We start from the raw sequence: 144179 nt of genomic DNA, 5'->3' as shown, positions 1-144179 counted from the left end.
CTACAACAGCATTTGTCGCAAGTTTCCCAAAGACATGAAGACCATGTGTCTAGGTAGGATCTTCTGTCTCTCATCTCCTAAACCAGGTGTTCTCAAGCTTTTTTGATCTGAAGAACCCCCTAATTCATATGTATTTGGGTGCGGACCCCTGTTTAAAATGTATTTTGTGACCGTGGCGGCCAACTTCAATGGGCAATAAGGCTGCTTGAGCCTCATCAATCAAATCCTGGTACTTGGCTTTCTTCAGTTGGTGAGAGATGTCTAGCCTGTCCTCCCAGGGTACTGTTAGTTCGGCTACCAAGATGGTTTTCATGCTCCTGGATAGTAGGATCATGTCTGGTCTGAATTAAGTTACAGCCACCTCGGTCTCCTTTTCAGGTCAACTTGCATCTCCCAGTCAGAAGCTCAGTGTAAAATAGAAAGCGGGTTCTTGGCAGTTGTTCTTGCCTTAAGAGCCTTATCTCCTTGCCTTTGGAACTGGACAACTTCAGGTGGTGATGCCTGATGTTTGTTGGCCTTGGCCTTTTGCAGTTCGGTCCATTTGGCAACTTCTGCAAGGATCTTATCGTGTCTCCATGACCACCTGTAGGGTATCGGCTTTCTCTCAGTACTTTTCTTTCTCAAAATCATATTTAGAGAAATAATGTTTATTTTGTATTTTTACAACATCGGACCACATAATATGCTATGTTATATCATAGCTTTGATGTCCAAAAACAATCTACCATGTTGAGAGTCACTCTGTCTGTCTGACTGTCTCTCTCTCTCTCTCTCTCTCTCTCTCTCTCTCTCTCTCTCTCTCCCTACCTCCCCCTCTCTCTCTCTCTCTCTCTCTCTCTCTCTCTCTCTCTCTCTCTCTCTCTCTCTCTCTCTCTCTCTCTCTCTCTCTCTCTCTCTCTCTCCCTCTCCCTCTCCCTCTCTCTCTCTCTACAGAGAACCAGAGACACTTTGAGAAGCAGCGCTGGCCTCCGGTGTGGTTCCTGAAGGAGGAGGACCGGTACCTACGCTCCCAGAAGGAGCGCATCCGCGAGGAGGAGCTGCTCCGCAAGCAGAACACCAAGAGAGGCTGGTGCTTCTGGAGACCCCCGTCCAGCTCCCCACACGTCTCCTAAACTCCCCCCCCCCCCCACCTACACCAACACCATGCCTGCTCTGTGTGTGTGTGTGTGTGTGTGTGTGTGTGTGTGTGTGTGTGTGTGTGTGTGTGTGTGTGTGTGTGTGTGTGTGTGTGTGTGTGTGTGTGTGTGCGTGCGTGCGTGCGTGCGTGCGTGCGTGCGTGCGTGCGTGCGTGCGTGCGTGCGCGCGCGCGCGTGCGCGACTGTGCAGGTGTGTGTGATTCATACTCCATGCTCCCCGCCGCCCCTGGGGCCCTAGACCCCCAGGGGGTGGGGGGTGTCCCCCTGCCTTTCAAACAGCCTCCAAAGAGTTCTGTCCTCCCACCTGGCATCCCGGGAACCAAGGACTCCATTTGTCTCTCCGCCACTGTAAAGTGCGGTCCATACTCGTTCTTACGCCGGAACTTTTCTTGGTAAGGGGAGGTGATATATTAGCTACTAATTGACTTAATTCAGAACTTCTGGAGGGAGGTCTCAGTCAGAACTTCTTCTCAGAACCCGTGCAGCTCCACATGTCCCGACTCTCTGAACTAAAGATTTTCAGACGTCCGGAAGGAGCATGTATTGACCTCTACTGACCTGCATTGTACGTCAATACAGTGAGGCCACCTCTGCCTTCCCTTCTACACAGACCCACTGTGTCATACAGACAGACAGACAGACAGACTTTTTGCCCAAAGCCCCCTCTTTCGAAAACCAGCCCTGGATTCTTACAGCACAACTGGAGTTGAGCAATGTTAATATTTTTTATTTTCTACTATTTTCTACATTTTGGCTTCTTTTGACTGGCAAACTTGAGCCTCATTCATACTTTGTCGCACGACAGCGTCGAGCATACGAAATAGCAGATCTACAAGCCTGTTTGTAGATCTGCTATTTTCGACGTGCGACGAAGCATAACAAACTCTTCAATCAGGGGAAATGACACGCAGGCGGTGTCTAGGACCCTGTGGACCGACCAGCAGGGACGCCAGCGCTGCCTGAAAGTCACGTGACAGTCACATGACTTCCTTCCATTGACTGACTCCCCGTCGGACCGCCTCCTGAGGGGGGGGGGGAATGAAGCTCCGCCCATTGCCTTTCATCCAGCGTTGCAACATGGCGTTCTGCCAATCATTGTTCACTGGTCCGTCATGCCCTGCCCCCCGCCCCGTCTACCGACACACACACACACACACACACACACACACACACACACACACACACACACACACACACACACACACACACACACACACACACACACACACACACACACACAGCACCCTCAGACCAAATTTCACTGAAGACTTTCACAGTGAACTCTATAGCAACGATGAGCCTTGTTTTGTTCTAGCACATGTTGTCACATGACAGATGTCACATGACAGATGATAAATGTCACATGATTGATGTCACGTGACACATGACAGCTGCAGCATCAAACAAATGAACCGCTAAAGGACCACTTCACCCGTTTTCAACCCTATCTTCATATAATTGGTCCTCACTGTAATGCTCGTTATGGCACCATTTCCGTCTTCTCACTCTGGACAGCTCAGAAACCTGCCTACCGATTACTTGAAGACTGGTTGATAATGGGTGACGTGCTCCTTTAATGTTCTGTTTTTGGTTTTTACCCCCCTCTGCCAGTGGGGGGCAGTACTGCTCAAGGCTCCGGCACCCACCATCAACCCCCTACACACTGACCACCAACCCCCCACTTTTCAATGCTCTGCTTTTCATTTTAGGTCAATGGTAGCCTTGGGGGACAGGGGTACAGCATGTACACAATTAATGGTGTGTTCTCATCCCAAACTGCCTGTTTGACCACTCAGTGGTTCTCAACCTTTTCTGGATCAGAGCCCATTTTAAAAAGTTGGAGAAGTTTGAAAGTGTTCGCGGCCCACCCATCTGACACCCTTCTTCACACGTGCATTTTCAGAGCATGTTTATTTATGTTCTGGCTTCGATCAGTGGAACTAATATTAAGTTCCTATTTATCACTCTCAAACTATTTTTTTTTATTTGTAAAGAAAGAATATTTACATTGTTATTATTCTTTTTGCATATTGATGTTATATTATCATTAAATTCTCTGTGTTTTGCCAATTATTTGGGGGCTCTCTTGCAATATCCTCTAGCCCACCAGGTTGAGAACCACTGTTTTACCTTATAACTGATAAAAAAAAACAAAGCTGTGACTCTCTTCTCCTATTGGTTTAAACGGCAACAAGAGACAAATGAGAGGAGACGAGGTGACGAGTAGGAAAAGTAATTTAATATCCGTCTGTCTCCTAGTGGTGGGGAGGTGTCACTGCAGCACGTTGCCTTCTTCTTTCACCAGAATCAGGAAAACAAATGAAAATAATGGTGCTTATAGGACACAATAATATAGTGTCCATGTGAACATGTGCACGTATGCGTGTGCACACACACACACACACACACACACACACACATGAAACTATTTAAAACATGTCTGCCAAGCGTCTGCCCAGGTGTTTTGTTGTTTACTTGTGATTGACGCACAGAGGGTTCTAATGTCGTGCGTGATTATGTTTGTCTGGTGTTTACTCTATGAAATACCGTCTATAGTCAAATGCTTTTTTCTTCTTGTGCGACAGTCCCGTAGGGTTAAGGACACATTCATTCTTCTTCGCACGATAGCACGCCAATGTCGTGCGGCGAAGCATAGCGTTAACCGTTACGGTTCTGATGAGAAAACGTAACATTTGGTCATTGAACGCGAGTGAGGCCTGGTTTTTAAAGGTTTATTTTAGGATGAGGTGGTGATTACCTTGGCAGACAGTTGTTGTGCGGTTTTGTTCTAAAAGTTGCTTTGGATTGAAAGTGCGATTCCACTGATGGGTTTTGAATACCAAGGAGTTTTTGATGTATGGATTCTATAAGTTACGTTGTTAGCCTTTTCTTTCAGAGGGTGTAATTTCTTTGAGATTTGGGTGACTGAATGTGAAAATTACTTCTGTTTTATTTCTCTTCCTATTTGCGCCTGGCTCTATTTGTAGCTTTAGCGGTTTGTGCCCCTGAGGCTTTACCCAGGAGACTGTATGAGAGGAATGACGCAGAGCTGTCATTCATGGGATGATGTGGTTAACAATTCAATCAACAGCTCCCCAAATAGAACCCAGAGGGGACCCCAGGAGACCCAAGTGAGAATTGAGCTGTTCCCTCCCCGAATAACCACACTGGAACAGTCCCAAGACGCGTCACATTCAGCCTGCATGTTGTACACTTTGCTTTGCTCTGTGGATTTATTTTGATTTATTTATTAGTATTTTGGGGGGGAGAGGAGAGATCCAATTCAGGGATTTGGGGAATTTTAAAATAAGAAGAGTGTTTGGGGGGGGGGGGGGGGGTTTGTAGCCCCCACACAGTCGACGGCCGTTAGATTTTTCGAACTAACGGTCCTTATGTGACCAGTTCAACCTTATCTCCTGCTCCAAGTGCCTTATAGTTGCACAAACTGGTTTTGTTTTTTATTAAGATAAGCTTGTTAAGAGCTGCTTTGCAGAGGTCCAGGCGATAAGACAAGACAGCGACTGAGGTAATGACGATGTAACTGATTGATTAATTGCGTCTGATTGAGTCAGGTGACAGTCTCATGCTCCGTCCCAACAGCTGAACTTTGTTCAGAACTTTGGACAACGTGCCTGTCAGAGCTGTGCACCTCTGAGATGTTCCGGTGAGGACGAGAACGTTCGGACAGTGTGATTGGTCAGAAGTTCAAGGTGGGCCTTTTAGATTAGACTTGAGCTTTTCTTTACTTCTCTTTATAACAGCAGCACTGGGCTGGCCCTGTGCGCTTCCCAGGGTGAAACCACTATGACCGCGTAGTGTCATAGGTTAGCATTATTAGCATGGTAGCCTAACGTTTTAAACATGTCTTTTATGAGGCCACTTTATTATCTTATCAGTGTTGGAATGCACTTTTCCTATTGTCTTATTTTTATTATTTTTTTATTTGGGGTGTATTATTAAGCCTGGTCTAATACTTTTCTTCTGTAGGGTGTTTTATGAAAACCTCATGTTTTGTAGATCAGCTCTTTTGAGTCTCTCTTAGCTGCAGACAACTGCAGATTCAGCTCATGGGAGCGGAACGTTGCTGTTGGTTGGAAATCTTGTGTGTCCAAAATATATTATGTTCCTTTTTTATTACTATTTTAAAAAAATATATAAAATAGTGAAAATAGCCAATCTACAAGGTCGCACCCGCAACGCGTTGTGAGCTTGTAGATTGGCTATTTTCACTACTTTTATGTGACACACGAAATATGGATATTTCAACTTCAAGGTTTCTGTCCCGACAGCAACGATAACTAAAGCTACCTGTTGATCCATTGGGGGTACATTGGAAATAACAGTACTGTGAGCTTGTAGATCGGCTATTTTTAAACAATGTTTGATCATGGCCTATAATGACATCCCCAAAATAGGATCACCAGGTTGAACGAGGTCAAACAGCGCCTTCTGTCTCTACAGTGCTGCAGTTGTCTTTAGTTGTTAACTGCTAACGACTAGGATTGAATGCAGTTAATCAACCGATCTACAAGCTCACTGTGACGCCTTGTGAGCTTGTAGATCTGCTATTTGCATTGTGCGACACACGGGCACGCAACTAAGTATAAATCAGACATTACTATTGCTAGTATTATCACCGTTATATAACGTATCTAATCAACGGCAGTTGACTTACCAAAAAGAAGGGTTCCATGTGGAACCGAAAAGGTTCTATATGTAGCTTCATATGTGGCTCCTAAAAGGGTTCTATGTGGAACCATTTTGTATGGTCTGTAATTTTTTATTTAATTGCATTTGTAATGGGTTTGCTGTTTATACAAACAAAAGGTTCCGTTGTGGACACATTTAGGAACCACGTAGAACCATTTGGTTCTATGACAAAGAGCCATGCACGGTGTTAATAAGGAACCTTGTAAAACCTTTTTTTTTTTGTAAGAGTGTAGAGAAGGGGCGTGGCCGTAGACGGTGATGGTTTTGGTCGTCTATTTTATAACCACTTCAGTCCCATATGCTTAGTCGCAGGACAAATAGCGAGGATAGCCGATCTACAAGCCCACAGCGTGTCACATCACAACGCACTGTGAGCTTGTAGATATGCTATTCTTTAAAATTATTATTTTCTTTTTGGAAACCAAGGGTTAATGTTGGCTAAGTTGGACTTATACTGTATAGTATTGTTATGCACTTTGGTTTCCTTTTTAAATAACATTTGTACGGCGCATTGTTCTGTGTTTATTGAAATAAAAGCACACATGCACACACACTATTAAGGGCTTCTACACAAATATACAACAATCAGAATGTTTTGCTGCTGTTTGTAATATTTTTTTTGAACCACTGTGATTTGTACAAAACAACTAAAAAAAGCATAGAGGGAAAAAAACATTTTTTTTGCCGTTTCAGTATTTTGATGCTTTTAATAAACCTCTGGTCATCTTTGGAACTGGACTTGTCTGTCGTCATGTTTGTCTCTCCATTCATTTTATTTAGTGCCTGGCCAGTGGCCACCCCGGCGGAGGTTGTGGGTTCGAATCCACCGCGGTGCATCCAGCTTTGTTGAGCGTCTATACCACCGTTTCCAACCAATTGTTATAGGTCGCGAGTAAATATCCATTTTTTTCATTTCCTATATATATAAAAAAAATATATATATATATATATATATGTATCACTGGCAGGTGAGTCAGGACACAACCAGTGGGGGAAAAAGTACTTAACTTTTTTACTTGAGTAACATTATCAATACTGCAATGTAGAAATACTCTGTTACAAGTAAAAGTCCAAAATTCTAAATGTACTTGAGTAAGTACAAAAGTATTGGCATCAAAATGTACTTAAAGTACCAACAGTAAAAGTACTCATTATGCAGAATGTCCCATTTCACAAAGTTTTCAAATGTATAAAATGCATAAAAATCTTTTGAAAATAGCAGATCTACAAGCTCACAATGCGTCACATTGCGACGCATTGTGAGCTTGTAGATCGGCTATTTTCAAATGGCTGAAATGTATATAGGGCGGAAGTGGTTTTGTAATAATAATCAAAATCTACAAAGTAACTAGTAACTAAAGTTTTGAAATAATTGTAGTCGAGTAAAAGTACAATATTTGCCTCTGAGATGTAGTGGAGTAGAAGTAAATGTACTGAAAATTGGAAATACTCCAGTAAAGTAAATAAATACATAAAAATTGTAGTTAAGTACTTGAGTACATTTACTTAGTTACTTTACACCACTTGACAACACACAGACGTGTGGGAAGGAATTAGTTGGCATAACAACTAAATTGGGGAGAAAAAAGGAAATAAATGAAAGAATATAGAGCCAACACTTATTTTAACACTTAGTAATAAACAAACAATATAAAAATTGGTCAAACATTGGCCAAATTGCCAAATGATATAAGAAAGAGCCCCAAAACATCTGCTATTTTCTCAATATGTATCTGTGGAACCGAGTCAAACTAAATGTAATGCCTCAACTCTTACAATTCCAAGTGCTTGTCAGGGTGGGGGTCCCCAGTTCAAATGTGATTATTTTGGGCGGTCCCCAGTTCAAATATGATTATTTTGGGGGGTCCCCAGTTCAAATATGATTATTTGGGGCGGTCCCCAGTTCAAATATGATTATTTTTGGGGGTCCTCAGTTCAAATATGATTATTTTGGGGGATCACGGCCAGAACCACGGCCTACTTCATCATACGTGTACTGCACTAGGCTGGCTCCAGACCATAGACTCACTGAGTGGACTGCATATAGCTTCAGTTTGATGTTCAGGCTATCATCATACTAAAGTGCTGGAAAATAGCAGATCTACAAGCTTGGCGCGCTGTGAACTTGTAGATCAGTATTCAGTATCTAATTTACTTTACACTTGTATTGTATTTCTGAGACCCATTTACTCATTCTGTAAGTAATTGTTTCCATCTCTTTAATCTCTTCAACTGTTATTTTCCAATTATTAATAGATGGTAGCTTTGCATCCAGTCATTAATTAATTTTAATAATTAATTCATGAATTAATAAAAAAAAGTGTGATTTGTTTTAAAGCAGCTATACAAATTTTGTAAACAGATATTTATCTCCCTTGATTGATTGATTGATTGATTGATTGATTGATTGATTGATTGAATACTTTATTTAGAAAGACATGGTAAATGTACATGGAAGTACAATTCACAATACAAGGTCCTCTAAACTGGATCGCTCATAAAAGCACTTGGCTTATTTAAAATGAGATCCCCGAGCACTCAAATCATGATGACATACAAATAAACACTACTATGCAGAACGTCATACAATCAGCTTACAGGTTACTGGTATGAAAAACAAGAAATAATCCCTGTGTATTTATGCAATATTACCTAAAATGTCATCAGACACTTAAAAGCAGCGAAACTAAACATAACACAGGCCTATAAACTTGACAGGACAGACAGAGGGAATTCCAGGACAGCTAAATGAATGCTGTGCCGCATGTTGCTGTGTCAGGTCTGCGTTTAATGTTGTTTTATCAATTTATGTCGATCTTAATGGATTTGAATGGTGGAAAGATGCAATGGTGCAAGATCACTTTGAACTGTTGGACTCAAGATTAATAATAAATGGATTGACATATTTCAGAGGTACAAGAGAATCCAAATATCAGTGGTATAAAGCAACTAAATGCATGTACTCATGTACTCAAGTACTGTACTTAAATAGCTTACAATTTGGAAGTATTTTTTACTTTACCTTAGTATTTCCAATTTTCTATACTTTTACTTCTACTCCACTACATCTCAGAGGCAAATACTATACTTTTACTCCACTACAATTATTTGAAAACTTGACATACTGGCATACTGACCACACCCCCAAGCGGGGAAATTTTGAACAGAGTAGATGTAATTTCCAGTGTTCTGGTGGATTTTGGGAGTTTGACACTTTTATCAGCCTTTACTTATGTGGCCAGTCAGAGTTGAGCCTCAGGGGCCACCGTAGCAGCTGCACTGGCACTTCCTCATTGCACGCCATTGCCAATCAGGTTGAGTATTTAAAGGCCCTGCAGTCCAACTAACATAGTCTGCTTGGTGGTTGAGGGCTGCAGGTCTTGCAACTGGGGTCTCGTTTATTTGATTTGTTTTTGTTTGTATACTAAACGTTGTCGTTTCCACTCCCTGTAGATATCACCACTGCTGTTTTGTTTTGTTTAGTTTAGTCTGAGTTTTATCGTTTGTTTGTATTGTTTATTGAGCTATTTTCCTGTTATCATATGTATATGTATATGTATACGTATATGTATGTGTTTCTCCCCCAAACACTGTGACGAGCATGCTGCTATCCGGGGTCAACGAGAGCCAGGGGGGTATAGCCGACCGGCTGCAGAGGTTCACCTAAGATCACCATAGCCCACAACAACCTTAAGGTTTGCTGTGAATGCGAGCACCTCATTGCACGGTGTCACGCTGTTTCTGTATGCCGTGTGTTTTTAAGTTTGCTGTGTGCGTGTTTAGTCTTCTTAGTCGACAGTTTGGGTGAAGGTTAGCTTAGCTTCCTTTTAGCTTGGTTTCCCCTGTATATGGTCGACCGTTGCCTGCCTGCCCCCTTTGAATCCGGATGTAGCCCCTTTGTCCTTTGTTGTGAGTAATTGTGTTGGTTACTTGGGATTGCAACATTTGTTATATATTATAGTATCTTGTGGTGTTATGATTGGATTGTATTACACTGAAGTTGATATTAAGTAGCCCTTCAATAAACAAATGTTCTGTGCTAACTTAAATAAACTTCCATATGTTTGGGGGAATTCATGTCTCAGTCTCATTAACGAACTTGTGCATATTGGGGAACCTAATTTCTAGAGGTATTCCTAGATACAAACATATCATCAAGGTGGCGTAGTCATACATCATTTGTTAAAAGTTGATCCCTTGCTCGACACCAGGTTACACTTACATAGGATCCATTAAAAAGTTAAAAGTAGCAATAAAAGAGCCATATTTAATAACCACTAATTACTTAAAAACCACTAGTCACTTTAAAATTGCATTCAATTACAATGTGTGTGCCAGAATCAAAGTGGCATGCAGAGAGAGAGAGACCCCACTCACACCTTCCAACAAAAAAAAACATAAATACTGCCATTGTGATTTGCATATCAAAAACTCAAGGAACTAGCAAATTAACATGAGTGGCCGCATATCAGTGAGGAAAGGTCTTAAATGGGCCTTTGAGAGATCGGTTGACACAAAAAGGGTGGAATCCCCCAAAACAGGAGAATAACAGGAGAAACGGAACAGGAGACGTCCAGGAGATGGGGTCAAATAACAGGAAGGAGTCTCCTGGTGAGAACAGGAGAGTTGGCAGGTATGCCTTAGACCCCTCCCATCTGAAAATATTTTGTGCCAGAGACCCCCCCCCCCCCCCCTCCCATACAAGATTAAATGTTAAAATGTAAAATGTTCTTATTTTTGAAAACAGCAGATCTCGGCTATTTTCAAATAGTCGTAGCTAGTCGCTTGGGCTTGTTTTGGGCTTGGGCTTGGGCTTGTTTTCATAGACCTGGTTGCTTATTTCTTTCGCAGAATCTGGCAACACTGACCGTTGCCTAGTAACGACTGTAAACATACACAGTGTTCCACTCTGTAGGCTACAATAAACTTTTCTCGACACAAATGGACTACATAACGGACGAGTGAAAAAAAGGAGAAAAAAAGGCCGTTCTTCGCCAGGATGGGTAGACATCTGATGGAGGCTCCTGTAGCCTTCGGCCAGCGGGCTCTGCCGCGGCTGTGCCGGGAGATGAGACACCCAGAGCCGGGGACCAGAGTCCATGCTCTGGCTGCCCTGTGTGACCTGGTGCATGACCCAGAGAGGGCTCTGGAGAGCATTCACCACGGTAAATAGAATAATATGCACTTTTTACACCATAGACTTTTTTGTGTCGAGGACCCTGCACGCCACATATGTAGGCTATTTGGCCACGGACCCCCTTCTGAAAATGTTTTGTGCCAGCCAGGGACCCCCCGGAAGAGAAGATTTGTGTTAAAGAAATTCTAAATTGTTCAAAACGCTTTCAAGATTTTTTTAAAAAAATGTTCAAAAAAAGCAGATCTACAAGCTCACAGCTCGGCACCTAGTGCCACGCTACAAGCTTGTAGATCGGCTATTTTAGAAAAATCTTGAAAATGTGTGCAAATCTTTTAATCTGTTTTTCTTAAAAAGGCAAACATTTTTAACACAAATCTTTGCTTCTGGGGGTCCCTGGCACAATATATTTTCAGGTGGGGGTCAGCGGGTCACATACCTATACATTTAGGGTCTAAGTGATATTGATCAATTCCAATATTATGCTTCGCGGCACCCTAGGGTGCCACAGCACCCACTTTGAGAAAAACCCTGCTTTTAAGTCCTGTGCATTGTTTTCAGGCTGTGTGCAGCAGTTAAAGACCTTGTTACAAGACAACGAGTCCGTAGTCAGAACTAAAAGCACAGAGGTGCTCTACCACCTGACATCCCATAATGTCGGCAGGTACGTTTCCATGACAACTACATGCTGACTAACATCAGTACTAAACATCACCCAATATGTTAAAATAACAATACGGTTGTTTTTGTATTTTATTTATATTCATATTATAATGGCTTAAAAAAGGAATGAAAGCATGCACCATGCCATAGTTGACACTAGGTGTCAGTATAACATTTGTTTATATTGTGACGCTGTCATTTTCTGAGGAACTAACCCTAACTTACACAGACTGGCATTATCAGAGGATATTCTTATTATTCTTATTTAGTTGTGTGTGTGTGTGTGTGTGTGTGTGTGTGTGTGTGTGTGTGTGTGTGTGTGTGTGTGTGTGTGTGTGTGTGTGTGTGTGTGTGTGTGTGTGTGTGTGTGTGTGTGTGTGTGTGTGTGTGTGTGCGTGCGTGCGTGCGTGTGCGTGTGCATGCGTGTGTGTGCGTGCACGTGTGTGTGTAGAGAGGTGATGTTGCAGTGTGGAATCCTCTCTCCGCTGTCAGAGCTGTTAGATGAACCAGTAGCATCCTGTAGGAAGAACGTCCATCTGACTTTAAACAGACTGGCTCACTTCCCTGCAGGTATTAATATTATATTATTATTATTATTATTATTATTATTATTATTATTATTATTATTATTATTATTATTATTTTAAAATTATTATTACTATTATTGTTACAATCATTATTATTATTATTATTACGGGGCCAGGCTCTGGCACAGAGCAAGGCTCCGTCTTGATATTGGCAAAATTCACTATTGTTCTGTTTTTTCTGCCGTTTTTGGCAGTTCTGGCTTAACCGTGCATACGCTTTTTACGAAACTCGGCCATATGATAGATGGTCATGAAAAACTATCAAGAAATAAATCTCACACTCATTCGTGAAAGGGTGGCGCTAAAGCACCCAATTGAAAATGCCAACTTTGAACAGGTACAACTCATGCCCTGTTTGACCTACAGCCATGAAACTTAAATACACACATGCGTCTACTCATGATGAACAACTTTCACACTCTGACTTTTGACCTCTGACCTTTAGATCTCCCACCATTTTTTAATTATATGAAAAGCAGTTAAAATCTATCTCCTCCTGGGATTTTTGAGCAATCTGCACTAAACTTTGGACCTATACCGACAAAAAGCCTGTTGGAAATGTCTTTAATTGAAAAAATGAAGCTTTAATGAGCCAATGAATATTGCAGTTTTATGACAATTATTCATCTGCCTAACACATACATGCAGACTCACATTTCTTTGAAACTTTGCAGTAATGTAGAGGGTCATTCCAAATATCTCTGAAACCAATCTTACTCCAATTGGCCAAAAGGGGGCGCTATAGTAATTTTTTAAACATGCAAACCTTAAACAGGCAAACGTCATGCCTCGTTTGGCCGACAGCCATGAAACTTGCTTACACTTGTGCCTTGACACATGAGGAACACATGTATCACTTTGACCAGTAAGCTCCGCCCTTAGATTTTCCGCTATTTTGAGCAGTTTGAAGAACACTTAAACCCAGGATTTTTGAGCAATTTGCGTGAAACGGTATCATCTCTCTGGTCTCCTTTTTCACTAGATCAGGCCTGTTGGTCCAATGGCTTCTCACTAAAGCGTCTGCCTTACGACCTCATGGTCGCCAGTTCAAGCCTCACTTCATGCAGATTTCATTTAAGTTGCATTGCACACAACATGAATGTGTCAATTAATGCATGTGCAATTGTTAAAGATAATAAGACCATACCACGGCCAAGATAATAATAAAATAATCTTACAACTCAGCAGTGGTGTAAAATAACTAAGTACAGTTACTCTACTGTACTTAAATACAATTTTTAGGTACTTTTACTTTACTGGAGTATTTCCAGTTTTTAGTACTTTCTACTCCACTAAATCTCAGAGGCAAATATTGTACTTTTACTCCACTACAATTATTTGAAAACTTTAGTTACTAGTTACTTTTCAGATAGAAATTATTATATTATAAAACATACATTAACCACTTTAGCCCTATTTTATACCTAGGCTATTTGAAAATAGCCGATCTATCTGATCTGCTATTTTCAAACATTTTAGTACTTTTACTTTTGGTACTTTAAGTATATTTTGATGCCAATACTTTTGTACTTTTGCTCAAGTAACATTTTGAACACAGGCCTTTTACTTGTAACTGAGTATTTCTACATTTATTCAAGTAAACAATTAGAGTACTTTTTCCACCACTGCAGCTCAGAGTTTTTAATGATGTTATTTTAACCTCTGACCCAGGAAGCTCTGCTGGTGGGTTTTATAAATAAAGTTTGAGTTGAGTTCTTTCTTCTTCTCATTCTCCTTCTTCTTCTGCCCCTCCTCTTCCTCCAGGTGCGGAGGCCATGGTGCGTGAGGGTCTGGTACCCAGGCTGGTGAAGAAGATTTCAGAGGAGGAGGAGGATGATGAGGAGGTGTGTGTGCTCCTGCTGTCCTCCCTGAGGCAGTGTGTGAGGGTGGAGGTGCTGTGTGCTCTGAGATGCAGCGGTGTGGAGGTTCTGAGGAAACACCTGACACACTGCAGCCCTCTGATCCGCTCAGAGGCTGCAGGGGCTCTGCTCAACATCAGGTAACACTTACAGAACATCAGCAGTGGTGGAAAAAGTATTAACATTTTGTACTTGAGTAAAAGTATCAATACTGCAATGTAGAAATTCTACATCACAAGTAAAAGTCCAGATCAAAATGTACTTGAGTAAAAGTACAAAAGTATTGGCATAAAAATGTGCTTAAAGTACCAAAAGTAAAAGTACTCATTATGCAGAATGTCCCAATTCACAAGTTTTTCACAAGTTTTCAAAAAGAAAGATCGGCCATTTGAAAATAGCCAATCTGCCGAAACATATGGCCGAAACATATATAGGACTGAAGTGGTTTCTGTATGTTTTGTAATAATAACTAGCAACTAGTAACTAAAGTTTTCAAATAATTGTTGTGGAGTAAAAGTGTGTGTGTGTGTGTGTGTGTGTGTGTGTGTGTGTGTGTGTGTGTGTGTGTGTGTGTGTGCGCGCGCGCGTGTGCGTGCGTGTGTGTGTGCGCAGTGTGGTGTTGGAGGGGAAGCAGAGTATATGTGATCAGGGTGTGGTTCCAGTGTTGGTGTCTCTACTGACAGACAGTGACAGCAGCGTTCAGACCAACGCTGCCGGAGCCATCATGAACACTGCTGTCATCAGCACAGGTACACACACACACGCACACGCGCACTGCACACTGCACACTGCACACACACACACACACACACACACACACACACACACACACACACACACACACACACACACACACACACACACACACACACACACACACCCGCGGACATGATATCCACAGTGCTCCCAGCTCAAAAGGTGTTCTCTGTGGACACTGTTGTCCAGTTGTGTAAAGTAACTAAGCACATTTACTCAAGTACTGAACTTAAGTAAAATGTCTGGGTATTTTTACTTTAATGGAGTATTTCCAATTTTCAGTACTTTTACTTTTACTCCACTACATCTCAGAGGCAAATATTATACTTTTACTCCACTACAATTATTTCAAAACTTTAGTTACTAGTTACTTTGTAGATTTTGATTATTATCACAAAACATACATTAACCACTTCAACCCTATATACATTTTGGACATTTGAAAATAGCAGATCTACAAGCTCACAATGCGTCGCATTTTTATACATTTGAAAAGCGGGACATTCTGCACAATGAGCACATTCTACTTTTGGTACCTTAAGTACATTTTGATACCAATACTTTTGGTACTCAAAAACAATTCTAATTCCGGACCTTTACTTGTAACAGAGTATTTCTACATTGCAGTATTGTAATACGCTTTTAATTCCCTCCCTCCCTCCCTCCCTCCCTCCCTCCCTCTCTCCCTCTCTCCCTCTCTCTCTCTCTCTCTCTCTCTCTCTCTAGGTAAGTCTCAGTGTCTCTCGGCCGGCGCTCTGGGTTCCCTGGTCCAGCTGGTGTCTAGTGGCGAGCGTGCGGTGTGTGTCAACGCTCTGAGGGCCCTCGCGGCCCTGGCGGAGGCCCCCAGCGCTAAGGAGGCGCTCCTGGAGCACCTCCCTGTGCTGAGGAGCAGGACTGGGGCGGGAGAGGAGGAGGTGGTGAGGAGAGCAGCACTGAACGCACTGCAGGTCATCACCTGGACCCCATGAACAGCAGGGGGCACTAGTACTTCATCACCTGGACCCCATGAACACTAGTCTCAAGCTGTCTGTCTGTCTGTCTGTCTGTCTGTCTGTCTGTCTAATGTGTCAGTCATACAGTCTTTGCAAAGGAAGCGCTGAAAATGAGCTGGGAATGGATTAAGCAGATGTCCCACCTTCTCCCTGGTTCTGTTTCATCTTAGCAGTCGCGTAAATTAGTCCTACAGTAAATCGAATTAGTCGAAGCAAAACATAGCTTGCCGCTTAGAAGAAATGTGCATTCTAAAGTAGGTTTTAAAGATATTTTAAAATATAGTTTTTGTGAACGGAAATGAGGAACAGATGACTGCTTCATTTCTCTGCTTTTGGGGGATGTAGTTCCAGACTCTGTATATAGCAGTGGTTCTCAAGCTGTGGTCCGGGGACCCCCAGGGGTCCAAGCCACATGATGAGTTTTGTATGGCCAAGTCCTAAAGAGTGATTTGTGAACGGTGCTTCATATTATTATAAATGTTTATAATTATGTATAACAACTTATAACAAAGACACTTTAAAACTAACTAAGTTAAGGTATTATAGTGTGCTTGTTAAGAAGATTCCCCAAACTCTAAGTTTAGTATTATTGTTTCAGTTTTTTTCCTCTAAAATGGACCCTTTGTTTTCACTTCAATGTGTGCTGAGTGCACAGCTGTTGATTGGCCATTTAGTTGCACCTGCTGCTGAGTTGATTTGTAATCCCATGCACCTGTAAAAGCAAATGTTTGGTCAGAGTGTCAAGTCTGGTGCAGAGAGCAGCAGCAGAGGCTGCAGTGTGTGCGTTCATTATACGTTTGATGTGCAGTATAATCGAATTATGTTTGTTACTTTGGGTAACTTTTCTCCTTGTTCTGTATTTTGTCTGATATACAGAAAACCACACAACTAAAACTGCATGTCCTGTAACCCCCTGCACAGTGTGAGAAATAAAAAAACAAGAAAAGAAGTGCGTTGTCATTTACGCACCACGGTGATCACACCTACCAACCGACAAATTCTACTATTGAACAATTTTACAGTGCTGTTCCGCTGAGCTTATAATGCCATTATAGACCCGAGCTTTAAAGGAACATTTCGCCTGACGGTTTTCCTACCTTTCTTATGATGTTATATTCTAGGACGAGTGGTAGTACAGAAATGTCATAACTCCACAATGGGTCTGCCGCAGTTAAAAACCCGTGCCTATCCTTGCTCTAAATCGCATATTATAATGACTTTTTTTTGGCGATTTTACTTTACCTTTGAAAAATCATGGAATAATCTCTGTGACTGCGATCGTCACGGACAGGGGCTCGTTCCGTCTGGTAGTGTCGGAAAAAAATTATTGTCCCGCCGCGATCCTCCATTCCAGAGCTATGGAATGGACTATACCACTCGTCCGATATCATAACATCATAAGAAAGGTAGGAAAACCTTCATGGCTTCACCCCTCCTCCTCCCCTGCGACAAGTCAGCGCATCAAAACCACGTGACTTCCATAGAGAATGGATTGAAACGGCTTCACCCCCCCATGAGGCGTGCGTAAAGCATGCGTCGCTTGTTTTAACTGTGTGTACGAGGCCTTACCTTCTAACCTTTGCTTTTATGAAATATCTGAGACCATTAGGATTAAGAAGATGCCTCTGAGAAAATTGCTAGTTTGACCACTTCAATGCTCTAATCTTAAAATAATAACCGAAAAGAGCCTATTCAACAAGCTTGTAGATTGCCTATTTTCGCTGTGCAACACGCTTCCATAGAAGACAGGCTGGCTTCTGTGGAATCCTGATGACTGAAATGAGTCGTTAGCGACTGAGAACTTGAATCCCTGAGTAAGCAGGTCAGAGCTGTTCTTCTGTCTGACCTCTCCTCTTGAATGCATCTTCATCATGAACACAAAACACTGTCCTCTCCTCTTGAATGCATCTTCATCATGAACACAAAACACTGTCCTCTCCTCTTCAGTGCGTCTCCACACAGGACTGAGCCTTAGGCTCCATTACACTGTCACATGCATGAATGACAGCTGACATCTTCTGGATGTCACAAAGAAGTGTTGGACCTTTTATCCAGTGGCGTAAAGTAACTACGTACATTTACTAAAGTACTGTACTTCAGTACAATTGAGGTACTTTTACTTTACTGGAGTATTTCCAAATTTCCATACTTCTACTTCTACTATCTCAGAGGCAAATATTGTACTTTTACTCCACTACAATGATTTGAAAGCTTTAGTTACAAGTTACTTTGCAGATATAAATTATTATATAATAAAACACACATTAACCACTTTAGCCCTATTTTATACGTAGGCCATTTGAAAATAGCCGATAGTTCACAACGCGTCGCAATATCAAATGTAACTCAATATCATAAATGACAAAATCGCCGGGCTGACTTGTTTATTTTTGGAACACAGTTCTTATATGATGCAATCTAAGATTTGCCTATGGGATTTACTACAAAAAAATAACTGGGTGACCCAGGGGTAGTGGGAGTGACGTCAAGACTTCGGTAGGCTTCTCTATATCAGTGGTTCCCATTTTCTTTTGCCCAAGACCCAAAAGAGAGATTTCCCGTTACCGAAACTAGTGAAAATAGCAGATCTACGAGCTTACGATGCGTCGCTTCGCGCCGCGCTGTTTACTTCTTAAACATAAATTTTTTGTATGGAAATTATTCGTTTATTGTATTTATGAAATACTTTTGAAATGTTTTAGAATTGTTGCTAATTGATGAAATGTTGTTTTAATAGATGTTTTTAATTGATGAAAAGTAGTGACTAAATCTTTTGAAATAATATTATAATTTTTTTGAATGTAGGAATAAAAAGGGGATATTTACTTGCATTAAAATTGGTAAAACATTGGTCTGTTTGGGGAAACAGTGCTCTATATGACTGCTCACTGATAGATGGTGTAGGATAGACAGACTGGGAGAGATGGATTTATAATTGAATTTATGGATTTGTAATCTTCATACTCAATAAAAACATGTCATAAATATGTATGGTATAACTGCCTGTTTTCTGTTTATAGATGTACATATCACTATCTGAATCTATTTTTCATATCTAATCAATGCAGTAAAACAGTGGTTCTCAAGCATTCGCGGCCCACCAATCTGACCACTTAACACTGCCGTGTTAAGTGGTCAGGTGGGTGGGTGGGCTGCATGCATTTTCACAGCGTTTTATGATCAATCAATTGATTTGTGTTCCTGGCTTGGATCAATGGAACTATAGTATACTTGGAGTTCCTATTTCAATGTTATCGCAATGAAAACTCACTTTTCAAGATTTTAAAGAAATGGCGGAAGTGGCTCACGTGGTAGAGCGGGCGGGCGTCTTGGAATCCAAAGTTTTCGGGTTCGATCCCCGTCTCATCCTGCTTGTGCGTCAAAGTGTCCTTGAGCAAGACACTGAACCCCTAATTGCTCCAGATGAGCAGGTTGGTGCCTTGCATGCTTTTACTCTGCTGTGGGAATGTATGGGTGAATGTGAAGTACATTGGAAAGTGCTTTGGAGAAAGACGCTATATTAGCCTGACACTCAGCCTAAATTTTCATTTAGTTTCACTCCATTATTCAGTCTGAAAACCCTCTCAGTGCAGCCGTTTTCTGAGATGGGGGCGTGGCCAAAGTGGCTCTCTTTAACGATTGGTTCATACTGGATTATCCCGATCCCGATTGGGCCGGGCAGCCGGTTAGACTTTCAACCGAGTAAACCCCGCCTCAGCATCACCAGACCCTGAATGCAAGGCTAGCGATTCAGGGGCTGGAGCCCCTGAACCGGAATCCTATATATAAATGCATTACCATTTACATAATTTCATGGGGTCCCCAGCGACATGACAAACCACTTGAGCCACTTTATACTTTATAGTGATTCAACATCTGTAACAATTCTTCAAGATTCTTTAAGATCTTCAAACTCACAACGCATCAGGCTTGTAGATCTTGTAGATTTTTGAATAGGTGAAGAATAAAATAGAGTCAAAGTGGTGCTATGACCCTATAGGGTCATATTTTCTTGTGTGTTGCCCTGTGTATGTATTTCTTCCCTCATTGGTGTGTGTGTGTGTGTGTGTGTGTGTGTGTGTGTGTGTGTGTGTGTGTGTGTGTGTGTGTGTGTGTGTGTGTGTGTGTGTGTGTGTGTGAATGAGTGACTGATTGAGTACCAGCTGGTGTGAATGGTGAATGAGTGGTGGTTGAGTGACTAGCTGATTACTAGGTAGAGCCTGCTGATGATTGGCTCCTGTGACCAGGCTGGGGACTATAGAGACACACGGGGACTACAAATTTCACGCCCACTTTTGAGACAGCGCCGCTACTCGAGGTCCGTTAGAACGATGAACTGCAGCTGCCAATGCATTCCCTATGAGAGGATATGAAAGTTAGCCTACTTTTAAAATTATCCTGCATTAACTGAAGACGATATTGATTTAAATAAAAATATGTTTCCAAATGTATGGAGTGTCTTTGTCAACATAATCAGTGATGAGCTGTGGATTTTTTAACTAGGGGGGCTATATTTTCTGACGTCACGTGCACACGCACGTGCACGCATGTGCACATAGCCAATCAGCTCAGTCACTCAGTGCTAGTTGAAATACTGTATTCAACATGTGATTTTTAATGTAATTATATCTTATTATTTAGTTGCATTGTTAATTTGTTGTTTTTATTTTCGTTTCAATTAATTAATTATTTTATTTTCCTTTTAGTTTTATATAAAAGCCCTTTACATAGACTCACCCACACATAAGTACTTAAAATAATCAGACAACTTGTCTTTGTCTTGTCTCAGAGAACTGGGTCCTCTTCTAAGCGATCCCCTTCACACTCTGCAGTGCAGAGACTGTTGTCTCTCATTGTGAGAGGAATGTACACATTCAATTCAAGTCCATGGCTTTTCTCCAGTAGCCTAATGTTATGCAAAGCAGCCAGGTAGACGCTATTGAGAACGGCTCGCCGCTGACGGCGCGAACCTTGAGAGGCTATTGTTTAAACTTTAAGGCGTTAAGACCGCAGCTGACGGTGCGTGCTCGCGCGTGCATGTGGAGCTCCCAGCCCCCCAGCCAGCGCCAGAACTAAGGGGTCGCCCCCTTAGCACCCCCTACAGCTCATCCCTGCCCATAATGCTAACACAGCAGAGGGTAGACAGCAGACAGGCATTTCAGTGACATCACTGTCTTTACGAGCGCCGAGCGCCGACCGACAGCGTACCCACTGTAGAGGCAGGAGAGGCGGTCGCCTGCCCAACTAAGATCTCGCCTGTCGCCTCCCCTAAAAAAATAAATAACCCGAAAATGTGTCATTGCGTGCTTAATGTCCTCAAAGTCACGCATCCAACAAGCTTTGAACTGAGCAGATTGGACCTTCTGTTCCAGAGATAATGACCAAAACCTATTGAAAACGGCCACTTTCGCCAGTTTTCTGGGTATTGAAAACCTCAAGGGATACTGATGGAGTATATTATAGTATATTGTGGGTAGTATATGGAGATGAAAGATATGGGACATTAAAAAGGACAAATTAAACAAATGGGACAGATTATTAGAACACAAAAAAAATCGCTACAGCCTCAGTAGTTAACCAGTGAAATGACGGTATTTTACAATGCCTCTCATAGAGATTGCATTGAGAGCTGCAGTTCATCGTTCTAACGGACCCCGAGTGTCAAAAGTGGGCGTGGATTTGTAGGCCTTCCGCTTCCGGCCGTGTGTCTCTATAGGGCATAGCAGTGGTGGCCATTTTCTGGTTCCACTTCAAAATAGTCAATGCATTTTTCCCATTGACATTTCCAAAAATATTTATATCAATTATTTTAAGCCTAGAATCAAGCCATCCAGGGTCCTGGTGAATCATGACCATAAAACGTTTGATTCTGTGAAAAAACTTTTTTGAAAACGGCAAAACAAAGGGTATTTATTAAATATAGTATATCATATAATTAAATATAACATTTAAAAAAATCACAGATTTTTTTTTTTATCGTCATGATTCACCAGGACCCTGGATGGTTTGATTCTAGGCTTAAATGAATTGATACAAATATTTTTGGAAATGTCAATGGGAAAAATGCATTGATTATTTTGAAGTGGAACCAGAAAATGTCCGCCACTGCTATGCCCTATAAAGATGCCTGTCCTCTGTATCTCTGGTACCTTCCTGCATGCCAGCCTCTAAACCGCACCAGTCTGGTGTTTTGAGTGTTTTTAGCCGTGCCAGTATTTTAGAGTTTTCACTGTTGTCATGGGTTACAGTCTTGGTAATGTAGGGGTCCTTTCTTTTGTGTTCGTTTGATCATGTGTTCTTTCATGTGTTTGTTAGGCAAGATACCTGTGTGTTTGTTTTGGGTTTGTAAGGTAAGCATAGGTGTTTTATGTACAGGTGCCCACTCTGAGGTAATTTATTACCCATGTAAGTTTCGCTAATTATGAAATAAACCACTGTATTTTACTACTTTGGAATTTCAACTGGTGTTGGCTGGCTATATTTAGGGACTGGGTAGGAGGGAGTCCATTTTTGTGTTACACCTGGTGACCCCTAGGCCGGGTCGTAACAGTGGGTACAGTGGCGTAACGCAGAATCGCGGGGCCTCCCCGAAGGAGTTTCACGTGAGGCCCAATTACATGTGCGTGCACAACCTGCGTGCGCGAAAAATGTCGGGTCTAATTCGGTCTAATTCGGTTCTATTTGACCAATATAAATCAACTTTTTCTTTTTTTTTGCTGTAAAAATATTTGTATCAGCGCAGGCGGGGCCCCCCCTGCTGGTGGCCCCCCTGCACTGCATCACTTGCTACCCCTCCGTTACTCCACTGAGTGGGTAAACAGATTTTTATGCGATAAACTAATTTTCCTGGGGACCCCCTGCCTGGCTGGAACCACCTTAAGGTCCCCAGGCCTCACTTTGAGAACCACTGAAATGCTAGTTAGTTCAATGAGTGAAGGTATGACTCAGATCACTGGGTTCTCTCTCCACCTGCAAAGAGAGTAAGACAGTAATACTCATAATCCTATGCCTTAAAGTAGAGCAAATTTGCGTCATTGTGAGAATGTTCTGGCTCCTAGCCCAGGACCACTTGGCCTGTTCACTGTCGCTTGATAACCACTGTTGCCATGTCTGCTTATTATAAGCGACTTATTATGGGTGTGACTTTCTGTACAGTCGCTTGTTGGCTTGTTTCTGTTGTAGTTGCTTATTTGAGCTTGCTTCCTAAATGTTGTTTAAACCAGTGGCTCTCAAATATTTTCATGTTAAGGACACCCATATTAATGTGTATATGTCCGCGGACCTCCCATCTGATAATACAAAATGTGTGTTATTAAAGGAGTAGTTCACCCAAAAAAATACATATTTTCTATCAATTACACACCCCATGAAGCCTTGAATTCATGGAGCATGAGATTTTTTTGTAGCATTCCTAAGCCAATAATTTGATGACCGGCGCCTGAGTTGGCATCTTTCCGTGGTCATCAAAATATTCGCTTAGGAATGCGACAAAAACAAAATAATCTCCATGAATTCAAGGCTTCATGAGGTTTGTAATTGATAGAAAATAATTAATTTTTTGGATGAACTACTTATTTAAAATATTTCAATTTTTATTTTTATTTTTTCAAGATTTGTTTAGAAAATAACAGATGCGATGCACTGTGAGCTTGTCGATCTGCTATTTTCTATTTTTCTATGTATAAAGTCGCTGCTTTTGGGAATGTTTTCATAGACCTGGTTGCTTATTTCTGTCCCAGCATCTGGCAACGCTGTTGATAACCTGTCATCTGTCACCAGCCGGTCACCAGAAAGTCACAGCCTGCCAGGGCTGAAAGCTCTATATTTAACAAGCTGCAATGTTGATACAGAACTCTAATATCAGTTTATAAATGTATATTTTGTTAACATAAATAAATAAGCAAAAATGTGAAATTATTTGCCACAGAATAATTACTCTTTATGTTGCTGTCCCCCCCCCCCCTTTTACCGGCCAGTTGGAACAGTCCATAAGAGAGAGGGGCGGGGCTGTTTGTGTGTTTGTGCGTGTGCGTGTGCGTGTGTGTGTGTGGTCGCACATTGCCGGTTGGCTTCTAATAGTGAACAGACACACACACACACACACACACAGACACACACACACGCACACACGCATGCACACACACACGCACCGCTGCTAACAACCGCTCTCTACACACGGCTGGTGGCGCGCACATACAACACGCGCACAACACACATGCATGCACACCACATGCACGCACACGCATCAGGCTGACATTCTGGACTATTTTCGGGGAGTAACATCAGCAGCAAGACAGAGGAGCGCCAGGCGTCTCTCTGTACGGCCACAACATTACAGGTGAGAGTGTGTGTTGTGTGGTTTAACGGTGTGTTGGACCGCTGGGGGAGGCAGCCTGAGTCGGTGCTGGTGGCCGGGGATGGGGTTAGATGGAGCGGGGATGTCAGACAGCATCACCCGCCGCTCTGTCTGGAAAGTAAACCCTAAAAACTATAATCCAGACACGTGTCACTGGTTAACCGTGGAATTATAAGAGTTGAGGCGGTGCTGCTCCATCTTTTAGGATGGAGAGATGTAGAGATGCAGATGGAGAGATGTAGAAGTGTAGAGATGGAAGATGGAGAGATGGATGGATGGAAGCTGGAGAGATGGAGATATGGATGGATGGATGGATGGATGGATGGATGGAAGGAAGGAAGATGGAGAGATTGTAGCTCCATAAAGAACCTCTCACTCCGCTATACAGCTCCGAGATGAGGTTCTATGTCGTTACCTTCCAGAATCGGGTGAACGTCCGCCAAGGCTCCGCTGTTTACCCTTTTGTATACGTCGTATCCCAAAACTAATGGTAGATTCCAAGCCGCACGGATGTTTAAAGTTTGGTTCGGCGCATAAAATTTTAGGAACGGAGCGAAACTACCCGTTTAAATCGCTTATTTAGTCAGCCTGTGGCCATGTTTCCCATTGTAGCCAAACCGGGAGCAGTACTGGCAGCGGACGTAGGGGGGTTTTCCGGTTTGAATGGGAAACATGGCCACAGGCTGACTAAATAAGCGATTTAAACGGGTAGTTTCGCTCCGTTCCTAAAATTTTATGCGCCGAACCAAACTTTAAACATCCGTGCGGCTTGGAATCTACCATTAGTTTTGGCATACGACGTATACAAAAGGGTAAACAGCGGAGCCTTGGCGGACGTTCACCCGATTCTGGAAGGTAACGACATAGAACCTCATCTCGGAGCTGTATAGCGGAGTGAGAGGTTCTTTATGGAGCTAGAGAGATTGATGGATATGAGGGATTATAGTTTTACATAACGACCAGCGGCCGGTCCCCACAGCATGTGTCCGCACAACAGCTGCTGCTGGGCGGCCTGCCTCTGGAGCCACACACCGCTGTCCTCTACTTCATTCACTTTCATCACTCACGGTTTTCATTATAGATTAGCTTATATATGCAAATTACATATGATGTTATTATTGTCATCATCTCGTGCTAAAAGTTCATTTCCTACTATTTCCTACATTTTTTATTTTATTTTACAAATAACTTAAAACAGAAATATCTAATCGACTATTATTTTTCTAATGAAATAGCACATCTTTTGTTAAAAGTTTTCCTTTCAGACCAACATTTGGTGTAGCCTACATGTCAAAATTCATTTGAACAGTAGGATAGCCTATTTTAGTTGTATGAACAAAAAAGAAGTGTAGAGATTTAATGGAAAGTTAAATTAAACCCTTAATCCCTCCTGTCTGTCTGTCACCATTATGAGGCTTTAAAAGCGCTGTTCCCCCGAGCTCTTTCTAGCTCCCACAGGAGACCCAGTCCATTATTCACATGCAGAGGTTCAATAGGACACACACACACACACACACACACACACACACACACACACACACACACACACACACACACACACACACACACACACACACACACACACACACACACACACACACACACACACACAGTAGCAGTGAATGAAGCAGCTAGAATGACCATATTTGGGAGTGACTGAGCTGGTAGTGTTGCTTGTTGCTTGTTGTGTGTGTGTGTGTGTGTGTGTGTGTGTGTGTGTGTGTGTGTGTGTGTGTGTGTGTGTGTGTGTGTGTGTGTGTGTGTGTGTGTGTGTGTGTGTGTGTGTGTGTGTGTGTGTGTGTGTGTGTGTGTGTTGCTAATGCTTGCAATGTTGCATTCAAATAGCGCTTTTATCCAAAGCGCTTTACAAGATTGTGCATTACATCACTCATTCATTCACACACACACACACACACACACACACACACACACACCGATGGCGGAGAAAACCATGCAAGGCACCAACCTGCTCATCAGGAGCAATAGGGGTTCAGCGTCTTGCTCAAGGACACTTCAACACTAACTCTGGGGGAGCCCGGATCGAACTGGGAACCTCGCGGTTCCCAACCGTCCACTCTACCGGCCACTCTACCGGCCACTCTACCCGGCCTGAGCCACTGCCACCCCTGTTTACAAAGGACTGTACATAGCCAATAATTGTTGACATTATTACCATGAGCCATCCACGTTTGATTCCTCTGTTGTTTTACAAAACCTCCTGTTTCAATGCCGTTTCAATACAGTTTTTTGCCGAACTACCTCCTAACTTAATGTTAGGGGCTGTAATCGGTTCTCAACAAGGGGGGCGAGCGTTCCGCAACAGAGAGGCGAGTGGTCCGCTCAAAAAATGGGGGCGAGCGTGATTTGGAGCGAGCGTTCCCGGTTATCATTCTCAGTACCTGCCCAACTTTAGGTTTGTGATATGTGCATGTCTGTTTTCTTTTTCAAGTGTAAGGCAAAGCAGCTTGCAAAATACTGCTCCATCTCTCCTGTATGTCAGATGGAAGTGTATGACCTACTGTACTGTACTGTACTGTACTGTACTGTACTGTATCCATGTGTGTTGGTTACATTCTGTATGCACTGACACACATGTTATTTTGAGTACGTATATGTCATCAGAAGCAACTGAAAAATATTTGGGCCCTTTCACATCCACCGCCAAGGGCTAATCTCATAATGTACTCACCAGTGCCAAGGTGTTTTTGTTGTTTTTTTGTTTTTTTGATGTCGCCATAGATCTTGTTAAAATCCTTTAGATTGCACGATCCACTGTTTGTAAACAACGAGCACATGTCCTGGTCTCTACTCGTCGAGACCGCGTGTCAAACGGAGCCGCCATGTTTGAGTTCTGACCGTTTGTGTTAACATGGGAAATGCGAGGATGAAAAACTACATAGGTTTACAGGGGGTTTTGTGTACGACTTAGAATGGAGAACGACGGGAAACAAAAAACGAGATCGCACTTCCGGTTGACTTCGGGTGGTGTTACACTGAAAATGGTCCCCGTAAAAAATTGAAAAAAATAAAAAAAATCGAAAAAAAGGAAAAAACACCCGGACCGTAGGACTACGGTTTCGGCGCTTAACAGTTGGATTTAACGGACCGTAGGACTACGTTCTTGGCGGTGGATGTGTTAATGTATTTTATAAAAGTCAAAGGAATTAGAATGACCAGTACAACCACAGTCTAATACTGTTGAACTGGGAGCTGACCAGTACAACCACAGTCTGATACTGTTGTACTGGGAGCTGACCAGTAGACTGAGCAGATTTGAGGTTAAATGATTTGCTCAGCGGAACCCCAGCACAGAATGATGTAATGATACAGTAGTTTGAGGTATTTGAACTGGCAACCTTCAGGTCATGAAACCCTGCTGTCTCTATGGTTACTGTAGTTCAGGTGGTTCAGAGCCAGTGTTGCCATGTATGCTTATTACAAGCGACTTTGGGCTTGTTTTTCTGTAAAGTGGCTTGTTAAATATTGGTAGTTACTAGTTGCGGGTTGTGTTTTTTTGGGCTTGTTTCTAAAGTGTAGTTGCTTATTTGGGCTTCCCTCCTAATGTTGCTCAAACAGTGGTTCAGAAACCTTTTCATGTCAAGGACGTGTGTGTGTGTGTGTGTGTGTGTGTGTGTGTGTGTGTGTGTGTGTGTGTGTGTGTGTGTGTGTGTGTGTGTGTGTGTGTGTGTGTGTGTGTGTGTGTGTGTGTGTGTGTGTGTGTGTGTGTGTGTGTGTGTGTGTGTGTGTACACACACACAATAAAGAGCTCGGGTGGCGCAGTGGTAAAGTCACTGCCCACCAGCACGGAGGTTGTGTGTTTGGATCCACCGTGCTGCATCCGGCTTTGTCGAGCGTCTACACGAACAGTACACAATTGGCCCGTGTTCGGGGGAGGGAAGCAGGGCGAGAAGGGTGATATCGGTCATTGCACGTACTGCTACGGGCTGGGGCACCTGTCAGCGGGGAGTGTTGGGCGGGAGGAGTAGGACGAAGGCTCTACGTTCTCCTGGTGGAAAAAAAACAAAACAAACAATGCAAGATAATAATAATAATGATAATTAATGATAATAATGATGTATGTGAACATCGCCAGGTTTTTTCTCTCCATTGATTAGTGTGTAATAGGGGCAGCAGTGGCTCAGGGGTAGAGTGGCCGGTAGAGCGGCCGGATGGAAGCCGTGTGGTTTTCCCAGGCTCCCCCAGAAGAGTTACTGTCGAAGTGTCCTTGAGCAAGACGCTGAACCCCTAATTGCTCCCGATGAGCAGGTTGGTGCCTTGCATGGTTTCCTCCGCCATCGTTGTATGAATGTGTGTGTGAATGGGTGAATGTAAATTCACCCATTTATATAGCGCTTTGGATAAAAGCGCTATGTAAATGCACCATTTACCATTTACCATTTAATCAAACCGCTAAAACAAATATTTCTCTCGGTGGGAACGCACCTACACACAGAGAAGTTGAACTCTTTAGATAGAACATAAGGTGTTATTACTAACTTGTTATTCCAGTGATGTTGAAGAAATGTTTCCTCAACAAATATACAAAGATATGAATTGTATTTGTAATTGTATGTATTGTAACTGTGTGTGTGTGTGTGTGTGTGTGTGTGTGTGTGTGTGTGTGTGTGTGTGTGTGTGTGTGTGTGTGTGTGTGTGTGTGTGTCCAGTCTATTCCTGGCTTGGTGACTCATCCTCTCTACTGTTATACAATAGAACTGTTACAGCTTTGACAGTTTACCTCAAATAGAAAGATCCAGAATAGAACCTCATACATACACTCATAATGTACTTCTACTGTACCAGGAAACATGGAAACACTTCAGCACATTAACACATAAAGAGGCCTGTCATTTGATCAGTAAACGTTATTTAGCATGTGTCCATTTAAAGGCATAGGGTGTAACTTTTCCCTGTGTTTACATACTGTAACAAAACAATTAATATAGGTTTTACCCATCATTTCCCTCTATAGCAGCCGTTATCAGCTACTGGAGTAGTGTGGTGGTGTTTTACCTGCAGAAACACACAGTCGTCTCACTGTATCTTGGTGTTTTCACTGTTTGTTTTGGTAGACGGGGATGGTTTTGGGCGTCTACCAAAAAAAACTAAACAGTGAAAACACCAAAATACAGGGAGAGGGCAGTGTGTTTCTGCAGGTAAACACCATACATGTATTTATTGTTTTGTTATGTAAGACAGTGTGTGTGTGGAACCACATGGAAGCTGGTCTGGGATACGTTTGTCAGTTTAATAAAAGGCGGTGATTTTGATTTGATTTGATTTTGGTAAAAGAAACACGATATATCATTTAAACTTATATAACTTAAACCCAGGATATACACATTAAAGCGTAATAAAAAAACTTGTTTTATTACGGTACAATAAATTACATAGCACCAATACATTACAGCAGCACCAATACATAGTATGCAGCACATCACATGAACTACAAAATACAAAACACTGAAAACCACCTAAAATCCCTAACAAACAGTACACACATCTAAAGTGCATCACTAGCCTGTAGCTTATTATTCCATAGCAGTTAGCTTGCTATTTACAGCCACACTGTCCACACTGTCTGCAAATAAATGTCAGCTCTCCTACTGTCTGTCTCTCCCACATTGTCTCCCTCTCAGCTCTCCTACTGTCTGTCTCTCCTACACTGTCTGTCTCTCAGCTGTCCTACTGTCTGTCTCTCCTACACTGTCTCCCTCTCAGCTGTCCTACTGTCTGTCTCTCCTACATTGTCTCCCTCTCAGATGTCCCACTGTCTGTCTCTCCCACAATTGTCTCCATCTCAGCTGTCCTACTATCTGTCTCTCCTACACCGTCTCCCTCTCAGCTGTCCCACTGTCTGTCTCATACACTGTCTCCCTCTCAGCTGTCCCACTGTCTGTCTCATACACCGTCTCCCTCTCAGCTGTCCCACTGTCTGTCTCATACACTGTCTCCCTCTCAGCTGTCTCATACACTGTCTCCCTCTCAGCTGTCCCACTGTCTCATACACTGTCTGTCTCTCAGCTGTCCCACTGTCCGTCTCTCCCACAATTGTCTCCATCTCAGCTGTCCTACTATCTGTCTCTCCTACACCGTCTCCCTCTCAGCTGTCCCACTGTCTGTCTCATACACTGTCTCCCTCTCAGCTGTCCCACTGTCTGTCTGATACACTGTCTCCCTCTCAGCTGTCCCACTGTCTGTCTCATACACTGTCTCCCTCTCAGCTGTCCCACTGTCTCATACACTGTCTCCCTCTCAGCTGTCCCACTGTCTGTCTCATACACTGTCTCCCTCTCAGCTCTCCTGTCTGTCTCTCCTACACTGTCTCTCTCTCAGCTGTCCATCACTCCTTTTGTGACATGAATCAGAACAGAATAATACATCAACACTGTACATGTGACATCCTAGTGTTGTGTGACATCTGATTCTACAGATGTTTGGTGTAAACTCACTCTGATCACCTCCTGAAATGGATCGTTATCAGAGGATGACTAGAGAAGATCAATAATTAGAGGTGCTCCGATCGATCGGCCAGCGATTTAAATCGGCCGACTTTCAATCCAAATGACGCTGATCGGCAATCTACCTTCTACTGTAGATCTGCTATTTGTGCCGAATGTTCCCCCCAGAATAGGGATGCTGGGGTTCAAGTGGTTAAGAACAAGAGGAGAGATGGACAGAGATGTTAGTAGTTGAGAAGAGAAGAGAAGAGAAGAGAAGAGAAGAGAACATAAATAAATATATTAATAATAATAATAATAATAATAATAATAATAATAACAATAACAATACAGTGGTGTAAAGTAACTAAGTGCATGTACTCAAGTACTATACTTAAGTAAAATCTTGAGGATTTTTTACTTTACTGGAGTATTTTAAATGTTCAATACTTTAACTTCTACTCCAGAGGCAAATATTGTACTTTTACTCCACTACAATTATTTTAAAACTTTAGTTTCTAATTACTTTAGATCGGCTATTCTCGAAAGATGTTTATACATTTTGAACTTCTGAAATGGGACATTCTGCACAATGAGATACTTTTACTTTTGGTGCTTTAAGTATATTTTGATGCCAATACTTTTGTACTTTTACTCAAGTAAATTTTGATTACCTGACTTTTACTTGTAACATAGTATTTCTTCACTACAGTATAATTTTACTTAAGTAAAACATGTTTAGTACTTTTCTCACCACTGTTCTTTTGTTGCCATCTTTTTCACTGGAAACTTTATTATCCTAAATCAGAGGTTTTCAAATGGTGGTCTGTGGACCACTGCTGGTCCGTGAAGGTATTTCATGTGGTCCCTGGTCATCCATTCAGTAATATGTAAAGTGAAGATTTTGTTTTTGTTCATAATTAGTGTGGTTGCCCTAACAGGGCAACCAGACTATAGTTCTAGGGACACTTTATTCTCATTCCGGATAAACAATACTTTGAACCGCATCTCCTCCCACAGTTTTTATTCCCCAATTTAGTGCCATATGTCAAAATGACCGTCTTGACCTGGAATCGTGCGCTTGTATTTTGCTAAGAGATTGGTTGAATAGTTTAATTGATATTGATTTATTAGTGCATTAAATTTCCCCATCCGCTTTAATGTAAAAGTGAAAAAACTCAAATTCAAGTATTTTTTTCTCAGAAACCGTAAGAGCTAGAGTTACCACATTTGGAGGGGAGGTTCATAATTTAGTCCGAAATTATTGAAAAAAGAATTACACTAATCGACCACATGGTGGCGCTATAACAGCGCCCTTTACGTTTTGGCCTATAACTCTTGAACCGTAGGTCGTAAAATCAAAATGTCTTTTTCCCTGGATTCCTTGGGTCACTACGCATCTCCCCATATAGGCCACGCCCATTTGCGTCTGGATAGATTTTCCGCCATTTTGAATTTTCTTCAAAACACACTTTTTGCACCTTTTCCATTTTTTTTCCTTCCAAATCTCACAAAAATCGGTACACATGATCTCTGGGCCCATGCGATGAACATATCCAAACGGCATTTTGATAGTCCTTACCGTTCGTCCGTAAATGGCTTCCAAAGTTAGTGGGAGGGGCCCGTTTTACCAAAAATGCTAGAAATCACGAACGAAATGTCCGCTCAATCCCAAATTTGAATCAAATGTCAAGGGTGGTTTACTCAACGAATCCACAAAAGAATTTCCATTTTGACCCATAGGGGGCGCCACAAATGCACAAAACGTAACCGTTTGATGCAAAAACATGATTTTTGGGGGGATCAATCCTTTCTAAATGAAACGCAAGTGATCTCAGGAGTGACGTGACAATGTAATTGGCGCAGCCTCCGACGGTATTCCTCCCAGCGTATTCCTACAGCCCGGCGGCCGCGACCCACGACTCGCGTCGGCGCAACCACACTTTGCAATTGCCCTGAATTGCGACGCGTCTAGTTTTATTTTGTTTTATTTTGAAGAAACTTTAGTATTTTGGTATTTGTGTGAATGAGGACAGTGGAATTAAAAATATTATCAGTGGTCATTGGAGGAGGTGTTTCAATTCCAAAAGTACTTACTACAGAAGAGGATCAGCTCAGATATAGACCACCTGTAATCATACCAACCACGCGATTAGCTAATCGCAAAGGCCGCGATTTTTTTATTTTTTATTTTATCATAATAAATCATTTTAATATTCATATTAATCCCAGAGCACCCGCGAGACTTGTCTCCTTCTCTCCAGAGTGGCTGCCTGCCTCTCTCTACAGGGAGCGAGAGGGCAGCGAGCCCCCCCCACCTCTCTCTCGCTCTGTCCCTCTCATAGAGTTAGGTCTCCGTCGGCTACGAGTATTTAAAGTTTGTCGAACGGCCGTGTTGCGCAAATCCCTGATGCCGCGCGTAGCGGTAAAACATTATTTTCGGTGCGACACAAGTAGTGTAGTAGTAGTGTTGCTCCTATCTATGTTTGTTTCTGTAAGTGTAACTTGTATTTTTCCCATCATTATTAAACTATTACTGTTGGATGCTGTGATATGTAAACAATACGATGGAAAGCACTTCCTGGTCAGTGTTGCCAGGTTTTGTGAGAGAAATAAGCAACCCTGTCTATGAAAACAAGCCCAAAAGAAGCGACTATGAACTGTATCTTTGTCACTTATGTTATGTACAGTGGTGGAAAAAGTACTCAAATGTTGTACTTAAGTAAAAGTATCAATACTGCAATGTAGAAGTACTCTGTTACAAGTAGAAAATTCAAAATGTACTTGAATAAAAGTACAAAAGTATTGGTATCAAAATGTACTTAAAGTACCAAAAGTAAAAGTACTAATGTTTGAAAATAGCAGATCTACAAGCTCACAACGCGTCGTATCACGGTGCGTTGTGAGCTTGTAGATCTGCTATTTTCAAATAACCTAGGTATAAAATAGGGCCAAAGTGGTTAATGTAGGTTTTACAATATTATAATTTATATCTGAAAAGTAACTAGTCACTAAATTTTTCAAATAATTGTAGTGGAGTAAAAGTACAATATTTGCCTCTGAGATGTAGTGGAGTAGAAGTTAAAGTATTGGAAATTAGAAATACTCAAGTAAAGTACAAATACAGTACTTAAGTAAATGTACTTAGTTACTTTCCACCACTGCGTTATGTATTCTGAGTTTTTCACTTCCAAGGAGTAGTAGTAATACAATGTACAGTAGGAGAGGACTTTGCCTTGTGAGACAAAAAAGTGTTACATTTTAGTTGAATGTTAATTTACATACGCTAAATACTGGATATCAGTAAATATGCTTCTTTAGCCATAAGTGAAATACCTACTTATTTCACTGCTGTGAATTGTTTACACAAAAAGGTAATTATTTGTTTAATTTTATTTTTATTTATTGAACTTATGGCTCAAGAAGCTTCTCTTCTTGAGCCATAAGTTAATGACTTAACAAGTTCAATGTTGGGTTGTTTACAAAAATAAGCTATTTCTATTCCAGCTAAATGTTTAAATATATACATGGTGAAAAAAGTACTTGGAAGATACATGTTGGAAGCAATGAAGCAATTCATATCTTTTAGTTCTCATCCTTATTTATTAGAATCTAGAACAGTAAATAAATGGTATGCCATTTGGTAATGTTCCATTACTTCCAATTACTTTTTAAACGTACACAGTGAATACTAAACTGAAGCTTGACTTTTTTTTTTTTTTTTTTTAATCGCAATCAAATCGCAATCGCAATATCAGTCAGGAAAATCGCAATTAGATTTTTTCCCAAAATCGTTCAGCCCTAGCATGGACCATTAGTGGGCCATGGACCACTTCTTGAGAAGGAGTGCACTAAATGACCTGGTGACCAGGGGCGGCCATAGCTGAGTGGTTAGTGAGCCCGCCTAGGGAACCAGAGCTGGCCCTGGTTGCCCCAGGTTCGATTCCAGGCTATCCCAGCATATGTGCCGATGATATGAAATTTGTCCCTGAGCAAGACTCTTAACCCCAATTGCTCACAGGTTCTCATTGGAAACAAGACCGCAAGGACTTTCATGAACGACCTGTTAAAAGGAATTATCCTTATCCTTACCTATAAGATGACGAGTCAATGAAGTCAGTTACTGAGAAGTCTGAGGTCAAGAAATTCCACATAAAATGGAGTTAGAATCTCAAGAAGGGAAAGTGTCATCATTATTAGGAAATGTGGCCATTTAATGGTATGTGTTTGCTCACTCATAAATGTTACAAATCAGTATAGTATCAGTTAACATGAGTTTAATATGGAAGGTTGGATAAAGTAAGAGGAATATTTCAGTGATTGGTTCTCCCTTTTTTTTAGCTCTGGACCACTAGCATATTTCAAGCGATCTTCAAGGGCCACCCCAACCCACCTTTAACTAACCTTAGCCCACATATCCCCACCCAACACAACAGTGGTCCAAGGCTGATTCTTAGTCAGGATGGTGGTCCTTGGTTTACAATCAGTTGAGAACCCCTGTCCTAAATAATTACAACCCAAATAGGTGACCTCTTCTTTACTTGTGATTGTGTGTGTGTGTGTGTGTGTGTGTGTGTGTGTGTGTGTGTGTGTGTGTGTGTGTGTGTGTGTGTGTGTGTGTGTGTGTGTGTGTGTGTGTGTGGAGGCTCAGGGGGGTTGTAGTGACGCTGGTGGCCCAGTCTGAGGTCTTATCTCTGGGTACAGCTGCAGACGGAGGGGGGCCTGGGGGGCAGACATGTACGAAAACGTCAATTCATTTCATTTCACTGGTACATCATGTAACTTAGGCTCGTTTTTTCCTTGACCACAATGTAAAATATAATCTAAATAGCATGTTATTTAGACAGATTATATGTTCATTTTGTTTACCTGATATCCTATAGTTTCAATGTACAGATTATTATTTGTTATAGTGTATTGTTTAGACTGATGCTAGGTTCATTGTTTACCTCAGTGTATATCAACCTTTTTTGTGCCAAGGCACACCTGGCATAGCCAAAAGATCCCAGGGCACACCTAGATATACGGTATATATATATATATAATTATATGTATATATATATATATACACACACACACACTAGGGGTGTGCCGATACACTAATTTCATGAAACAATACGATACGATATTGGGCACACAACTTCGATACGATACGCACTTTTTTATTATGAAATCATATGGGGGAGAAAAAAAGCAAATGCAAACAAATATTTCTGTTTTTGCATTATTCAGACATGCAAACTTGTAGCTTTTCAGCTTCCACTAGCCGTTTTGAATCCAAATAGGGCAATAGTGTGACACCTGACCCGAAAAAAAACAGCATGTTGTCACCCTTTTCACCTCGGGGCAGTTTTTTTTTTTTTTTTTAATGATATTTTTTCAAACCTTCTTCAAACGGCGCGGCACACCTCAGCAGTAGCCCCGGCCCAAAATTGGGACGTTTGCCAGGGTTGATATACACTGGTTTACCTGATATCCTATAGATTCAATGTGCAGATTATTATTCATATAGTATATTGTTTAACCCATTAAGACCGGGAATGCATACTGTGTCATTTTAGATGTTTATAGCTATAACCATTATTTTATACTTTGGGCTATTCAATAATAGCAGATCTACAAGCTCATAGCGCTACAAGCTTGTAGATCTGCTATTATTGAAAAATCTTGAACATTTTGTGTTGAATACATATATATATATTTTTGAAACAAAATTTTTAACTCTTTGCTTCTGGGGGGGGGGGGTCCCTGGAACAACATATTTTGGTTTTGGTTTTTGGTTTACCTGTAATTCTAGTTTACTGGCAGTACACTCTCTCTACATTCTATGTAGTATGTGTTTATCTTGCTTATTCTAAGTCACTCTGGATAAATGCCTACATTGTAAATTGATGTAAACATCCACTGAGAGTCATTATTAGACAGTTTATGAACAAAGCAGGCAGCTACGATCAGCCTCTCTGCTGGACACAACCACTGGATATTGTTGCCATGTCTGCTTATTATAAGTTGGGCTTGTTTTTCTGTACAATTTAGGCATTTAGAGACTGCCTGTCTCTCCTACAAGTCACTTGTAAATATTGGACGTTGTGTTTTTTTACTTGTTGTGTAGTTGCTTATTTAGGCTTGCTTCATTTTAACCACTTTAACGCCTATACATCGGCTATTTGAAACTAGCAGATCTACGAGCTTGTAGATCTGCTAATTTCAAACAATCTTGAAAAAAAAATTAAAAACACTTTACATTTTAACAACACAAATCATGTATGGGGTTGGGTCCCTGGCCAAAATATTTTCAGTTTCAATTCAATTCAATTAAATTTTATTAAAGTGTCAAATCACAACAAGTTGTCTCAAGACACGTTACATGTACAGCAGAGACCGGACAGTCCCACCCTGAGCAAGCAATTTTGCGACAGTGGCAACGAAAAACTGATGGGGTTCCGTGGCCAAATACATATTAATTTAGGGGTCCTTGACAGTTTGACTGACCTGCCCTAGTTGCTTATTTTGGGCTTGTTTTCATAGACCTGGTTGCTTGTTTCTCTCACAAAATCTGGCAATATTGCCCCTAATGGATATCCATGTGTCCTGATTGGCTGTCTGTCTCTCCTACGCTGTCTCTCTCTCAGCTGTCCTACTGTCTGTCTCTCCTACACTGTCTCTCTCTCTCAGCTGTCCTACTGCCTGTCTCTCCTACACTGTCTCCCTCTCAGCTGTCCTACTGACTGTCTCTCTCAGCTTTCCTACTGTCTGTCTCTCCTACACTGTCTGTCTCTCAGCTGTCCTACTGTCTGTCTCTCCTACACTGTCTCTCTCTCAACTGTCATACTGTCTGTCTCTCCCTCAGCTTTCTTACTGCCTCTCTCCTACACTGTCTCTCCCTCTCAGATGACTTACTGTCTGTCTCTCCTACACTGTCTCCCTCTCAGCTGTCCTACTGACTGTCTCTCCTACATTGTCTCCCTCTCAGCTGTCCTACTGTCTGTCTCTCCTACACTGTCTCCCTCTCAGCTGTTCTACTGTCAGTCTCTCCTACACTGTCTCTCTCTCAGCTTTCCTACTGACTGTCTCTCCTACACTGTCTCCCTCTCAGCTGTCCTACTGACTGTCTCTCCTACACTGTCTCTCTCAGCTTTCCTACTGTCTGTCTCTCCTACACTGTCTCTCTCTCAACTGTCATACTGTCTGTCTCTCCCTCAGCTTTCTTACTGCCTCTCTCCTACACTGTCTCTCCCTCTCAGATGACTTACTGTCTGTCTCTCCTACACTGTCTCCCTCTCAGCTGTCCTACTGACTGTCTCTCCTACATTGTCTCCCTCTCAGCTGTCCTACTGTCTGTCTCTCCTACACTGTCTCCCTCTCAGCTGTCCTACTGACTGTCTCTCCTACATTGTCTCCCTCTCAGCTGTCCTACTGTCTGTCTCTCCTACAATGTCTCCCTCTCAGCTGTCCTACTGTCTGTCTCTCCTACACGTCTCTCTCAGCTTTCCTACTGTCTGTCTCTCCTACACTGTCTGTCTCTCAGCTGTCCTACTGTCTGTCTCTCCTACACTGTCTCCCTCTCAGCTGTCATACTGTCTGTCTCTCCCTCAGCTTTCTTACTGTCTCTCTCCTACACTGTCTCTCCCTCTCAGATGACTTACTGTCTGTCTCTCCTACACTGTCTCCCTCTCAGCTGTCCTACTGTCTGTCTCTCCTACACTGTCTCTCCCTCAGCTGTCCTACTGTTTGTCTCTCCTACACTGTCTCTCCCTCAGCTGTCCTACTGTTTGTCTCTACTACACTGTCTCCCTCTCAGCTGTCCTACTGTTTGTCTCTGCTACACTGTCTCCCTCTCAGCTGTCCTACTGTTTGTCTCTCCTACACTGTCTCTCTCTCAGCTCTCCTACTGTCTGTCTCTCCTACGCTGTCTCCCGCTCAGCTTTCCTACTGCTGTAAACATCTTAAACATACAAACATAAAAATGTTACTCTATACCAGGGGTCGGCAACCTTTCTGACATGAAGTACCATGTTTTGATTTACTTGATAGTCAGTAAGTTTAACGATGACACCACGTAAAAAGACAACAACTGTTATACACATCACAGCCTGTTTTTGTTTGTTTGTTTGTTTGTTTTGGGGTTAGACTCCGACCCCATCTTATTCATCAGTCGAAGGTCAGACTCAGAGGTCGCATACCTGGACACAGCATGTTTGATTGACATTGTCTTGTCTGCTTGGTCTTGGAAAGACCCCATGTTTAGTCTCAAAGTGACACTTATAACCCATTAAGACCTGGCTGATTCTACAGATGCCTTCTAAATCAGTAGAACCTTTTCGTGCCAAGGACCCCCAAAATGATATGTATTTGGTGGACCCCCATCTGTTTTTTTTTGTGGCAATAAATAAATGTTCAAACACAAAAGTTTCAATAACAGCAGATGTACAAGCTCACAGCATGGCACAAAGTGACGCTCTGTGCATCTGCTATTTTTGAATAGCCAACGCTAAAATCTAAAATCACACAGAGGCTTTCCCGGTTTTAACTGGATGTTCGGCAAACAGTGCCAGTGATTACTCATCCCTGTGCCAATGGTGTACTGTATGCTGTATCTAATGAATGAGTAGATACAAAACATTGTATCTAAATTAATAGATACTTAAAGGTAGGGTAAGTGATATTTTTTGGTTAAAACAAAAAGTATTTTTTTTAAAGGTTAAAATACTATATTCTGATCGTAATCATTGCTATAGAGTGTTTGTTCAGTAACAGGAGTCTCCCCGTCTCTCCAGCTCTTTAATAAACAGAAAATACATTTTTCGGTAGGTGTCAAAATCTCAGCCAATCAGGAGAAAGTACCCATTTTTAAGCTTAATTTGTATAGTTTTCAGTTCCAATTTTGCATGCTCATTTCTTAGTGTCATCACTTCCAATTTCACTTGTTTAATCTGTATCCTGATTGAGTTCTCTGTCCTGGTTGGATAAAATTGGAAATGAAACTAAAAAAAAAAAAAAAAAAACTACAAAATACATTTTCTGTTTTATAAAGAGCTGGAGAGACATGGAGACTCTTTATATGGACAGGACACTCTATAGTAACGAGCACTATCAGAACATAGACCCATTTTGCAATTATTTGAAACTTTGCAAATCACTTACACTACCTTTAACACATGTATCTAATGTATAGATATACATAACACTGTATCTAATGTATAGATACAAAACACTGTATCTAATGTAAAACACTGTTTCTAAATGAATAGATACATAACACTGTATCTAAATGAATAGATACATAACACTGTATCTAATGAATAGATACAAAACACTGTATCTTATGAATAGATACAAAACACTGTATCTAAATTAATAGATACATAACACTGTATCTAAATTAATAGATACATAACACAGACCAAATCAGTGACGTACACAATGAAATTTTTTACATTCACTTCAGCTGGTATAGAACCAGGAAGTGACCCCGATGACATGTCAGCCAATGACAGTTCAGAATGACAGTGTGAATGGGTGTGGTCAGAGCCCTGCAGGCAGCGATAACAGAATGCCGAAAGTACACTCACACACACACACACACACACACACACACACACACACACACACACACACACACACACACACACACACACACGCACACGCACACGCAAACACTGGCACGTACCCACAGACACATGCACAGGTTCAGTGAGGTGATAACACAGCTTGCAGTAACTGACTGTGTGTCTTGTGATTTCTACTGTGACTGGGTCTGCTGCCAGCATTTTACATACTGTACATGCTACTATAATATTAAACATACATCATTTTATTGTATTTATTATTTAACAAACAATAGTTTTGCACATTGTTGTGTTTTTGTTCTGTAGTTTGATTAAATGTTTTGGTTCAAATGGCTTATTGAACCGAAACATCTATTAAAAAAACACTTGAAATTGAACATTAGTACACATAAATGTAGACCTATTGAAACACATTTATTGTACATTTACTGACTGGGATTAAAGAAATGTGTTTACATTGCAACACCATAATAATTGTAAATTTTTTCTGTCAGAAATAGTTCTACATCCACATAAGAGAGGTTAGCTTGGGATAAATCTTTGAAACTAATGACAGCAGCAGTATTTCAATGTTTTGCATTCACTTGGTACGAAAACTTTTGGACAAATAGCAGCACATTTTTCTAATGTATTTAAAGGTAGTTTCTCTGTTTGTATGGACAGTATTTCTATGTACAGAGATCACTTGGTGTAAACAGTGTGGGGATACACACAATGATTAGTAGTCCTTAAGGTGGTTATATTCCATTACATCCGTCTCCTGTCACAACAGCTCACGAATCTTGCTGCTGTGTTTGCACATTGTTGTACTTAACCCAACAGATATGTTTTGCCCCCCATCCGTCCGTCCGTCCGTCCGTCCGTCTGTGAACAGCTAATCTCAGGCACCGTTGGCCCGATTGAAGCAAAACTGTGCACTCCCTGGATGCCAGAGCAGAACCTCTGCCCCAAATTATTCTGATCTAAGGATAAGGATAAGGATAATTCCTTTTAACAGGTCGTTCATGAAAGTCCTTGCGGTCTTGTTTCCAATGAGAACCTGTGAGCAATTGGGGTTAAGAGTCTTGCTCAGGGACAAATTTCATATCATCGGCACATATGCTGGGATAGCCTGGAATCGAACCTGGGGCAACCAGGGCCAGCTGGTTCCCTAGGCGGGCTCACTAACCACTCAGCTATGGCCGCCCGATCGCCGGATCTGCCTGTTATAACGCCACCAGGAGGCCGAAAAACACATTTTTTAAATATTATAAATAAAATAATATTATATTTTAAATAATATAACAGATTTTGTCCAAACATCACGCAAATCGGTTCACAGTATCTTTATAGTCATGTTCGATCTGTTCAATTTTGTCTGTCTTCTCTTGGGAGCCAGGTCTGCCTATGGCTTGCCTTGCCTTTCTCGATGATCTGTGTTTACTGATTCTGTACATAGTCAAGGCTTTCCTTAGTTTTGGGTCAGTCACAGTGCTCAGATATTCTTTCACTGTGTATTCTCTGTTTAGAGCTAAATAGCATTCCATTTTGCTCTGGTTGCTTTGGGTTGCTTCTTTTTTTTGGTTATCTTATCATTTGGTCTAGTCCAGTAGGTTTTCCGTCTGGTGGTTGTGCTTGTGTTTGTCCCAGAACTAACTGGCCATGAGGGGACATCTCTCTAGGGTTTCACTGTATGTGAGGGCCTTGTTATGGAGCGTGTCTGGGTCACTTTCCTTCATTTCAATGCTCTCTTTTTGATTTAGATAATTAGTGGGTATCATCCTAATTTACAATTTTGGCATTTAACAGACGCTGTTAATACAGAGCGACTTACAGTAAGCAAGGACACAAGATAATACATCAAATGCATAGAAATAGTAATCTAATAAAATAATACATATGTAAACCAATAATCATCAGCCTGTACATTGAAACTATACACACTATAGGATGCCAGGTCAACAATGACCAGTCATCTGTCTACATACCATGCTATCTAAGTTACATTTTAGCCTTTGCATAGGACTGCAAGGTCGTCAAGGCTAGGGCAAGTGCTATGGGCTGAGGTGGAGTCTGAAGAGGTGAGTCTTCAGATTAACGCAGAAGATTGGGAGTGAGTCTGCAGTTCTAACTGCAATGGGAAGTTCATTCCATAGTTTCGGAGCCAGAAGGGAGAAGAGTCTGGGACGTGTGGAGCGTTGTCCCGGATGTTTTAGCGAAGGTTCTGACAGCCTCCTTGTGTTAGGTGATCTGAGAGAGCGGGAGGGGTTGTAGGGTTGGATCAGGTTTTGAAGATATGGGGGTGCCATACCTTTGTAGGCCAAGTCAGTGTTTTGTACTCTGTGCGGGCAGTTCTGGGAGCCAATGGAGGGAGCGGAGAAGGGGGGAGACATGTGAACATTTTGGATGGTTGAAGACCAAGCGTGCTGCGGCATTCTGGATCATTTGGAGAGGCTTAACTGCACATGCCGGGAGGCCAGTAAGGAGAGAGTTACAATAGTCAAGTTTTGACATGACTGATGTCTGGATAAGGAGCTGGGCTGACTCGTGGGTGAGGAAGGGTCTGATCCTAATTCTGCTCTGCATGCACTGTTTGTTGTTTTCCGTTGTACTTGGAGAAGAATGGATTTGCTGAATTTGCCATGCAGAGTCTCGATTTGGTGTTTTTCCTATTTTTCAAGTTCTTGATTGGCAAGTGGGATCCCAGACCATAGAGGGAAATGGGTTCTATAACAGAGTCTAGTATTTTTTTTGCCAGATTTTTATTGGGATGTCTAACTTGTGCGGTATCTGGCCCTACGGAACCGGCAGGAAATGAGGTCCATTTCCGTAGGCGGGGAATAAACAGTCAGCGCTCAGAAACCGGAGTTTTTCCTTTCTTAACAATTCCATTTTATTGTCAGAGTTCTTTTAACAATCCATACGTTCGAGTCAATTCAACATATAGCGCATCTTATTCCACAGAATCTACTTTATCCTGCCGAACGTGGCATCTGCTTGGGCTCAGAATCACAGAGCCCCGTTTCTCACAAAAACATCATATTACATGCAGACAGACATTTGACCTAGGACCTCCTCTCAGTCCTTCTTCTAACCACTCACAACAGGTTTTTAAAGAACAATAGACTTCTTGGGGCAGCCTTTCACAATGGATCTGCCTCCTTTACACTGACTCATGACAATTTACTTTAACCTATTTATAAAACTATACTTTTACACAAGCTCATATTATGCAATCTTTGTTTAACATCTTATTACCTTCAAAATAAGACCACACATATATGTATTCAACCTTGTATGAATGATTTAGACAAAAATAGATGATTTAAGAGGACATTTTCCTTAGATTCAAGACGAAAAGTTACATGAAACGAACTGGTTTCTTCCACCAACCACATTTCACCAATGTTTATACTTGCTACAAAATAAGCTTTTACTGTGAAATAGTTATAATTACAAGAATTCAATTTGAGTCTGTATTTCTTTACCAGAGGTTTGTGGGGCAGTGGCGGCTGGTGGGAAATTTGGGTGGGAGTGCTGGGGGCCCAAGATGTTTTGGGGGGCCCAAAACTCGTAAAATGCATAGATTTTCCAACTGTTATAGGTATAACTATAGGCTTTTTTCCTCATTCATGCATCCCTGAAGATCAATTTCTTAATGCCTGGTATGGTGTAGAAATGACAAGCACATGATATCATGCATAGAAAATAGTTGTGCAAATATTGTACTTTTACTCCACTACAATTATTTGAATTTGAATTATTTGAATTTGAAAATTTTTAGTTTTTTTTAAAAAAAAATTCTACTTATCCTCAAATCTAGCTAATGTGACACTGTGTTATGTTAATTCTTCATTATTAATTACCTATGATGCATCTCTTTTTCGATCTAAAAAATCAAGCAAACATGCACAAAGGTATTATCACATTCATTTTAGTTTTTTTTTTGTATTTTTTCTACTTATCCTCAAATCTAGCTAATTTGACACTGTGTTATGTTAATTCTTCATTATTAATTACCTATGATGCATCTCTTTTTCTTTCTAAAAAATAAAGCAAACATGCACAAAGGTATTATCACTTTTCTTTTAGTTGTTTTTTGGTATTTTTTCTACTTATCCTCAAATCTAGCTAATTTGACACTGTGTTATGTTAATTATTCATTATTAATTACCTATGATGCATCTCTTTTTCTTTCTAAAAAAATCAAGCAAACATGCACAAAGGTATTATCACATTCAGAGGAAGGCTTTTATTTTTTCCCATTATCAGTCATATGACTTGAACATTTCCAAAACTAAACAAAAAGTGCCTTATGATAAGTGCTAAATAAATGTACAGAAAATTAACCAGTGCCATCAAAAACTGAAATGGCTGAAAGCCATGACTTTGCCATCTTATGGCTTACGTTTTACTTCTTGTACAGAAATTTGGCCCTCCTCTCCTTGAGAGATGCAAATCTTTCAATGACTTTATGGTTAAAGTCAGGGATGTCTTTGACAAGTTTCTTCTCCATAGAGAGCATGGCCAATGCATTGAGGCGATCCTCTGTCATTGAGTTTCTGAGGAAGGTCTTGATTCTCTTCAGTGTTGAGAAGCACCTCTCAGATTCAGCTGTAGTCATAGGAGTTGTGATGAGGATCTTCAACAAAGCTACAGTCTCTGAGAAGGTGTCCTGAAGGTTGTTCTCCATGAAGACCTGGTACAGAGCCACAGCACCACTACAGTTCTTGAACTCATCATTTCTGTAGATGAGTGACAGCTCAGTTTTCAGCTTGTTCTTGTTCAGCAGTGGGTAGGCCTCCATGGTAGTGTTCAGTGCTGCTTCAGGGAACCGGCTCCTGTACTGGTGGAAATTGACACTCTGCAGCAGTACAGCACTGATTAGGTGCTTGGTGAAGGAAAACCTCTGTTTTGCATGGCCCAAGATAGTGTCACACACCTAAAAAGAAGGGGAACAAAATGAATGCACCAACTTAATAGAATATGGAGATGGATAAGTCAACAGTATAATATATCAATATAATAATAAAAACACTATTTAGTTTTATCAATGTATATATTTAATTGATAGGGACAATGCAAATTAGTACAGCGGTATTATAAAACTAGACTGTTATATTACATAGGGCCTACTTTAAGCACAATACAGCACTACTACAATAATAACAAAAATTCAACTGTATCAACTTTGTAAAAGACTAACAGCATATTTCTCACCTCTGTAGCTATCCTCTGAAGTTCATCTGGGCCCAGTGTGTGACGTTTCTTGCCAAGCTTCTGCTGAGATACACGGCAGCTATGTTCTCCACAGAGTGTAGGGATGGAATCTCTAAACAGAACCAGAATAGAAAAGTTTTGCTTTAGTTGTCAAGTACGTTATTACCTACACATAGTTTAAGTTATTCAAGGATCATATCATAGACACACAGTATCACAGTATCAGTAATACAACATACATATACATTTACCTGATCTCTTGCACTTTTTCTGTGAACTGCTGCATGCTTCTCTGGACAAAGACTGCGTCAATGTTCCTCTTCTGGAGCTGGTTGTAGAGAATGTCCACATGAGGCATGATGTGACGGAACAGTTCCAAGAAGAAGGTGAACGTATCGTCCTCCAGTAGCCTCACAAACCCTCCAGCTTCTCGCACAGTGGTAGAATCAAATTCACCCGAGTCCCTAATGGTTTCAAAACACTGGAGGAGGTCATCTTTGTGCTCAAACACAGTATTCACAGTGCGGCTGTGGAAGTTCCATCTTACTGTGCTTGCTCTTGGGAGTCTGTGTGCCACCACTCTATCCAGAACATTGGTTCTCTTAGGAGATCGTGAAAAAAAGGTAGAGAATCCACCCAGGTCAGAGAAGAACAGCTTGACTTTGGAAATGCGAGATGTCACCTGCTGCATGATGAGATTTAATTGATGTGCATAGCAGTGGACATAGTGTGCATTCTCATAAACATCTTGCACCTTCTTATTCACACCACCTGTGGCTCCTCTCATGACACTTGCACCATCATATGTCTGGGCGATGAGCTTCTTCTTCTGGTCGTCAGGGAGAATGGAGCTCAACCTAGCCAGAAGTGCTGTGGAGATGGAATCAGCTGTGGCACTCTGGAGAGGTACAAATTCAAAAAATCTCTCTTGCACAACATGGGCTTGGTCAATGTAGCGGAAAACAATAACCAGTTGATTTTGAGTGGAAACATCAGTTGTTTCATCAGCCTGTATGGAGACAAAGTCTGCACTCTGGATTTCTTCTATGATGCGTTCTCTCAAAACAGAGAGCATACAGTCAAGGAGTTCATTCTGTACTGTCTTAGATGTTCCCTTAAACACAGTAGCAGCCTGCAGGTGCTCTTGTACAACTGCATCTATTGATGCTACAAAATCCACCAATCCTCTGAAAACACCAGGATTTGCTGAGTCTTCACTTTCATCATGCCCACGTAGGGCTAACTCAAAGGCACCACAGAACTTGACACAATCTATTATTTTAGACAAGATGTGCCTGTTTTTGTCAACCTCCTCATTGTGTTTACGGATCCCTAACCTGTAGCCTTCATTAAGCTGAGCAGCTATGTTTACTTTTCCAAACATGGCTAGTTTCACTGCATTGTCCATGTGGATTGAGGTTCCCTCATGTTTTTCAGCTTTATTTGATAAGTGCCTCATATCTATCACTCCAGTCTTAATCCATGCTGGGTCAGACCCTGCTGTTTGAAAAAGGAGGCAGGGAAAGCAAAATAAAGCATTGGACTGATTACATGCAGTTAGCCAAGCCTTCTTGTTGTACCAGCTCTTTGAAAAAGACCTTGTGTATTCCCTTCCTCTGTCCTTAGTTTTCTGAGTGATATTGACATCAGGTTGATCTGGTCCAAGCTGTTTTATTCTTAGTTTATCTGGCAGTGTTCTTCTCTCAAATGGAGTTTTCTGCAGTGATTTAACTGAGTTCTCTTTTTCCTCCATCCTAAAATCACTGAGTTTACACCATAGAGTTAAAAATAAGGTTAACACTACACTTACTGTCTGTTTCCACGACGCTACTACTCCTCAATATCATTCATTTATGAACGCTGTGTGTCAGTCTCTGTTATGAGGTGTATGCTGCCCCCAAGAGGTTGGTGGTGTGTATTGGTCTGAACGCAGTTAATGTGCGACCAACAGCGATCCTATCGTTTGCATTGAAGAGGATCCAACTGCGCATGTCCAACTTAAAACGAGAGGCATGGAGTAAAGATCTCTGCGCACAAACATGTGACAGTCTGTAACCTATCAGTAACGTTATACAACGTAGAACATTTGTATCACATTTCATCAGGGCAGATTATACCTTTTACCCACTGTTTACTTACTATTATATATTTACCTTGCTCATTTTAAATAAATTACAGGACGACGCAGATATCAAAGTGAAAGTGATTTTTAATATAAAAAAAATAAAAAAATAAAAAAAATAAATAAAAAAAATAAAATTTTCAGGTCGGTGGGGTGGTGGTGCGGCGCACTTGCGCCCTCTATGGACGGGCCGCGGCTGTTGTGGGGAGAGAGAGACAACAGGCAACAGGTACTCTCGCATAATTAGAATGCGCCCTTGTGGGAACAAAGAACTCGGCCGGGTGTGGTGTTTTAGGTTCACACCTAAGACAATAGACAGGATAGCTATAAGTGTTACTTTAATTACCTCCACTGTAGCAGACAACCACATCTGTTCTCCCCCACTAACAGCCTTTTGGTCTCCTCGTTTTGGTCTCATTCTGACACTCTACCAATTTGTGTTTATAATGTATCAATAGCATAGTACTTCATATTCCATAAGCACAGGACCCGATATTCACGACACTTGTTTTGCTGAAATAGAAAGCCCTTCTTGCCTTGTCTCTCATGTCGTTTACAGCTACCTGTGCTGCTGATGTTTAGGCCAAGGCAGGTCTATTTTTTTGCATGTTCTAGTGCAGTCGTATTTAATAAGAATTGTTGGTGCTGAAGGCTATGTGTCTTTTTTGGAATATCATACCTTAAGTTTTAGTCAGATTTACTGTCGGCCTCTCTCTCTCTCTCTCTCTCTCTCTCTCTCTCTCTCTCTCTCTCTCTCTCTCTCTCTCTCTCTCTCTCTCTCTCTCTCTCTCAGTGTCTCTCTCTCTCCCCCTGTCTCTCTGTTTCTTTGTCCATTCAACTGTTGGAATGGCATATAAGAACGCTCGTCCCAAAACACACTCGTCCGTGAAACAAATGGGGGCGAGTGTGATTTGGGGCGAGGAACGGTTACCACCCTGCATGCGCTTCTCGTCAAACTCAATTGCGGAAATAATATGAATAATATTATGGGGATATAATCCTATAGGCTACATCAGTGTTTATCAACCCTGGCAAACGTCCCAATTTTGGGCCGGGGCTACTGCTGAGGTGTGCCGCGCCGTTTGAAGAAGTTTTGAAAAAATATAATACCATTTTTTTTTTTTTTTTTTTTTACAATAATAATAATCAGGCATGCAAACAGCCCCGAGGTGAAAAGGGTGACAACATGCTACAAGTTTGCATGTCTGAATAATGCAAAAACAGAAATATTTGTTTGCATTTGCTTTTTTTCTCCCCCATATATTTTCATAATAAAAAAAGTGCGTATCGAAGTTGTGTGCCCAATATCGTATCGTTTCGTGAAATTAGTGTATCGGCACACCCCTAGTGTGTGTGTATATATATATATACCGTATATATATATATATATAATTATAATTATATATATATATATATACCGTATATCTAGGTGTGCCCTGGGATCTTTTGGCTATGCCAGGTGTGCCTTGGCACAAAAAAGGTTGATAAACACTGGGCTACATAATATATTGGATATTACAAAAATAAATATAATAGCAGATGCCTTTACTGTAATATGGGCGGCTATTTTTATTTATTTTTCTGTGTGGTATTGGTTCTATACCAGGGGTCTTCAACGTTTTTCAGGCCAAGGACCCCTTAGCTGTCAGAGAGATGAAGCAGGGACCCCCACTACATATTGTATAACTTATTGCAGATTAAACCTTTTCATAGATTTCATAGATGGCTTCATAGACTTATTTGACAGCACTATCATCAGTGATCATGATGTTTGTTTGTTTGTTTACACATTATATTTTCTATTAATATGTTGATTTTCATAAATGTACCACTTAAACCCTCAACTTAGTACTTAGTAAACTTGACCTTTGGCTCTGTACTTGGTTCATTCTTTTTCCCCTGTACACCAAATCTCTTCTGCCGAAAATAGGGAGCTTGTAGATCTGCTATTTTTGGCAAATGTTCCACTCAGGATAATGATGCTAGGGTTCAAGTGGTTAATGTAAAACAAAATAAATCCTATCACACAAACATTTGGTGGCCCTCCTATTGTAAATGATAAAGATTTATCATTGACTAAAACTAGACTAAAATGTAAACCGTTTTTGTTGACTGAAACTAAACTAAATACTTAATGTTTTGTTGGACTAAGATAAAGACTAAAATGCTCGACTTTTAGTCCACTAAAACTTGACTAAATAAAAACAGAATGAGGTTGACTAAATATGATAAACAAGGGCGATTGAAACTGGACTTAAATTTCAAATCAACGCTGGTACAAAGCTAAACACAATGTTGAATAAATGTGACTAACATGTAGTTGTGTTTTCCAGCATCACACCAACTTTTTCCCTGCAGAAAACCCTACTCTCTCTGTCTCTCTCAGTGTCTCTCTCTCCCTGTCTCTCTGTTTCTCTCTTTCTCTCTCTTTCTCTCTCTCTCTCTCTCCCAGAGGCTTCATTCAATCGTGTCTGTGTGCATGCGTGCGTGTGTGTGTGTGTGTGTGGTCTGTCTCCCACACTCCTGTCAGCTGATTGGTTAGCTGTGCTTCGTAACCTAGCAACCTACAAATATGCTCCAGCATTCCTATGTTCTATCTCCACTCTTAAATAAACCACCAATACTCACACATTGAATTAATTTATTGTCTACGCCAGGCTGAAAGGCATGGCGAGAGAGTATGTTTTGCACCCTGTCCGTCCGTCCGTCCGTCCGTCCGTCCGTCCGTCCGTCCGTCCGTCCGTCCGTTCGTCCGTCCGCGTGTCTGTGCCCAGCTAATCTCCGGCACCGTTGGCTTGATTGCAGCGAAACTGTGTACACACACTCCCTGGATGCCAATTCAGAACCTCTGCCCCAATTTTTTTTCATGGGCCTGTTATAGCGCCACCAGGAGGCCGCTTTTTACAGTACTCCTACAGATTTTGTCAAAAAATCACGCAAATCCATACACAGTATCTCTATAGTCATTAAACGAAACCGTTCTTTCAGATTTTTGTCTCCGCCAGGCCGAAAGGCATGGCGAGAGAGTATGTTTTACCCCCTGTCCGTCCGTCCGTGTGTCCGTGTGTCCTGTCCGTCCGTTACCACCTAATCTCCGGCACCGTTGGCCCGGACGCTGCGAAACTGTGCACACACACTCCCTGGATGCCAAGTCAGAACCTCTGGCCCAAATGTTTCAGATTGGCCTGTTATAGCGCCACCAGGAGGCCGATTTGTGCAAAACACATTTATTGATACTACTTCAGATTTTGTCCAAACATCACACAAATCGGTACACAGTATCTCTATAGTCATGTGAACAACACGGATCTATCTGATTTCCCATATTACATCCTGATTGCCTAAGATTGGCTTCCAAAGTTTCCAGGATTGGTCCGTTTTCAACAAAATGCCTCAAATCATGAACGCAGCTTGCGATTTCCGTGAAATTTCACACGCACAATTCTATTAGGCCGAGGAAGAAATGCCACCCTTTTACCATTGGCCTGTTATAGCGCCACCAGCAGGTCTAATTTTGCAAAACACATTTTTGGAACAAAATGCCTCAAATCATGAATGCAGTGTCCGATTGCAGTGAAAAGCCTAAGAACAAATCGCACCCTTTTGACATTGGCCTATTATAGCGCCACCAGGAGGCCACAATAACCTACCTGACCTGGCGGAGACCTGTGCTCCGAGGAGCACTTTTTCTAGTTCATATTCCATCCTGATTGGCTAATAATGGCTTCCAAAGTTTGCAGGAGTGCTCCGTTTTTAACAAAATGCCTCAAATCATGTACACAGCGTGCAATTTCTGTGAAATTTTGCACGCACATTCCCACAAGGCCGAGGAAGAAATGCCACTTGAAATCTTTCAAATCAACCTCATGGTGGTGCTATATTAGGCCGATTCGTGTTTTACCTATAACTGCACCGATCTGTGTAAAACTTTGTATGTGCACTCCCTAGAGGCCAAGGAAAAACCTTTGCCCTGCATTTTTCACATCTGCCTTTTATAGCGCCACCAGGAGGCTGACTTATGTAAAACAATTTTATTATATTACTCATTCAGATTTTATCCAAATTTCACACAAATCGTTACACATGATCTATATTAGTCATGTGATCAAGACGGATCTGCTTGATTTTTCATATTTCATCCTGATTGGCTAAGATTGACATCTAAAGTTTGCAGGAGTGGCCCGTTTTGAACAAAATGCTGCAAATCATTAACGCAGCGTCCGATTGCGTTGAAACTTTGCACGCACATTTGCACTACGTTGAGGAACAAATGCCACCCTTTCAACATTGCCTTTTTATAGCGCCACCAGGAGGCCGATTTTTGCACAAATTTTTTTTTATTACTCCTACAAATGTTGTCCAGACATCACGCAAATCGCTACATATTATCTCTTTAGTCAAGTGATCAAGACGGATCTATCCGATCCGTCCAATTTTTCACATTCCAGCCTGATTGGCGCATTCCGAACATTGCTGGCCCACACTAACCTACCTGATCTGGCGGAGACCTGTGCTCCGAGGAGCACTTTTTCTAGTTTCATTTTATTATTTTTATTTCCAGAAAATTAGAGTAACCAATTATTTATTTTTCCTCCCAATGAAATTTTATGATGACAATTAATTACACCTGTTTTACCCTACTAAAATTGCACAATTTTGGCGCGGATGCGCAGGGCCAAAATAATTATCTGCAGAAACCCTTACTCTCTCTGTCTCTCTCAGTGTCTCTATCTCTCTCTCTCTCTCTCTCTCTCTCTCTCTCGACATAGTCATGCAGACAGCTGAGAGAGAGACAGTGTAGGAGAGACAGAGAGTCAGACAGCGCAGAGAGAGACAGTTTAGGAGAGACAGACAGTAGGACAGCTGAGAGAGAGAGACAGCGTAGGAGAGACAGAGTCAGACAGCTGAGAGAGAGACAGTGTAGGAGAGACAGAGAGTCAGACAGCTGAGAGAGACAGTATAGGAGAGACAAAGAGTCAGACAGCTGAGAGAGAGACAGTATAGGAGAGACATAGAGTCATGCAGACAGCTGAGAGAGAGACAGTGTAGGAGAGGCAGAGAGTCAGACAGCTGAGAGAGAGACAGTGTAGGAGAGCCAGAGAGTCAGACAGCTGAGAGAGAGACAGTGTAGGAGAGACAGAGAGTCAGACAGCTGAGAGAGAGACAGTGTAGGAGTTAGCTGTGCTAACTTGAGTCACATAAAACTCACTTTCTTCTGACTCATGTCAACATATACAGTACTTACCTCACTGTGATTGGCTAACTCAGATGTCAACATATACTTACCTCACTGTGAATGGCTGAGAGGTATACTGATGAGTGCCAATAGCTCCTAATAGGTTACCTTACGTGTAAACCTATAGCAACAGCATCTAGCCACAGTTAGTAACAAAGTCAATTTCATTTTCTGATCATAAATATTGGTGATTCAATTCAATTTCAATTCAATTTTATTAAAGTGTCAAATCACAACAAGTTGTCTCAAGACACTTTACATGTAGAGCAGAGACCCGACAGTCCCACCCTGAGCAAGCAATTTTGCGACAGTGGCAACGAAAAACTCCCCCTTAACTGGAAGAAACGTCAGGCAGACCCTAGGCTCTAGGGTGGGGGCCTTCTGCCTCGACCGTGTCGGGGGGAAAGAAGAGAGAGAGAGAGGATGTCTTGTGTGTGCTTGTAGCAGTGATTTTTGGATGCGAGACACCGTTGTGCGACGGAGTATATATTAAGCATTTTATCCCATTAAAAGTTTTTAAGAAAACTCTTAGGATTTAGAACAGTGGTTCTCAAAAATAGCAGATGTACAAGCTCACAGCGCGTCATGCCACGCTGTGAGCTTGTACATCTGCTATATTTTTGAACATTTTCTGAAAAATCTTGAAAGTGTTTGAAAATATTTGAACAATTTTGAAATGTTTAAACACAAATCTTCTTTTCTGGGGGTCCCTGGCAAACATTTTCAGATGGGGTGGGGGGGGGGTCCTCGGCCAAATACATATAATTTTGGGGGACCTTGGCACGAAAAAAGGTTTGAGAACTACTGATTTACAAGGCGTTTGTAGAATCGGCCTCGGGTCTTAATGGGTTAAAGTCGAAGGAGATGAGAAAAACAGCAGCACCGTACCGCGAGTCGACTTGGTCGGAACTGGAGCCAGTTCTATTGAAGCTAATGTGAGCTGGGAGGACAGGCGGACAAATAAACAACCTCTGTGATTTGTTGTGACCTTTCAACAACATAGAAGAATGTTTCTACCTGACCTCCTTTAGTTTGACTGTCAACAACACAACACATTTTAGCAAGCCGGGTTCTGGCTGAGCAGTGTGGGTGGTCTGTGGTCAGTGTTGCCAGATCTTTCAAGAAAAACAAGCGGCCAGGTCTACGAAGACGAGCACAAAAGAAGCGACCAGTTTTACCACTTGAACCCTAAATACATCAACACGTATTTTCAAAATAATCTTGAAATAAATGTGAAATGTCCCTGGTACAAAATATTTTCAGGTGGGATTCCGTGGTCAAACACATTAATTTGGGGGTCCTTGACATGGTTCAAACAACATGAGGAAGGAAGCCCAAATAAGCAACTACACTTTAGAAACAAGCCCAAAAAAACACAATCAACAACTAACAATATTTACAAGAGACTTTACAGAAAAAGTAACTCAAAGCTGCTCACATGCACACACATGCACACGCATGCTGGCTTGCGTGTCCATTCGTGTGCATGCGTGTGCATGTGTGTGCATGCGTGTGCATGTGTGCATGCTCACATGCAAACGGGAAGGGACGGCTGAAATAAAATAAAAAACTATAATGACATGCTCACATGTGTGTGCATGGGTGCGTGCACACACAGGCCACCATGCTCCCAAATAGCTGCACAGCAAAGTCCTGAGTTAACACTCCTTCTTTAAATAGACGTGATATTGGATAGATTATTGTTGCCAGGCAACAGATGATTCCATCCACAATGCATGAGTTTTTTTCCCCGCTTAACAACCATGATGGAGGCTTCATATCAAACATCCGATCAATGTACAGGTAATTGAATGAGTGAGGGAGTTCTCTCAGATTTAAGATGAATATTTTTGATTGCTTTTCATTTTGTATCCTTTCATGTGATCCTGAATAGTATTCTAGCATTCACACAGTGACACATTGAGAGCTTTTCAATCTGCTATTAGTTTGATTAACTGTTGTTGTCACCCTGGTTGCGACGATTTAATTGTGTTTTTGGCATTGAACATATTAATAAAAAATACATTTCGTTTTTTTCTTTTAGGCTTTGTAAACAAACAAAATCTAAAATAAATGTACTACAGCTAAAACAGGCCATATTTAATACATTTATACTTATATACAAATTTTGTTTTAACCCATTAAGACCTGAGGCCAATTCTACAAATGCCTTCTAAACCAGTAGTTCCCACACAAAATGTTAAAAATTAGCAGATGTTCGTGCCTAGCTGTGAGCTTGTATGCCTGCTATTTTTTAATAGCCAACGCAAAAATCTAAAATGACACAGATGCTCTCCCGGTGTTAATGGGTTATCTAGCATGCACTTCTACTCAAACATCATCAATAACAGTCCCGGCAACTCAAAACAGCTTTTCTCAATCATAAATCACTTCCTAAAACCTCAACCCCCTTCAAACAGAGCCATCACTGCAGAACAGTGCAACGACTTCATGGTCTTCTTCAGAACCAAAGTCGACACTATCCGTTCCTCCCTCTCCGGCCCCCCCACTCCATCTGCTCCAACTGCCACCCCACAGTCTGGGGCCTCCCAGCCTCTCTGCTGCTTTTTTCCCACCACGCAGCCAGAGGTTGAGGACACCATCAGCCGGATGAAACCTTCCACATGCACCCTGGACCCCTTCCCCACAGCCCTGGTCAAATTACACATCCAAGCCAAAAGCCCCCTGATCACCAAAGCAATAAACCATTCCCTACAGTCCGGTCACGTTCCATCAGCTTTAAAAACAGCCATTATCACTCCCCTCCTCAAAAAAAACACCCTAGACCCGGACGTTCTCGCAAATTACAGGCCCATTTCAAACCTACCATTTCTCTCCAAGGTGCTGGAAAAAATAGTCGCCACCCAATTGCAACACCACCTCAACAGCAACAACATCTCCGAAAAATTCCAGTCTGGTTTCCGCTCCGCTCACAGTACCGAAACAGCACTGGTCAGGGTCACCAACGACATCCTCACTGCATCTGACAATGGCTCCCCCTCCCTCCTCATCCTCCTGGACCTCACTGCAGCTTTTGACACCGTTGATCACACCATCCTCCTCAACCGCCTCCACTCCACCATCGGACTCTGTGACACCTCCCTGGACTGGTTCCGGTCCTACCTGACCGGAAGGACTGAGCGTGTCTCCATGGGAGGTGCTCATTCCCCCACCCAACCCGTCACTTGTGGTGTCCCCCAAGGATCCGTGCTTGGCCCCACCCTATTCACCCTGTATATGCTCCCCCTTGGTCGTGTCATCAGCAGGCATGGAATTTCTTTCCATTGCTATGCTGATGACACACAGCTCTACATAAAAATTGACCCCCCCTGTCCCCCCCGCTCTGCAGTCCCACTGTCATCCCCGTCACCATCACCTTCATCCACAATCACCATCTGCCTGGAGGAGATAAAGGCGTGGATGAAACACAACTTCCTACAACTCAACAGCTCCAAAACCGAGGCCATTCTCATCGGCACCCCACACCAAGTTCAATCATCCCCCATAACAAGCATCACCTTCTCCGGCCAGGACCTTCCCCTCTCATCAGTTGTCACCAACCTGGGCGTCAAAATGGACACCCGCCTCAACTATGAGACCCACATCAAATACCTCTGCAAAACATCCTTCTTCCACCTTAGAAATATAGCAAAACTCCGCCCCACCCTCACTCTTCCTGACGCCGAAAAGTTGGTCCACGCCTTTGTCTCCTCCAGGTTGGACTACTGTAATGCACTTCTCGTCGGGATCCCTAGCAAGAGCCTTCAAAAGCTCCAATACATACAGAACAGCGCTGCTAGGATCCTGACGAGAGTGCGCAAATACGAGCACATCACCCCCATTCTCAAATCACTACACTGGCTTCCCATCTCCTCCCGGACAGAATTCAAAATCACCCTGTTAACCCACCAGTGCATCTACGGTAATGCCCCCCCCTACCTCAAGGAACTGATCGAACCACAGACCGCCACCCGCAGCCTCCGCTCAGGAAACACTAATAAACTTAAGGAACGGCACACCAACCTCCGCACCATGGGAGACCGAGCATTCTATGCAGCCGCCCCCCGGCTGTGGAACTCACTCCCAGACCATCTCAGAGCTCCTCAAACTGTGAACACTTTTAAGAGAGCACTAAAAACCTACCATTTTAACAAAGCATTTGGTTAGCTTTTTAAGCCGGTTTTAATAACCCTGTCTCTCCTTTTTAAACTTGTTTTAAATTTTTTTGATTCTCTTGCAAATGGTTTTCGTTATCTGTTTTATTATGTACTGTAGCACTTTGAGGTTTGTTTCAAATGTAAAGTGCAATACAAATAAAATGTATTATTATTATTATTATTATCTAGCGGAAATAGCTGATCTGCAAGCTCACAATGTGATGCCTCGCGACATTGTGCGCTTGTAGATCTGCTATTTTTTTAAATGTCTGAACGTGTATGACCATTTTTCAACAGATAAATATATACGGATAAAGGGAAACAATTATGACAATCATGCAAAATAATTGTGATTATCTCAAATAATTGCAATTAGGCAATTATGTAATGATTGTGACAGACCTACTGTAGCAGCATGACCTGTACTGGATAGGAGCTGTTTGTGTTGGAACTGGTCCTTGTATGAGGATGTGATGTTGCCGTGGGAGACGGTTTGGGTATGATATCTAATATCTGTATGTTATTGATCAACTCGGCAGCAACCATTAAAATGTTATAGATCTCCCTCCAGAGACACACACACACACACACACACACACACACACACACACACACACACACACACACACACACACACACACACACACACACACACACACACACACACACACACACACACACACACACACACTATTGATCTCTGGTAGGTGTATGGTGGCATGGTGCTTGTGAATAATTGACAGGTTAATGTGTGTGTGTGTGTGTGTGTGTGTGTGTGTGTGTGTGTGTGTGTGTGTGTGTGTGTGTGTGTGTGTGTGTGTGTGTGTGTGTGTGTGTGTGTGTGTGTGTGTGTGTGTGTGTGTGTGTGTGTATTATGGGGGGAGGGGGTGATGTAGGTCTTAGGATACATAGATTACATATGTATTCATTTAAAAACGTATAGCATAATGTTTGCAGTGTTTGAAATTGTCACCGCGTTTTTGTATTGGAATTCCCATCGAGAAATCTTAAATCGTGTCATATACAGTAAGAACTGTGTTCCAAAGATAAACCCTGGCGATTTGTCAGGTATGTGACTCTGTGTTGAAAACCCACCTCTTCAGGAAACACTACCCTTCCTCTTTGCCTGGCCTACTTGTTGTTAACTAGTTGTACAAACTCTTGTTTTATTGTTTTATTGGATCTTGTTTAGTCGATACACTTATTTGTTTTAGCTCTTGCTCATTTGATTTTGCTATTTTGTCTCATCTGTTTAAGAAAATAGGTAGCTGATATATTGCACTTTTACCTTAGTGCTAGGTACAGTATACTCTTGGTTGCTTGTTTTAGCAGAAAATGCACTTAAGACTTCTGGTGATTAGTAGAGATGTAGGTGGACAGAGACTACGGCCGGTGTTAGGACCGGGGGTTAGGACCAGTGATGGAAAAAGTACTGACATTTTTTACTTAAATAAAAGTATCAATACCACAATGTAGAAATACTCTCTTACAAGTAAAAGGCCTGTGTTCAAAATGTTACTTGAGTAAAACTACAAAAGTATTGGCATCTGTACCAAAAGTAAAATGTTTGAAAATAGCAGATCTACAAGCTCACAACGCGTCGCATTGCATGCTTGTAGATCGGCTATTTTCATATAGCATAGGTATAACATAGGGCTAAATAAGTGGTTAATGTATGTTTTATAATATAATAATTTATATAAGCAAAGTAACTAGTAACTAATGTTTTCAAATAATTGTAGTGGAGTAAAAGTACAACATTTTCGTCTGAGATGTAGTTGAGTAGAAGTAAAAGTATTGGAAATGGGACATACTCCAGTAAAGTAAAAATTCCTAGAAAGTGTACTAAGTACAGTACTTGAGTAAATGTACTTAGTTACTTTACACTGGGGGGGGACGTGTGTTATTGCATGGATTAAAGTTCTCAGTGGCCACTGAGTTGATGTGTGGCTGTTTGTGTTGCAGGGCCGGGACTGACAACACATGCACACAGACATGATCCCCTTTTCTCCCTGAGGTAAGAGAACACACACACACACACACACACACACACACACACACACACACACGCACGTGCGTGCGTGCGTTTTATAAAGCTGCTAGAACAAGCCCATTGTGTTGGTCACACAATATATACAGCTGACCTACCAGAGCCTTGTATACAGTACAACACCCCAAGGCTTCATTCTGCCAGCAGTGAAAACCGTGATAGTTTAGAAGAGATGTTGGCCAAGGAGGTTAAGTGGTACTAGTCTCACTCTGAGGAGGTTAGGAGCATACTAGTCTCACTCTGACTCTGAGGAGGTTAAGAGCTACTAGTCTCACTCTGATGAGGTTAAGAGCTACTAGTCTCGCTCTGAGGAGGTTAAGAGCTACTAGTCTCACTCTGAGGAGGTTAGGAGGTACTAGTCTCACTATGAGGAGGTTAGGAGCTACTAGTCTCACTCTGAGGAGGTTATGAGCTGCTAGTCTCACTCTGAGGAGGTTAGAAGCTACTAGTCTCACTCTGAGGTGGTTAAGAGCTGCTAGTCTCACTCTGAGGAGGTTAGAAGCTACTAGTCTCACTCTGAGGAGGTTAAGAGCTAGTCTCACTCTGAAGATGTTAGGAGCTACTAGTCTCACTCTGAGGAGGTTAAGAGCTACTAGTCTCACTCCGAGGAGGTTAGGAGCTACTAGTCTCACTCTGAGGAGGTTAGGAGCTGCTCCTAACCTCCTTTTAACGCAGGTTTGTTTACTGTTGGGTGAGAAAACAATGTTGCACATTAAGCTAATCACCTGAACCACTGCTCTACAAAGGAGGATTAGTCGCCCTCCATACTGCAGATCAGGGGTAACTGCTTGGCTCAAGGACTTTGCATTCACTAAATAAACAAATGCACTGGACTGAAGAGAAGTGGAGTGAAGGAAAATATGATACGTCTATTTATTGATCAGACATGGCTTGGTGGTCAGGTATTGGTTTATAATTGATCTCTCTCTCTCTCTCTCTCTCTCTCTAGCTTTACCCATAGCAACACAAGACCTCTGTAAGGATGATGCCCAAGGTACGTACATACGCACGCGCGCACGCACGCGCGCACGCGCGCACACACACACACACACATACACACACGCATGCGCTCGCACACACACTAGCGGTGGGACGTGTATGGATTTTGATGGTACGATTATAGTGAGAGAAATAATAACGGTTTCACGATTATAATGCGTACATTTATTACACAACGTTACAGATGTATAAAATCAAATCAAAATTGTAAATTAGATTTCTTATTATATTTCCCCCACAGCATTTCTTTTTGGGGGGGCTTTTTAACTCTTTAATTGCCGTGGACCGGAATTCCAGGCAGATTATTTTTTAGTGGTTTTATAAAAGATCGTGCTCTTTCACCCGAGTGATCACTTTCACTTTTAACTCACACGGATCCGGAAATAACGTCATCCGAAGATTTCCGCCTCCGTCCACTTCCTGTTTAGCGTTTTCCTGGAAACAGTTGTATCTTGAGTTGACTTTTTTCCCCAGCATTAGGCGAGACATGGTATTTTCAACGTGCTCTATCAAAGGAAGGGACAGTCCCGGTTATAATAGTTTTTCTCTGGATGACGAACAGTGATCCCCTTTGTGTTTACAAACGGTCTGACTAGCGATCATAATGTATATAAATGTTCTGTGGCCAGTTGGGGAGGTGGGAAAGACGTGCATTTTTGACGGAAGATGATTTTTTCGGTGTGTTGCGACAAGGTAAGGCACCGTAGTACAGTAGACAAACACACTGTAGATGTATTTGCTCAAATCAAGACATCGCACCTCACTTTTCACCCATTGTGTGTGTGTGTGTGTGTGTGTGTGTGTGTGTGTGTGTGTGTGTGTGTGTGTGTGTGTGTGTGTGTGTGTGTGTGTGTGTGTGTGTGTGTGTGTGTGTGTGTGTGTGTGTGTGTGTGTGTGTGTGTGCACACGTGTACGTGTGATGGGTTTAACAGCATCCAGTCACAACGTCTCCAGGAAGTGTGCTGTCACTGAGAGGAACCAGTGTCCCAGGGTCCCCTGCGGCCATTGTGGTGAGACACACACACACACACACACACACACACACACACACACACACACACACACACACACACACACACACACACACACACACACATCAGGTTGTATTATGTTTCTGTAATCACTCCATCCACCCTTCCCCCACTCTCTCTCTCTCTCTCTCTCTCTTTCACTCTCTCTCTCATTTTTACTCTTTCTCTCTCTTCTCTCTCTCTCTCTCTCTCTCTCTCTCTCTCTCTCTCTCTCTCTCTCTCTCACACACTCTCTCTCTCTGTCCGTCTGTCACTCTGTCTCTCCATAACATTAGTATAGTATTTCATGACGGTGAACAATTCATTATTATAGATTTTACTTTTGTTTAAATTAAAAAACTCACTGTTTGTGTGTGTGTGTGTGTAGGCGCGTGTAGATGATGGGGTCATATGTTACAAGGACTTGGCAGCATTGCCTAGAGACAAGGCCATCTTGGACATCGAGAGACCAGACCTGATGATCTACCAGCATCACTACACGTATACTATAGAGGTACACACGCACGCACGCACGCACGCACGCACGCACGCACGCACGCACGCACGCACACACACACACACACACACACACACACACACACACACACACACACACACACACACACACACTCACACTATAGGGCTTTCACGAGTAGAGATTTTTACTGGTCGACTTTTTAATACTCGACTAGTCGACTAATCGACTTAAAAATTGTCATTGTTTTAATGCCATTACTTTTATTATTATCCTCCTGCCTTTATTTTCATGCCGTTTTAAGGGAAGTGCTTCTGGCACAGCAGCACAGCAGCGATCCTCAAAAGGTATATTATACTTTTGACCCCCTTCTGATAAAAATAAAGGCAGGAGGATAATAATAATAGTAATGGGCCATTACTATGGCACTAAAACAATGGAAAAAAAAGAAGAAAAAAAACGTTTTTTCTTCTTTTTTTTCAACTATTCGACTAGTACCAACAAGGTCGACTAGTGGTTATAGATGGGTTTCCTGTTTGTAAACATGAGATGAGTCAAATGTACACTCATAAAAGAAATGGTCTTCACCAGGTTTAATGAAAGTAGATTAAATGATGCAGTTTGTAATATCTTCTTTACTCAATAAAAATGATTTGTCGGAAGTTGGATCTGTTTGTATATAATAGCAGCATTATGCCTATTATGCCTAAAATAGCAGCATTATGCCTATCTAAATCCCGCGCACTCTGCTCTGTGATGACGTCGCGCGGAAACCCATCTATACTACTACTTGTTGGTGAAAGCCCTAACTCACACTCACACTCACACTCACACTCTCTCTCTCACACACACACACACACACACACACACACACACACACACACACACACACACACACACACACACACACACACACACACACACACACACACACTGTCTGTCTGTCTGTCTGTCTGTCTGTCTGTCTGTCTGTCTGTCTGTCTGTCTGTCTGTCTGTCTGTCTGTCTGTCTGTCTGTCTGTCTGTCTGTCTGTCTGTCTGTCTGTCTGTCTGTCTGTCTGTCTGTCTGTCTGTCTAGCTGATAGCCTGTCTCTCTCTCTCTCTCTCTCTCTCTCTCTCTCTCTCTCTCTCTCTCTCTCTCTCTCTCTCTCTCTCTCTCCCTCTCCGTTGCAGAGGTCCTTGTCTCCTCGCTCTCTCTCTCCACCTCCCTCTCCTGAGGTGAGTATTTAAACATACACATGAAGCTGTGATTAAGTACAATACATAATATATGTATGTACTGTATATGCTTAACAACACATTGACTGCCAATCACATAGATCTACGCGAACCTATTTAAAGCCGCCACGTGCCAATCGCGTAGATCTACGCGAAGTGGTGTTTTATTTTTATTTAAAAAAAAAAAAAAAAAAAAAAAACGTTTTGAAATTTTTTATCCATTTCCGGTTCCGGTAGCACCACCGGAAACGGAATTATTCGGGATCCGGTTTTGCCGATCGCGTCGGCCTCCGTTCTAATGATGAAACTGAAACGCCATTTTCTCTTTGTAGTTTTTCTCCACGCTGATCACTGTTTAACATAAACCGTTCTAACTACAACATGGAGGCACCGTTTGACACGTGGTTTTCACTGGTAGAAGCAGGGAGATCTCCGCGATGTTTACAAACAGTGCAGAGCTCAATCTTAAGGATTTTAACAAGGTCTATGGCGACGTGAAAAAAACAAAAAAACAACAATAAAACGTTGGCGCTGGAATGTGTTAAGACCGTGAAAGCATCTGTGTAATTTTTAAGATTTATTTGGCTATTAAAAAAAAAAAAGTTTCTCGTGGAAAATGTGTGCAAATCTTTGAATATATATTTTTTAAAGCGAACATTTGTAAAATATTTTGTTCCAGGGACCCCCAGAAGAAAAGATTTGAGTTACAAATGTTCGCTTTAAAGAATATGTATTAAAAGTTTTGCACACATTTTCATGATCTTTTTCAAAAATAGCAGATCTACAAGCTCATAGCGCGGCACTCGGTGCCGCGCTATGGGCTTGTATATCTGCTATTTTTGAATAGCCAAAGAAATCAAAAAATGACACAGATGCGTTCCCGGTCTTAATGGGTCACCTATTGAAACAAGAGCTTTGACTGTTATCACGTGGACTCTATAATAAGACCTAGACCGTACGCGTAAGATGCAAGAGGATTCTTGCCAGTGTTGCCAGATTTTGCAAGCGGTCAGGTGTACGAAAACAAGCCCAGAAGAAGCGACTATGATCACACACACACACCGGAAGTCCCCAGGAAACCACTTCAACCCATATACATCGGCTAATGGCTGATCTACAGCTTTGCATGGCGTTGGGAACTTGTAGATCTGCTATTTTCAAAAAGGATTTGGAAAGAAAGTTACTTTTTTGTAATATTCTTGAAGCATTTTAACAACACAAATCTTGTATGTGTGGTACCTGGCACAAAACATTTTCAGATCGGCATCCGCAGACAAATACATATTCATTTGGTTGGTCCTTCAGATGACAATGATTGAGAACCACTGGTTTAAACAACATTAGACAGCATGCCCAAATATTTCAGAGAAAAACAAGCCCAAAATCGCTTATAATAAGCAGGCATGGCAACACTGACTATTGCCACAGGAATCTTTTCCCATGGTACCATGTCCTACTGGAGGTTTTTCCAAGGGGCGGGATCAAAAGAATGGCTCTGGATGCAATTGGTTAGACCTACAACCAACTACCAATTACAGTCTCATATTTTAATACTGGGCATTATAATAATTGGTCACCCCAGACTTCGGGAGCAGATCGACCAAATCGCTGAGGGCATTTTTTTTTTTGCACTGGCAGATTTGTCTGGTCCCAGGCTAATTAAGACCTGAGGCCGATTCTAAAAACTATTTTCTGAAAAACGTGTGTTGTGGTTCTCAAACTTTTTCATGTCAAGGACCCCCAAAATTATATATATTTGGCCACCGACCCCAAATATTTAGTTCCAGGCAAGGGCGCCGATACTGTGGGTGCCTCGGGGCTAAAGCACCCAGGGGAAATGACGAGCACCCATCACAACTCATAAAAAAAAAAGCAAAAGAAAAAACCTCAGACATTTTTTGTACCAAATTAACCGAATTAACCGCATTAAAGTAAAAAAAAAAAATCTAAAAGGTAACAAACCCGGAAAATATCCGCACTATGCGCTATGTGCGCACACGCTATGTGCACGCACGCGCTGGCCGCGTATGCACGCGTGCACGTTGCGCACCCAAAAGCGCGGACATAAATCTGGTTCCAGGGACCTCCAGAAGCAAAGATTTGAAATATATAAATATATATTAAAAGATTTGCACAAATTATCAAGATTTTTCAAAAATAGCACATCTACAAGCTCATAGCGCGTCACTTAGTGCCGCACTATGAGCTTGTAGATCTGCTATTTTTGAATAGCCAAAGTATAAAATATGGTTTAAGGACAGAAACCCAGAGCTGTGCCAGTGCAGGTGCTCTCCATGTTGGGTTCTTTTTGGCCACTGGCACCTCAGTGGGAGATTGGAGGGGGTTGGTCCGCTATGTCCCAGCCAAACATTACCAGAACCATGCCAGCAGTGTTGGGCAGCTATCAAGTCCCTTTCTTGGCAGTAAATCCAATTCATGTACAGTGATACTCAGCAGACCGTAGTCAGGACAATTTTATGAAATTGTCAGGTTGGTACAGCTGATTTGGCAACTTTGATGATGGAGTAGTGCAGCAGTTAAGCTCATTATATGGAAGGTATTGTGCATTTTAGGAAAGAGGCATGAAACTTTCAGCATATCATCTACATACCCCAAGGTTTGATTTCAGACGTGGAAGCACTTTCAGATTGACCTCTAGTGACCTTGAGTGGTCATTGACCTCAGAATTGCATTTTTGGCACTTTTTGCCCCATTTTTCTCCATTATAATAATATATGCTTGATAAATTGTGCAATATAGGTACAATGCTATTCAAAGGTGCTATTCATCTCATGTTGGTTTTGGTTTTGGGGGCAGTATATGGTGAGCGTTCAAGGTTCTGATGGTTTGGGGAAGAAACTGTTGGACAGCATGCCTTATTTTTCACCCGGTGCCAATTTTCTAAGTGATCCTGGGCATTATACTCCCCTCACCAGCCCGACGCTCTTAAACCTCCTATCAGATGGCAGTAGTTCAAGGATATGGTGGGAGATAATATGGTACCATTTCTGTCAGAAACCTGTCTACGACTACCAGTGACATCGATGGGGAATCCAAGCTAATATAAACTGCAGGCTTTATATTCCTGGAAAGTTTGCATGCTATAATAGAAGCCATTGTTCTCGCATTAATAAAGAAAAAAATGAAAAAAATGAAAGGAAACTGTCCACAGCCCTCCTCTGAGACACAGAATGAGTAGATAAAAATGGTACCATAATGAGCATGAGTGAGTGCACTTGGAACCATAATCTAAGACTCAATGGTCTTTTTCACTCTCTTCATCTTCTCTCTCCTTATTCCCTTCAGCCTCCTCATCTTCGTTGTCTTCATCTTAGACCATGGCAAAATTCAGACTTCTGCTTCTGTAAGGTTATTGCTGCTCAAGTGGTCAGACATGAGGTCGTTAGGGATTAAGGGTCTTGCTTATGTACACCGACATATTGTCAGGGCTGGGAATCGAACCTGGTACCTTCTGTTTCCCAGGTGGCCTCTCTACAGCTATGGCCCCCCTTCTTCTTAAAGGTATCATGACATTCATTTTCACTTTTTTTATTTTCAATGTTTTATTTGGGGTTTTATGACCTCAATTACACCCAAAAAACCTGAACTTAGAACATTCAGTGGATTTTCTGTGGTCTGGGGTTTTCTGAATAACTAGGCTGAAAAGTAATCTGAGCTTGGCCCTTCGACAGTGAGGTCCCAGTCGATTAATCCCGCCCACTCCCCTCCTCGCCCCTCCCCTCCCCTATCCTTTCCTTTGGGGGGGGCGGAGCAGAGGCGATGATTGACAGGCAAAATCCCTCACCAGCGACACCCGCAGGCAAAGATTTATTTTTTCATTGCAGTTGAAAAGGCTTTAGAAATGTGAGAGAAAAACACCTGCCATGGATCACTGGAATTGAATTTTCACTTAAAACTTTTTGTACACTTTTGAAGGACCAGGACAAAGACTTTGAATGTGGTGTAAAAGTGAATGTCATTAAACCTTTAATGGGTTGTTGTGGACCTCTCCTCCTTCACACTTACATAGTCAGTCTTACAGAATGGTATCTGCAGTTTATTTCGCTGCATGCCTTCAATGCTCTACAGCTGCAGCTGGAGCCATTGCCTGGGAGTAAACATTGGGCATCCAGCCCATCCTTTAGCAACCTCCCACCCGGATGTAGTGATGTCTCTTTCCTCTCCAGGTGGCTCGATCCGATCTGCAGCCTTCCACAACATGACCTGCAGATGAACATGCAGTATACTGTGTGCAGAATCATATTTGTCTGTCAATACAATGTGAAGAAGAACTCTGCACCGGTATCTTTTAGGTCACTGTGCGTGGCATCAAGTTCCCCAAGCACTGTATTGAGACTAGTCATGGTACTTTCAAGGAGTACTTTAAGCACATACCTTGCCCTTCTCACAGGGTAGGAGACAGTATCACATCCTAACAGGTTCTTGGAGGAGGACAACCACAAGCATCCGATAAGCATAGTGTATTTTGTCTAGGATTTACCATTGAGAATGAAGGCGATGCCACCGCAAGCAATGCTTTTATCCCAGAAATGTTCATCAATGTTCCACTGCAACCAGGGAATGACATCAGAGTGCCAGTGGGCATCATGCGGGGATCGATGATGGTAAATGGACTGCATTTAAATAGCACCTTAGTCTTCCTGACTCTTCAAAGCACTTTACAATGTACTTCACATTCACCCATACTTTCACACACCAATGGTAGAGGAAACACAAATACAATACCCCTACCTGCTCATTGGGAGCAGGTAAGGGTTCAGTGTCTTGCTCAAAGACAGGAGGAGCCAGGGATGGAACCTGGAATCTTTGGATTCCAAGACGGCCGCTCTACCTCATGAGCCACTGCCACCCCGCATGATGACAGACTTATATCGCACTTCCAGTCACTCAAATGGATTATACATGTCATGACGCTTGAGGTCCAGTGTGGGGTTCATACGCTTTTCAGTGATTTCTCAAGGTGTACAAGGGTTGTGAGCACAGGATCCAGGTGAGAAGGTGGAGAATCGATACATGGACATGGATCCAGATAAATTGCTTTTTTTTTGGCAAGATTCATTTCTGGACATTCAAAAATAGACTTAGTCTCTAAGAGCACCTTTCTAAATTGACTACCATCTAAAACAAGACTTTTTCCTGGTCTTGGGCCTAATTATTACATACTTTATGCAAATTGTGCAAATGAGGAAAGGTTGCATGACTTCACCATGATAATAGATGAATTTCTGCACATCACAAACATGGGCTTTGACTCTTAAAGGAGAATACCGGACAAATTAAGTGTTGTCTTTGATGTCTCGTTACTCACCTACCGACGTGAAAAGTGGCGTTCTTTTTTTCCATAGATTCCCCTGTCGTAATTTTTTAAACCCCCTCCGTTGTCATAATGGGAGCGCGTGGGTTAGGGAGATTCGTCTATTATAACCGATGCAAAGTTGTTTTTTTCTCTACTGCTAGTCATTGTGGAGTCTCATGATAGTCAAACATGCGCTGAAACTTCCTGCGAGCCCACCGTTAATGGCGAACGATTTAACACTGGATGCTTGTTTCTTTCCAGAACCTGGCAACTCGTGTTGCCAGGTTCTGGAAACAAGCAACCAGTGTTAAGTCGTCGACAGACGACAGGGGAATCTATGGAAAAAAAGAACGCCACTTTTCACGTCGGTAGGTGAGTAACGAGACATCAAAGACAACACTTAATTTGTCCGGTATTCTCCTTTAAGTCACCTTTCTAAGTTAACTGGACGCAAAATGTTAGCCGCAAAATGTTAGCTATTTCCAGGTAATTTGCTCATTAAGCGATACATTTGCTGATTATGATTATTACTCAAATTGCCCAATATGCAACTTTTAGGAATCAAGCTTAAACTCATCTGCTAAGCCTATATATGACATTTTAATCATAAAGGTTTACAGGAAACAACATTTCTGGTTTTAACATGGGTTTGACAGCCCAAAATGTGTACAGCCTCTGACAAGTCTCAGAGGTCAATTGAGAAATGCTTCCACGTCTGAAAACAGACTTCATGACATATAGAAACACTGTAGGAAGTTTCATGCTTCTTTCATAAAAAGCACAATACCTTCCATATATGAGATTATCTTCTCATTAGAACCCTGAACGCTCACCATATACTGCCCCCAAAACCAAAACCAACATGAGATGAATAGCACCTTTGAATAGCATTGTACCTATATTGCACTTTGAATGCATTAGCACTTTATTTCTTGTTTTACTTTATTTTACTGCTGCTCTCTCTCCCCTAGATGTTTTTAATGTTATAACATGTCATAACAGAACTATCATAATAGTAATAATCACCATTTCTGTAGAGTGACTATTAGGTTTCATTTTTCATTTATTAGAACAAAACTGACATTTTAACAAACATATATTATTATAATGGAGAAAAATGGGTCAAAAAGTGCCAAAAATGCAATTCTGAGGTCAATGACCACTCAAGGTCACCAGAGGTCAATCTGAAAGTGCTTCCACGTCTGAAATCAAACCTTGGGGTATGTAGATGATATGCTGAAAGTTTCATGCTTCTTTCCTAAAATGCGCAATTGGTTTGCTTAACTGCTGCACTAGAGAGGGCCACTATATTTACACACTCACTCCAGAAGGCCACATTGCATATACTGTCGGCAGGGATGCAGAGAGCGTTTTTGTGTTTTTTTCCCCCTTTTATTTTGCGTTTTTCTTACCTTCATTCGGTTAATTGGGTACAAAAAATGTACTCCATGAAGTGTAGATGTGTGGAAAAAAGGTCTCTCATCGTGCACCTCTCCATTCAGAAATGGATAACAAGAACCGTCGTCCTAAAACACCCTCGCCTAATACGGCGGCCTCCGTCCGCGAAAAAAATGGGGCAGTGTGTTTTAGGACGAGCTTGCAGTTTTCCACACGTGAAAAACCTCCGGCTCGTCGGAGGTTTTCTCTTTTTCTTTTTTCTTCGTCCCAGAAGTGGGGATCCCATGGAACTGGATACGTCTAAACCCCCCCACTGCGTCCCTGACTGTCGGGCCATTCTGTCGGGTCACACAAAAGTTGCAAAAATAGCCGATCTACAACCTCAAAACGCATCGCAGTGCGACACGTTTTGAGCTTGTAGATCTGCTATTTTTAAATTGGAATCCTGTTTTTTTTTGCTATTTTTGAATTCGAATCCTGAAAAATTAATATTATTTAATTTAATTTAATTTCAAATACATTTAGTTAGACTTATGTTAACTTTATCAACTTAAATACAAATACATTGGACATAAAAAAGACAATATAATTTCTGTCCTAGTCCCTCCTCCTCCTCATGCCCACACCTGTTGTGTTATGATAATGAGGGGGAGGGTATATTTTTACTATGTCACTAAAGGGCTGTTTTTCTATTGGCACGTTTGACCCTCAAGGTTTCAGCCTCCAGGTAGAAACTCAAAATAGTCAGAGAAGACATAAAACACCATATAAACACCACCAGGGGGCTTAATGAAGTTCTATCAACCTCCTAGACACATGAAAAAACAAAAAAGTGCAAAACCATGGCACCACCTCTTGAAGTAATTAAAACGGGTCATGTTTGCATGTTTGTAACAGCTGAAATCAATAATATAGTAGAGGTTGGGGCCCCCGGGCCGCCAGTGGCCCACGTGGCCACCAGTGGCCGCCAGTGGCCCACGTATGGTGAAGGTGATTGTTAGGTGAGATTTCTCCAATTTGGCACAGTAAAATGTTCAGGAGGGCGAAGCGACGGCGACCCGGAGATGACGTTAGGCTACTAGTCATGGCTACCGTCGAACGTCGATTTCGGATCCCGCTGTCTCTCAAAATGTTACCACATGTTTACCAGTGATAGAATATGACCTTCTCACAGAAAGATTTAACCATATGTTTAGCAGTGATAGAATATGATCTTATCACATGGTCTGAAAAGAAAAAGTGAACTGACCTACTGAGGAATTTGTTTGGTGAAAGGTTCAGAGATATGTATTATGTGTTAGTTGTGTAGGTGATTTTGCAGTGAGATTTCTCCAATTTGGCACCGTAAATGTTACCATTATGTTCACCAGTGATAGAATATGATCTTCTCCCAGTAAACTGTTCATGTATCAAAACAGCAGCATAGGGACATGTCTCCAGGAAGTCATGGCAGTGGTTCTCAACCAGTGGTCCGGGGACTATCATTGGTCCTTAAGGAGGTTCCAGGTGGTCCCCAGCTAAATGATGGAGAGTTGGTAACCAACCTTACAGGTCAATTTGGTTTCATTTCCTGCTCTCAAGAGTTAAATTATTGTTAAACATATGCATTACTTAATTAAAGAATTGTTATTTTGATCAACGTTTGCCTTTTATCTCTCCTATTGGTACCAACATCAATACAGCATGGCATTGTTGAAAAAATCTTATCTTCGATAACAAAATATTCTATGTTTTGTGTCTGAGAGGCTAAATCTCATCAAACGGTGGTCCATGGCTCAAATGCCGAATAAATAATGGACTTGATATGAAACGGGTTAAAAACCACTGTACTATGGCATTAAATGAATATCCATGATTCACATACTGGATGAGTAGGTTCTCCCCTCACAGAACACAACTAACAACGAACAAACCCTACAACAGAGCAGGAGGGTGGGTTTCAACAGTGTGCACACTCTGCTGCACGTGCCAGACAAAGTTTGCAACATTATTCTGGCCTGTGCACAATTTTGGGGCAGGATAACTGGGTGCCATTAGATGTTCTGATGCATGCAGCCTGCTGGCCAGTAAAGCCCTGGGGGCTGTACGACGCAGACAGGACCTCATTCATTGCTTCTAAGTGTTAACTCTCTTACTGCCAGACTTATTTCTGGCTGCGTGCACCCACTGCCAGTGATTTTTTAATTTTCTTACCTCTGTCAACGAGGTCATCGCTACCTCGTTGACATTAATTGTCTGCCTTTGAAAATGTCTGGGCCAAAAATACATAATTAAAAAAAAAAGTACACAGGAGCCGAGATACAGCCTTTTAAAGTAACAAGTTAACCAAGAAGTAAATGGAGCAGCAAATCTTCGGATCACGATATCTTGGGTTCTGAACGTTTTTCTCTCAAAAAAATTAAATAAAGTCGTCATAAGTCGTTCTTGGCAGCCATGGCGTTATGACGATTGATGGAGCTGTTTTTTCCTTATCACCCACACAAAGTACCAGACATGTTTCATAAGGGCGACAAAGAAAATTCAGACTCGAACACAGGCAGCCATTGGATGTAGTGAAATATCTTGTATTAACAGACAGAGAGATATGGAAGGTTACAGTGTCACAGGTGTTAACGCATCATCGGTCGTCGTCTCTCTCCAGTTTAACAGAGAAAGCACTGGACTTTAACAGTGTCCGTTAACATAAACATATGACATCATGGAAGACAGATCAAGCGTCCAGCCGTCGGAGGTGTAATCCTGCCATTGGTGGAGAGTGATGATGCTAGTTGTCGTCAGATGAAGATGATGAAGATGAGGATGGTAGATGATGAAGATGATGATGATGGTGTGACAGTTTATCTTTGGACAAATAGCGTCCACATGTCTCAAACAACACGTTGACCTTGGCTCTGACCGGTCACTGGTCAGTGGTGACTTCGTGAGACTGAAAGAAGGGTTATGCATTGGAGAAGAACACCGAGATAGTGTTCTCAAAACAACAGATAGCCACAGAAAGCCTGTAGCTAGTTTGACCTTGCATAGACAGAGAGAGAATAGGAGAGTACAGAAGCACATTTAACATGACTGAATTAGGCCAATATGACCATTATATTAATTTGACATTTAAAGCAGGTTTATGGACACTAGACAAATTATGATCAATCAAGATTAACTCTATCAAGCCTACATCTTATCATGATTTGGATAGGGTCAAAGGGCAAGTTGATTGTACCTTGTGACATTATTCAAACCAAACCAGACACAGACATAGGGCAAAAATAAATGGTTAGTTAGATAACATACACATTTTTACTTCTTCAAAAGGACTGTATATAATTTATTAATTTATTCAGATATTAATTCAAAATTTCATTTCTTCAAAAGGACTGTATATAATGGTTATTTATTCAATTAGGAAGCAAAACATGGTTATATTTCATGACATTTTAAGACACACCACACAACAAAGTTTTCCCCTTGCATCTTTGCAAATAACTTTATTATAATTCAAAAATAACTCAGCTAATGTCCCCGTCCCAAGCAAACCTTTTCAACATGTTTGGATTAATCAATTTTTTTTAGCACAGTTAATGACCCATAGCAGCAGAGTGATAGAGTGAGAGAAAACTGACCAGTCTTTTCAAATTGAAATCTGACAAGAAACCTACGTCTCCGGTCAAAGACGATTCTGTACACGTTCAGAAATAGAAAAGTTACCCTCCTCGTGTTGAGCTGCGATCCTGTGCATCTTTATCAAGTCCAAGTATTTAAAATGGAACGAACGGTACACTTCTGAACCCTGTATTTATTACATTACTTTACACTTTATTTTGGGAAAAACTTACGTGGAATGGTCTTAAAACTCAAGAAATACTTCCTGATTGCATGTAGGCATGGGGCATCAAACATCTGTCTATCCAAGACATAAGTTGAAATCTGTAAGATAGATGGAAATCAAATTGACTGTTTGGCATGGCAGTAGGCCTATTGTTGACTGTAGTATGTAACAGAGTTTAAAACAGTTTGGAACAAAATATAAAATTAAAGTTTAGCCCTGTATGTCACAATTAGCACGTATTGTGACCTTATTGTTGTCCAGGAATTGGATTAATGGGGTGGCTTACATTCTCGTTCTAAAATGAAACAAACACAAAACAAAGCACATTAAGCATTTAAATCAAATCATATTTAAATCAAATATTCATCAAACTCCCCTCTATTTGACACCCATATATCTATAATATAGTGTGTCAGAGAATGAATTTGTTGATGAGAAAGAAAAAAAATCTAACTGAAAATCAAGAGAAAAAAAAGAAGAAAAAAAAAGAAATTATAATTAAAATATTTAAAATTAAAATATAACAATGAAAAATAAGGAATAAACATCTTTGTTCTGAAGAGTATATTAGAGTTAGATAAAGTACACCAAAATACATTGAAATTAAAACTTTCCCCCAAAAAAAGCAGATCTACAAGCTCAAAAAAAATTAATTAAAATGATAAAATATTTTCAAAACTTTTTAAATAAATCAAAATGACTATAATATTCTTAATATTATAGTTAATGTTTTCCAATATTGATATTAGAACATATTGAAAATAACTGATCTATGTTTTAAATGGAATTCACTCAGTAGCTAACACTTCCTGCTGAAGGAATTATGGGTAATGGAGTCTAAGAGACTAGAGTGGCTATTTTGGATGAGCTACTTAGTTCTAACTGACTGGAGAATGACTGAAGATTGGACATAGCTGAATCGCTCACACACTTAGAAGGGAGAAAAAGATAAACTCCTTACACTCCCTCGCTCTCTCGCACTCACACACACCATAAACAACAGGCGCTCAACGAGACAGGGCTAAGAGAGAAAGAGAGAGAGCCATTCAGTGTTCAAAGTTTTAAACTCAATCATTCATACACGTGATATTTCAAACATATCCGGGTTCGATTGGACCAATTTGATGGAGCTGTTTTTTCCTTATCACCCACACAAAGTACCAGACATGTTTCATAAGGGCGACAAAGAAAATTCAGACTCGAACACAGGCAGCCATTGGATGTAGTGAAATATCTTGTATTAACAGACAGAGAGATATGGAAGGTTGTCACAGGTGTTAACGCATCATCGGTCGTCGTCTCTCTCCAGTTTAACAGAGAAAGCACTGGACTTTAACAGCGTCCGTTAACATAAACATATGACATCATGGAAGACAGATCAAGCGTCCAGCCGTCGGAGGTGTAATCCTGCCATTGGTGGAGAGAGACGACGACCGATGATGCGTTAACACCTGTGACACTGTAACCTTCCATATCTCTCTGTCTGTTAATACAAGATATTTCACTACATCCAATCACTTTATCTCGGGCCGCTGTTCACTGCATCAGTGTTTTTTTTTCTTCCCCAGACCACATTCTTTTGATTGGACTTGCACACGAGATCTCCAAGTCAAAGACATTTCTGTTCTTGGCCGTATTGCACTTCTTCATGTCGTAAACTTGTGATATTTAAGTGATCATTTTAGCATCAACAGTAACCACCTTTGGCTGTGATTGGTCGAGACACGACCGTGTCATGAATTTGCGTGAACCCTGTCGTGAGATGATTTCTACACTGGGATCTTCTACGTCAGACTGATAAATGACACTGATGATGATGTTGTGCCTGCTTTCAGATCTTCCTCTCTAAAGACCCCAGGGAGTGGCTGGAGAACAGGTCTACCGGAGGTTCCTCTCCTGGTTCCACTGTTCAGACCTGCGGAACCTCCACACCAACAGCACACACACCACACACACACCCCTCTGCCACCAAGCCCTCCATACATCACTTTCACACACTGGGTAACTAGCTTCTCCTCTCCTCTCCTCTCTTCTCCTCTCCTCTCCTCTCCTCTCCTAACTCTTTCTGTGTTGTCTTACAGATAACGGAACCAACATTTATAAGAAACCTCCCATATATAAACAAGGTACAGTATTCATATATAAACAAAGTACAGTATTTAATATCTGCAGGTTTGTTTATACTGACAGCATGATACTTGTAAATGTCAACGGTCATGCAGTCACAATGTCTCTCAGTCAGTTAGGACAGAAGAGTATTCTATATTAGTATCAGTGTTGGGACTAACGCGTTAGAAAGTAACGCGTTTCTGTAACGCAACTACCTTTCTGCGGTAACTAATGTAACTAGTACATTTCTCCAGTTCTGTAACGCTGTTACAGTTACTGACATTTGAATGGCCGCGGCGTTACTCGTTACTTTATGCGAAAATAGCCGACAACTTCAGAGGATTAAAGGTTTATTATGATCCGACTTCTCTACTCTCACACTAGACCCGTCTGTGACCTCCCCTCTCCCCTCGCCGCTCGCTGCACAGCTGCTTGCGGAGCAGCGGGACTGCAATTTTTTCATTGCAGCTGAAAAGGCCTCAGAACACAGAGAGAGAAAAAACTGCCAAACCTTTTAATACACGTTTGAAGGACCATGATAAAGACTTTTTATGTTTTGTAAACCAGCATGTCATGAAACCTTTAAGACAGAGCTGAGTTGATTCTTACCTTTTTCTGTATTGTACAACAAAAGGAAAGGTAGTCCCGGTACGCTGAAGATGTCTGTAGTTCCGAGCGTCTGGAAAAAGTAATCGATGGGTTGAGACGACCTTTTAAACCAGATGTTATTTGCCAGCCTGCCTGCGACTGCTTTTTGAATATAGACGCGCGTTCATGATCGGGAACGTGCATGAACGTTCAACATGGAGGCGTGTTCCCGATCACGTTGAGCTGTCTGCTCCAGTCTAAAGCTAGGCAGAACTACAAAGACATGGTTTGAATGTTGTTGTTGAAGACACGATTCTTATATCTACTAGTTTTCATCATGGTGAGCTACAGTAGATGCAAGTTGAGAGATGTTACACTGATGTTACACAGATTACCCTGTGTGTGTGTGTGTGTGTGTGTGTGTGTGTGTGTGTGTGTGTGTGCGTGTGTGCGTGTGCGTGTGTGTGTGTGTAGACATATCACATGTTCCTCAGGGGACACATATTGAGGATTTGATCATTGAATCATCAAAGTTTCCAGCAGCCAGACCTCCGGACCCTCTGCAGCCCTCCAAGATAGAGACTGTCTACTGGCCCTGTCCCCCCTCCCTGGTTGTACTTGGTACGATCCACACTCACTCCCCCCCCCCTGATGCAGTGGCACAGAGTTACTTTACCAGCCTATTGATTTCAGGGAATCCTCTCCTCTCCTCTCCTCTCCTCTCCTCTCCTCTCCTCTCCTCTCCTCTCCTCTCCTGTATTGCCTGTATCGCCTGTATCTTGGCTCTGTGTTTTACTATATACTATACTATATGTATTTTTGGCGAGACATGCTATTTTCAACGGCGTATAACAAGTAAACGGGAGGTCACGATGACATTTTGGATTTTTTTGCGGAAGCACAGTGAAACCCTCCGTGATTAGCAACCATCAGGGGATCGATCATACTGGAGATAAATATTCTGTGACTACTTGAAAAGGTAAGAAAATTTGGATGGTTTATTTATTTATTTATTCTGGCAGGGAATGAGTTAACGACATGAAAGCAGCCTGTAACTGCAATTTGTTCTTGTTCACTGATGACTCGGCACTCCTGGTCTCGGGCGAGGACAAAACACAGGTTGAGGGAGCCCTCAGTTCTGAATTCAACAAAATCTGCACTGATAACAAACTGTCATTACACCTTGGTAAAACAGTAAAGAAGAGGTTACCTATTTGGGCTGTATTCTTGTTAACAAACTGACAAGTGAAAACATGGCATCAAAAGCAGGGCCGGATTACCCATAGGCCGTTGGGGGCGAGTGCCCTGGGGCACCAGCCAACGGGGGCTTTTTTAATAAGAATTAAATAACATAACCTTAACATAACCCTAACCCTAAAACCGAAATAAAGTAACCAAAAACCGAAAAGAAACCGAAAAAGAAATCCGCCAATTTTTTGCGCGAGTGCACGATTTCGGCGCCCGCGCGCGGGCGAGCGGGGGGCACCTCAACTTGAGGTCGCCCTGGGGCACCACATAGTGCTAATCCGGCCCTGATCAAAAGTGATCAAGAAAGTCAATCAAAGAACATGATTTTTGGGCAGGATTTCCTATTTTGCCAACAAAAGTAGGATGGCTCAGGGTAGAAGACAGGGTTAAGCAAATATCAATGGGATTGGTATTTAACCCATTAAAACTGGGAACGCATCTGTGTAACCACTTTAACCATTATTTTATACTTTGGCTATTCAAAAATAGCAGATATACAAGCTCATAGCGCGGCACCGCTCATAGGGCGGCACGCTGATCGTTTTAGAGCTGCAGAAGCCTCCATGAGGACCCGGATGTAAACAAAGGGTGTCTGCGCGATGGTCCCGTCTAACGACTAGAACAATAATGTTTCTAACGCAATCCTCCATTGCAGAGTGATCACCCGTCGAAAATGGCTTTTTTTCACCACTAAAAAAGTATGGAGATATGGACCTTTTTCCCCAAATCCTATCATTGGAGTGGACGGAAGGGATGTTTTTTGGGCTGCGTCACATCCGTCCATTCCATTTTACAGGGACCTAGGATCATTCCTAAGTTGCGTTAGAGCGCCCCTTGTGGGAAAAATATTTGAAAAAAATTTAGATCTACGTTTATGGCACTCGACGGGTGTATTTTCAAAAACGTAGATCTACGTTTTTGACACTCAATGTGTTAAGGATGTGTTGATGACATGTAATTGCTATTATATGTGTTCGGGAGGGTAAGGACTGTATTAGGCGGTAGGATAGGATAATAGTATTCGCCACCGGGAATCAATAAGAATTCACAAGGAGACAAGGATGGAGTGTTGCCCGTAGGCACAGTCTTTGTTGAAAGTATTTCAGAACAATGTAACAGCACAGTATGGCAAGACACATCGCCAGGGTATGTTTGTATGTGTGATTTTTATGTCAGTGACGCACACAGCTTAAAGGTTCATCAAGTAGAGAAATAATGACTTCTTAAATCTAAATAATATACACATTGCAATCTGTGCTTCTCTCTCCTCTCCTCTCCTCCTCTGGACTGAGAAGAAGGGCTCTAATCAAGAGCACCAGCGCACCTGCTGAGTAGAACAGGTCACATTGACCTCGATCGTCAATCTAATTGAAAAGCACCTGTGCTAATCAGTGCACAGGTCACATCGACCTTGATTGTCAATGCAATTGAGGGCCCTTTGTACAGCCGCCCCCAAATTTAGACTGTAAATTTGCTCCAACAAAAGGCTTGAATCATTGTATTCACCTTTAATACTGGTTTCGGGTGGGTCCCTGTTTTGGGTTTCCCTTCTAATGATCTTATGCTGACTAAGCCTCCATAGGTGTCGTCTAAGGATCCCCGTGTCCGGGTACCCCCTTGGGATAGGGAGCCGTCTGGCCGCCCCATCAGGAGAAGGTTTGCCGGGAGGGGGGAGTTTCGTCACAGGATGGCTGGGGTCCATGACGATAGGACGGATAGAGCCTGGTTCAAACTCAGGAGCACGTCGCAGGCGACCACCTACGCGGATGAGCTCATTTGTTGGGTTCAGTTTAGGTGTAAGGCGTCTGCTAGGGGACACCATGCCTGCCTTCGGGTCCTTGAAGTCATCCTGGTAGCTATCCAGTTGGGGTTTTCTCAAGATGAGCCTTTCAGCATCCAAGTAATCAACTGCATTGGGTTTGTCCTTCGAGTGCGCTGCCCCGTGAAAAGACTGCACCGTTGCCTCAAGCAACTCCTGACTCACGTCCATGACATGTGGTGTATTGATCACAGCTGTCATGTCACAGAGAATTGCCCTTTGGAGCTCTGAGGCATCCTCTGGTGTTGCAGCTTTCCAGATCTCCGGCCACTCCTCTGACTCCTCCTTCTTCAACAATAAGGGAGACTCCTGGCTCTTTAGTTTTGGCCTTGCCATTTCTGACAACGACTTGCCCCTGGTGAGGTCATCTGCTGGATTCTGTGTAGAATCAAGGTAGCGCACCACCTGTTGATTGGCCATAGGGGGGCAGACTGATGTTAGGAAGCAGTGCTGTGGGTACAAGTGTCGGCGATGCTTTACCGGACCTTGGAGAGTCCATCCCAGTTTGGTTTTGACAGCTATTGGTGTCCCTGGTGGACCATGACGCACTGGCTCCATAGGCGTTATCAGGTGGGAGTGATCGGCCCCGATAAGCAGGAGAGGACGAACATTGATGAACGGCTGTATAGGTAGGCCGTTTAGGTGCTTATACATCTTCTGTAGATCTTCCATGGGGTAGGAGTGCTCAGCCAAGCCTAACTCGTCTGCGGTAAAGGCATGGCGAATTCTGAAGATCTTCTGAGGTTGTGACGCTGGTGAAATCTTAAAGGACACAGAAGATCCATGGAGGGTCTTAACATCTTGACGAATGGTCCGTAACGCTAGGTCTTCAGGTTTGCCCTGCAGACCAAGTTCCTGAGCTGCAGCTGAGAGCAAGATCGTACGCTCAGAGCCATCGTCAAGGACGGCGTAGGTGTCCAGCATTTGAGTTTTGTACCTTAGACGGACTTTAACCACCTTTAGCAGCACACGGTTGTTCGGGCCAGGTCTGTCAAGGTACAGGATCTCAGATGTGGAGCTCATTAGGCAGGAGTCTTCTTTCGATGGTCGACTGTTAACATCATGTAGGATTAGGAGGTGCATCCCATTACATGTACTGCATGGTTTCTTAAGGGTGCATTGCGCGGCCTGGTGAGAGCGCCCGCATCTCCAGCAACGCCTCCTTGGCAGATGGGGGTTAGGCGTCGGTGGGGGTTGCTTCATCTGGCCCCACGGCATGAGACGCCTCTGTGGGCTGGAGTAGGCTGAAGTGATTTGCTTCTTCATGATAGACAACTGGTCCATCATCTGGTCGAGGACGTTTGCCACATAAGAGGTGTCTTCCTCATATCTTTGTGGGGCATCGGCATCATAGCTGTCATCGCGATTGTCACGGCTAGTTGTATCACGTGGCCTGATGCTGTGAGCAGCTATGTAACGATCATGAGGAAGGTTTGGTGGCCTAGTACGTGGGCGTGACACAGGGAGGTCGAATACAGCAGGTGTACTGTGGTCCACCTGGCGGGCTGGAGGTTCTGGCTGCTCTTCACGATTGGTCGTGGAGGCAGGTCTGGAGCTTGACTGTGTCTGGTTATGGTTGGCCTCAGTAAACTGTTGGCTTTGGATGGGAGGTAAAACTGTCTGCTGCTGAGGGTACTGAGATGTGGAGCAGGTGGCATCCACTAGGCATCTCAGTTCCTCCTGAATCCGTTGAATGTGTGCAAGTTCTGCGCACACATCTAACATAGGTTGTAACTGCTCCCGTCGGCGTTCTGGGTATGCTGAGGCTTCATCGGCACAGTAGGCCTCATCCAGTATCCTCCAATCTCCTTCTCCGTCATCTGTTGTGCATTCTAAAGGTGAGATGTGATCTTGTACTTGACCTTGGGGGTCGGAGGTCAATGGGTGAGTGAGGGGTGTCGTCTCGGCATCACCCTCTATGTATTGGTGCTCCGCTTCATGTCTATGCCCATACTGTGCTGTGCTGTGAGAGGTACCACGTCTGTGGCCTGGGTAACTAATTTCAAAGTCTCTATAGTGTGAAGGGGGATGAGTCTGACGTCGTGGTCGGACCACCTCCTGATGGACTTCTTTGCTTTGATACATCCTGTCGCTGTGGTAAATACTGGGATCCGGGTCGAAAGGACCAAATGTTCGGGAGGGTAAGGACTGTATTAGGCGGTAGGATAGGATAATAGTATTCGCCACCGGGAATCAATAAGAATTCACAAGGAGACAAGGATGGAGTGTTGCCCGTAGGCACAGTCTTTGTTGGAAGTATTTCAGAACAATGTAACAGCACAGTATGGCAAGACACATCGCCAGGGTATGTTTGTATGTGTGATTTTTATGTCAGTGACGCACACAGCTTAAAGGTTCATCAAGTAGAGAAATAATGACTTCTTAAATCTAAATAATATACACATTGCAATCTGTGCTTCTCTCTCCTCTCCTCTCCTCCTCTGGACTGAGAAGAAGGGCTCTAATCAAGAGCACCAGCGCACCTGCTGAGTAGAACAGGTCACATTGACCTCGATCGTGAATCTAATTGAAAAGCACCTGTGCTAATCAGTGCACAGGTCACATCGACCTTGATTGTCAATGCAATTGAGGGCCTTTTGTACAATATGTATGTATATGTGTTGCTATTTTATGCTCTGTTGATGCATACATAGGACCACAATGGAAAACAAGTCCCCAGGACTTTTTTGTGTTATCCTTTTAGCCTAAATTCTTAAGGTCCTTACACACCGGGGTCGAATTTTTCATGCGAATAATACGTTCTTTTTAAAAACCTTATAAAGTCAATGGAAGCTTCCATGGAGCGAAAAAGCTAAAAAGCGAAGCGAAAAAGCGCCTTTTAATTATTCGGAACGAGTCAGAATTTTGCGTATATTCGCACAATCGCCGGTGTGTAACCGCCTTTACTGTACTACCGTGCTGTTAAACTGTTTGACTAATAACATATTCAATCCTCTCCTCTCCTCCAGAAACAGAGAGGAGGAAGGAGCAGAGGGGTGGAAAGAGGGATGAGGAGGATGAAGGAGAGGAAGAGTTGTGTGACGAGCTGTTGCTTCTGAGAAAGCAGGAGCTTAACAAGGTAACACACACACACACACACACACACACACACACACACACACACACACACACACACACACACAGAATGCAGCTGTCACAGTAGGTGAGAAGGTTTGGGCGTTCATTGTCTAAAACATGTGTCGTTAGAGCATTGGTTCTCTATGATACTGTGACATCTTGCCGTGAAGAGCTTGCCTCCTCCCTGCCATTCTCTTGATCTGGTACCACCTACCCATAAAACAAACATGGACAAATTCTCCTTCTACAGCACTGCCACCCAGGTTTGGAATAGTCTAACCCCATCCCTCAAAAAATGCAGTTCGCTGGGCTTATTTAAAACAGCCCTGAAAATTCACCTTTCAGGAGGCCAAAAAAGGAAGTAGTACCATTTTCCCGTTAGACAGACAACCCTCCCACCCATTGTTGTACATATAGCATTATTATTCTGTTATTTTGTGTTGATATTTGAACTGTTGGTGCCACTATATATGACTATGAATTGAATTCCAAGGACCTCAATGGAAACAAGACCGCAAGGACTTTTTTGAACAGACAGTAAGGGGGCATTTTTTACAGATTATTAAAGTACAGAATATAAGCTTTCATATAATGTCATCATTCATTGAAATTGGAAATATTTGAAGAAGATGTGACTATTTTAATCTTGTTGAACCTTAAACCCCAAAGCAGAGAAATTGCCCTGCAAAGATCCCAGAGTGTTCAACACTCTCAGTGGCCCGGAAATGGGAGTGACAATGGGAGGGACAATAGGTACTAAACTCCACCCCCAATCACTCCCCCACCCCTAACCACCCCCCTACAGGAGTGGCAGCTAACACTAGGTTAGCTGTCAACACTAGAAACACACTTGACAAGACAGAACTACTTTGTTCAGTGAAACAGTACAATTGTATGTATCTTTATGTGGCAGCTGGACATAAACCAGGTAACCTAGAACTCTGACATTTTTAAGCCAGTAGATCATCTGGAAAAAAAAAAAAAAAACATAAGAATAAAAATGAGAGGAGAATTGAACACCTTTCAGTCAAATGTCCACACTATAAAATATTTAGTGCCAAGGACCCCCAAACAGGATCTGTGTTGTAAAAAATAGGCATATTAAATAATCATCATCATCATCATAATAGATTTAATAAAAGATTCATTTGAAAATAGCAGATCTACAAGCTCACAATGCATGTATAAGATGTACTGTATATAGCAGGCTTGTCAAACTCGCGGCCCGCGGGCATTTTGCGGCCCGCGGAAAGGTCCATTGCGGCCCGCGAAGTGATTTGAAAAAACACCTTTTCATACTAGCTCGAATGGAAAAAAAACGAGAGAAAAAAAAAAACGGAGCCGGCAGGCAGTTATCCCCCCCAACCCCCCTTGCCTCTGACTGCGAAGGTCTAATAGTGGCCAAACTTGTTTTGTGAGAACAATGGCCAAGTCATGTCTAAACAATCAAGACAAGAGGAGATCAAGAAATAAATCTAATCACCCACGCTGGCACAAACATGTCAGTCTAAAAGTGTATAGATCCCTGCTAACCAGCGCTGCCAAGGGAAACAAGGACGAGGAATTTTATTGGCTCACTATTGGATACATCGTAACATCGCTTCTTTAAGGGGACCGTAAGGGTCCATTTGGTTCCATTTGTACGGGTGGTTGCGTCGTTGTGTTTACATGTGCGGTGGAATAACGGCCGTTACGAGTGAAACGCTCAAAAGTTTCACTCGTCTGTCTCCGTTGACAATTTTAATGATCCAAATGATAATAATCTGTTTAGGAAACTCTTAAAAACGACTGACTAGTGTCGCATAGTGTGACATATTCAATGTGCGCTGTCTTCTCAGTCTATCGTTGCCGAAAATGGCTGATCTACAAGCTCACAACGTGGTGCGAACAGACGCGGTGTGAGCTTGGAGATCGGCCATGTTTGGTGCGTGACACTGTTGTACGATGAAGTATAAATTGCGCTTTTAAAGTGACAGTACACACATTAACCAGTTAACAGTTTCTTCAATATTATTTTCCAAAAGTAAAAAGGTCACTTAAAATGTAGTGCAAGTGATACATTTTGGCTAAAACAAAGACAAAAGAATAGAAAAAATAAATATGCATTTTTTGTTTATAAAGAGCTGAAGAGACATGGATAGGGTTAAATGCTTAGAAAACAAAATAGCCTAAAGACCAGTGTGGTCTAGGGCTTTCACTACTAGTGATTTTTACTTCTTTTTACGACGCTCTGGGGCCAGTGTTGGTGTTGTTCTGTGAGAGAAAACAAAGAGAAACAAACCAGTTTCACCACTTGGGAGTTGTGGTCATCACAGTGGTCATCATAGTGATGGAAGCTCTCTTCCAAAAAAAAGAAATTTTTGGAAGTGCATAATCCTATTTATAGGTTATTAATGTCATCATGTGTCTCGCTAGCCAATCACAGTGCTGAATAGAGTCAGCCAATAGAGTCAGCCAATCACAGTACAGGAAAGTGGGCCAATCACAGTGCAGGAAACTAATACTAATGAGGTGTCCCAACCCCACTTATAGGGGTTGCTGTTTCACAAGGGGTGACATAAGGCATTTTTTTCTAGCAGCAGTCACAAATATTCAATCAATCTAGGGGAAGAGGGGTGATTGGGTGTCTGTGGTGGTGGGCCAGGGTGAAGAGCTGCCAAGTACCTTTCACTGTCACACACTTGATGGTGACGTTACAGTCTTTTGCCTGGTAGCTTTGCTGATGGGTGATGGCATCAGGCTGAATGGACCTATGGGTGATGTCATCATGTTGAGTGGTCATGTGGGTGATGTCATCACGCTGAGGGGACATGTCTCCCTGTGTTTGAGTGAGCTCAGTGTAGGTACTTGAGTGTTTATTTACGTACTCACTCTCTTTCTGCGCTGGGGTTGCTTGTATGGGTAAGCACTCCAACTCTTCACTTGGCTCTGCAAAGTCACTCCAACACCTCTGCTTTGGCTTCTTTATGGAGTCGAAGTGCTTCAATAGTTGCATCTAAGCGGGCTTTTTCCCTATTTGCATTAAACTTAAAAGTTTTCTGAAAAACTTCAAATATGTATTCAAAAATTACAAAAAGAATATGTTGCTATATACTGTACATAGCAACAGGAACACCAAAAGGGGTTCCTGTCTTGAAAGGTATAGTTACAAATAGGGGTTCCCGCCCCAAAATGTGATAAGGTAAGTAATTGGTACAACTATGAAGTTAACAGCAGGTACAGGTCCAAGGCAAGTCATAATAATGAATACTGCATCCACATAACATAACTTCAGCAGTAGACCCTGCTGTATATTTCATAAACATAGATACAAATCTAAGTCATATGTTTGCTTCACAACTAGGCTACAGATAGGGGAGCGTATTCAGAGAGGTGGCTGTTGGCCCAGAGCTGGGTGTGGGGTACAATTAACATTCTCTTTGTTGTTTACCTAGGAGACAGAAGGTCTGGGCATCCCCCTTCCTGCCCCATACAGTTGCAAATGTGTTGGGCAGGGGGTGGGGGCTCACCTTTTAGGGCTGACACACCCACACATGTACCTCTTCTTTAGATCTCAATGTGACAACTGCTATAAAGATAGACTGATTTGTAACTATTTGTGTGTGTCACTCAGGGGCCGAGGGGCTGATGGTGGGGACCTCAGGGTCTCCATAGGAAGCTGTTTGTGCTATGAAATAAACTGGAAGAATCTAACCTCACTGACTGGAGTGATGCCTCAAATTCATTCTACAACCATTCATACACACCTCTGGAACATCTTCTTAACTACAATATGGCGTTGTTGGCAACTACAAAAGCAATATGACCTTTACCAAATATAGTGAAGTCTGTGGGTTCAGATACCACAACATGGGGTTGTCAGCAGTGGTTCAGATACCACAACATGGCTTTATGTCGGCAGTCGCGTTGGTTTGGTTGTTTGGGGACGCTAGTCTCCACGAATGCTGAGCCAGGCGTCGAAAGAACATGCGCGGGTGGAGAAGTCTGAGTTTTTGCCTTGCGGTGGGTGGAAGGATCACGTTCTCTTCCTGCGACGTGGGGGGACCACTGTGAAGGTGATGATGGACATTGGCACGACTTGACGACAACTTTTCGAGGGTCTACAGGGAGAGGACCTCATGACCAGATCTAGGATGGCTGTACGACTCATCTGGCTGCACAACTTATCTTCTGCGATCGCTAGCGGAGCGCGTGGCTGTGAAGGCGGCTGAGCGGGGAACCTGTGAAGGACGGGGTTCTTCGTAGCGGGTATGTTGTGAGGGACAGCGGGTGCCAGCAGAGCGTAGAACTTGCAATGGTAGGGGTTCTTCGTGGGGAGTGTGGTAACACACCTTCAGCGGTCGCCAGTAGAGCGCTCTGTTGATAAAATGCAGCTATCTGTTGGACGATTCTGGAACTGCGCTGGGCAGCACGGCTGGGGTGAGAAGATGACATTGAGGGAGACTGCAAGAGCGACATTATCGAGTGGGACACTGCGCATATGGGACCTGGGGTTACATTTTTGTGATAATGGTGGTTTAAACTGTGGAGCGATGGCTGCCATGGGAAGTGATGTGGGGATGTTGTTTCACTCTCTGGTCTCTTGTATTTAATGTGAGTTTACTTTGTGGTTTATTGTTTCATTGGGGGTACACTGCCTTCTGTTATCAGTGTGGGCACTTCCGTTGGTAGTTATCATATGTACTTGAATGGTACAGTGTAAGCTTAGGGATAAGCATTAGGCTATCTTTGAGTATATTTTGGTGGCTCGGCGGGGGGGACATTGATCTGGGGGGGGGGGGGTGTTATCGGTTGGTGAGCGTAATTCAACTGTATGCTGTCAGCTTCCATTGTTTGTTGGTTGTGTAATATTTTATCCTGGAGTTTAAAGGGCTAACACAGGGATCCTGCACGCTAATTGGACTTAGGGAATGGGTTTTCTGTCTATTTGATGTAAGTCACCTTGTCGCTGTGCTATGTAATCTTGGTTCTTGTATGTGCATTATTCTGTATGATGTTGTTTGCTGTTTAGTCTTCCTGAATGTTTTATTTTTGTCCTGGTTGGTGTTCCAGTCGCTTGTCATGGGGGGCGGTTCTTTGTGTTTCTTTTGAAATATACGTGTTTGTGGAAGACGTTTAGAGTCTCCCATGGGGGGTCTGCTGTATATTTCATAAACATAGATACAAATCTAAGTCATATGTTTGCTTCACAACTAGGCTACAGACAGGGGAGCGTATTCAGAGAGGTGGCTGTTGGCCCAGAGCTGGGTGTGGGGTACAATTAACATTCTCTTTGTTGTTTACCTAGGGGACAGAAGGTCTGGGCATCCCCCTTCCTGCCCCATACAGTTGCAAATGTGTTGGGCAGGGGGTGGGGACTCACCTTTCAGGGCTGACACACCCACACATGTACCTCTTTTTTAGATCTCAATGTGACAACTGCTATAAAGATAGACTGATTTGTAACTATTTGTGTGTGTCACTCAGAGGCCGAGGGGCTGATGGTGGGGACCTCAGGGTCTCCATAGGAAGCTGTTTGTGCTATGAAATAAACTGGAAGAATCTAACCTCACTGACTGGAGTGATGCCTCAAATTCATTCTACAACCATTCATACACACCTCTGGAACATCTTCTTAACTACAATATGGCGTTGTTGGCAACTACAAAAGCAATAGGACCAAATATAGTGAAGTCTGTGGGTTCAGATACCACAACATGGGGTTGTCAGCAGTGGTTCAGATACCACAACCCAAAGCCTGATCTTGCACCACTGTCAGAATCAGAATCAGAATCAGGTTTATTGTCACATCACAGGTTTACAAGGTAAAAAAGTGGGTGAAATTCGTTTTTGTACATCGTTCCCATCGCAATGTTAATTTCCATAGAAAGAAGAGAGGGGGGGGGGCAAGTGGGAAGGAGATCAAAACAAGAGAACAACAGAAGGCCAGACAAGTTATCTACATATTTACAAAGTACCTGAGATAATAAAAAACTAAGGTGCCTGAGCATAGCAGCAATGTATGTATACTGTGCATGATATACTTATGGACGTTAAGGTGCTTAGAGAAAAAAAGAGAATAAAAAAAAGACAAAAAAAAGTCAGTGCGTTATACATGGGATTAAGGTGCAAAAGGTCAGTGCGTGTCCACCTAGGGTGGACTGACCCTAGTATAATCCGCAAGTAGCTCCATGAGGGAGTGCAACAAAAAGTCATTTGTACCTGGTGTAGTCCACAGGTATGTCCGAGGGGGAGCTAAGTCCAAGTCATTTGTCCCTGGTATAATCCACAGGTGTGTTCAGGAAGAGCCAGAAAAGTCTGCGACCAGCTGGACAGTACCGCCTGTTGTCAGGCTGCTGAACAAGGCTTATGCCTCATTCAGCATTCTGACAGCAGCCGGATTAAAACTGCACCAGAACCTGGTGGTGGAACTCTTGATACTGCGGTAGAGCCCCTTGCCCGGTCGCGGTCGTTGTAAGGGTTTGAACAGTTTGTGACTTGGGTGGTGCTTGTCCTTGATGATGCGCTTGGCTTTGACCACGCACCGCTTTTTGTACAGTTCCTGGAGCGCTGGGAGCTCGCCTCCCATTATTCGCTCTGCCGATCGCACTACTCGCTGTAGGCTGATCTTTTCTCGGGCAGTGCCGTTCCCATACCAGGCCGTGACACAGCCTGTTAGGATGCCTTCAACAGAACTGTTGTAATACAACCTGAGGATGCGATGTCCTACTCCGAGCTTCTTCAGGCGGCGGAGCCAGTACAGTCGCTGCTGAGCCTTTTTCCTCACGTATGTGGTGTGCGTCTCCCATTTGAGGTCCTCCTCGATGTGTACTCCGAGGAACTTGAACTCGCTGACCCTTTCCACTGCAGCACCGTCGATGAGGATGGGCGCATGGTCTCTCCGCGGCCTCCTGAAGTCCACGATCAGTTCTTTGGTCTTGTCGACGTCAAGAGCGAGGTTGTTCTCCCGGCACCAGAGTGCCAGTGAGTTGATCTCCTCTCTATAGTCAGACTCGTCGTTGTTGACGATTCGGCCTATCACTGTCGTGTCGTCCGCGTACTTTATGATGGTGTTGGAGACATGTGTGGCTATGCAGTCATACGTGTACAGGGAGTAGAGGAGAGGGCTCAGCACGCATCCCTGGGGTGCTCCGGTGTTGAGGGTCAGGGGGTCGGATGTGATGCTGCCCATTCTCACCACCTGATGTCGGTTGGACAAGAAGTCCTGTATCCAGTCGCACATGCTTGGGTGTAGCCCTAGGTCTCTGAGCTTTTTGTCAAGTATTGCTGGGACAATGGTGTTGAATGCTGAGCTGTAGTCCACGAACAGCATACGTACATATTTGTCCTTCAGCAGCTTGTTGTCCATGTGCGAGAGGACGGTGTGGAGAGCCATGGCAATAGCGTCGTCGGTGGATCTGTTTTTGCAGTATGCATACTGCCACGGATCCAGCGTGGCAGGTAGCGTGGAGCTGATGTATTCCCTCACCAGTTTCTCGAAGCACTTGCTGACGATCGGGGTGAGAGCGACAGGTCTCCAGTCGTTCAGGCATGTCACTTTGGCCTTTTTGGGAATGGGCACAATGGTTGACATTTTGAACCCTGCAGGGACCACAGCCTGGGAGAGGGAGAGGTTAAAGATGTCAGCGAAGACACCCGCCAGCTGGTCTGCACATGCCTTAAGGACCCCCCAAGTGAAAAAGAAATATACTAAATATATTTTTCAGAAGTATACTTAATATACTATTTTTGTACTTTTTATAAATTACATTTAAATTGTCTTATTTTGGAAAGACTTAAGTAGTACTTAGTATATTAAAAGTTGAACTAAAGATATGCTAAAACATATCTTTAATATACTTTTATGTACTTTCCCCTCCCAAAAAAATACAATTTAATTACAAATTTACTTATCTGAAGTACAATTGCTGAAGTATTCTATCATTACATTTATAGTGCATTACAAATACATATCAAGTACTAAATAAATATATATAGAGTATATAGCAATTATGCTTAAAATATACAATCAATGTATTACAAATATACTTGGAGTATAAAATAAATGAATGTGAAGTATACTTTTAATAGTTTCAAGTATACTATCAATGTAATAATAAAGTAATTAAACTACAATCCAAATGTGCTAAAATATACTTTCAATGTAATAATAATGTATTTCAACTACAACTTAATTTAACTAAATGTACACAGTTAGTTAATTAAGAATATACTATTATTACATTGAAAGTATATTTTAAGCATAATTGCTATGTACTCTATATTTATTTATTTTGTACTTGATATGTATTGGTAATACACTATAAATTGAATGATAGTACACTTTAATGACATCAGCAAAACTGTACTTCAGATACTATAAGTATATTTGTAATTAAATTGTATTTTTTGGGGGGCAAAAGTACATAAAAGTATATTAATTATATGTTTTAGCATATCTTTAGTGCAACTTTTAGTATATTAAGTACAACTTAAATGTTTCCAAACATCATTTGAATTGAATTTTATAAAAAGTACAAATGAGTATATTCAATATACTTCTGAGAAATACATTTTAATATTTTTTCAAAATTAACCTACACGAATGGAAGAGCAATGTAACGTGGTGGCTTGAGGTTTAGTTGTCTGTAAGAGCCATGACAACTCTCGGTTGGTGCAACCATCAACAACACACCAGGCACGCCGGAAGGGGTTAAATAGTGGGGGGACAGTGATGACGTCATAGTGGGCGCGGCCAAGTGGTGACGTCATGACTCTCACGTTCCGTTTTGGTGTTGCTCCAAATAGCGCACACATGTAACCAAATGGACCAGGGACGCCGGCTTTTGTGCGTGGCCATGGGGGCTGAACTTGACCACCACTCGGTCCCCCCCTTCCCTCCCGCCCCCTCACCCACTGCGTCGCGGGCATGTACGCCATAAAACAACATTAACACTCTACCCATCCTTCAGTGTGTCCCATGCATTAATAATAATAAAAAAATAACTGTGCACAGCTGGACAACCTGCAATAATATTATAGCCTAATAATAAAATACCTATACCATATAGAAGAATTGAGGTACTTTTACTTTACTGGAGTATTTCCAATTTTCTATACTTTTACTTCTACTCCACTACAATTATTTGATAACTTTATTTACTATAGTTGCTTTGTAGATTTTGATTATTATTACAAAACTACTTATACAGTATATATACTTTGGCAATTTGAAAATAGCAGATTTGCGACACGTTGTGAGCTTGTAGATCTGCTATTTTCAAAGAATCTTTATACATTTTACACATTTGAAAACTTGTGAAATGGGACCTTCTGCATAATGAGTACTTTTACTTTTGGTACTTTAAATACATTTTGATACCAATACTTTTCTACTTTTACTCAAGTACATTTTGAATACCTTACTTTTACTTGTAAAAGAGTATTTTTACATCGCAGAATTGATACTTTTGTTTAAGTAAAAAATGTGAGTACTTTTTCCACCACTGGTATTCAGTGCATGCAGTGAGTGACTGTTAGTGCACACAGGAGGACGAGGGAGTCGAGGGACACAGCATACATTACATTACATTACATTACATTACATTACATTACAGTCATTTAGCAGACGCTTTTATCCAAAGCGACTTACAATAAGTGTATTCAACATAGGTAGGGAACGAAAACTACTAATCACCAGAAGTCTTTAGTGCATTTTCTGCAAAAACAAGCAACCAAGAGTATACCTTCATAGTTCATCGCATAGCGACCCTTCATTTCAATTAGGGCAGACGGCAGAGCCAAAACCTGCAGAACATGTTTAGCACAGCCACAGAGATCACGACTTGTTTATTAGAGGCAATTAGCATGTCTGGCTGGGGCCGCTTGACAATGCGAACGGTGGGGTGGGCGGAGGCTGCGGAGCTACTGCTATAGCACCGGTAGAGAAAAAAAATACATTTTTTTAATATATATATATATGTCACAGTACGTTTGGAGAACCAGTACGATTGAAGACAGAGCGCTTGTTTTTAGGCACGGGGCTCCTTCGGGGCGAGGCGGGGCTTTTCGAGACAAGGTTTATTAGCGAGGCTCGCGAGGAGGAGAAGGAGGACGCGGCGCTGCGAGGCGGGGGTTTATTACGCGAGGCTCGCGAGGAAGAGGAGCCTCCTCCTCCTCCTCCTCGCGTAATAAACCGTCCTCTTTCTCTCCTTCTCTCGTTCTCCTCCTCCGAGGAGGAGGAGAAGGAGAACGCGGAGAGGCGGGGCTTTGATGCGCCGACGCAGACCTGTCTTTTGTTGTTCCCCCCCACATAGCAACCAGGAAGCTACGCTAGGGGAACCATAATATCTGTGAGGGGAACGCTGAACACGCGTTCACACGCACACGCTTGTCTATGACGGAGGCGCGCCGCCTTAGTAGAGCTTGAGGCCGAGGAAGCGCGCCCTCGCGCCTCCAGGCGCGAGTGCCCGCGCTGACCGGCCGATGCTCTACTAGTCGACTCAGCGCCGTTTGAATTGTAAACCGATAGGGACAGAATAGTTCTTTTCATGGATCACTGTGTGTGTGTGTGTGTGTGTGTGTGTGTGTGTGTGTGTGTGTGTGTGTGTGTGTGTGTGTGTGTGTGTGTGTGTGTGTGTGTGTGTGTGTGTGTGTGTGTGTGAGACTGTGTGTGTGTGGCCATATATGTTTGTGCACAAGCCTGGCTTGTGGCTCCCTCTAGTGCTGGGTGGGTGGTAAAAACGAGCGCGCTTTCTTCAATCATACTGGTTCTCCAATCATACTGTAACATATATATATATATATATATATATAAAAAAATAAGTCGATAGCTGAAAAGTGGGGGGACACAGAGGACCGTGTGACCCCGCCTCCCGCGTCTATGCAACACACTCACGTTATATGCAAGGATGGGAAAAGGGGAGAGAGACTGACTAAACAAACTTTTTACACTCATGGTTTTACTAACAAATTACATAAAATACCATAAATCACCAAATAGCACCACAACAAAACACTAAACTCAATGACCCATAGCATAACCCCATTCCCATATTCAAATAATAACACAAATAGGAACAATAACACACATTTCCCAGCATGCACTGGGGCGCATGCTGGGAAATGGACTTCCTCTAGCCACCATAAATGTAATGATAGTATACTTTAATGACATCAGCAAAAGTGTACTTCAGATACTGTAAGTATTGTAATTAAAGTATATATATATGTATTTGATTAAATAAAAATGTGCTTTTCAAAAGTGTATTAATATAATGTTTAATTTTTGTTTAACTTAAGTACATTTAATGTTAAATATATTTTAAATGATTATAGTATATGTGCTTTTACAGTATATTTATAGTAGAGTATCCTCAATATGCATTTATTTTAAGATATACTATAATATGCTTATTAAAAGTATACTTTTCACAAAAACTATTTAAAATGTGTTCAAGTATATATTTTTGTAAGTATGTTAATGTCTATTTTATTGAAGTTTCACTTAACACTTGGGGTGCCAGAGGTTTATTAAAATATTATACGTTGAGTGCCGGGATTTTTTACCATTTTTGAACCTTTTTCAAGTAGTCACAAAATATTTTCAGTGATCACCGTCCTCACGGTGATCCCCTCATTACACACATAGAGGTCTCGTACAATCGGGGGGAAAAAAATTAAAAACATTCCGTAATCCGTTCCATAGTTGCAGCCAGTTGAAAATAATCAAAAATACATTGTAAAAAAAAAGTATACAGGAGCCGAGATACAGGCTTTTGAAGTCATAAGTTAACCAGGAAGTGGATTGGAGTCTAAATCTTCGAAAAATGATATCTCCTGGTGCTGTGAAGATTAAAAAATAAATAAAATAAAAACAATTTTAATTTTTTTTCATATTTTTTTCCAAAAACGTAAATATACGTTTTTGGCACTCAGAGGGTGTATTTGCAAAAACGTATATATACGTTTATGGCACCCAATGTGTAAGTTAAGTACTACTTCCTAAAAGTACACTTTTCTTCAGTGCATTTATAGTATAAGGCTGAAAAAATATACCGAAAAAGCATTATACTTAAAGTTTGCTTTAGTATACTTTTTAAGTATACTATTTTGAATATGTTCCTGGATGCTATTAGTAATATACTTTTTAATATTATACTTGTAATATACTTGTTTTAAAGTGCATTCAATATATATTTCTACAAAGCACATTAAATACTAACATAAATTAATTTGTAATTTAGTACATTTCTTTTTAAGTTTACTAATGTGCTTTGTAGAAATATATATTAAATGCACTTTAAAACAAGTATATTACAAGTATAATGTTAAGAAGTATATTACTAATAGCATCCAGGAGTAATGTACTTCTTAAAATTATACTTGTAATATACTTGTTTTAAAGTGCATTCAAAATGTATTTTTTACAAAGCACATTAGTAAACTTAAAACAAAAAAATGCTAAATTACAAATTAATTTATGTTAGTATTTAATGTGCTTTGTATAAATATATATTGAATGCACTTTAAAACAAGTATATTACAAGTATAATGTTAAGAAGTATATTACTAATAGCATCCGGGAACATATTCATAAATAGTATACTTATAAAGTATACTAAAGCAAACTTTAAGTATAATGCCTTTTTCAGTATATTTTTTCAGCCTTACACTATAAATACACTGATGAAAATTGTACTTTTACGAAGTAGTACTTAAGTGAAACTTAAATAAAATAGGCATTAACATACTTACAAAAATATATACTTGAACATATTTTAAATAGTTTTTGTGAAAAGTATACTTTTAATAAGCATATTATAGTATATCTTAAATTAAGTGCATATTGAGGATAATTTGCTATGAATATACTATAAAAGCACTTAAAATATAATAATTTAAAATATATTTAACATTAAATGTACTTAAGTTAAACAAAAATTAAACATTATATGAATAGACTTTTGAAAAGTACATTTTTATTTAATAAAATATATATTTTTTGTTTAGTACACTTTTAACAAATGTGCTAAATGACAAATTAATTCATGTTGACATTTAAGTGCATTGTAGAAATATATTTTTGAATGCACTCTGATTATATTTGCTAAATATATTTTGGCAAAAAATGCAATGTTAGTATGCTTTGACAAAAGTTCAAATTGACAATTAACATACTTATTGTGCTAAAAGTATACTTTAGCACAAAAAAAATACATTATTTTTTCACTTGGGCCGGCTTGGAATCCCATCAGGTCCGGCTGCCTTGTGGATGTTGACCCGTGCGAAGGCTGTACGCACTTCTCTCTCCAAGATGGTTAGAGGGTTCTCCTCTGCTGGTGCTGCTGATGGCCCCGCTTGGCTGCCGCGGTTGGGGCTGATCTCAAACCGGCCGTAGAAAGTGTTCAGTTCGTTGGGGAGGGAGGCAGGCGGGTTCACCTCGCTTCTGGTTCTTGTTTTGCAGTCTGTCAAGGTGTGTACCGCCTGCCATGTGCTCCTGATGTCGCCATTGCTGAGTTGGTCTTGCATCTTTTTAGTGTAGGCCTTTTTCGCCTTCCTGATGGCGCTGTTTAGGGCCGCGCGCGTCGTGTTGCGCGTTTCCACGTCGCCAGATTTGAAACCAGCATCCCGTTCATGCAGATGTGCACGTACTCCGCTGTCCATCCATGGTTTCTGATTGGGATAGATCCAAACTGTCTTTTTTGGGACTATGTCATCTATGCACTTACTGATAAAGCCAGTGACTGAGTCTGAGAGTTCGTTGATGTTATTCCCAGCGGCGTTCTTAAACATCCCCCAGTCAGTCTGGTAGAAGCAGGATTGTAGCATAGCGTCTGTGTCCTCAGACCAGATTCGGATTTCCTTCTCAACGACCGGCTCCCTTTTTAGCCTCTGTTTGTAGGCAGGTAGCAGCTGGATGGCGTAGTGGTCAGAGCTTCCTAGCGGTGGGCGGCGGAGAGCTTTGTATCCATCCTTGAAGAGCGTGTAGCAGTGGTCAAGAATATTGTCACCACGGGTACTGCAGGTGACATGCTGGTGGAATTTGGGAAAGACCTTTCTTAAGTCTGTCCGGTTGAAGTCGCCTAGGCAGATGGCTGCGCAGTCCGGGTGACGATTTTCTTGTGCACTGATAGCCTGGTGTAATTCCCTCATAGCTGTGTCCTTATTAGCTCCAGGATGAATGTAAACAACGGCTACAATCACAATGCTGAAGTCGCGTGGTAGGTAGAAAGGACGGCAGGCTATGATTAAAAGTTCAAGGTCTGGTGAGCAGTGACTATCTAGGATTTTAACATCTTTGCACCAGTTGTTGTTGATCAAGGCACAAACTCCCCCCCACGTTGCTTACCGCTTAGTACAGGGTCTCTGTCTTTCCTATATGCGGTGAAGCCAGGAGGAGTGATGGAAGAATCAGATGTTAACTCCGTTAGCCACGTCTCCGTTAGCACAACAATCGACGTGTTCCTCGTCTCAGTGTTATACTTAACGCGCGCCAGTAAGTCGTCCATAGTGGTCACTGTTCTTGATTCACACAGAGATCTAACGTTCGCTAGCAGGATTGAAGGCAGTGCAGGTTTATATCCACGTTTTGTTGTTCTTACGAGGAGACCCGCTCTTGTTCCTCGTCGGCCTGGCCGTCTTCTTCGCCGCTTCCGTGTTATTGTCCCAGCCGGGACAAAGGGAAGCCCTCCCCCCACCCAGTCGGGTGGAGGGTTTTTCGCAAAAAAGTCCGGAATTCTGTGTGTAATCGCTGTGCTGATGTCCATAAGTGCTTGTCTGTCATAAGTCCTTAGACGCCCGACGGTGTAGGAAAAAAAGAGAAGGCTAAAAAATACTAAAAAGACGGAAAAATGTTGCGACGCTACGGAGCGAGTACAAGAGCAGCCTTCCTCCATGGCGCTCCCAAGAATTAATTGTCAAGCATGGCAATAACGTTTACACAGAAATTTAGAACATTATGTCCCAATACGTCCCAATATTAGGCCTGACCTCTAATAGTCGAATAGTCGACTAATTAGTCGAGGGGTGTCTGAGTCGACTGCCAATCTCTTAGTCTCTTTTTATTTATTTTTTCGACTGAGAGATTGGCCTAGTTTTTTATATTAATTAACTAATAGTTTGCCAAAAATAGGATATACATCATGATTTATTGGGAGAAACCAATAGTATTATGTTAAATCAGACACTAAGCACCCCTACAGCCAAATGGAATGTTCCTCTATTGCATAACATATTTTTTGCATGATTTGACTGAGAGATTGGAAGTCGAATCAGACTGATTCGACTGCCAATCTCAGTCGAATCATTTTTGGGGGTGTGTGTCCTTAGTCGACTGCCAGTCGACTATTGGCAATTAGTCGCCAATCAGATTCGACTATACAAATCCTTAGTCGGGGACAGGCCTACCCAATATACATTGTCACAATAATATATAATAAGTCTACTCACTCATTTTGCCATTCAAAAAGGGCTAGAAACTAGGCATGTAACGATTCACTCAATTCGAATCACGATACTAGGTTCATATTACGATTGTTTCACGATTTCTTAAACATAATTTTATTTTCCAGACAAATTACTGAAAAGCCTTGATTATTTCTCTTACAAAAATCTTGTATTTTTTAACAACTGTATCTTCTCTTATCCTCTTTTCAATATAAGGCATATACTTTTTTCTTTGTAAAATAATAACTTTAAATATATAAGCCTTAAAATTAAATTAAATTATTTTAAAACATATATCCCAGTTGAAATAAATACGAAATAAAGAAAACCTCTTCAAATAAATAAACTAAGGCTTAGCCTTTGTTCCAAGCTTGGGTTAGGTTTAGCTAATACTGTTGTGCTGTCGGTCGTATTAGTGTGTTGTTGTGTTAATGTGATGTGTTATTGTGTTGTGTGATTTTAGGTGCAGTCTAACTTGGGGAAGATAATTCTGAGGGAGGAGTTGGATAAATCTGCTCCAATCAGAAGGAAGACGCGCTCTCTACCGGACCATAGCCGTCCCACTGGTAGGCACCATGGTTATTAGATTAAAGTTTAGCAATTTTTCATTAGCTTTTATTTCTTGTTTCGTTACGGCTTCATGTTTTCAATTTCAGTTTAGTTTTGATTACACACGCACGCACGCACGCACGCACGCACGCACGCACGCACGCACGCACACACACACACACACACACACACACACACACACACACACACACACACACACACACACACACAAACAAACACACTGACCTAGTCCGAACTAGTACCATCCTTTAAACAACCGCTAGATGAGGGTTGCACTGTACTGTTTGATGACGGTTTGACTAAGCTGAAATGTCAAACTGAAGTGCATTGACTAAAGTCACGTAGAGAAGCTACTGTGTTGTCCGCCAGACATCGGAACAGACTAATAAGAGTCATACTAGGTGTAGGTCCAAGAGTTCATGTTGCCAGGATCAGTTCAGGGAGATTACCTGGCTCCCTGTGGAATCAGGGGTCTCTCCGGTGTGAGATAACCATGATTCATAGGATTATTCATGGAGTGGTCCCTGTGTTTTAACCCATTAAGACCGGGAACACATACTGTGTCATTTTAGATGTTTAGCTATAAGCATTATGTTATACTTTTGGCTATTCAAAAAATAGCAGATATACAAGCTCATAGCGCGGCACCGAGTGCCACGCTATGAGCTTGTAGATCTGCTATTTGTGCAAATCTTTGAATATATATGTATTTTTTTGAAACAACATTTTTAACTCAAATCTTTGCTTCTGGAGGGTCCCTGGAACAAAACTTTCATGTCAAGGACCCCCAAAATTGTATGTATTTTGGCCACGGACTTCCATCTCAAAATATGTTGTTCCAGGGACCCCCATTAAAAAATACGTATAGCCTATATTCAAAGAGTTGGACACATTTTCACGATTTTTTCCAAAATTAGCAGATCTACAAGCTCGTACAAACTCGTCGCCGCGCTATGAGCTTGTAGCTCTATTTTTGAATAGCCAAAGAAATCTTAGAATGACACACAGATGCGTTCCCAGTTTTTACTATATGGTCACACAACATGTAGACTATGTGAACCAGTGTGTGGTTGGGACAGGGGTGCCCTAAAGCAGAGGTCTTCAACAGGGGGTACTAGGGGGTCCGCGGAGGTACTGCAGGGGGTCTGCGAAATTGTTGTTTGATTAAACAATATTTTTGTTTGAAAAAAAAAAAAAAAAAAAAAGAATTCCCCCCCAAAATTTCAAATTGTCTTTAAACATAACATGAATCCATAGCAAACAGATAAATGGAGGCACAATGCACAATAACATGGTATGTTTATACATATTTTGTAGAGATTTTTATTTTGCACACCTACTGGGGCAGGTGCGTATAGGAGCAGGCAATATAAAACACAATTGTATACATAAATATACAATATATGTGGTAGCCCCCCCTACCCTACGAGGTAGAGGGTCCCTGCTCCATCTCCCCATCAGTTTGGGGGTCCCTGGCCTGAAAAGGTTGAAGACCCCTGGCCTAAAGGTTAGAGGAGCGCGCTTGTTTTCGGAAGGTTGTTGGTTCGATTCCCCGGACCGGCAGGAAACATCTGGGTGGGGAAGTGAAGGGTTACCCCTCCCCCAACACCGCAGAAGTGCCCTTGAGCAAGGCACGGAACCCCCAACTGCTCCAGTGGAGCTGCTCAGCGGCCAACAGTATCAGACTGTGGTTGTACTGGTCAGCTGTCAGCTCCCAGGTCTGTGTGTCTATGTGCAAGGCGTTGCTGAAAATGAGCGCTTGTGCTCAGTTACTACCCCGGGTAAATAATAACAAAAAAATATCTATTATTTATAATGTCTGTATAAATTCAGGATTCTGGTAGGTAAGGGAACTTTCACATACGTTGGCACCACCCAGTGGAACAACCTGGACACTGCAACCAAACTGACTTTAAAGTAGAGAACGTTTAAAAGTTCCAGTTTGATGGAGGTAGTTTTAAAATTATAGTACACACTGTCCGTCGCTCACAGCACAAGGTCGCATTGAAACACATGCCTTTTAAGACTTTTTCTCGCTTGCTCATGCCGCTGTATGTCAGGATGGGCTGTTCACACCAATCATGAAAACGATGATGACTAAAAATGTGTTTAAAAAACGGTTCTAACTAAATTGGAGGGCAGCATCTACACCACAACTATAACCACAACTATACTATAAGGACATCTGGAATGCAGTCTGTCTCCCTCACCCTCGGAAAGCGTTTTTATTAACAGAGATGGTGAGACCTTTATGAAGAGCTAACGCTAGCTGGCATTACCGCAGGCAGGCTCACCTCTGTTTCAAATATCTTTATTGTGAAGCACAGGATAAAGAGATACAGTTACGATTCAAACACTTGTGCTTCCCTATTTTCCTTTTTTCAAAAACAAACAGAGACATACACACAAAATAAACAGGCGCAAGGAAATAAATACAAACAAAGACAAACTGTACATGGCCTTTATATTTCCAAATAGGCTCACCTCTTTATAATTAATAATCAGTCAGATTATCCATAATTATATCCCGTCTTTCAGCACCATCTCTCTCTCTCTCCCTCCATGAGCGCTCTGACACAGCTGGACTGTCTTTGACGCACTGTTTACATAACGTTATCGTTCTTCAGTGTGGACGCTAATTTCATTATCTTAATAGTTATAGTTATTGTGCTCAGTGTGAATGGCACACGACCAGGGCAGGAATTTCACGGCGGCCATCGTTGCCCCTCTCATTGGCCGTGGTTCCCTCGAATAATGACATGCCTTCACGGCCACAGTGGCCGTGGTGCCCCAGCTGCGCCCAGCAACTGATTTCACAGTTTTCCTCTGCGCGATTTTCCTGTCAATACGTTTTTTTTGGGTTGAGCTGCGCAGCTACAACATGCACAGTGGTAGGTAGGTTTGATTTTGAGCCTCCTATGAACCGTCGGAATCCCGCAACACAGTGTAATAGACTTATAGACACAAAAGCATTACCGGGCCAAACAGGAGATAAATCTAACGCAGCCTGTTGAACTAATCAATGGTGAGAGAGGAGAGTTTGGAGTCTCGCTAGGAGACCGCCTGGCAGGTAAGCACCGCACCATGGGGAGACAGTGGATGGCAGAGAGAGGATCAGAAGACAGCGCTGCAACCTAGGCCGCGTCATCGAGGGGCGGTACCTTCCAATCGAGGGGCGGTACCTTCCCGGGCGTTGGCTACAAACACTCCCTGCCCTCTCTCTCTCAGTAGTACTGACTCTCCATGGTGAACAGACGGGCGCCAGGCGGTAAGCGAAACACTCCACTATTTCCCTTCCTATACTCTGTGTTGTTAAGTGAAATGACCGCTAAAGCTTGTGTATTTTTTATGTTATAAGGCACCGTATGGAACGTTTAAAAAAGACCCTATTCTGATGACAGAACGGGGCCTTGGACCTGGGGAAAGGTCTTCCCCCTAAATGACCTAACTGTGTAAACAATGCTCTCTGAGCTAAAGGTGTGAGCCGGAGCTTCACTGCCCCCCCCCCCCCTTGAAACAGTATCAAACAATGCCTGAATAATTGATGCCTGAACTGAGCCCCAACCCTGGGAAGAACCTGTGTTGACAATTATTCACCATGCTTAGATACTCACTAGAGATGCGCGGATGGCCTCTCATGGTCATCCGAATCCGCGGTACAAATGAATTATCCATCCGTTATCCAACCGCAATAATTATATTATCCAATTTTAATATCCGCATCCGCACCAACCGTTTTTCCCGTATGTCAAAATATTATTATTTTCTGGTATTCCCCGTTAGTTTTGGTATTAGTTGTGCGATGCGATCAGAAAATGCATTGATTTAGCCTATGGAATGTCGGTGCAGCATCCAACTGTGCGGCATCCAACTGTTGGATGCCGCACATGCGGCATCCAACATACAGAGCGCACTGCTCTTCAGCGCAGCACAGCAGCACTGGTTAAAAAAAAAGAAAAAAGACGCACCAACATTCCATAGGCTAAATCAATGCATTTTGTGATCGTTTGACATTAGATGTCATTAATTTATTTACCGCAATATTTCACCCGCGGTTTATCCGATATTAATTAATAATTATATTTGATTGACCCAAATCCACCCAAACTGCGGTTAACTGCGGCAACCGCGGCTAAAACCGCGATCCGCGCATCTCTAATACTCACCTTTTATGATTTGAAACGTTATGCAGTAACTCTGTGCCATTCATTGAATAAAACACCCATATTTGGGCTTGTACCACCACTGTCTGACTCTTGGCTTTGATCGATACCCCACAAATGGTGGAGAATACGGGTATTATCTGATCAACGCCAAGACCTCAAACAATGGAACACGCCACCGCTTTGGCGGCGTTACTAAAAAGCCAAACTGATATGCAGACAGCAATGCAACGATTAATTGACAGAATGGCCAGAGATGTAGCTAATGCCCGCGCACCTAGAGAGGTGCTCACCAAACAAATGTGGCTGGGCTGAGTGCGCTCGGAGAGAAGCAGCAGCTCTACTCCTCCATACAGAGAGACGCAACTAACTGATGTATACTTCTCCATACAACGGTGTTTTACCGGATTTGTGATTTTTGATCAGATTACGTGCTGTTTGTGTAGGACTTCTAAACGCCTTTGTTTGAACGGCTTTTAGCGCGTCTAGGAACCGATATGCAGAACCGAAATTACATATTTTTTATGGGTACCCGGTACCGACCATTTCTTTATCGGTTCCTACTTGGAACCGTACTTCGGTACCCAACCCTAGCCACGGCCCAGACAACAGAGCCCCCTGCCTGCCTTCCCGGCGTTCCGGCCCGCCACCGACGCCCCCGTGAGTGACAGCTCCCCCGAAGAGGAGCCACGACGAGAGGAGGAGGAAGAAGAAGAAAACCGGGGCTCGGCGGAACCAGGCACCCCGACCCTGACAGAAGGGGGAGACCCATTTGCCGAGTTCCCCCTGGCAGAGCCGCGCGGCGGCGAGTTCGCCACCGCCCAGTGGACCGACCCCAACCTCGAGATGGCCCACCAGCGCGTGGTGGCCATAGATGGGAAGAAGTGTGACGGGGTGAGTGAACTAAGTTCCCCATACTTTCTTGTGAACAACGGCCTGTTATATAGAGGGGTGGTAAACAAGGGGGGGACATGATTCAGCAACTGCTGGTGCCGAAACAGTATACGTCCCGAGTGTTATATGTAGGCCACACTCACCAGCTAGGGGCCCACCTGGGGGTCCAGAAAACGTACAAGCGCATTCTAGCCCACTTCTATTGGCCCGGTGTGAAACAGGCCATCGAAGACTTTTGCAAGGGCTGCCCCGAATGCCAGCAGACCGCCCCATCATCAGCACCCCGTTCTCCCGCCTGGCCATGGATATAGTGGGCCCACTGCCGAAGTCGGCCCGTGGCCACCGCTATATCCTCGTAATCTTAGACTATGCCACGCGTTACCCCGAGGCCATACCATTACGAGCGGCCTCGACCAAGGCCGTGGCTCACGAGCTGCTAATGATGTTTAGTCGGGTGGGCATTGCGGAGGAGGTGCTAACAGACCAGGGAACGTGCTTTATGTCTCGCGTGATGTCACAACTGTACAAATGGCTGAAGATTAAGCGAATACGCACCTCCGTGTACCACCCCCAGACAGACGGTCTGGTGGAGCGCTTCAACCAGACCTTAAAAAAAATGTTAAAGAAACTAACCGAGGTTGATGGGAAAGATTGGGACCAGTTAATCCCGTATGTACTGTTTGCCATACGGGAGGTGCCACAAGCGTCCACGGGTTTTTCACCGTTCGAGCTGGTGTACGGCCGGCGACCCCGTGGAGTACTCGACATTGCCAAAGAGGCCTGGGAGAGCCAGCCGTCACCCCACCGCAGCGTCGTGGAACATGTGGACCGGCTCCAGGCCCAGGCGAAGAGGATCTGGCCCCTGGTGCGAGAACACATGGCGCAAGCGCAGCGCGACCAAGCGCGCACGTACAATCGCGGTGCCACTCTCCGTAAGTTCCAGGTAGGGGAAAAGGTGTTGGTGCTGGTGCCCTCCAGTGACTGTAAATTCCTGGCCAAGTGGCAGGGGCCATATGAGATCACCGAGAAAATGGGGCCCGTGGACTACTAGGTGAGACAGCCGGGCCGGCGGAAGAGCCACCAGGTGTACCATGTGAACATTCTAAAGAAATGGAACGCAGCCAACCCGCTGCCACTGCCGGCCCTACTAACCTCCTTTTCCCCCCAGAGCTTGCCCCCGGTCCCCATAGGAGAGGACCTCTCGCGCGCCCAAACCCAGGACATCAAGACTCTCCTGGGTCGGAACCAGGACCGGTTTTCCGACCTCCCGGGACGAACCAACGCCATTCACCACGATATACACACCAAGCCCGGGACAGCGGCCGTGCCGCATTCCCGAAGCCAGGAGAATCGCCATCAAAGAGGAGGTGGCGAAAAGGCTCGAGCTTGGTGTGATAGAGGAGTCCCACAGCCCGTGGTCGAGTCCCATTGTAATCGTGCCGAAACCAGACGGGTCCCTACGGTTCTGCAACGATTTCAGAAAACTAAACGAGGTATCCACGTTCGACGCCTATCCGATGCCCCGGGTGGACGAGTTAATAGAGCGCCTGGGACCTGCGCGCTTCGTCAGCACATTGGACCTGACCAAGGGCTATCGGCAGGTCCCACTGACTAAACAAGCAAAAGTGAAGACAGCCTTCTCCACCCCAGAGGGTTTGTTCCAATACACTGTGCTGCCCTTCGGTGTCCATGGCGCCCCGGCCACGTTCCAGTGCCTGATGGACCGGGTGCTGAGACCCCACCACGACTAGGCCGCAGGCCCGCAGCATACCTCGACGATATCGTGATGCACAGCGCCAGCTGGACCCTCCACCTGCAGCACGTTGACGCCGTATTGGGCGCCCTCCGACAAGCTGGCCTCACCGCCAACGCGAAGAAGTGCAGAGTCGGCCTGGCGGAGACCGACTACCTGGGCTAAACAATCGGCAGGGGGTGCGTAAGACCCCAGACCCGGAAAGTGGAGCGGATCTGAGAGTGGCCCAGGCCTGCCACCAAAAAGCAGGTGAAATCTTTTCTCGGCCTGATATCCTACTATCAAAAATGTATTAAAATGTATTCTACTATTGCAGTCCCCCTGTATGACCTAACTCGCCAAAAACGTCCCCACCACGTCGCCTGGACGGCCGAAACCGAGGCCGCGTTCCAGACGTTGAAGGCCGCGCTGTGTGAGGAGCCCGTCTTAAAAGCCCCAGACTTTAGTAAGCCCTTCCTCCTCCACACAGACGCATCGGGGACCGGGCTGGGAGCCGTCCTCGCGCAGGTCATAGATGGAGAGGAACACCCTGTGACATACATCAGCAGGAAATTGATGAAACATGAGATGAACTACGCCACGGTAGAGAAGGAGTGCTTGGTGGTGAAGTGGGCTATTCACCACCTCCGCTACTACCTCTGGGGCCGAACCTTCACCCTCATCACGGACCATGCACCCCTGAAGTGGATGGCTACCAATAAAGACCGGAACGGCCGAGTGACGAGATGGTTCCTGGAGCTCCAGGACTACCACTTCAAGGTCGAGCATCGGCCTGGAAAGGACATCCCACATGCCGACGCCCTCTCGAGAATGTATGAGGAAGTAGAAGCTGAAGCCCCCGACACAGGCGGCGGGCTTAGGGGGGGGATATGTGGAGTCTCGCTAGGAGACCGCCTGGCAGGTAAGCGCTGCACCATGGGGAGACAGTGGATGAGAGGCAGAGAGAGGACCAGAAGACAGCGCTGCAGCCTAGGCTGTATCATCGAGGGGCGGTACCTTCCAATCTACCTCCTCGATCAGCCCCAACTACAAACACTCCCTGCCCTCTCTCTCTCAGTAGTACTGACTCTCCATGGTGAACAGACGGGCGCCAGGCGGTAAGTGAAACACTCCACTATTTCCCTTCCTAAACTCTGTGTTGTTAAAGTAATACTAGGTAACTTTTTCAACAAAACTAAAGTTAAATTGTATATCTTTTGTGAGTGGCAAAAGTTTCACAACACCCACTCCATGAATTTCACCGCCCCGAAAGCCTTTTATACATATATTTTCTATTGAACGGTGATAGGGGTGTCTTTCCCGCGAAAATAACGTCATCTGGCCGGAAAACGGAAGCGGAAATGCACCGGTTTCCTGTTTGGCCAGGAACTACCGCACCGGTTTCCTGTTTGGCCAGGAACTACCTCGCTAATAACAAAAAGGAAACTCACGCTGATTTTAAGAGATTATAGGATTTGAAGATGGAGAAACAACAGAAAAAGAAAACACAGCTCACGGTAACTAAAGCTCCACTGGCTAAGAGAAACGATCCACAGATAGTATAAAACAATTAAAAGAACGCTTTTTGAAACGCTTCCGTCTTCCGGCGAAAACGAATGGAATTCTGGGTAACAGAGGATATAAACGAACGGCCTGCAGTGACGGTAATGACCAGCAGAGGCTGCTAAAAATCGTTATTTGTAGACCTGCACTGTATAACTTTAAGTGAAATGACCGTTAAAGCTAGTGTCTTTTTTATGTTATAGGCACCGCACCGTATGGAACGTTTAAAAAATACTAGTGGTGCACGATAAATATCGGCCCGATAATTATCGGTCCGATATCAGGAATTATGACATCATCCCGATAAAACCGATAACACTAATTATCTCCGATAATAGCTCTGATAATATATAATATTTGTCAGCTGTGATCTGCATGGACTCTCTCGGTTAGACACCGTTGTGTGGAGAAGTATAACTCTCGGTTAGACACCGTTGTACTGGAGAAGTATAACTCGGTTAGACACCATTGTGTGGAGACTCTCACACGTTGTAGCAGCAGCAGCACAGCCCCTCCCCTCCCCCACACACACACAGCGAGAGAGAGAGAGAGAGAGGAGAGCTGGTTGAGACCTGGTCTCAAACGTGTTACGTCTTGGATAGACCACTGTCTGGAATAATAACTGATCATCATACATACAGGTCTACTACTAACCTTTGTTGCTGTTGTCATCTTAAATTGACCAGATAAAGTAACATTTTAGACTAAGTGTTCTCCAACTTGCTTGGAGATCATAGTGGTGTGGTGGATGCGTTTAAGGCATGTTGCCAATCAGCTGTGTAACATTAGCAGGTTAACGATGGCTCGTTGAGGCTGTGCATTTGACCCTGATTTGACCACACAGGCAATCAAAAGCACTAATTAATGGCAGCTGTAAGTAACCGGTTGTCTGTCGTCTGTGTCTTGTGTATGTTTAATAGCCAATTGAATGTTTTCTGTACCCTAGAGCAGTGGTTCTCAAACTTTTTCATGTCAAGGACCCCCAAATTGACACTTATTAGCCTGCGGACCCCCATTTGAAAATATATGCCAGGGACCCCCATAAGAGAAGATTTTTTACGGCTCAAGCAGTGATTCTCAACCATTTTAATTTAGAGGACCCCCAGTTTGACATGCATTAGGGCTACAGACCCCCATTTAATGGCATTTCTATCACTTGGACCTCAATTTCTATCGTAAAATCTATGTTAATTTAACTCTGAGTGTACAAATGGAACCAAATGGACCCTAACGGGTCCATTTGGTTCCATTTGTACACTCTCAAAGTTACAGACCCATAAGGGTCCATTTGGTGCCTAATCTATCATTTATCTGGGGACCCCCTGGAACTCCCTCAAGGACCCCTGGGGGTCCTCAGACCCCACTTTGAGAACCAAAGCCCTAGAGATATCAAGTAATTCCCTCTCCCTCATGCTAAACTTAAAGTGACTTCTAAGGTTACTTCTCCTCAAAAAGACAACTTTATTTTCCTTTCTCAATGACAAGCATATTATTATTGCATTTTGGCTATGTGCAATAACTGCAAGCCAATGTTCATAGGCATTGTCTGTATTTGTCTTAATTATTTCTTGAATTCCTATTTCTTTAGTTGCCAATAATTCAACTGTAAGCCAGTGTTTTCAGTCTTTTATTGCTACACAATAAATAGTAAAAAGAAATTCTACATTCATAAATAATACAAAATAAAATACTAATAATAATGATTAAAAGGTTCTATGATTAAATGTATTCTATTGTTCAAAGCTATGTTAAATCCACCTTTGCCCACTACTAGTATTTCTTACCATAAGGTGTGCTAATACTACAGATTCATATACATTTGAAAACATTTTTTTTAGATTTTTTAATATATGTATATATATTTGTATTATCGGTTATCGGTATCGGTCTTGAGAAGCAGGAAGTTATCGATATCGGTATCGGTTTCAAAAAAACAATATCGTGCATCCCTAAAAAATACCCTATTGTGATGACAGAACGGGGCCTTGGACCTGGGGAAAGGTCTTCCCCCTAAATGACCTAACTGTGTAAACAATGCTCTCTGAGCTAAAGGTGTTAGCCGGAGCTTCACTGCCCCCCCCCCCTTTGAAACAGTATCAAACAATGCCTGAATAATTGATGCCTGAACTGAGCCCCAACCCTGGGAAGAACCTGTGTTGACAATTATTCACCATGCTTAGATACTCCCCTTTTATGATTTGAAACGTTATGCAGTAACTCTGTGCCATTCATTGAATAAAACACCCATATTTGGGCTTTTACCACCACTGTCTGACTCTTGGCTTTGATCGATACCCCACAAGAGAGAGAGAGGATTCCGTAGTCCTACAGACCGATGTGCCCCGATGTTTTTTTCAACAGCAAAATATAGATGAATACATCTGATAAAATACAGCGAAATCCCCAAATTATGAGTCTTAATATAAAGCAAGCAACAGAATAACTGCAAACAAATTAAAAGTTTAGGCTATCAATATCGTACAAAAGAGTGACCTCACCGCTCTGATGGACAAGAAATAAATAATCCTTTGGCAAACCACATCCATGTTCTGTTCGTTTGTCAACAATGATCTAAATGGGAAGTTTATTTCAGCAGCTAGAATGTGACAGCTTTAAGAGTAACCATGATGACGTCACTAGGCAGCCATAGAGAGTGGTGATAGATGGCAGAATGTATGCTCTGTAATGTATGAGTGAACACCAGTAAAGCATCCGAGTCTATTGTAACCTCAATGACATGTGTGGACCTTCAGATTATTACATTGGCGACGAGTGATGCAGCTTTCCAATGCTCAAAGAATCCACGGTGATTTTTCCTTTTTTCCCCTCTCCCCTGAGAGATGCTCTTGAAGCTAACAGCTAACAACAACAACAAGGCAGCTAAGAAGCTAGCAGCAGCACAAAGGGATACGTGAGTCAGCACATTGGATGCCATATTACTGTGTGTGCACAACTAAACTGTGAAGTAGTCTACACTTGCAAACCGAATGGAAATGACACTGATAAGAGGCCAGATCGGCGCTCATGGAAATGACTGGAAAATGCTAACTGTTTGAAGACAAAAAAAAACTTTGAAAACAAAAACAAAAAAACACACAACTCGCAGCTACCATAAAGGCACAAAACATGGCTGCGGAACTACCCTTCTTCCCACCTTTTGACATAAATGCAGACCCTGCTGCTCTGGCAATTACATGGAAAAAATGGATGAGGAGATTTACCACTTTCTTGATTGCAGCTAATGTTGATAACAAACGGAGAAAGAGAGTGTAGCAATCACACGCCGAGATCATAACTTCAGCATGGTACAGGACGTAATATTCCATAAATCATATAAATATAATTTATGAATTATTACAATATATATATTGATATATATTGAAACTTACGTCACTGTAACAGTAACGTGAGTTCTTGTCAGACTTGCAATAAATATCCCAATAGTATTACTGTAAACAGAGAAAAATGAATGACACACGCCTTCTTAATAAAAATAGTCTCAGAAATTTATTAATGAAAATAAATGCACAAAAATGATCAGAAATGCCACTGCATTTCGTTGTACGTCATAACTAGGTGATCTTTCATTCAACGTTTAATGACAGGCTGGTGCTGTCCTCAAAGGTCATGACTTAGACCTATGTAGGTTTCCATCGTAGGCCATATTTTGAGGGAGGCTGGCATGTAACGCCATGCTCTCCATCAATATATGCTAACTACTAGGGAACCAGTTAAATAACTTAGAACCAAAAGGAATGTATTAGTTCCCCCACTCAAATGAGGGCTTAAATGTTAGTAGATAAAGTAAAACATAGGATATCGTGTGTGGAAAGAAATGAACAGATACTTAAATGACCCAACGCTATCTGGACATGAGAAAAGGGGAAAAGAATGGATCATGGAGCCTTAGGGAGGAAGAGACCGAACCATACATACAGCATATCGTTAGATGTTGCCACAATTCACATGTTCAAGACTCATACGACCTGGTTGGGAGGCTTTTCACGACAGTCCTTTTTTTCAAAGTCCCGAGAGCGGTCAGAGTTCTTCCAGGGTACGGTGGGAGAGATAGAGTGCAAGGGGGCTGCGCCCCTCACCCCTTCTCCCACCCCCCCTTTGGTCCTTTGGGATCAGAGAAGAGAAGAGCTGGTGGTCTGGTGTTCTGGTGCAGGAAGAGAGTGAGTGCGGGTGTCTCTCTGTCTTTATAGTAAGGGGGCCGGTTGACCGACGGTGAGGGAGGCCCCCCACCTTCTTCGGGAGGCGGCCTCCAGTTCTCAGTGTAGATCTCATGTTGACACACATCATTCAGTGAATGATATTGACTTATTGTTCGTTCCTTGATGACGCATCGTCACTGAGTCTTTTTGGCCTTCTTATTGTACGTGAAATCAAAAATGCAATTCAGGCATATCTTTGCATCATATACATTTAGGTTAGGTTTGTTAGTAAATGACTCAAAGCAGTGTGGGCTCTATTACCCATTTCTAGGGGACACACAACATATTCAATAGTTCCTTTCTTCACCCGACTGGGGCTATGCTTGTTGGCATTTGGTTTAAGGACATAATATTTGTAATACAATGTCTTTGTCTCATTGTCCTAGTGGGGAGGAGAGGGAGAGAGAGTGTGTGTGTGTGTGTGTGTGTGTGTGTGTGTGTGTGTGTGTGTGTGTGTGTGTGTGTGTGTGTGTGTGTGTGTGTGTGTGTGTGTGTGTGTGTGTCTCTCTTTCTTAAGTCCATTTCCTGCATGTCATAAATAACTTTGGGCTCCCCCCGAGAGGGGGGGAAGCTGGAGACAGAGAGAGAGTGGCTTGGTGTGTAATCGGAGCTCAAGCTGGCAAACTGCATTCCTTCTTTATCCTTATCTTTATGGCCCGGCAAGGGCCTCGCCTCAGAGTCCCAGGGGTCGCTGAGGTGACACGGTGGTCAGACGTCCACGGTTACTCTGGCCCTGTGAGCTTGTGGGGAGAAAACCTGATTTGTCTTTAATATCCAAAAATGCACGTATCCGCATAAGGCCAATTTTGGGGGATGGCCTTGCGTTCATATCACTACAAGAGCTATGCTATTGTACTATGCAGGAGACCAAGTACAGGATATATTTGAGACATTCACTGACAAAGGTGCGGATGATGACTATGACAAAGCTGTCAAACTACTCACAGACTACTTTCGCCCAAGTCACAACGTGGAATATGAAGTCTATGTTTTTCGCCAATCAAAGCAAGACTCAGGTGAAACAATTGATGCTTATACCACAAGATTAAGACAGCTTGCCCAGACATGTGAATTTGCTGATGTGGACAGGGAAATAAAGTCCCAAATCATACTCAGTTGCACATCATCACGCTTAAGAAGGAGGGCACTTAGAGAGGCCGCTTTAACCCTTAAAGGCCTCCTTGACCTCGCCAGGTCATTTGAAACATCTGAAATGCAAGCCGCAAGCATTGAAAACAAAATTGACTCTGCACAAGTCGCAGCAATGTCAATTAGAGATAACAAGACGTGGGCTACAGCGCATCAACGACAGACAGACCGCAGACCAGAGAGAAATGATAAAACACCATGCAGGAACTGTGGAGGCACATTCCCACATCAAGGTGGCCAGTCAGCATGCCCAGCGAGAGGACTCGAATGCAGGACATGTGGTAAGCTCAATCACTTTGCTCGTTGTTGTCTGTCAAAGCAACACACAGAACAACGTAGCCAACCAGCACAGAAAGAGACACGTGGACGAAGAGACTATCAACGACCGAGAGTGAAAACAATGCAAACACATGAAGGTGAATCTGTTGATCGCATGACTGCAGCTGATTCAAGCACGGATGATGAATATGTCTATGTCACACAAGCTAAAGATACATCTGAACCACCACCAACAACGCAAATATGGATTGCTGGGAGACCTTTGGATGTCCTGATTGACACTGGTGCCCAAGTTAATCTGCTGGATAGAACAGCTTATGAACAAGCCATGCCAAATATCACTCTTGAACAATGCACCAAGAAGATTTTCCCATATGGCATACAGACACCAATTCCCCTCCTGGGGAAAGCACATGCGGAAGTCTCTGCCAATGGCAAATCCACACCTGCTGTATTCTATATAGTGCAAGGCGACCACGGCTCCCTGCTCGGGTACAAGACTGCATCTGAGCTAGGACTGATAAGGATAGTGTGTTCAATCAAACCCACCATGTCCAAAGCAGACCAACTCATGCTTAAATATCCTGACATTGCAAAAGGAATTGGAAAGTTAAAGGATTTCCAAGTCAAGCTTCATATTGACCAGAGTGTCGCTCCAGTCATGCAACCACACCGCCGCATCCCTTTTCACATCAGGAAGAAGGTGGAACAGGAACTGCAGCTCTTGGAGGACCAAGGCATTATTGAGAAAGTAGAGGCCCTACTCCATGGGTGTCCCCCATTGTAGCAATGCCAAAGCCCAAGAACCCAGAAAAGGTACGCATCTGTATAGACATGCGTCTGCCCAACACTGCTGTGCTCAGAGAACGGCACATCTCACCAACGGTGGATGACATTGTGCATGACCTCAACGGTGCAACAATATTTTCAAAGCTGGACCTCAATGCAGGCTATCACCAGCTAGAACTTGCTCCTGAGTCAAGATACATCACAACATTCTCAACACACGTCGGACTGAGAAGATACACAAGACTCATCTTTGGAATCTCATCAGCAGCTGAAGTGTTCCAACACACAATCCAGAATGTACTCCATGGAATCCCAGGAGTCAGAAATTTCAGTGATGATATCCTGGTCTATGGTACCACAGCCGAAGAACATGATCGCTCCTTGGAAGCAGTCTTTGAGAGCCTACACAAGAACAACCTGACTATCAACAAAGACAAGTGTGAGTTCCACAAAACATCTTTGGAGTTCTATGGCTACATTTTCTCAAAAGATGGCATCTCACCCGACCCGAAGAAAATTGAGGCTATCACACACATGTCGCTCCCTCAGAACCCAAGTGAAGTACGCAGCCTAATAGGGATGGCAAACTACAGTGCGCGTTTCATTCCTGATTTCTCTTCAATCACCCAGCCGCTGCGTGACCTCACAAAGAAGGACACAGAATGGTCCTGGGAAGCGAAGCACACTGAGGCACTGAACACACTCAAGGACAGACTTGTTAACAACCCAGTGATGAGCTACTTCCATCAAGACAGGGAAACAAATGTCATTGTGGATGCCAGCCCAGTTGGCCTAGGTGCAATCCTTGCACAAAGTGATAAAAAGTCACAGACGACACACATTGTGGCATACGCCAGCAGGGCACTCACGCCAGTTGAGCAACGATACTCTCAGACTGAAAGAGAAGCCCTCGCAATAGTCTGGAGCTGTGAGCATTTTAACCTATATCTGTACGGGGCTTGTTATAGCAATATTAATAATAATATTCCATTCAGGTGAAGTTTTAGATCATTTATTAGGAAGATGTCAGCAGAGCAAACAGCATACAGATCAGACAGAGCTCTGGCCTCCTGGCCAGAGCTTGGGCCCCGTAGGGCAGAAGCCTCCTCAAGTGTCATATGCGACACCTCTTATACACCAAGATCTCTCCCCTAAATGTAGATAAATATAAACAGGCTATACTAAGTAACAGTACCATAGAGCTGACTGGTTAAATTAGCAATGACCATGTATAGTATCACAGGACAAATTACATGCTGACACAGAGCATAATGTGGAAATAGACCTTTGTATCAATTGTTGAATGACAGGAACAGAAGCTGTGAAAAGAACCCTGCTGTGTGGCTACTATTCTAGGGCCAAAATATAGATAGATACATAGATTGATTTAGAACAGGTTGGCATTCTGAAATAGCCATTACAGTCCAGAGTTTTTTGTTTTTGTACATGAATAATCATATTCATGTACATACGACAGGTGATTTATAGAATGCCAAATCAATAGACATTTTCCTACCTACATGTTGATATAGCTATATATTTACTCAACCATTTACTGTATGATCAATCAGACAAAAATATCAGGAGACAGGACGTGCGACTTATAACTGATGCATAATTGCCTGACACAGAAGGCATCACTGACTCTGCCGTTAACCTAATAATAATATCCAAAGTAGATCTACTTGTTTGGGTTTGAGAGCTCTCTCTCTCATAATGTCAAATTTATATCTGTTTGTATGTTAAATCTCTGTTTCTCAAGGCTGAGGGCTCCATACAGATTCATTTACCAATTCGGACCGCCTTTCACGGATTGATTTTGACAGTTTCCTTCTAAGGACTTTGTACAGTTCGTACAGGTATTTACCGTTTAACGGATGGCTCGTCTTTCACGACCTAGTTTGGCTTTCACCAACTTTGTACAGGAGTACAGGTATTTACCGATTTTCACGGATGGCTCGTCTTTCACTAGTTTGGCTTTCACCAACTTTGTACAGGAGTACAGGTATTTACCGATTTTCACGGATGGCTCGTCTTTCACTAGTTTGGCTTTCACCAACTTTGTACAGGAGTACAGGTATTTACCGATTTTCACGGATGGCTCGTCTTTGACGACCTAGTTTGGCTTTCACCAACTTTGTACAGGAGTACAGGTATTTACCGATTTTCACGGATGGCTCGCTTTTCACGACCTAGTTTATCTCACCCCAGACGTTGATATGCCAGAGATTAGGCAGTATGAACAAATATTTTCAGTTAGATATTGAATATAGTTTTCCAGTCTTCATGGCTCTTTCCTCCATCTTCACTTGGCGTACGGGTCCATTTGGTTATGTGTCTGACAGCGATCTCCAAACAGGCTAGTGGTTCCAGTGTCCAGTGGCTCTGCCGTGCAGCATGTCTCTCTGTGGCTTCAATGGCTTGGTCCTCCTGCTGTGGCAAAGTCTCTTGGTTGTTGACATGGTGTCGATTTCGTCACCTCTGCTGCTGCATGGTGACATTGTTGGTGCTGCTCTCATGGCTGGTGACCACGCACGCTCTGCTGTGGAAAACGCATGCTCTGCTCCTTCCCTCTGGCACTTGATCATTTATTTCCTTGTTGTCATCACAGACAGAATAGATCGGTCTGCGAGGTTCCAATCGTGTAGACCTTGTTGCAGAAGATCATCAAAAGTTGATTCTGCATAGCTTGCTTCTGTAGTGGTCTCCTCTTTGTCCTCCATCGTCTGGATCTGGTCCGGATCTGCTTTGAGAAAATCTTTTTCCCAAAAAGTCCTTCACCCTTAAGTTCTTTTGATCAAGTATCCATAATCATAATTAGTTATGAAATATGAAATATTGATCCCATCCTCGTCGCCAAATGTTATAGCAATATTAATAATAATATTCCATTCAGGTGAAGTTTTAGATCATTTATTAGGAAGATGTCAGCAGAGCAAACAGCATACAGATCAGACAGAGCTCTGGCCTCCTGGCCAGAGCTTGGGCCCCGTAGGGCAGAAGCCTCCTCAAGTGTCATATGCGACACCTCTTATACACCAAGATCTCTCCCCTAAATGTAGATAAATATAAACAGGCTATACTAAGTAACAGTACCATAGAGCTGACTGGTTAAATTAGCAATGACCATGTATAGTATCACAGGACAAATTACATGCTGACACAGAGCATAATGTGGAAATAGACCTTTGTATCAATTGTTGAATGACAGGAACAGAAGCTGTGAAAAGAACCCTGCTGTGTGGCTACTATTCTAGGGCCAAAATATAGATAGATACATAGATTGATTTAGAACAGGTTGGCATTCTGAAATAGCCATTACAGTCCAGAGTTTTTTGTTTTTGTACATGAATAATCATATTCATGTACATACGACAGGTGATTTATAGAATGCCAAATCAATAGACATTTTCCTACCTACATGTTGATATAGCTATATATTTACTCAACCATTTACTGTATGATCAATCAGACAAAAATATCAGGAGACAGGACGTGCGACTTATAACTGATGCATAATTGCCTGACACAGAAGGCATCACTGACTCTGCCGTTAACCTAATAATAATATCCAAAGTAGATCTACTTGTTTGGGTTTGAGAGCTCTCTCTCTCATAATGTCAAATTTATATCTGTTTGTATGTTAAATCTCTGTTTCTCAAGGCTGAGGGCTCCATACAGATTCATTTACCAATTCGGACCGCCTTTCACGGATTGATTTTGACAGTTTCCTTCTAAGGACTTTGTACAGTTCGTACAGGTATTTACCGTTTAACGGATGGCTCGTCTTTCACGACCTAGTTTGGCTTTCACCAACTTTGTACAGGAGTACAGGTATTTACCGATTTTCACGGATGGCTCGTCTTTCACTAGTTTGGCTTTCACCAACTTTGTACAGGAGTACAGGTATTTACCGATTTTCACGGATGGCTCGTCTTTGACGACCTAGTTTGGCTTTCACCAACTTTGTACAGGAGTACAGGTATTTACCGATTTTCACGGATGGCTCGCTTTTCACGACCTAGTTTATCTCACCCCAGACGTTGATATGCCAGAGATTAGGCAGTATGAACAAATATTTTCAGTTAGATATTGAATATAGTTTTCCAGTCTTCATGGCTCTTTCCTCCATCTTCACTTGGCGTACGGGTCCATTTGGTTATGTGTCTGACAGCGATCTCCAAACAGGCTAGTGGTTCCAGTGTCCAGTGGCTCTGCCGTGCAGCATGTCTCTCTGTGGCTTCAATGGCTTGGTCCTCCTGCTGTGGCAAAGTCTCTTGGTTGTTGACATGGTGTCGATTTCGTCACCTCTGCTGCTGCATGGTGACATTGTTGGTGCTGCTCTCATGGCTGGTGACCACGCACGCTCTGCTGTGGAAAACGCATGCTCTGCTCCTTCCCTCTGGCACTTGATCATTTATTTCCTTGTTGTCATCACAGACAGAATAGATCGGTCTGCGAGGTTCCAATCGTGTAGACCTTGTTGCAGAAGATCATCAAAAGTTGATTCTGCATAGCTTGCTTCTGTAGTGGTCTCCTCTTTGTCCTCCATCGTCTGGATCTGGTCCGGATCTGCTTTGAGAAAATCTTTTTCCCAAAAAGTCCTTCACCCTTAAGTTCTTTTGATCAAGTATCCATAATCATAATTAGTTATGAAATATGAAATATTGATCCCATCCTCGTCGCCAAATGTTATAGCAATATTAATAATAATATTCCATTCAGGTGAAGTTTTAGATCATTTATTAGGAAGATGTCAGCAGAGCAAACAGCATACAGATCAGACAGAGCTCTGGCCTCCTGGCCAGAGCTTGGGCCCCGTAGGGCAGAAGCCTCCTCAAGTGTCATATGCGACACCTCTTATACACCAAGATCTCTCCCCTAAATGTAGATAAATATAAACAGGCTATACTAAGTAACAGTACCATAGAGCTGACTGGTTAAATTAGCAATGACCATGTATAGTATCACAGGACAAATTACATGCTGACACAGAGCATAATGTGGAAATAGACCTTTGTATCAATTGTTGAATGACAGGAACAGAAGCTGTGAAAAGAACCCTGCTGTGTGGCTACTATTCTAGGGCCAAAATATAGATAGATACATAGATTGATTTAGAACAGGTTGGCATTCTGAAATAGCCATTACAGGCTCCTTTCAACATGGTCACAGATCACAAACCTTTAGAGCTTATCTTCAACAACCCAAAATCTAGGCCGCCAGCCAGGATTGAGAGGTGGGCTCTCAGACTCCAGCCTTACAAGTTCAAGGTTATTCACAAAGCAGGAAAAACGAATCCAGTAGACTACATGTCCCGCCATCCACAATGTCTTCGTTTTTCAGTGCTCACAGATGAGGTGGATACAGAAATGCTTGTCCGTTTCGTTGCGACACATGCAGTACCCAAAGCGATGACTCTTCAGGAAGTTAGAAAATAAACTGCGACCGATCCACTACTGCAGCACCTGATCAAAGTCCTTCATTCAGGCAGCTGGGAAAGTCTGGATGTGGACTTCCCATTGGAATCTGATCGAGCAGCTCTCAAAGCATTCCACAACGTCAGAGATGAGCTTACTGCTTTTGATGAAGGCTGTCTTCTTCTTAGGGGTAACAGACTGGTAATACTAAAGACATTACAGGCCAAAGCCCTCGCTCTTGCACATGAAGGCCATCAAGGCATTGTTAAAACAAAGCAGCTGCTTAGAGAAAAGGTCTGGTTCCCTGGGATAGACAAACAGGCTAAAGAACTGATTTCCCAGTGCATTCCCTGTCAGTCACCAGTACAGTACACAGTACACCAAGCAGAAAGTCTCTGTGGATTTCTGTGGACCTTTTCCATCAGGTGACTATCTCCTGGTCATTCTGGATGAATACTCCCGATTTCCCTTTGTGGAAATTACAACTTCCACCTCTGCAGGCAAAACAATTCCTAGACAAAGTGTTCTCTATAGCAGGGATCCCACTGGAGGTGAAATCTCACAATGGCCCCCCGTTTTCAAGTAAGGAGTTTGCAGACTTTGCACAATATCTTGGCTTCCATCACAGGAAGATTACTCCCTACTGGCCACAAGGAAATGCTGAAGTCGAAAGATTCATGCGCACCCTGACCAAGGCAATCAACACAGCAACGGCAGAAGGTAAACCATGGAAGCAAGAATTGCATAAGTTCTTAAGGAACTACAGAGCTACTCCTCACCTCACGACCAATCGGTCCCCAGCTGACCTGCTCTATGGTCGTCCCATGTCAATCAGACTCCCCACTGTCCCGTTGCCTCAGGAGGATAATGTGCTTCGCTACACAGATAGCTACAAGAAGGACAAGATGAAGGCCTATGCTGACAAAAGGAGGAACGCATCACAACACACACTGAGAGAAGGGGATGTGGTGCTCGTACGTCAGCAGAAGACAGGCAAACTTGTGACCCCATTTAACCCCAAGCCCTACAAAGTCATAGCCGTGAAAGGCACTATGGTCACAGTCTTGGCCATGGAGACATGTCCATGTTGTCACACGAAACCAGTCATTCTTTAAACTCCTGAAACACCAACCTGAAAACCTGACACCTACCGGAGGCAGTGAAAGTGATGAGGACGATGATGACGACTCGCAGGTTGATCCGCAACGTCCTGCTGAACCAGGACATATGCCCCAAGCTATGAGGAGATACCCTCAGAGGCCTGACAGACAAGCGCCACAGAGACTATTGTTTCAAGTGTAAAACAGACTGAACCACATTTAAGAAAAGAAAAAAAAAGGAAGTGGGAACAGTATCTGTATGTTCAGTGTTTCTGTATTGAGTAACACATTTATATTTGAAATAGTTAAAGCTATTACTTGAATGTTCAAAATGTCATCTACACAGACAGTTGATGACAAGTTGTTTTGTTTTGTTTCTTTTCTTAAAAGAAAGGAAGGGTAGTGTACCCCTTCAAGAGTAACCATGATGACGTCACTAGGCAGCCATAGAGAGTGGTGATAGATGGCAGAATGTATGCTCTGTAATGTATGAGTGAACACCAGTAAAGCATCCGAGTCTATTGTAACCTCAATGACATGTGTGGACCTTCAGATTATTACACTACCCAGGCCCATGAAATTCATATGCAGGCATAGTAGCCAATTAGAATGAAATCTGCAAAAATTGACTCATATACACTGTACTGATACAGAACCATATATTGGCTATATATTATCGCTGTCGGGTGGAAATCTTGTATGTTCCTTTTTTATTATTATTTAAAAACAATTTAAAATCGTGAAAATAGCCAATCTACAAGCTGTAATTATTAATAATGAAGAAATACTATATTTTAAAGAGTGAAAAATCAACTAAAGTCATTATTAGTGCAAGTTCAATCACATTTCATTTGAATGAAAATAACTTGTGGGGAAAATACATAATCTCTAATCTGTGAATCTAATTGTGATTAATAGTGATTAATGTGATCCCTACTTCAGTCAGTGAAGTCTAGGGCTGAATGTGACATATTGAGACCTATATAACTAAATATTGGTCATTTGCCAACACATTATTTTGTGAAATAAATGGGTTATATTTCACAGATAGTTATACTATTCTTATAATATATTAAAATACAATCATCCTTAACCTTCAAGTTAAATTCATTATTTCCGTGGACTTCCTGCCCTGGCATTTGGCCTTTGTGCCCTCCAAAAAATTACAACACCAAAGGCCAATCGGCCTTGCCCCTAAAATGACGAAATTCCAGGCCTGCACATGACATGTGTGCGTGCGTGTGTGTTTGTGCGTAATGTGGCTCATTGCAAACTGCCAGAGAGTGGGCCTGGACATTGAGCCGTCTAAGGACAGTGGGTGACTTTTGGTTTCCGTTATTGGTCATATGTTATATTGTTTGATTTTCTTTTTCTTTTTTACCACTTAAACCTTTTATACTTTATTGACCGGGGTCCCCCAGGCATTTGGCCCACAGCTTTCCATAATTTGGATGATGAAATGTTATTGTTAACCCTTCCATTGTGTTAGGGTCATTTTTGACCCGTTTTCAAGTTTAAATAGTATAGGTAAAAAGTACCCTTTACATTTCTTTATTGGAAACGAGGCTTCATGATATCCTCAGAAATAGCCATTTTAACGCAACAAAATTATTTATCATCATTTTAATTCTGATGGTCTCTATAAAAAAAAGTGACACTTGTGGTGTTAGGGTCCGAAATTACCCGGCAGAGAAGTGTGGCTCAATTCCCCAAATTGTCAACATTCAATGTTTACATGTTTGAGAGTGAGAGAGACTTGTCCTCAATTAGCATTTGCTATCAGGAGTAAAATAAAGTTTGAGTTTATGAAAAATAAATGACTTTTTACCTTCTATGGTATACGGGTCATTTCGGACCCTAACACCACTAGTGTCACTGTTTTTTTTAAGTTAAAAAACGAAAGCAAGCATTTTATTTTTATGGAAGTGTGTTCTAATTATTATTCTTAATTATTCTATTATAGCTAGATAACATCATTATCCATTGCCTTCATTATAGGAAATTTAATGAGTGAATTTTTTACATTTTTATAATAGAAAACAAGATATATTGAAAGATGAAACCCTAGCCCTAACCAAACATAATATTTTAAAAAGTGTTTACATGGATATGAATGCATTACAAGTCAGCTATGAGGTGGGAGAAAGAAAATAATGAAAATAATTTTTTTTGAGTATTTTGGGCTGATTTAAATCAGGGGTCAAATTTGACCCACTAGCACCACAAGTGGATGCAGTTTTCTAACACAATGCAAGGGTTAAACACTCTTTAACTGCCAGAGTAAAATTGTAATAATGTCACCCCAGTGCCAGCGAAAACTAGTGTTTTTACCTACCTTTGAAAAATCATGGAATATTTTCTGTGAATGCTATCCGCACGTTGATCCCCTCATTACACACACAGGGGTCTCGTAGAATGTGGGAAAAAAATATCCGATAGCAGTAATCCGTTCCATAGTTGTGGCAAGTTGAAAATAGCATGTTTTGCCAAAAATACATAGTAAAAAACGTGCGTGCGTGCGTGTGTGCACTGTGTACATGTATAGTATAAAGTTTAATATTTGTTTGTTTTTTTTGTCTGCAGGTCCCAAAACCTCCAAGTCTGTGTATTTCCCAGCATACTCCAGGATAGGCCTGGCCAGGGTGAGTACTAACTACAGATTATTACTACTAGTATTACTACTGTACCTGGAGCTCATAGGGTTAAAGGGGTGGCAGTGTTCCCAGTTCGATCTCGGGTGTGTGTGTGTGTGTGTGTGTGTGTGTGTGTGTGTGTGTGTGTGTGTGTGTGTGTGTGTGTGTGTGTGTGTGTGTGTGTGTGTGTGTGTGTTTTTTTGTTGTGTGCACTAATGTTGTTTTTATAGCAACTTAAACACACCCGTCGTAACTACCGTCGTTAATGTAGTGATGTGCAGGATGATTTGATGGAAAACTGTTTGGACAATGTGCTTGGTTTCGGCAATCAGAGTAGCTTACAAACAAGCACTCCAGAGTGGGAGAGTTTACCAACAACAGTGGTTACCCCATGCCCAACGCCGGACTCCCCGACCGGGTGAGGAGCTAGCGCCATCCACAGAGTTTTCCGAGCTGACGATCCCCCTGACTGAGCAGCTGAGGGTGGTATGGCTGTTCCCAATTTTGAATGGACATATATTGTTACGAGGCTCTCCCATTTGTTAAATATGCTGAAGGAGGAAACTTAGTGGAAAGCTAGACAGTCGCTCTCCCGGCTTCGGTGTGTGGTCAGACTGGCCGGACTTAAACCATCTGTGCTGTTGGGCTGATGTTACTTTGAAGTGGGTAGGGTCTAACTCTGAGGCGTTGGCTGTCTCGGAGGACTTTATATCTGACTCCAGTATTTCTGTCAGAGCATCTATGACTGTGTGTGGAACAGAACACCAACTCCCACTGACTAATGCCCGAGGTCGCCTCTTATGGGCACAACAGCAAAGGCAGCGGCAACATTGGACCGAGCTAAGGCTGCAAGGGAAGAGACTGCATGTCTCCCTGCTGCGGACCATTCTGTCTCTCACTCTGTGTTCAAAAATGTTGCTTTAGAGTTTAGACGAATGCATTGTTGTCCTTACTCTGAAAGCGAGGTTGCAGGTTTTACCATCTAAACGTAACCTCTGTATCTGGTTTCCAGGCAACCATGCTCCTCACTGTATACATCATGGTCATGAACAAATAGCTGAAACCATGTCCCACATCCTAAACGGGTGTATGTATACAGGGGACTCTACATAAGTAGGCATGACAGAATAGTGGATCTGATTTCAAAAGATATCTCTTTTATTCTCAGGTCCTCCATTATGCTGCATAAGCATTCTACTGTGAAGCCAAGCATGTTTAGCCTGTATAATGATGATTCTGTGTTCTCTAACATTTCAGCTAACACCCCTGATGTCATTGTTGTTAATGAAAACTATAGAGAGGTGTTCATTCTCTAGGTCGGCTGTACTTTTGATTACAGCTTAGAGGAAGCCTTCTTAACCAAAGTGCTAAAATATCATCAGCTAGAGCAGACCATCTCTCAGCTAGGCTACAGATGTAAACTGTAGGTTTTTATCTTTGGTAGCCTAACGCACGTGCACAAGTTGGTTGTGAGGGGCCTTCAAATGGCCGGCCTCTCCAAAAGGAGGGCTAAACAATTAGCAAGGTACTGCTCAATATCGGCTATTATAGGAAGCCGCTCAATTTGGAGGAGGCGTTTGACAAGTATGCCAACTTTTGTTTTGTATGTAACAATGCTCTGCCTTACATGCACTTTGTAACTGGCTGCTTTCCCTTTATCTGACTGCACTGGCAGTGTTTATGTCCTTTGTACACCTTGTACTTCTGTTTATGTGGACATAAATAAATATTTCAAGTGTGTGTGTGTGTGTGTGTGTGTGTGTGTGTGTGTGTGTGTGTGTGTGTGTGTGTGTGTGTGTGTGTGTGTGTGTGTGTGTGTGTGTGTGTGTGTGTGTGAATGCAACACACATTGTAAAGTAGCTTTGGATAAAGGCACTATATAAATGCACAATTTACTATTTGATTCACAATATATGTTTTTATCTGTTACATTTTTTCAGCTCCAGTCAGCAGAGTTCAGCTCCACAGATAAAACACCAGCAGGTGCAGTAGGAAACAATACTCACACTCATATGTTGCACTTTTGTTCATCTATGTTTGTATTTAATTTGTATAATATCGCATTATATGATTTAATTATGTTTTTATATTGCATGTAGTGAATCTTTTATGGACCCCAGGAAGATCCATTTAATAAACAACACACACACACGCACACGCACACACACACACACACACACACACGTACGTTTACATTGCGAACACTTTTGGGATAAAATAGCAGCAAATTTGTCAATGTATTTATTGTATGTGTTCTCTCTCTCTCTCTCTCTCTCTCTCTCTCTCTCTCTCTCTCTCTCTCCAGGTATTCAGGTATGGTGATTTTTCTTCCATCAACATTTCAACAGTCTGTTGACAGGCAGTACAACTCATGAAGTCACTGTGTGTGTGTGTGTGTGTGTGTGTGTGTGTGTGTGTGTGTGTGTGTGTGTGTGTGTGTGTGTGTGTGTGTGTGTGTGTGTGTGTGTGTGTGTGTGTGTGTGTGTGTGTGTGTAGAATGGGGAATCCAGGATGGACAGAGGAATTTCTTTGCCCAGTATGTTGGACCAGAAGGTACACACACACACACACACACACACACACACACACACACACACACACACACACACACACATGTAGAGTACGCAAATATACACATAGGTATGCAAACACTCACGTGCATACATACCGTCACAAAGGGTTAACATGATACTGTATGAGATAGGCATGTAACGATTTATCGTATATCGATTTAAATCGATTCAAAGTGGTGACGATTTAAATCGATGCAATAAAATATGACATCGCGATGCAACCAGCAGAGGGAGTCAGACTCCATTCCTTGTTATCCGCCTACTATTTTGTCCCCTCAGGGCCACCATAGCTGCCTGTCGGTCTCTTCTTCACTCACTCAACGGCAGGCTATGAACGGCAGAGTTGGGTTCACGTCCTCTCAGGCTATGAAATCTAAACAACTAGGCGATCGCACTGCATAAAGAGGGAAATGTGCGTCGCATGTAAACATGTTTATTTGATTGATGAATAGCCCAAACTATACCGTTTACCCCCTCCCCCATCTGACAATGTTGTTAGCTGTTGTTAGCCTGTCTGATTTAAACTCTGTAGGAAACATACAACTGATAGACTTCTAATGAAAACGGCTAATTCTGGAGCGCCTCGGTGCGGCTGCCGCTGCAGAGTACAATGAATAATAATCTATATGAATAATAATAATTTAACAATTGTATCAGACTGCTGACAACGTCAAACTCCTTTCAACACTGTCTGTCAGATATATAGCGAATTACATTGATATTAATCAATACATTTTTTATCTAATCTCATTTGGAGCAGTTTAAAACAGTTTCCCTTATTACATAAATGTGTACAGAATGCTTTGAATATATCATAGATAAAAAATTACTTGTAAATCCCAAGCTTGGAACAAAGGCTAAGCCTTAATTTGTTTATTTGAAGGTTTTCTTTATAATTTATTTCATCTGGGATATATGTTTTAAAATTCATTTATTTCATAATACTTATATATTTAAAGTTATTATTTTACAGATAAAAAAGTATATGTCTTAATGTGTACCTTACAGTTAATGCATGTACCTCATGAATAATAAAAAAAGGCTTAATTTCATATATTGAAAAGAGGATAAGAGAAAATACAGTTGTTAAAAAATACATGATTTTTGTAAGAGAAATAATCAAGGTTTTCCAGTAATTTGTCTCGAAAATAAATGTGCTTAAAAATCGTGAAAAATCGTATCGTGAACCTCGAATCGTGATTCGAATCGTATCGTGAGTTGAGTGAATCGTTACATGCCTAGTATGAGACTGTTGTTACATTGATTGATTGATTGACTGATTGACTGATTGACGGATGGGTTTGTAGATCTACCCCTATGAGATGCTGGTGTTGAGCCTCAGAGGAAGAAACAAACTTCCTCCTGGAGTCGACAGAACCAGACTGGAGGTACACACGCACGCACGCACGCACGCACGCACGCACTGGTTCGGCTTCATTGGTTTCTCTTGAGTTCCAGGACCGGTTATAAGATTTTTTTTTTTTTTTTTTTACTGATTACTTTTCATGCCCTGCCATAGACAGGCTCCCAGTTATATTACGGATATGCTGGTCCCGTATAAGCCTGCACACAGCCTTAGATCCTCAGATAGGATATGCTATCTCTACGTCATGTGTTTACCTGGTGCTCGAAGAGCGCCGGGTCTATGAAGAGACAGACCTAATCGTCATCCTAAATATTTGCATCATGTTCGATATTTGTATCATGTTCGACATGTTTTCAATCATTGGCTATCCTGGCTGTCCTTCACTCCTTTAAAGCCAATGGGGACACTTACCCGTTTTGCCTGTCCTTTAAGCCAATGGGGAGACGGCCCGACCTTCGTAGTACCCGCCTCCCCTCCCCTCCCGGAGGAAATCAACGCTCCTTCCTTCAACACTGTCACTGCATCTAGCCTCAGGCTACAGAGTTAGCCTAAATGCTAGCGTGCTTCCTCAGAGGCTCAGAGCTAGTTTGGCTATTACGTTATTATTTGGCCATGTTCACCCTGACTTTAATCTTCGCTATTGTTGGGAAGACCTGTGTGGTGTCTAAAAATGTTGCCACCACTTACATAAAAACCATGACGGTTTTTGATGGGGAGACAGTCATCTCGGGCGGGCTTATTTTCCACCAGAGCAGAAAAGAGCAACAAACAAAGAAAATCGTTTTTTTCGTTCTAAAATGTTCCAAACCCACTATAGCAATCTGTTAATATCAGGATACATATCACTTAAATGTCAGAGCTTAACTCGGCATGTAAATATGATATAAATGAATTAATGTGAAGTGGAATCGAAAATAACCTGCTGGAGTTAGCCAAATTTGGCTAATAGTTAGCCTACCTTTCATTACTAAACTGTTTTTAGCCAAAGTCGCGTTATTATTCCCGTAATTTTCATGTATTGTACATCCCAAAAGAAAATGTGTTAACCACGCGATGGTGCCGTAATGACTTAATGCTTTTGAAACATAATATAGCGTATTTTTGCTGGACTTGGAAAGGGGGCTCACTTCCGCATTTTTCTTCTTCGTTGGTGTAAACTGTAAACAATGCCAGTGTTGCCAGATTTCTGAGAGAGATATAAGCAACCAGGTCAATGAAACCAAGCCCAAAGAATTAAGTGACTATTAGGCTACATGAGCACTTTACACCTATATGCCTCAGCTATTTGAAAATAGACGATTTGGAAATAGCCAAACTACAAGCTCACGACAAATAAAAAGCAACTACCAATATTTACAAGCAATTTCACAGAAAACGAGGTCGCAAAACGAGGTCGCTTATAATAAGCCTACATGGCAACACTAGTTGTTGACGTGTGTGTGTGTGTGTGTGTGTGTGTGTGTGTGTGTGTGTGTGTGTGTGTGTGTGTGTGTGTGTGTGTGTGTGTGTGTGTGTGTGTGTGTGTGTGTGTGTGTGTGTGTGTGCGTGCGTGCGTGCGTGCGTGCGTGCGTGCGTGCGTGCGTGCGTGCGTGCGTGCGTGCGTGCGCGTGCGTGCGTGACAAACCACATCTTGTAGATCGGCTATTTTGGATTTCTGCACAGTGTAACATTACTGTCCTGTTTAAAAATTAATTAATAAACAAGGATACTGTAGCAACATTAATGAAACCAAATGGACCCATTTGGGTATTTTTTTCATGTAAGCCAGTAGTGAAAAGGGCAAACGTGCATTTATGCATTAACAACTTAAGCCCTGTTTCAAACAGTGAAATTAGAAGACAAGTTGTGACAAGTCATTATTCACTTTTATAAAGGCTAATGATGTTCAGTGGTCGTGGTGTAAATATTTTCAAACATTTTAGTACTTTTACTTTTGGTACTATAAATTTACTCAAGTCAATTTTGAATTCGGGACTTTTACTTGTAACAGAGTACTTCTACGTTGCAGTATTGATACTTTAACTTAAGTAAAACATTTGAGTACTTTTTCGGGTCCATTTGGTTCCATTTGTACACTCTCAGAGTTAAATTAACGTTGATTTTACAATATAAATTGGGGTCCCATAAATGCCATTAAATGGGGGTCCGTAGCCCTAATGCATGTCAAACAGGGGGTCCTTGAAATTAAAATGGTTGACCCCCACTCAGAGCACGTGAGCGGAGCGGAGTGGGTGGAAATGCCGCTCGGCGCTCCAGGGGGCTGGTTTCACGCTCGCTATTCGCACACGTTGACTCCCCCCGCGCTCCGCTCCCCGTCGCTCACGTTGATTTGCGTACCTCTCGCTCCATGCTCCGCTCAAACCGGGTCGCTCAACAGTAAAAAAAAGAAAAGACAAAGAAAGTAGAAATTCTAATGAAATCTCGGTGCGCTGTGCACTGCTGGATGTCTGTGTGTCTCTGAGTCCGTGCGACCGGGCATGCTCAAACATTCTGTGCGCGGCCCCCGCCGGGGCGGCTTGGAGCGGCAGGCGGTCCTCGCTCTGAGTAGTGCTCCAACCTTTTTATAAACCAGCTCCGCGCTCACGTCAAAATGTGAGCTTGTAGATCTGCTATTTTCAAAAGATTGTTGTACATTTGCACTCATTCTGCACAATGAGTACTTTTACTTTTGGTACTTCAAGTACATTTTGCTACCAACACTTTTGTACTTTTACTCAAGTACATTTTTAATTCCAGACGCTTACTTGTGACCAAGTATTTCCATATTGCAGTATTGATACTTTTACTTACATTGCTGTATTGACACTTTCACTTCAGTAAAATAATTAAGTACTTTTTCCACCACTGACTGTTCATAAGACTAAAAGCTCTTTGTAACCAAGCATTTCCACATTGCAGTATTGATACTTTTACTTACATTGCTGTATTGACACTTTTACTTAAGTAAAATAATTAAGTACTTTCTCCACCACTGACTGTTCATAAGACTGAAAGCTCTTTATGCAACTATGCATGCATTGTATGATGAGCACTTTTCTTCAAATGGGACATTCTGCACAATGAGTACTTTTACTTTTGGTACTTTACGTACATTTTGATACCAATACTCTTGTACTTTTACTCGAGTACATTTTTAATTCCGGACGTTTACTTGTAACCAAGTATTTCTACATTGTAGTATTGATACTTTTACATACTTTTACTTACATTGCAGTGTTGGTACTTTCACTTAAGTAAAATAATTAAGTACTTAGCTCTTTATGCAACTATGCATGCATTGTATGAGTGGTTTTAGGCTTTCAGGCTGTCATGAAATCTCTCACCCCATGAATAGTTTGATCTTCACAAAGATTGACATGCCTGCAGAGTCGTTTCACTTGTGTCTCACCATACCATACTCAGGTGTTGATGGCCAGGTGCTTGTATCCACAATGGTGAGGTCGTTAAGCAGTTTATCATTGCATTCTCAGATGCCACATTATGACATGAAAAAGGCTATTTGAAGTCTACATTCTTGCTGCCCCCAGCCCCTCCTCCTGCATATCAGATACACTTCCTCGGATGGTTGGACGGTATACTAGTACGTACAGTATATGATGTAACAACACAGTAGACCACACCACTGCCCTAATCCACCAAATAATCCTATCAAATAATCTGTTTTCCCATAAGAAACATAGCAAGACCCTGACCTGTGCCCTATCATCTTCTCAACAAACCTTCTAGATTAACCTCTTGTACTCTATTTTGCCTGTCCTTTAAGCCAATGGGGAGACGGGCCGTCCTCCCATCCTATGGGATCATACGCCCTCCCCTGTCTCTCTTCTCCCCCTCTTTCATTCACTCTGCTGCCACTGACGAGCGTGTATCAACGCCCGGCCGCCAGCGCTGCTTAATGTCGCTTGTTAATTCATTTGCTCCAGGTGTGTAAGCTCAGAAACTCATTTACGTGGGCATTGGGCAACAGTCTAACCTCCGCGACCGTTTTGGTTGACAAAGACAGCAGTAGTTGAGCCCTGTTTGGTTGCTACTGGGCATGCTAATGAGTGCTAAGTGCTAACAACAAATGTATGCTAACACTCACTCACACACACACACACACACACACACACACACACACACACACACACACACACACACACACACACACACACACACACACACACACACACACACACACACAGCACCAGGTATAATATGACTTAGTCATAATTTTTTGTTTTAACTTTGCTCTGTAAAGCACTTTTTTTTTACGGAGCCCCTAAAGGGATTTGGGTTTGAAAACGTGGGAAGGTATTAAAACTGATGTGGCTTCTAGTTGTATACATCTACTTATATAAAGGGCACATTGCTACTTCCGCCGCTGACGCCCACAGCCATTCCATTCATTTGGACCTCTCGCAAAAAAAAAAAATCGCCCCAAAACACACTCGCCCCCCATTCTATATACTGCCGATTTGCCTGTAATACCGCCGGATTTGCCCCGGGGCGACTGTGTTTTGGGGCGAGCGTTTTGCTATTTCCCCCGTTGTTGCCTCGGAAAACAAATGACGAAATAAATAAAAACTCGCCCCAAAACACACTCGCCCCCCATTCTATATACTGCCGATTTGCCTGTCATACCGCCGGATTTGCCCCGGGGCGACTGTGTTTTTTGGGGCGAGCGTTTTGCTATTTCAATCGATCAAATAGAATCACTTTTCGGTTATTGCATCGTCTATTTCTCACTTCAAATGTTTTCACAAACATTCTTGAGAGCAACGTTAAGTTGTAAATGACATTCGTTCTTTGTTTACATGGCTGTCATGTTGGATAAAGCATACAACCAAGAAGCGCAGGTTAAATCTCCACACACACATCCTTCCAGTATGATCTTCACCCAGCCAGCAACAACAACAAAACAATATTATGGCCTACCTTTCTTTGCGGTCAACTGTGAAGAATAACATTGCAAAAATAGTTCCAATCCAGTGCGTAACACACAAACAAAAACACCTAACTTTGAGTCACGAGCGCTGTGAAGAAAAAGGCTTTTAATGTGTGTGCGTCTGTGCGACGTGTGTGTGTGTGTGTGTGTGTGTGTGTGTGTGTGTGTGTTGTTGTCATGTGACCACTACTAGCCAACCAACAGCCTGGACTACATTCAGTGTTGCCAGATTGTGCGCGAGAAACAAGCCACCATCCATGTTTATGCAAAAAACAACAGACAAAGACGGCGACGCGACCGAACGTGTGCGGTGTGGGGGGGGGGCGGGGTTGAGGGGAGACGACGTAGGCCTAATAATAGAGCCCCGTGCGCGGCTAGCGGGCCGGCCCCTCTAGTATAATATAAGCTACTTTTAATACTTATAATTTCCTACTTACAAATACAATTATTACGTTAGGAAGCAAACTTTATATGAGTTAAGTGATAATTACATCAGAACTTATTCGGCAAATAATACCTGTTTTTATTTGTGTATAAAAATATAAATTGCAGTTACATATTATATTCTATTTGTTATTATATTGTAGGCCAGGCCTACTGTCTGGTTTCTTCCTCAATAGACATATCGTCCGACGTTCACCTATTTTAATTGCCATGGGCCATGTTGCGCAAACGGGCCAATGATGGTGCCGTTTCCACAACTGTTTATTATCTTGTGATCACAATATGCGGATCCCATGCGCACAACTTAAAGATCTCGTGCACACGCGTTATTAAGTAGTGGGATCAACCTAAGGATCTGGCTCACATGCATTATGAAGTCGTAGCCACACCATATATGACGCTACCACGACTTAAAGGTAGGGTAAGTGATATTTTTTGGTTAAAACAAAAAGTATTTTGTTAAAAGTTTAAAGCACTATATTCTGATAGTAATCATTGCTATAGAGTGTTTTTTCAGTAACAGATGTCTCCCTGTCTCTCCAGCTCTTTAATAAACAGAAAATACATTTTTCGGTAGGTGTCAAAATCTCGGCCAATCAGGAGAAAGTACCCATTTTTAAGCTTAATTTATATAGTGTTCCAGTTCCAATTTTGTCTGCTCATTTCTTAGTGTCATCACTTCCAATTTCACTTGTTTAATCTGTATCCTGATTGAGTTCTCTGTCCTGGTTGGATAAAATTGGAAATGAAACTGAAACTGAAACGAAAATGCATTTTCTGTTTTATAAAGAGCTGGAGAGACAAGGAGACTCCTAATACTGAACAAACACACTATAGCAATGAGTACTATCAGAATATAGAGCTATTTAACACTTATTTTAACCAAAGCAAATCACTTACCCTACCTTTAATGTATTTTTTCAACACTATGTCCCTTTGGGGGTTCTGCAGTTTTTGAAAAGCGCTATACAATTAAATGCAATATCATTATCATTATCATTATTATCTGTGTGTGTGTGTGTGTGTGTGTGTGTGTGTGTGTGTGTGTGTGTGTGTGTGTGTGTGTGTGTGTGTGTGTGTGTGTGTGTGTGTGTGTGTGTGTGTGTGTGTGTGTGTGTGTGTCCTGCAGAGACATCTGTACCCAGAGGACTTCCTCAGTGTGTTTGGAATGTCCCTGGAAGACTTTGACCGTCTGTCTCTCTGGAAGAGAAACAACCTGAAGAAGAAAGTCTCACTCTTCTGAACACCTGGACTCCATCCCCCACAATCCCTTGCTCTTCCTGGGTCGCACCAAGGAATGTAGAGTCTACGTCATTTTCTCCGTCAAGAAATTCCAGCTGGCAGATTGGTCGCGCTGGGAGGCAAGCTGCAGCCGGGAGTTCGATGGAATGCATTGTAGTGTAAAGTAACTAAGTACATTTACTCAAGTACTGTACTTAAGTACAATTTTGAGGTACTTTTAATTTACTGGAGTATTTCCAATTGTCTATACTTTTACTTCAACTCCACAACATCTCAGAGGCAAATTGTGTACTTTTACTCCACTGCAATTATTTGAAAACTTTTGTTATTTTTGCAGATATAAATTGTTATAAAACATATATTAACCACTTTGGTCCTATTTTATATGAAAATAGCCGATTTTCAAACATTTTAGTACTTTTACTTAGTACACAGTACTTCAAGTACATTTTGATACCAATACTTTTGTACTTTTACTCAAGTGCATTTTTAATTCTGGACTTTTACTTGTAACTGAGTATTTCTACATTGCAGTATTAATACTTTTACTTAAGTAAAACGTTTGAGTATTTTTTTCCACCACTGGTAGTCAATGAGAGCCAGGTGGACCAGCTCATGAATAAACACTATATCTGAAAACAACTGTTTTGTGCTGTTGCTTTTCGATGTGTACACTGTATTTTATTGAGGCATCTAAAGAGCACAGAGTACGTTTCTGAATGTGTCAAAGTATGGGCTGTTATGTCCATCAATGCCAGCCTGACAACCAATACTGCCGAGCCAGAAACGATAGATGGCGCTGTTTAGATGCCTCATTAAAATTACGGAGTTTTCACATCGCAAAAGCAGTGATCATAAAACAACCTGAACCAACTATTCGACGAAGGTCTCAATCGTTCAGAAATAGTGTTCATGAGAAGATTGAGTCCAATGCATTCCATCGAGAGCCAGGTTCCAGTTTGCCACCCATGTGCATCAATGGCGCATGAACTTCATCCCCCACAACCCCCTGCTCTTCCTGGGTCGCACAGCAACTCCACCCCCCACAATCCCCTGCTTCTCCTATGCCGCACACAGGGGAACCTGAAATTCCAATGACACATTGAGGCGTCATTATGATAAAACATAATAATGATTCTTAATTATTATTGGTTGCTGTCATTCATAGCAACAATGAGACTCTGTCATTACACACTTAACCTTAAACTATCCCTTATTATCTGGTTGCTAGGTGATGGCTCCATTTCTGATCTTTGTACAGAGTGAGGATTTACTTTTATTTATTTTTTGGTCCACTTTTAGTTTCTGAGCTTCAGTGTTAAAGGGACATTTCACCAAATATTACAGAATTTATTCTGTATATTATCTCACGCATATATCACCCCACTATTATAGACTATAGATCTGCCATTAATTATTTAGTGTGACTGTGACTGTGCTTCATGTTCTCAGAGATTTATTGCATGTGGTTCCAACTATCATGACCTTAAGTCTCACTGAGGGGTTCAGTTGGTTTTGTTTTGAAGGAATTCACAAACCAAAATAATTACTATCGCTCTGATATTGAGGTCCACTAGATCAGTGGTTCTCAAGCTTTTCTGGATCAGGGCCCACTTGAACATCTTGTAAGTGTTTGCGGCCCATCCATCCGACCACTTAACAAGTAGTCGGATGGGTGGGCCGTGTGCATTATCAGAGCGTGTTGATCACAATGAAAAATAATTTTTCAAGGTTTTAAAAGACACCAGCTACTATAGATAATTATGAAACAATAATACTACTACTAGCAGTGGTGGAAAATGTTTTGCTTGAGTAAAAGTAGTAGTAGTAAAGTAAATACTCTGTTACAAGTAAAAGTCCAGAATTCAACATTTACTTGAGTAAAAGTACAAAAGTATTGGTATAAAAATGTACTTAAAGTACCAAAAGTATAAAGTACTCATTGTGCAGAATGTCCCATTTCACAAGTTTTCAAATCTATAAAATGTATAGAAATCATTTGAAAATAGCAGATCTACAAGCTCACAATGTGTCGCATCGCAACGCATTGTGAGCTTGTAGATCGGCTATTTTCAAATGGCCAAAATGTATATAGGGCTGAAGTGAGTTATGTATGTTTTGTAATAATAATCAAAATCTACAAAGTAACTAGTAACTAAAGTTTTCAATTAATTGTAGTGGAGTAAAAGTAAAATATTTGCCTCTGAGATGTAGTGGAGTAGAAGTAAAATTACTGAACATTTTAAATACTCCAGTAAAATAAAAATACCTAAAACTTTTACTTGAGTACAGTACTTGAGTAAATGTACTTAGTTACTTTACATCACTGACTACTAGTAATATTACTACAACAACCAGCAGCTACTACTGAGCTAATTATGAAACGTAATTCCACTGAAGGTTGGAAGCATACAAAATACAGTCTAGATGAATTCATGGGTAGATTGCGTCATGAATCAGACTCAGACTAACTGGGTACCAGGAGTGGTTTGACACATTAGAACAGGTCAGAACACATTAGAGATGAAACTGACCGACATGGAACTGTCTGAGGATTGAAACTGAACGTTCATCTCTTTTTTTTCCTCCACCAAAAGTACTGCTGATACAGAAGTACATTTATCATTAATCATTTAGCAGAATGTATTCCGTTTATTATTATTATTATTATTATTATTATTATTATTAAATCGTGCATTCTAAAGCCCTTCCAAGACCACTGACATTAAGACATTAACATGTACACATGTGGAAATGCCTTTGACTTTCACAGTGACAGTAAACAGTTCCTGCTGTCTGCCTACGGGTGGCAGTGTTGTAGCTTACTAATATTCCCTATTTGTTGAATTGAGATTCCTATTGGCTGATTCACATTAACACAGCGACTGGAGGATTTCCACTGGCTGATTTTTAAAGCCTTCACTTGTTAGGAGTGTTTCTATTGGCTTAATCAGCTTGTTATGAGTGTTTCTATTGGCTTAATCAGCTATAATAATAATATAGTTGTAATGAAAAAGCCTTTATTTTTCCCACACCTAGGAGGAAAAAACAAGTATTGGACAGTTGCATCAAAGCCGATCAGAATATAGTGATGTCAGCATCCTGTCCTGTACTTCCATTCAGTGTTGCCAAGTCTGCCTGTTACAAGGCGCTTGATTTTCTGTCGCTTGTGAATATTGGTAGTTGGGGTTTTGTTGGGCTTGTTTCTAAAGTGTAGTTGCTTATTTGGGCTTTTTTCTTAAATGTTGTTTAAACCAGTGGTTCTCAAACATTTTCATGACCCCCAAATTAATATATATTTGCCCGCGGAACCCCATCTGAAAATATTTTGTGCTAGGGACCGGGAAAGCATCCATGTCATTTTAGATTTTAGCGTTGGCTATTCAAAAATTGCAGGTCTACAAGCTAACAGCTGCGAGCTTGTACATGTGCTATTTTTGAACATTTTTTAAAAATCTTTAAAGTGTTTGAAAAATATGGGTTTAAATGTTTCAAAAATATTCCACATTTTCCTAAAAGTGTTTTTTTAAAGATAGCAATGTGTATAGGCAGGTGGTTATTTCTTTTTTGTTTCATAGACCAGACTTTAAATCGGCACAGCCTGCGTACACCATTTCATGTGGTGAATTCAAACGCCAAAATAGCCCGACGCGTCAATAAAACAACGAATACTTTCGGAAGCGGTGGAGCCTTGTATTTTAGACCAGTTGATCCCAGCTGTGATGTCACTGTCTTCCCCTGCTACTTTTCCTCCTAGTCCAGCACTAAACCACTGCCCTGTTTCTTCCCATTACACACACACACACACACACACACACACACACACACACACACACACACACGGGGAATTTTCAGAGTATGGAAGGACAATAAGCCACAACCAGGCACCCTCTGGCAGCCATTTTGGCTCCACAGTCTTCCTCCTTGGTCGTTGCCAACTGGAGGTTGTGTCCAAGCCAGGCAGCACACCTTTAAGTCCATACTCCTTTTCACGTCCAAGCATTTCTTCGTAAAAGGAGGTGATAGAACTACAAATTGATGTCATTCAGAACTTTTCCCTCTGGAACCCGTGCACCCCCAGGTGTTCGAAACCCGACTTGGGAGAAGGAGTGTGTGTCGGGCCTTTAGAACATTTAGAGACGACACTTCAACCTGGACTAACTGTGTGTGTATGTGACTGGTCAAACCTGAACTAAAGCTTAGAATACACCAGGCTGACAAGTCAGCTGAACATCTGTCTGCGTTGCCAAGCATCAGGGCCTCATGTGAGTCTCTGTCATGTTTTATGTTTTAAAGCGGCCATTTTTAACTCTGATCTGTGCTTCTGGGAACAACACATTTTGAGATGGGGGGTCCGCGGCCAAATCCAAATCATTTTGGGGGTCCCTGACATGGAAAAGTTGGGAGCACCACTGATATAGCAACATACTGTTAGGATTTAGAAAACATTTTTAGATACGTATTTGACCCCCATATCAAAATGTTTTGTAGCTTGGAGCTTGTAGCTTGTAGATCTGCTATTTTTGAATAGCCAAAGAAATCTAAAAATGATACAGATGTGTTCCCGGTCTAAAAGGGTTAAAAGTAGGAGGTGCCAGCCGACTGTCAGCCTGGTGAGGTTGAACTAATTTATAACTGTGTGTACAGCATGAGTGTGAGGATGTCGACTGTTAGCGTTGGCTATAGTGTTGCTTAGTGACCAAAATGATGTGCAGCTATTTTTTAACTTGCATAGACAAGTGGCATGTTATTACTGACAATGAAAATAAAAGACAAAAAAACAACAACCAAAAAACAACTTGAGTGTCTGATTGCAGTTTACCTTGACCTAGTTATGGCAAATTTTATTCAGATGTTTTTGTTAATTATAGACCTGTTTTTTTGTGTGTTTTTTTTTACCACAATGTTAAAACATCATTTAGATGCATGTTGTTCAGACTGATGCTAGGTTCATTGTTTATCTGGTATCCTATAGTTTCAATGTACAGATAAATATTTTTGATAGTATGTTGTTTAGACTGATGCTAGGTTCTTGGTTTATCTGTGATCCTAGTTTACTGAGACACTACACTGTCTCTCTGCATTTGATGTGTTTTAAATGCCTACATAGTAAATTGTTTAAAAGGACACATAGTCAGGGCTGTTAACAAAAAATGGACACGGCGGACAAAAGCACCACATTCTTTCCACATGCTTTCCACATCACCATAACTTTCAATTCTTTGGTGGGAGGTGGCCATCTTGAATTTCAAAGATGGTCACCATATAATCCTCCTATAATTCTACAAACCTGTCTGTCTGTAGTGGGTGGTGTCAAGGAAAGCTGCCCGGTTCTCCTCATAGTCCGTGAGCCAGGACCCCAAAAATGGGGTCATCACTACCATCTGGGGGGAATAATTGTCGTAGTGATTTTTGGGTAGGTATACACCCCTAGAGCTAGGAAAAATGTGATAGCCTTGCATCGGTGGTAGCTATCTGTGTGTTATCACTCCTTTTATAACCACAAGCCAAAACACAAGTTTTCAAAATCCGAATGAAGCATTCTACTTCAAACTGATGGTTCTCTCTTATTATTGACCCTCTCTCTCTGAAAATTATGGTTGGGATAAAGCTCACACTATATATTGTCCAGAAAGGTTGTTAAAATGTGCATATCTAGAATATTTTTCTATTACAGGCAGTGACAACATAGTGACTATATGTGACATAAGATGTACTTTGGTTTTAATGAAAGATGGAACACAAAGGGTTCCTTTGTAAATTACCTATAGATTTAAAACCATGTTTACATACATAGATTCTAAGGAAATGCATTATGAAATTCAATAAACAGAATATAGTGCAATGGGTAAGAAAATATCCAAAATGGCCACTAAACACACGCCTGGCAATTTTTTACTTTTAATCCGCTTGTCTTAGAATACTTCTGTTTAATACCTCTTTTTTAGGGTTTTCATATGTAGAATCCATTCCTGATGTTATTTTTTTAATATCAGGTCAATCATGTCAAAGCCGCCGAGGTCAGGTCAAGGTTAAAATTGACCTCTGGGAGAACAACAAATGGAAACAACTTGATGAACATTCATGGTTCACTATTCATGATTTTGTGTTGTGAAAATTAACATGTCACAAGAACTGGTATTCATAATAACATGAATGTAAAATGATATAATCTAATGTCAAATATGTATCTTTTGCAACTACATCTGTATTCTCCAACCCACATCCTGTTCTACCTCATCCTTACAAGTATCCTCCTTATTAACATCACTCCTCATCTGTAGCTTGAACATATCATCAGTAACCATCTTCACCAGAGCAGTTACAGTACATCAGTGATGTATTTCTCACTCTCTGTGCCCTAAATTGATATTGCACCATGTCACATAGCTCTGACGGTGGGGTCACCCTTAGCAATGACAGGAACAAGAATATCCTAGATCTCCTATCCAAATTTTGTGACATCAAACGACTTGTCAGGTGGGGCTTGGTGGTCTGCCACTTTCCACAACATCACTTGTAAATAAATGAGCCCACATGTGGTGCAACAGGTTGGTCGGTGTTGGAGGAAGGGCCATTGACTTGTGGCACCCACCTCACCCAGCACATCAGGGTAGCCTGGGAAGTTCCCTGCCAGCAAAGTGTAGTGTGCTCTGATCTTGCCTTTGTCATACATATAAGACTGTCCCATCCCAATGCTCCATCTATACTTTACACTGTAGGTCCACCTGATACACCCCAATACACAGCATACAACAGGACAAGAACATCAGTGTAATCACTGAGCATGTGTATCACACCCTTTCCAGAGATGGCTGCATCAGGGATATAGGAACTCATGGTGATGTCTGCCTCATCATGACTAAATTGTTGGATTTATTACTGAACCTTCACACCATTTAAAAGTAAATCATAGATAAGGTACTTGGTTCAGTGATTCTGTGAAGTTAGGAGTTAAATACCCTTTGAATAAAAGTCGCTACACAGGTGATTACAATTGTGGTTAAATCGAAATGATTTTATTATCCTTAGTCTAAGTTTTACAATTATTTATGAGCCTATAAACAATCAGAATGAATTCTCATATACAAAAGTGATACTACACCAGATATATATTACATCGGAGCTCCGAGATACACGCCTCTCAAGCTGATCGAGAAGTTTGTAATGGCATAAATATTTTTTCCCAAGCGTTTATATCTCTGGCATATAGATACTAAAACATTAATAAAATCATCAACAGGAGTCGCTGTTGATCCAACGTAGGGGATTGAGCAGGCGGCCCCTAATCCCGTGCCGTCTCGCGACCCATCGTTGGGCAGGCAAGGGCCCCCTCCCTGCTGTCTCACGGCTGCCATGGGCTGCGCTGCGAGATGACCTTGGCTCTCAGGGTACCTGTGGAATTTACCCTCCCTCACTCCTGCCTAGATAAGATTTCTATGCAACTGTTGTCTGGATAAGTTTGGCTGAGGCACTGAGATTAATATTTTAAGTGTCTGTTTAGTGGGAACTGGCCTGACTATGGATGTGCAGACAAACATCCATTTAACTTGTTATCCACTAAAGCTCTTAACTAAAACCAGTTAGCATTACAATAATACTATAAGATAGTTAAGACCACAAAACATTACTAACTTTATGAAATCATTAAGGCACTCTGACCATTAAAGTAAGTTTGCCTGCAGCCATTAAATCACTCTGCTTGAGGGGAGTGAGAGAGAGAGAGCCTCTAAGAAGATATGATCTCATCTCATGCTAATAACACCGCTTTGGAATAGGTCATAGTGACACATAGTGACACATTTATACTAAAACACTTTTAGACCTACAAATTACTCAAATATACGCACAGTATAAAAATATAACTATTAGTGTATTGCTCAAATAATCAGAATAGCTGGGTTTAATTCTGAAAACACTCTAATTTCCTTACAATTCCCCCTTTTCACCTACCCAAAAAGGTAGGTGAACTCCAATAAGGGAAATTATGAAGGACAGGATACACCTAAATCTACAGTGTTAAGTCACAATTCATTGCCAATTGGTCCTCATGTGTGTCTGGGTTAGGATAAAAGGTTAGGCACGTCATTCTGGGTCTCTAGGTGCTGCAATGAAAAAAATTGTAATTAAAACACACATTCTCCCCTGCCACTACCAACTGCGAACAGCCAAAACCCCAAAGGACTGCCCCAGTGTCCCCCTTAGCTGACTGGCTGGGGAGGAAACAAAAACAGACAGACAGGCACACAACATAAAGCAAGCATAGCATGACACACACACAGATTATGCTGGATTCTGGGTATACCTCCTGTCCGTTTCTCCTGTGTCTGTTAGAAAAATAGAGGCTTTCAATGTAATTAGGGTCTGTACACTTTGTAATACATTTTCTACACATTTTGCTCAGGTCCAGGGGCGTCCCCCTTCAGACCTGTAGATGGTCCTCGAATGTGTCGCCCTGTGGTTAGTTTGTATGGGGAATGACCAATACTGCTGTTAACAGATGACTGTACAAAAGTTAATACAATCGCACCGCTTCCCCCAATTTTGAATTGAAACACTATTGTAATATTGTTTTGGGCTGCTACACCTCCACTTTCATCATATCTGACCAAATTATTTTTAGAATGTATTCACTCTCAACTAAACATGCCCCGCGCCATCTGCCAATCGTTAAAAAAACATTCCTTGTTCTTATCATATATTTTATTATTATTTATGTTCCTTCTAACATTCACTCCTAACCCACAAGACAATGAGATACTTTAAATTTACTTATTGTCATATTTCTAACATTCTCACATTCCTTACTTATTGAACTTACTAGATGCCATTTAAGTCTTCAAACACTTTCCAACATTTAAGAAGCATTTAAACACTTCTAATTTATTCCATACTATACTCTGTTGATTTAGTACTCTTCTAATTCTGAACTTTTAATAAAAATACACTAAACTAAACTAAACTTCTCTGTCTGTTCATAACCTCCACTTGACCTCCTATCTAGCTGACTCACTTGACCTCCCATCTACAGTAGCTGACTCATCGTGCACTAAACCCTGAGCGTACATGTACACTTCCTTTTCTTACCAATTTTTAAAAACCTGCTTTCACCTATCCTCTGCTTAACTACTACATACACTTGTAATCTTTGGTCAGGGTGCCAGTCAGTGTATAGTGTGAGTTTTCTATGTACAACAATGTATCTGCCATAACAATGTATACTACAGTATGTGGTTGCAGGAGAGTTTTCTCCATTCTGTGGACTTTAATGTTGTGCTATAATCCCTCAGTAGGCTACTTGTCTCTCTGAAAACACTCTAATTTCCTTACAAAATGCAGTATCTATCGTCAGCACTGAAGGTGTACAACATGCTCAACGGCTTCTGCTTAATGTTCTTACTCTTCATGATGACATCTCATGTGACATATTATGATACCAATCACATCACCATGAATGGAATACGTTTGTATATTAATTTATTTAACCCATACCGAGCAGTGCACAAGCAGTCATGTAGGATATTCCCCGTGAGACAGCAGTGGTTTCGGTCCGTCCCGTTAATAAGAGATTGGAGCGTCGGGTTTATATCCTTAACCCAGCCAGTTTGTAGTCTTCAATACTCTCTATGACATAACTCCATAACATAGGACAAGCTACCGTAAGTTTGTACACCTCATTGTCCATGAAAAGATCGTCGGCAGTCCCGACCGCGGGACTCCCGAGTCCCGACGCAAAAGCGCTCGTATATTTTGAAAATAGCAGATCTACAAGCTCACAACGCGTCGCGATGCGACCCGTTTTTGAGCTTGCAGATCTGCTATTTTAAAATAGCCAATGCAACTGAATGACTGTTAAAGCAGTTTGTTTAAATTACTTTATAAAATGTTATATTTTCACAGGGATTAATTATTAGTGTGTAGATATACATTTAGGAGTGGATTATGTGTCCAGATGCCTGTCAGACAGTCAGACAATGCTGCTCCGCAGGTCTAGAATGGAATAAACGGGCGCAGCCAACGTCAACAACTGGTCTCTACCAGACGTGAGATCTCAGCGTATGGTAGGATGAAGCCCACGTCAGGATATATTGATAAATGCCGAAAGGTGCGGTGATCTCGCCCTACGCCCATTATTTGGGCTGCACCGCGTTGATAAATGAGGGCCACCGATCCAGAATCCATCATGGTGCCGACAGACAAGGTCTAGCTTAGCCTCTATGCTATGGCATGGAGCACATGCATCTTCAGCAGGCACTGGGTTAGATATCAAGCACACTGCACATGGCCAGCATGGAAGAAGTGCTTCAGTCATGTGCTTCATGAGAGAAAAGGTGAAGTTAATGTCAATGTGTCTCCCTGCGCATTCAAACTGGTGGATGTGAAGTGTAGGAAGAAGTTGTCTACCCACTGTCAGCCAGTAGGATGGAGATGTGCAGTGTCCAGGTAGGCTACTGCTGTATCTGTTCAAATGTCTTTGGCCAAGTTGATAGAAACCACTTCAGAGTGCTGCTGATACACTCAGGACTGACCACTGAACTTGCCTGTCATGTTCTGCAACCACATGCATTTCCACTTCCAGTGCTGAACCTTGCATCAGTTTTGCAATGCAGCTGAAGAATGACTGTATAACATACATCCCACCGGGATGCACAATTACATTATAGAGCTTATATACCTGCAAGGTGTCAACAAACGGCTCCATGTCAATTGTGAGGTGAATAGGGCCTGCTGTACATGTCAACCAGTGACCATATCTGCTGCCTGCTTGGACACCTGGTTGGACGATAAGGTGCGAGAGAGACCTTGACCTGACCTTTAGCACATAGGCCAAAGACTGACCAGCAAGTCAAAATATAACATTAGAAATAGATTCTACACCTATGAATGCCCCCCCCCCCCAGGTCCCCATATCACCATATGAATCACTTTCACGAAGTTCACAGATTCCCTCACACAACTGCAATATTTTGTTGTTTTTAACATAATTTAGTACAATGGAACATCACCATGGGATGGACACCATCTTTGATTTGGCAATAAAAAATTAACTGATGGTAATTTCACTGATTCAGCCATATTTCTTGAACCCTAAGACCTAGTTTTAGACACCAAAACCACCTTTCTAGGTTGAACAGTATCATAAAGCCATTTAAGCTCCTGGCAGTCATATTGGACGCCATCTTGAAAATGATGGCTTTACGAGAAATATAATTTCCTAGATTTTTTTGTATGTTCTTAAGCATGCCTAGACGTACCAGAACCAATTGAAAAACCTTTTGTATATTTTTTTGGGGGGGGGTTAATAGTATGTTTTCATATATTGACCCATGTAATTTTCGCCTAGTGTTACAGTATAACATAAAATGCATGATAGCACCCATAAAGCTACCATTGGTGCAAGGCTATCACATATTTTCTAACTCTAGACATGCATACCTTGACAAAAATCACTATGAGCATTATTCCCCTCAGATGGTAGTGACCAACCCCCCTGGCTCACGGACTATCAGTGACTGGAGCAATTGCTCTGAATTTGCACACAGCCATTGACCATTACCATCTGAACTTAAAGGGATACTTCACTTTCACATAAAATAAACATTTAAAAAATATATAAAAAATAAATGAAAAAGTAATGGAAAATTCAT

The 144179-nt window shown here is 42.2% G+C and overlaps 3 protein-coding genes across 6 annotated transcripts in view; all 3 read left to right on the top strand.

Annotated features, from left to right (window-relative positions):
• The window catches only part of rhobtb4 (Rho related BTB domain containing 4), an 83382-nt gene extending 76798 nt beyond the window's left edge, over nucleotides 1–6584 (top strand). For both annotated transcript variants that reach the window (XM_080432288.1, XM_080432287.1), the window contains exons 10-11: nucleotides 1–53; nucleotides 934–6584. The exon at nucleotides 1–53 is cut by the window's left edge and continues 53 nt beyond it. In XM_080432288.1, the coding sequence (XP_080288414.1) occupies nucleotides 1–53; nucleotides 934–1112 (232 nt within the window). In that variant the 3' untranslated portion in view covers nucleotides 1113–6584. The remainder of the gene's footprint in view (nucleotides 54–933) is intronic.
• A 4261-nt stretch (nucleotides 6585–10845) lies between these two features.
• On the top strand, nucleotides 10846–15813 carry rsph14 (radial spoke head 14 homolog; the record flags this gene model as incomplete). The annotated part of the gene is made up of 6 exons (XM_080432678.1): nucleotides 10846–11011; nucleotides 11542–11644; nucleotides 12095–12213; nucleotides 13995–14229; nucleotides 14702–14838; nucleotides 15572–15813. The coding sequence occupies 6 exons, from the start codon at nucleotides 10846–10848 to the stop codon at nucleotides 15811–15813; spliced, it is 1002 nt and encodes a 333-aa protein (XP_080288804.1).
• An 8056-nt stretch (nucleotides 15814–23869) lies between these two features.
• LOC308087996 (dematin-like) lies at nucleotides 23870–137307 on the top strand. Of its 3 annotated transcripts, XM_080432290.1 has the most exons (17): nucleotides 23870–23915; nucleotides 23948–24175; nucleotides 58882–58933; nucleotides 59916–59960; nucleotides 60898–60975; nucleotides 61364–61489; nucleotides 62623–62667; nucleotides 75038–75203; nucleotides 75284–75328; nucleotides 76374–76520; nucleotides 81936–82045; nucleotides 97934–98036; nucleotides 121930–121988; nucleotides 123920–123962; nucleotides 124476–124532; nucleotides 125860–125940; nucleotides 132419–137307. In XM_080432290.1, the coding sequence occupies exons 4-16, from the start codon at nucleotides 59949–59951 to the stop codon at nucleotides 125871–125873; spliced, it is 1005 nt and encodes a 334-aa protein (XP_080288416.1). In that variant the 5' UTR covers nucleotides 23870–23915; nucleotides 23948–24175; nucleotides 58882–58933; nucleotides 59916–59948; the 3' UTR covers nucleotides 125874–125940; nucleotides 132419–137307. The 3 variants fall into 3 exon arrangements, with proteins under 3 accessions (XP_080288416.1, XP_080288417.1, XP_080288418.1); XM_080432291.1 differs by lacking the exons at nucleotides 59916–59960; nucleotides 60898–60975; XM_080432292.1 differs by lacking the exons at nucleotides 58882–58933; nucleotides 59916–59960; nucleotides 60898–60975.
• The last annotated feature ends 6872 nt before the right edge of the window (nucleotides 137308–144179 follow it).

Source organism: Gymnoscopelus braueri, assembly GCF_963280865.1.
Source record: "Gymnoscopelus braueri genome assembly, chromosome: 7".
Classification (NCBI taxonomy): Eukaryota; Metazoa; Chordata; class Actinopteri; order Myctophiformes; family Myctophidae; genus Gymnoscopelus; species Gymnoscopelus braueri.
Note: the sequence above shows the minus strand (reverse complement) of the source record. Positions and strands in the feature narration are given on the sequence as shown.

Bases quoted from the DNA above. Each gene is read 5' to 3' on its own strand.
- LOC308087996 (XM_080432290.1), top strand. The intron at 61,490-62,622 runs GTACACACGCAC...TCTCCGTTGCAG, and splicing joins ACTACACGTATACTATAGAG to AGGTCCTTGTCTCCTCGCTC. The intron at 75,204-75,283 runs GTAACTAGCTTC...GTTGTCTTACAG, and splicing joins ACATCACTTTCACACACTGG to ATAACGGAACCAACATTTAT.